Genomic DNA, 144,179 nt, shown 5'->3' on the forward strand with positions numbered 1-144,179 from the left:
CCTAGAGAAACCACTTTTTAAAGATCAGAATAATCCTCTGATTGTAGCGCTGACATCGCATATGGACACAAGTTCAAGTCCCAGCTACTCCACTCTGATCCAGCTCCTTGTTTATAAGCAGAGAAGGCAGCAAAGCATGGCTCAAGGCCTTGGGACCCTGCACCCACATGGGAGACCTGGTGGAAGCTCCTAGCTCCTGGACGTGGATCAGCTCAGCCCTGGCTGTTGAGTCCTATGAGAAGTAAGCCAGCAGATGGAAGATTTTTTTCTCTCCCCCTCTCTCTGTCCTTCTCTCCTTGATCATCTGCCTCTCAAGTTAAAATAAATACTTAAAAAAAAAAAAAAAAAAAACAAAGAAGCATAGCCAGAAAGCCCACAGAGAAGGAAATTACCACAATCAAAGAAAAGGCATTAATGAAAATTCCATAGCAAACATTCCACGCAATGGCAAAAAGCTAAAAACTTTTCTTCTGGGCTCGGCAGCGTGGCCTAGTGGCTAAGGTCCTCGCCTTGATCCCATATGGCCGCTGGTTCTAATCCCGGCGGCTCCACTTCCTCTCTGTCTCTCCTCCTCTCAGTATATCTGACTTTGTAATGGAAATAAAATAAATCTTAAAAAAAAAAAAAAACTTTTCTTCTAAGTTCAAGAACTTGACAAGAATGTCATCTTTCTCCGCTCTCATTCAACAGAGTACTGGAAACCCTAGACAGAAAACTAGGTAAGAAAAAGAAATAAATGGCATCCAAATTTTATTACCTGTCTGCAGATGACATGATCCCATATTTTTAAAAAATCCTAAAACTGTCAGTATTTATCTAAAAATCATCAAACTAACGAAATACAAAATCGACAAGCAAAAATCATTTGCATGCCTACATGCTTACAATGAATCACTGAGAAGCAAAATTTAAAAAAACATCCTATTTCCCCACTTATATTTAGCATCAGAAAGAATAAAATACTTAGAAATAAACCTATCAAAACTGCTGAAATTATACACTGAAAAAATGAAACATCGTACATACAAATTAAGGAAGACACAAATAAATAGAAAGATATTCCGTTTTCATGCACTGAAAGATTTGACATATCCCAAAACCATCCATTGATTGCTGTAATATTACAATCAAATTCAGCTTAACTTTTACTTTGAATGGAGGGAGAGAGAGAGAAGCCGAGGGCTCTCATCAACTAGTTCTCTCCCCAGATGCCTGCAGTGCCTGGGTCTGGGCCAAGCTGAAGTTGGCGTCAGGCACTCAATATAGAGATTCCACAGGGCTGAAAGGAGCCCAAGTGCTTGAGCTATCACCTTCTGACTCATGGTGTGAAACATTAGCAGGGAGAGCAGAGTTAGACTCAGGAACAGAGCCAGGACTTGAAACCACTCAGGTACCACAGGTGGACATCTCAACTGGCATCTTAGCCACCAGGACAAATGCCTATCCCCTTCCTCAATAGCATGCCACACCCAACAACAGATTATAATTTTTTTCCAAATGAAGTTGGATGGTGCTGTATGAAACACTATAGATAAAAACATTCTTAACCATAAGTCAGTGACTTTAAGTTTGCAATCTTGCAAGTGTATTCTACTACAATAGATCAGTAACAATGTAGTATCTGTAAAAATGCCACACTACTAAGTTAGTCATGGGTCAAAGGAAAAAAGGAAAAAAAATAGAAATAATTTTGAATCCAATGAGAATGAGAATAAAATATCATCCTTTGTGATATGTAACTAAAACAGTGTTTAGAGGGAAACTTTTACTACTAGTAAAAGATATTACAAAATTCATTGATAGAAGTCTCCAAACTGGGCCCACTGTGCTGAAGTCCTCGCCTTGCACGTGCAGGGATCCCATATGGGCACTGGTTCTAATCCCAGCTGCCCACTTCCCATCCAACTCTCTGCTTGTAGCCTAGCAAAGCAGTCAAGGACGGTCCAAGGCCTTGGGACCCTGCACCTGTGTGGGAGACCTGGAAGAGGTTCCTGGCTGCTTGCTTCAAATCAGCTCAGCACTGGCAGTTGTGGTCACTTTGGGAGTGAATCATCAGATGGAAGATCTTCCTCTCTGTCTCTCCTCCTCTCTGTATATCTGACTTTCCAATAAAAATTAATTAATTAATTAATCTTAAAAAAAGAAGCCTCGGGCCCGACGTGATAGTATAGCAGCTAAAGTCCTCGCCTTGAACACGCCAGGATCCCATATGGGCACCGGTTCTAATCCCGGTTGCTCAACTTCCCATCCAGCTCCCTGCTTGTGGACTGGGAAAGCAGTCGAGGACGGCCCAAAGCCTTGGGATCCTGTACCTGTGTGGGAGACCTGGAAGAAGTTCCTGGATCCTGGCTTCGGATCAGCGCAGCACCAGCCGTTGCGGTCATATCGGATGGAAGATCTTCCTCTCTGTCTTTGCTCTTCTCTGTATATCTGACTTTCCAATAAAAAATATAAAATAAATCTTTAAAAAAAGAAGCCTGCATAAAAGGAAAGGCAGATTTCCAGAGAGAATGAGAAACAAAGAGGGAAAGTCTTCTATCTGCTGGGTCACTCTCCAAATGGCTTCAACTGTCAGAGCTTAGACGAACTGATGCAAGGAACCAGGAGCCAGGACTTTCTTCTGAGTCTCCCACATGGATGCAGGGTCCCAAGGACTTGGACCATCTTCCACTGCTTTCCCAAGACATAAGCAGGGAGCTGGAGAGGAAGGGAAGTGGAGCAGCCAGGACACAAACTGGTGCCCATATGGAATGCTAGCACTTAAAGATGGAGGATTAACCAGCTGAGTCATGGTATCAGCTTCATACATTTAAAGCCTTAAGTAATCCCATTATATTTTTAGGATTTTTAATTTAATGGTTATTCTTAAAGACATTAAAAATAAAAGTATAGCCATTTATATTTATCCACCTACTTTCTACTTATAATCCTTTCCTGTTTTCAGTTAATATTATTTCTCTTTAACCTGTAGGTCACTGTTAATATTTCTTGTAGTTCTATTGGTGATTAATTTGATTAATTCTCTAGTGTGGATGATCTAAAAATATTCTTATTTCATCTTCATTTTTAAATACCCTTTTTGATGATTATAAAACAGCCTATGTATGACTTAAATCCTTCATAATTTATTGTAAAGTCCTAATTCCAGACCTGATCTTGGAGAGGGAAATGGGGTACTTGCCAGGGTCAAGGACTGGGACAAGAACTTTGAGGAGCTAGGACTGCTAAATTTTAGGGAAGGTGAAGATTGCTTTGGGTTATCACTGGGTAAAATAATGGGGGCAGGTTAATAGGATGAACAAAGGCTGATGTTGGCTGACACGGCTGGCTTAAGCCACTACCGTACCTAGCATGGTCTGAACAGAGTTGAAGAGGGAGACAATGTGTGATTGAGAGAATAAGAAATGAGACAGACCCAGGGTAAGGACTGTGAAAGCAGGCAGCTAGGAGGAAGCCCCCTCCTCTGAGGAGGCAGGTCAAGCTAGAAGGCTCGCAGCCTCAATCTCCAGTGGAACTGCTGGGGGAGTCAAACGACAGGAGTTGATGTGGCACAGATGTTGATGGCTACATCCCATATTGGAGCTAACCAGCCAGTGTTTGATGATCAGAGAGCACCAGTGTGGTCCAGGTAGAGAACTCAGTACGTGGCTGTCTCAAGGATATCTTCAAGCACACAGTCCTATGGCCTTGGACCATTGCCCAGCTGCGGACACTCACCCATAGGCCATGACCTTGGCCTTGGAATTTTGCCTGCGGAGTTTGACCTTGGTCTTCCTCACCAGCAGTCTGTGAACACAACATTCCAGACACAATCTGCCCTGCTCTTAGCAAAGCATGCTGTTATTTTTTACAAACTGCCTGTGTCAGTCACCACTTCTGAATCACAAGAACTTTATGTTTAAACAAACAAAAAAAATCTTTAAAATTTTTTTTCTCCTTTCAAAGGAGAAGACAAGCATGGTATTGCAGTTATCTAAGAACCACACGAATGGAAAATACCAGAAATGTGACCCTGGAATCGGTCTTTTTCTTAGCCTCCAACTCTCCTTCTATCTCACCGTGGTAGTGACCCATGGTGCTGACTGATTTCAGATATCAACTTTTCCAGATAAAGTATCACCCAGAGAACTGACTGAGGGTCATTGAACGTATCTGTGAGGAGGGCCTGTGGAGGGGTGGGGACCACCACTCCCAGCTACCTGGGGCCCCTGGCGTTGGACTCCAAGATTGATGCCAGTGACCCTCCATGGTCTTGGACCTCTGTCCTTGGACTGAGTGCTGCAGTTGACTTTCTGCCCGGGGCTCTGGCCCACAGACTGCCCACCACAGGACTCTTTACCTCCTTAATCAGACACCTCTAATGATCCCTTCTCACCAATGTACATATACAGCCATATCCTGCTGGGTGCATCTCCCTGGAGAAATCTAACACACACACACGCATTCCTGGATGAGGCTGGGCATCATCACATGTTTGAGAACTCACACATGACCCTAACAGCTTGTGGGGGCGGGGCAAAGGTGGTTTCAACAATCAGAGGACATTTTTGAATACTTATTTGAATGAAATTTCTGTGTGAAATGACCTCACAGCTTTGCCAACCTTTAAAAAAATCAACAGGAGCTGACACGGCCGAGCAGGGTAAGCTGTCACTTGTGACATGGCATCCCATATCCGAGGGATGGCTTCAGTTCCAAATGCTCTGCTTCTGATGTAGCTCCCTGCTGATGTGCCCAGGAAAGTTGAAGATGCTGGCCCAATTACTTGGGCCCTTGTCACCCACATGGGAGACTTGGATGGATTTTCTGGCCCTGGCTTCAACCTGGCCACAGGCTGGTCCACACCTAGATATTACCATTATTTGGAGAATGAACATGTGGATGGAAAGTCTCCTCTCTCTCTCTCTTTTCCTCCATCTCTCTTTTCTCTTTGATGCTCTGCTTTTCAGACAAATAAATAAATCGTTAAAAAAAATTTTAAAGGCAAGTAACAATAAGCGCTTCTAAGAGGTAACAGTAACCCCCAGGTGAGAAGATCAGATCCAGATAGCAGATTTTACTGCAAGATTTTGGGTCCTTAAGGTTGACTGCTGATCTGTTCCACTGTTCCCACCAGTTGCATGGAGCTTTAATTTCCAACATGTCTAGGCCAGAAGGTACAAGACTAGGTGTCTGGCTATAAGCAATATGAGCACTCATTTGGTTTGAATATTATCGCATCCCTCCCCCAACTCCTCCTTTCCTTCTTTCTTGCCTTCCTCTCCACCTCCCTCCCTCTCTTCCTCCTTCCCTTCCTCTCTCTCCATCTTCCTTGTTTCTACCCTTCTTTTCTTCCTCCTCTCTTTTTCTTCCTGTGTTGGTATGTATTAAAGCTGTTTATTAGTAATGCTATAAAAGTTTAGAGGAATTACCTAAATACGATCATAAAAAATGTGGTTAAAAAATGGCATGGTAACAAAGCCAAGACTCCTGCTCAGGCACATCACCCCTGGGGCCGTAGGAAGCCCTGGAGGTCCATGGACACTAAGGAGGAGCAGTGTGTCAGAGTTGTCACATCCACAGCTGTTGGATGTGGAATGTGGCTGGATCCCTTGCTAGCAGCCAAGAAAAGTGTATGTTCCTTTTCTAATCATCTTTAGAATTCAGAGTATTTAATCGCTCCTGAAGTGAGGTTGTGGACCACCTGATGGCAGGGCATCTGGCTTTGCCCTGCCACTGAGATACACAGCCCAGAACCACTCAGAACAGTTTCTATGACTTCTCTGGGTCCTCACCATGGGAAGAATGGCCCCCTCTGAATAGGTGTAATGCTCTGTATCTGGGCAGCCCATTGGCTCATTAGCACTTTTTTCTTACTTTTCTACTTTTAAAATATTGATTTATTTGAGAGGGAGAAAGAAAGAGAGAGTGCACTATCTTCAGCTGCTTCACTGCCCCAGTGCCCATGGTTGGCACTGGACCAAACTGAAGCTCAGGAGCCAGGAACTCAACCCACGTTTCTCATCTGAGTGGCAAGCACTCAACTACTGGAGTCCTCACTGCTGCCTCCCAGGGTGAGACTCAGCCCCAAGCACTCCATCAGGGGATTTGAGCTTTTCGAGTTATGTCTCAGCTGCTACACCAAATATCCATGCTTCTTTTTGCTTTCCTTTGTTTAGAAAGATAATTATACCCTAGAACTCAAATAGGAACCAGGCTGTGTTTTCAAAATAAAATGCGTTAACAATGACTCCCTCTTTTCCTATCTTTATAATAAGAAAAAATAATTATAAAAAGTATTAGATTTTTGGATCAGGTGCACTAGCCTGGGGGCTCAAGTTCTGGCCTTGCATGCACCACAATTTCATATGGGCACATTTCCTTGGTTAGCAAGGCTACGAGGAGCTTCTGGCTCATGGCAAGGCCGGACAGAATATCTCTCTAATAGCCTCATTGCTGCCTCACCCCATTGTATGAACACTCAATTAACTCTCTGATATTTCATGGACTTTTCTTAAGGACATTGTTGTTTTTCTGCAGATGTGAAATTATCTCTGTAACTGGAAACTGATTTTATCAATCATGTGATGGTAAAAGGGTCTTTAGCAACTTAAGACAATGAGATCCAGCTAAAAGCATACAGTAGCACAGTTGAGCCTATGTTATTCCCAAATGTCTTACTGTCTGCCCACTTTTGACCTAGAACTTACTCTAAGATGTGTGATGTTCTCCATACGAAATGGCTTGATAATATCTTGGAACAAATGGAAATCATGGCGGTACAAAGAGTTTGTTTACCGTGTAGCCTTGAACTGTTACAACACATGAAATGATGCATTTTGGCTTCTCACCACATAAAGCAGAAAGTATATGGGGCATCTTCTAAAGGGAGACAAATGCTGTGAGCCCCTAGAGGAAAACTGTTTGAAACTTCTACGTTATATTGGCACTTAAAGTTAGGAAAAAAAAATAATTTGAAAAGATCAAAAAAAAGTTTTTCGTAAAGGCCCTCTGTCCGTAGAAAGGCTGAGCTGCCCTGATCCTTTTCACTGCCCTTTAACAAAAGAACAAACAACAATTGAATCAGTACTAGGTGAAGGTGATGGTGGTTAGCATATGACTGATTATAAGATTTAATAAAGGATCTATGATATATGCCTTTATAAATTCCTTTCATTTATAAGCTTTCTTTTTTATCTTTGTATTTTTGATATTTTAAGTGATATTAGTTTAGTTTAGTGAAAATTGATTTTGGATACAAGTAAATTGTCACTAAGTAACCACATGTGCTACCAACCATGGAGTTCCTGGCTTCAGTCAGGTGACTACAGGTTTGAATGAGTAATGGTTTACTGAGAATGTTTTCTTTGAATGATTTTTAGAATTGTTTTTGTATTCTTTTGACCATGAAGTAAAAATGAAACAATTAGATGTTGTACAAAAGCCTGTGATGATTTCTGTATAAATAAAAAAGGCAGCTCTTTTGAGTTGTCTATTATGAGCATCATGCTGTAGTGGTCCATGTCTCTTCGCCAATCCACACATCCTTTGTAAGCTCTCAAGTCAGCCGCAGCTGGCCTCCAACAAGGCACCAGTTTGTGCCCTAGCTGCTGCACTTTCCTTCCAGCTCACTGCCTGTACCCTGGGAAAGCAGTTGAGGGTGGTCCAAAGTCTTGGGGCCATGCCCCAAGTGTGAGACCTAGAAGGAACTCCTGACTCCTGGCTTTGGATTGGCTCAGTTTTGGCCAATGCGGCCACTTGGGGAGTGAACCAGCAGACAGGAAATCTTTCTGTATCTTCCTCTCTTTGCATATCTACCTTTCCAATAAAAATAAATAAATCTTTTTTTAAAGTGTAGATTTTTATTGGAAAAATCAACTCTAATTCTTGTTGAGATGATCTGAGATGGGAGTGTAAACGTAGCTGGTGTGTTTCTGTTAGGATCATTTAGACATTGACGTAGCCATCCTGTGTAAGGGCTGGACTTGTGCCCAATAGAACACAGGAAGAAGAAAAGGCACAGGCAGAGAGTGCTGAGGGGGAAAGGCTAGAACTGACCAGGATGAGAGTGGCAGGTGTCTCAGGGTCTTCAGTCTCTGTAAACCCAAGACCCTCCAAGCTGCAGCTGGACCTGAGCAACATTGTATGGTTCATAATATGAAACCTTTGCTGAGTACTCACTATGGTCCTGCAGGTTTCACCAGCCCTTACAAGAATGGCATGATTTCATTTTATGCTAGATGAAAGAGCCTCTCTAAGGGAACCCAGAGATTCTGAGAACATGGTGCTAGCTCTGCCATCTGGCATCCCCGACCCTGACACCCCTCCCTCAGTACTGAGCCCCAGGCATGTCTGGCTCTGCCCTTTGTCCAAAACCAGAATGGTTATTTCTAGCTCCGTTGTCCCATTTTAAGCTCCTGTCTTCCAGCTTTCTGTTGCATGGCTGCCCTCTTGAGGCGATGTCGCAGGCCTGCCTGGAATGATCTTTGCTTGGCCAGCTCTGGGACCCTCTCTCCTGCTTTGTGGCAAAGTCTCAGAATTACCTCAGGTGGGTTTGGGCCTCAGCAGGTCCTTCATACTCCAGAAACAACAATAAACAATAACATCAAAGAAAAACAACAGCAAAAACACTGCTTATAGATGCAAAAGGCAAAACAAAAAGTGATCTAGACATTTTGTGTTGTAAAATGCTATGGGAGACCATGGTATAAGCTCCATGCGCAAAGCAAAATTCATTGTCTCTCTGGTTTACCCGCTGAATGAAGAGGTCTGCCTGTTTAGAGAGTTTAGATTCAGCAAAGATGTGGGAGAAAAATAAAAAAATTGACCATTTCCTTGGCTCCTCCCTTCAGTTAGCCCAATTGCAAAGTCAGTGTTGACTTTGTCATCTTCTAAAATTCTACTTTTCTGTGGGTGCTTATATTTTGGGAACATTCACCACCAATAATAAGATTGCCCTCTCCTCTGCTCCTCGCACTCCATGTGAATTCTGGGTTGCCTGGGAACCCAGCTTCTCTGTCTGAGGATTTCCCAGCTAAAGGGCGTTTGGAAAGGGGGGTGCTGTCCCTTTAAATCCTGCAAGTCAGTTTGGCTCAGGGAAGGCCAGCAGCTCAAGGTCCAGCCCCTAAAAGAGAGAATAGGCACAAATCTTCCATCCTCAGCCTTTGCAACGGGACAGCTGTGCCAGCCAGGCACTGGCAGGATTCGGGCAGCATGGCTGCAAAGCTCGGAGTCCTCCTGCTGGTCCTAGTGCTGGTGCTGGACCCGGCTCAGCCAGGCTCTGGCTACCGGAAGCTTCTGCTGTTGCTGTTGGATGGGTTCCGCTCAGACTACATCAGCGAGGAGGCTCTGGGGTCCTTGCCTGGATTCCAAGGCATTGTGAGCAGGGGAGTGAAAGTGGATTACCTGACCCCTGACTTCCCCAGCCTGTCCTATCCCAATTACTACACACTCATGACTGGTGAGTACTACTGGCTGCCCAGGGTAGTATTTGAGTATACCTTGAGTTTCTGCCATTAGGGCAGGAGGGCTTCTTGGAATGTCCAGGTGTCCCCAGTCTTTAGAGATACCAAATGCTTGACAAAAATTCTGTGGTGTGGGCTTGGGAAAATGTGTTGTCATGGTTGTGTTGTTCTCCAAAAAGTTCTCCTAAGGTCCTGTTTGGGATTCTCTGAGTGAAGAACAGTGAACTGTGGAATGAGATGGCAGTGAGCAACTTAACAAATGACTGTTTTACAACCACAAAGCCTAGCCAATTCCGTGTTGGCTAAGTTCAAGTGTAAAAAGCAACAGGTCTTCATGGGGCTGTATCAGATTCTTTCTGCGCCTTTGTTCCTTTCTCATCTGTCATCCCAGGGTAGGGTGGGCTGGTTTGCCAATGTGCTAGACAACAGGGAGTCAGGTCCCTGGATCACTGGTGGGGGGAATTTCGGGGTCACGTCCCTCAGCATTCCTTAGCAAGGTCAGTTTCCTGTTCTTTCAACTTCTTGGCCACGTAGGTGGTGAAATAAATTGTGCAATTTGGATTCCCCATCTCAACTTGAGCATCTGTAACAAACAGAAGACTCCAACAAAGCAAACAAAACCTTGGCTAAAACTCAGCCTGTCTGGCTGTGGGAGAGCTGATTTGACTATAGATAATGGTCATCTGCAATTGCCACAACTCCAAATGGGATTCCATGAATCTGCCCATCTGTGTGCAACAATACGAGAGGTCTTCAGAAAGTTCAAGCAAAATATATATTGTGAAAAAACCATGTCTGGATTTCAAGGCTTTTTTGTTTGTTTGTTTTTGTTTCTTGTTTTTTGTTTCTGCACCCAAGTCAACCTCTTTCTTCTGTTCTCTTATGAACTGTTTAAAGTGCCCTTGGGAGCCTGCTGTCTTTCCCTTACAGATGCAAAAGCCAAAAGTCTTTTGCACCCTGACACCATAAAGTTAAAGCTTCAGGATGGATTTCACAGAACCAACTGGTTTACCCAAAGTCCCTGGGTCTGTGTGCACATTTAGACTTGCCTTTCTAACCTTTGTAAGGCCAGTAAGAGACTCTTAGCAATGATTTAGCCAGCCATCCAGGGAACCTGTTCAATTATTGCTAGTTATGCAGGACCTAGCTGTGCTCTCTGAATACAGGGAGAACTTTACTAATTATATTAACAGAAAGGGGATGCAAACTCTGCTATCTCATGACAGCTCTCCACCAAACACCAGAGCCAAAGGACTCCAGGAACACGCGTGGATATTCTTAGCTGTGTGCCCTGAGCCTAGGGAGAACTTTACAAATTATGTGGCTAATGAGGGGCTGTGAAGGTGGGCATGCTCAATTTCATCCAGCATGCCTTATACGTGTACCATTGAACTGAGGTGCACAAGAAAAGGGAGAATGTTAAAAACCATTCAGACTGCACACAAGCAAGGACTTTGTTTATTTGTTTGTTTATTTATTCACCTCAACAAACAGCCAGTCTCTAAGACAAACAAAGTCAACAAAAGTCCCTCTCGTCCTCACTTGGCACGCTTTGCCCCTTGCAGGAAAGCAGCTTGCAGGCTGCTAGGTCCCACACAGATGTCATTGTGTCTCCTGGCCATGCCTCATTTCAGGGCAGGGGGCCTTACCCACACAGCCGCCCCCACTTAAGAGTTGTCCATCACAGCCCTCCTTGCTGCAAGATACAATTCATCCGCTGCCACGTGCAGCTTGTTCAACCACACTAGGAAATGAACAAAATCCACTTTAGAAAGTCAGGCTCCAGGTGGTGAAAAGGGACCCTGACAGACTGCATAGAGCAACCGAGCTAGTAACACAGCCTGGTGTTGGCACACGGTCATCTGCACACAGCCTCTGTCACATGGAGACACACCTTCTTGTGTGGCTGTGTGGGTTTTCACTTGTCTGGCCACAAGTGAAGAGCCCTTTCAATGGTGGAACAGTGTAGTCCTAACGAGCATCTGGCAAAGTTCTCAGCTCTGCTCTCACACTGGGGCTAGACTGAGGCAATTGTAAGGTCTCCATGGGTTTCATGCCTATATAGGCTCAAATGGCAAAATATACCATCTAACTGGAAAATCTACTAGATGTAGAAGTTGACTTTTCCACTTTTATAGAAGCAACAGTGCACACAGAATATCTACCAAGGCTCATGCTTATGTCCAAGTGTTCCTTGGGAGGACTGGATCTGTTGAACAAACTAATGGTGTAGGGGCAGAATTTGCAAATTGGAACATGTCAGACCAAGGGAGTGGAATCATCTCCATTGTTCTGGAAGTGACTCAGGCATGGAATTTGACTATTTCCCACAATATGTCTACTTATCTTTACACTTGATGTTGAAATAACTCTTTGTTCTTTCTTTCATGTAAGAAGGGATAAATTCACTGGAAATTATGCTTAAACACATGGTTTCAGACATTGAGCATTTGTGAACTGACAAAGTTATCATGCTAGATATCTTTGGTACCCAAAGAGATGTGGATTTAGGCTGCTTTGGTATTCGTGTTCTTGCACCTAGGACAGGAAGCCCTGGGTGTTCCTGGAAGGAATGTTGGCCTGGTAGCCAGGAGAACTTGCTTGCATTCCTCCCAGGGAAGGCTCCAACAAGCTTTCACACTGCTTTGGGCCATATTTTCCTCACTGCAGGACTAAAGGAGATGAGCAGGCAGCTCTCTCTCAGGCAGCAGTTCTGGAGCTGCGGAGTGTACACAGGAATGTGAGCAAGACATGGGGGATTTCTGGGAGGCCGTTGTGTAGAAGTGAACCCTATGACACACACTCCCTGAAAGAAAAAAGAAACAAGCAGGTGGGGAAGCTACTGGAATGGTGGGGGGGAGATCCACAGCCACCACTTGCAAAGAACCTTGGAAACTGTGCAGCCCAGTCACCAACATGGAGGCCTTGGAGCAGGTTGATTTGGTCTCTCAAAATGTGAAGCAGTTGGCTGCTGGAGACACTGAACCTCAAGACTGAATCTTTTCCCCAGGGAGCTTATATTCAAGTTGAGACGAGACATTCAGAGATGTGTAACCACTCATATTCTATTTTTATTTTAAAAGATATGCTTGCTTAGTTGAAAGGCAAGGTTAGAGAGAGAGAAAGAGAAAGAGAGAAAGAGAGAGAGAGAAATCTCTTATCTACTTGTTCACTTCCCAAATGGCCATAACAGCCAGTCCAGTCCAAAGTTAGGAGTCAGGAACTTATCCTGGGTCTCCCATGTGCTGGGGACCCCAAGCTCTTGGACCATCCTCTGTTGCTTTCCTAGGCACATTGGCAGGAAGCTGGCTTGGAAGCAGAGTAACTGAGGCTTGAACCGGTGCCCATGTTGGGTGCCAGCAGAGGCTTTACCCACTATGTCCCAGGGCCATCCCTTTGCTAGTATTCTAAAACAATGGCAAGGTACATGATGTTATGTCCTGAATTATGTTCCTTGCCTCTAAACTTAAGGTGCTGTTCCAACCCCAGTACCTTACTTGGAAACAAGGCAGTCAAAGAGGTAGTTAAGTAAAACTGGGACCGTCCAAGTGCAGCCTCTTCCAAAATGACTAGTGTTCTAGGAGGAAGAGGAAGAGAGCCTGGAGTCACTATGGCAGGGAGAAAGAGCTATGGGAGGACGCAGCAAGAAAGAGGCCATCCACAAGCCAAGGAGAGAGTCTGGACAAGCCAAGCCTGCTCACACCTTGATCTTATTCTAGAACTTGAAAAATTAAAATCTTGTTCTGTGAGCCATTCAGTCTATCATTCTCTTTCTTGGCAGCCTGTGCAAAGGGATTGGCAAAGCACCAAGCATCATGCCCCCATCTGTCACAAAGGACACAAGGAGAGGGAAACTTCCCTCCAGCTGGAGGCACGTGAGAAAATGTTTCAAAGTGATAAAATCTGCACTGTGGCTTATCAATCATACTTCACTTTACACATAAGGTCTCCTTCTAAAGGGCCTCAATTAAATTAATTTTACTTAAGTTTAATTAAGATGCAGTCACAGCCTGCTACAAGAATGCCTTCTGTTTTAATCTTTCTTATGGTGGATTTTTTTTTTTGCAACTTATTCTTTCTTTGGGACTAAGTCTACATTTTCATTAAGTGAAGTTTAACATAAAATCAATAGAAGAAACCAATGAAGTGTTCAATACAGGTCATGGATAAGAGAAGGTGCAGCTCATGTTTTGCACAATTTAGCGTAGTTTTGCTAAGGCTAATGGCAATATATTGTTTTTGTGTGTGTGTGATTCTTGGACATCTTTTGGTGAAGGCGAAGGGGGTGTGAGTGTGGCAGAGGATGGTGTAGCACTTTTACTTCACTGCAAACATACACTGAAGCTAGTCTGCTCTATAGTATTTTGACATTTCAGCATCTAAGTCAGCAAGTGACAAGCAAGGACGCTGGGTGTGTGGTTCTCGCCACTGCCAGCTGTCGGGAGCAGAAGTGTGGAGGCAGGAGGGCAGCGGAAGTCCAGTTCTCACCCTGAGCAAGCCCAGGGTTGCATCCTGCAACGACCAGGAGGTTCCACAAATAACCTGCGACTCAGAGCAGAGAGCTACCCAGGACTAGGCCTGGAGGCAGTGAGGGCCTGAAAAACAGGGCTTAATGAATTCTCCCTGGGAGCCAAGGCAAAACCCAAGAAGGTAACTGCCTAGAATAATAATTGGTGCCAATGTCTTTCCTATCCCACTCCCAGAAATTATGGGTGGTGCACATCTGGAGTAGTGAGCAGACTGTAGGGTAAGGTACGCTTTCCTCCACTTTCAAGAAAAACATCTGATTTCAATTAAAGCAAGCCATCACTTGGACCAAAGGAAATCAACACAGAAAACGCATGCGCAAATCATGTTCAGGGAAGTGGGGGAGGGTGGGAAAGCTCCATCCTCAGTCTTCAGCCTGGCTCAGTGGTGTTGTGGGCTGGGTGTGTGTGTGTGAGTGCCAACCACAGACCTCTGCCCACCACAGCACCAGGGAGGATGGGGGCAGCTGCTCTGATTTTCTCTCCACTCTTCCACCCCAAATCAACATCTACATGGGATCACTCACTCTGGCTGTGAGGTTCCTGACACATGGACTCCTCATATAATTGGGGTGCCTCCAGTGCGTCCCGCCTCTACTTTGAGCATCTGTTATTATCAAGACCACCCATGCCGTGGCACTTCAGTATGGGATGCAGGTGTCACAAGTGGCAGCTTAATTCACTATGTCATAACACCAGTCCCTCAACTTATCTTTTTTGGGGGAATCACAACTTAGACCCCAATACATGCTGTACTGGAAAGAGCTATGAATTTGCTTCAAAGGGTATATTTTTAAGTTATTCTATCAATTCTTGACCCTCCAAATTTGAACAGGTTCTTTAGAGTTTTAATTTTTTGAACAGTAGAATAAAGAAAACAAAACTTACCCAATAGGTTTAGTGTGAAGACAAAATATATGTGTAAAATCTGTACGTATCATATGCTATATCAGAAAAGTTAAGTTTTGTGTTTTGTTGTTATTGTTTTCAGTAACAAGCAATTCCAAACTATACCTGAGGCTTCCAACAGCTAAGGGTTGCTTCTCACTGGTGCCCATGGTCTTCAGGAATTAACTCTACCTGTTTCCTCTTCACTCTGGGCCCCATGCTGAAAAGCTCATGAATGGGACATACTGCTCACAGGGTGTGGTACGTGGAAAAACAACAGAAAACACAATAAGAAGACGTGCTCAGAGTGCAACCCAAGTGCCCCCGGTCACTGCTCATGCACTAATGCAGATCTCATGGCCACATCTGATGCCAACACTTCAGGGATGGCTAATCCTCACATCAGAAGGAGGAGGAAATGTCTTTGACGTTAACACAATGTGTAACACACCCTATATGGCTACTAGCTGTATCAGTAAGACATTTGTGGCTGACTTTTATTGCCGTTGGAAAATGTAGATGAGGAGAAAATATTTTTAAATAATGAAAATATTTTTAAATAATTGAAATATAAAATAGCAAGTCATCAGTCAAATAAATTGCATCTGGGGCAAGAGAAAAGCTTGGTGCTGTATCATTTGAAGGAATGGCACAGAAAAACATATCCATGAATGAGGGGGAGGTAGTCTCATTGGAAGGAATTGTGGTCTTGAACATTCTAGAATTAAGCATTGAAAAATGAATGTGAAGATTTTTTTTTGTTGTGAATGATTTTTGAGCAAGATCTAACTTCAAAGAAGTGGATGATGACTGTGATGATATAAGTTTACATAGCACAAACAAATTATGAGACGTGAATATTAACAAGAAAGAGGAAGAGTGGCCAGTCCTGTTTACTATTTGCATGTGGGCTGACAGGTTACAAAAAGATGAGAGTTTGTGAAACAAAACAGCCCACATGCAATTATTGGAAGACTTTCCGAAGAGTGTCCAGCAAACTCCCTCCTTCTGGGTAGAGGGAAGTAGTTGAATTTGGAGAGCACTCTTAAGACAGAACTTGCTGATTGGCTGGTAAGTGATTAGAAAGAAGGAAGAAGGGAGCTTGAACTGATTTCCAGGCTGTAAGACACCGAGAAATCAGACTGAAAGGGGCGCCTATTTGCAGATTTGAAGAGTTATTTCTCTTAGTGAAATGTTTGGAGGAAGTAAATCTTCATCAGATTATATCTCAGTTGGAGTTGACCTTTTAGGGGATCAGAGACAATGTCTTGAAGGAAAGTTCCAGAAATGTGTAAAATAACAGCGGTCGTAGATGAAAGAAATTGATCTGGTAGATCCCAAGTAAGTGAACTTCCTATCCCTGTCTTGCCCTACACCAGGCAGAAAATATTACTCACAGATGCACAATTAAAACCTGTCTTCTCATCCACATGCACTTATGTCTAAATTTTGACATTTATTTTCTAAGGACATTTAAACCACATTTCCGTTCAAAATTATAGTCTCTGCAAAGAGAGAGACAGATTAAGCTGCTACAGGAAGTAGGCTGGGCAGGTGAGGCGCCAGGCAACAGCAGTTGGGAGGACCCTAACCAGCCCACACCCTAGGGGAAAAGTGCCTGCTGAAAATCCACAGAAACAACGTCTTCTGGCACATCATTATGTAGGCTCCCATCAACAGCCGTCTCTGCGCTGAAGTGCCACTCTGCAAAAAGTATGTTTCCTTTGGCTGCTGTGGTGAGGAGAGGGAGTGTGTATGGTAGGGTGTTCAACTGCTGTACACTCACTCCCTGCCGTAGGGAGTGCTTAGGGTGGTGGGCAGAGCTTGATCATGTAACGAAAACTTTCGATTGCACTAACAGCCAGCCCATTTTCAGAAGGTTCATTTCTGTGGAGCCATTGTGGTTTGCAAACTATGGCCTACCTGTCCCCACCTCCCAATCCCCTGCCTCCCCCAACCTGTTCCTTACCCTCAACCCCATGCTGTTGATTGATACAACTGCTTTTCTCCTGCTGAGGCTTCTGGGAGTTCAGGGGGAGCCATGTTTCTTCCCCTCATACCTTCTTCATCATGAAGCTGTGCCAAGAATGGCTTAGAGGACATTTACAATGAACTTGCAGGGAACCTGACTCAGCAAGTCAACAATCGCCTTCAGAGACACCTACTCGGATTTCAGAGTTGCCGTCTGTGAATGGGATCATTGTGTCCACGGCCTAACCAAGCAGGGCCTCTGGCTGCTCTGGGGGCTTCTTGGGGGTCCTCTGTGTAGCACTTGGCTCTTGTTGGAGATCTTGCTTGATTTTAACCACTGCCTATTTTCGGCTTGCTGACAGCACAAGAGAGAGATTCAACAGGGAGGTCGTGGAGGGATGTGTGGGCAGATTTAGTTAGAAACAGACCTGGCCAGACTCAAGTCATAAAGGGACTTTTGGTTCAGGGTATTGCAGATGCATTACCCTGTGATGCAATAACCCACTCTGTCCAGTGGGAGGTGAGTGTGAGAGTATATTTGAGGGTCTGCAGCAGGGAACCCCAACTTGTGTGACCTGGGTCAGGTGGGGCCACAAAGCCAGGTCCCATGGCACAGGCACCTCCAAGTGTGAGCAGCATTTTCTCACTCAGTCCAGTTTGCTAAAGCAAAATGTGAAGTAGGCAGGTGAGTCATGGTAGATCTGAACAGGGCCCAGCAAAAGGGTCAGGGAGTCAAATTTCTTTTCCCAATTTCACCATGAGTAGCCAGGACATTGCTTAAGTCCTACCTTCCTTTCTACAAGATCTAGAGTTTTGTTGCTGAACTCCATCTGTTGACTCAGGCTCATTTCCCCCCCAAACAAATGACTTAGTGCACTCAGATACTTATTTGGATCTCATTGGATTCTGGAGTCTTCTGGCCATATTCTTTGGCCTCAAAGTTTCCTCCCTTCCTCTTCATGCTGGACACTTCTCCCTGGGCCAAAACGAACACCACTGCTATGTTCAGTCTTCTGTCCTGGGCTTCCCAGCATCTGGGGCTACCCCTGTGGCTTGCTGGGACCTGTGGGTGGATCTAATTCCAGGTTCCTGTTACTCCCAGTCTGGATTCTACTCATGCATCCTTGCCAGCTGGCCTTGTCCCAGACCATGACAGCTCTCCTTGCACATTTCTATTTATGGTTTTCATACTCCATTTTGGTATACATTTTTCTATGTAAAATATAGCACTAACATATGAATGAGCTTGGAAATATGAAACAAAATCTACTCCCTCCTAATATCAGTATCCCCACGGATTCAGAATTACAAAATGTTAAAAGTGGAAGATGCTGTGGGTGTGCTAGTGGGTTTGTCTCATGTGCAGAATGGGGCACAAAGGCCCAAGGTGTAGATTCAGAAGTGATATATAAGGGTAAGACCACACCAAGTGCAGGTGTCCAAGGTGGGGCTGGCATCTGGTGTCGTCTGTGATGAGGTACAGAGACCCAAGCATTCTTTCCTGACTCCTCTCACCTGCTGGTCTCTGCCTGAGATCTCCAATTTACTCTGAGCCGTCTGCTCTTCCACAACTGTGCTCCTCTTTTCTGGGGTCACAAAGAAGGTTATGAATGGTGTCCTAGTTCAGCTCAGTCACTTCGCTACTTCTAGTGCCATGATTAATCATTTAAGACAGGTTTCACTCCCAAAGCTCCCTAGGACAGGTAAGAAAATATCATTCCAAAGAATTCCCTTCCAGCCTATGTCCAAATGTAGGATAATATCTTGCTACAAGTTAAAAAAATAAAATGAAAACAATAGTGACTTTAACCAACTTTCAACCACCTGTTCAACCGTTCTTTTGAACTGATTGCCCAGATTTGTTGTTGTCATAAGGATTTATCTCAGAAGTGTCCCTCTGAGGACATCAGGCTGTTCCCTGACCTTCAAAGAAAGGGGTCACCATGGTTCTTGTAGCCAGTTGTTAAATTCCTGGAGGAAAGGAACTTAAAGTGTGATCTCCTCTTATCTCTTTGCATTTTCTGTTCTTGCTAGAGGCCTCCCTGGGCATCTTAGTTCTTTCCTTTGCCAACCCTATTACCTCTAGGAGGGCTGTACTCCCATACTCCCATGCCCCAGTTTTCCTCCACCCATCTTTCTCTTTTAAGCCAGAACAAGACACTCTTTTTTTTAAAAGGCTTTGCTCTTGAGTGGTAACGCTGCAGAGCTGGACATTGCCTTGAGATCTGGTTTCAATCTGTTTGCTAGCTCTTTTTCCACTCCCCATGTAAATCCCAGATTTTGGTAATTCCACTGACATACAACCTTGACAATGCTCTCATATATCAGTATTTCCCATCCAATCATACATCAACCACTCACCATGTGGAAGGTGCTATTCTAGAGATGACCAAGACATGACATTTTTCTTGGACAAGCTTGTAATTTATTTGGAGCAACTAAATGAGAGATCTTCAGGAAGTTCATAGAGAAAGTGCATTTTTTAAATATTTATTTATCTTTACTGGAAAGGCAGGTTTACAGAGAGAGAGGGAGAGACAGAGAGAAAGATCCTCTGTCCACTGGTTCACCAAGTGGCTGCAATGGCTAGAGCTGAGCTTAGCTGAGTCAACCTGAAGCCAGGAGCCAATAGATTCTTCTAGGTCTGTCACATGAGTTCAGGGTCCCAAAGCTTTGGTCCATCCTCTACTACTTTCCCAGGCCATAAGCAAGGAACAGGAAGTTAAGTGGAGTAGCTCAGACATGAACCAGCACTCATATGGAATCCCAGTGCTTGAAGGGTGAGGATTAGCCATTTGAGCCATTGCACTGGGCTTAATAAGGTATGTTTTCAAAAAAAACTATGCTTGATTTCAAAACTGTTGCACTAAGATAAACCTATATCTTGATTCTACTTTTACAAATTTTTTGAAGTCTGCTTGTATGAAATGAATCTGATCAAATGATAGAACAGGTACAGAGGAAGCCGAGGTCGCTTCTGAGGGTGAGTGCAGAAGAGGGGAGGGACCCTGAGTCAACCACTATTCGGGTGAAGTCTGAAGGCTTTGGACAAGTTGAAATCTGGAGGAAAGGCCTTGCAGGTGAACTGCACAGCACAAGCCAAGAGGCAGAATGAGAGTGACGAGGGGTATTTGGCGACCAGAGCGAAGCTTGGAGATCCTCGCTGGCATCTCTGAACACTGTGGGTTTGAGGTCATCCAAGTCTAAGATGAGACTGACAGAGCCTGGAAGTAAATTTCCCAGTGCTGATAGAGACCTGAGGCCAAACTCGTTCTGGGCTCTGTGGAGAGGGAGCTGGTGGGAATGAGCCGATGCATAGTGTTGCAGGGGAGAGTCTCAGAACCGAGCAGTCCAGCGTCTTAACTTACGATTCATGAATTAATCTGTGCAAAGTGGATCCAAGTTTCACAAACTGGGGTGCATAAGAAATATTACATCTTTCTCTTTTCTTTAAATAACCCTAAATCTATGCACAATTTGAAAAACATTTTGCTAAATGAAAGAAGCCAGACACAAAAAGGACAAATACTGCATGATTCCATCTCGATTAGGTAATCCAGAGTGGTTAAAATCTCAGTGATTCAGGGTAGAATAGTGGTTATCAGAGGGCTGGGGAGACAGGGAATGAATCATTGGTGTTAAATGGGCACAGAGTTTTGTTTTATTTTTAGATAATATTAACATAATTGATCAGGGTAGGCTGGATCAAGGGTTAAGAAAAAGTGGGTATGACCATTGTTTCCTAATTTTCTATTTCTTCTTCCTGTTTCTGGGGAGTGGTGGTGGGAGGGGACAAGGAGAAAAGTCATACCCAGCCTCACAGTGGCCCCAGTATCCAGGGATGGAGAATGGCCACCTAACATTAATCCAGGGACCCAATGTGGTGCATGCTCCAAGGGTTCGGCCCAAGTGGTTTCGATAGTTCTTAAACGTTGCCAATCTTGTCAATCTGAGGATGAGGGGATCCTTTCAGTGTCCATTGATTAACATAGTCAATCTTAGAGTCTCCATTCTCACAGATATTTGCTGTCATCGTTGGGCCAGGGGAGTTGTCCGGTTTGTTCTGCACTCCTTCCTTGGGCTTGGTACAGATGTCCTCTGTAGCCTTCAATGGGCTGCTATAACCTCTATGTGGATCTGGGCCAGCTGTCAACTACTCTATCTTTACCACTGAGGAGGACCAGTTCTCACAGGTGGGTCAAGGGACCTGGGCCAGGTGACCTGGGCCTCACGGCTGCCCCTACATTCAGGGCTCACATGATCTTATATATTCTGGTGCAGAAGACCCTGTTATTAAGATGGCAGCAATCTCCAAATTTGTCTATAAATGCAACACAATCTATCCAAATCCCAGCTGATGTTTTTGCAAAAATCTACAAGCTTATCCTAGGCTTCATACAGAAATAGAAGTGACTCAGAACAGCCATAGCAATCATCAAAAAGAACATAGTTGGAAGAAGTACACATATTGATTTCAAAACTTCCTATAAAGTTATAGTAATCATGGCAGTGTGGTTCTTGCATAAGAATAAATCTTACAATCAGTGGCACCAGCACCATTTGTGGAGAATACTATTCCTTCCCAACACTTTTTTTTATTGACTAATTAACTTACTGGGTAAGTAGGAGGCAGAGAATGGGAGAAAGCGCCAGCCAGCTGCCATACATTGGTTTACTCCTTAGACGTCCATACAACTGGGGCTGGGCTGGGACCAACGCTGGGAGTCAGGACTCAACCCAAGGCTCCCACATAGCTATCAAGAACCCAAGTCCTTGAGCCAGTACCTTTGTTTTCCCAGGTTTTGCATTAACTGGAAGCTGAAGACAGATGCCAGAGTCAGGAACTAAACTCAGGCACCTTCCCCCATCAATGTTTGAGTTTACTCTTGAGGTCTCAACTTTATTTCACTGATTGTAAGATTGGGGATTGTTGCCATCTTAGTAATATTACACTTTTTTATTCATAAACAAAGATATCTTTCCACTTATATTGGTTCCAGTTTCCATCCACAATGCCTTGTATTTTCCACTATGAGTCTTGTATTTCTTTGTTAAATATTTCTGAATATTTTATTCTTCTGAAGTTGCTTTGAATGCATTTTGCTAATTTCATTTTGTAGCAAACAAATTGATATTGGATGTTGATCCTGTTTCTTGCTGAATTATCCATTATAATAGTTTCTCTGTATTCTTTAGGGTCTTTTGCATCAGAATATATAAGATCATGTTTTTCTGCAAATAAAGACAGTTATTTCTAACCTTGAGGCCTTCCATTGATTTTTACAGTCATCTTGAAAATGACACAAGCTCATTTTAGAGATTTAGAGGTGAGGGAAGTTAAATCTAGAGAGGTAAAGAGATCCCCTGGCTGGGATGTGAGTGACTCGGGCCAGCCCCCTGGCCTTGTGCTTCACCACCCATCAGTCGGCTTGCTCACCACGTCGCTTCCCCTTGGCAGAGTTGGAGGCTGCAGAGACAATGGGTGGCCTGTATCCCCACAGCCATGCTATTGTCTTCCTCTGTTGCAAGCAGTCAAGCAGGGAACAGAATGTCCATTTCCCCAACATCTACTGGATTTGGTACTACACTTGGAGCTATATAGCACTATGTACAGAAATCCTTAATAAAACCCTCTAAAAGTGGTCATAATCATACCTATTGTACAGTTGAGGAGACTGAGGCTCTGGAATCCTCAATGACTTGTTCAAGACCGTAACAACACGTAACTGGAGGAACAGCAAGTTTAAAATCTCATGTATCTCCCATGGCATCACACTGCCTCTTTCTCCCTGTATCTCAGGAAGTGGCTCTCGGGGCAGTGCCATCCCGTGTAGCCATCTGTGTGTCTGTCCCTTAGACAATGATGTTGTGGTTCCAAGATGCATGTGGTATGTGCCAGCACACAGACACCCCCCATAGCGCATGTGTCCTTGCCATTCCAGATTTCTTCAGCCTAGGCACCCTCACAGCAGACAGTTCTTTGAGCCCTCCTTTGTGTGACTCAATGGACAATGTGAACAATACACGCTGCTAGGATCGAATATAAAAGAGAGGCTTCAACCTCAGACACTCAGCTACTTATCTCAAATGGGCACGGCTGCACAGTTGGGAGCCATGGTGTAAACAGTCCTCTTTTGATAACGCACAGCTGGGATCTGACCCAGACCATCAAGACACACTGTAGGCTAGATGCCTTTCATTATCCTTGGTTCTCTACTCCCACAGGGGCACAGCCTGGTGGTCCCAATACAGTCCAGGTTGGCCTCTCCCAACATCCTGCTCACCCTGCCTCATGCTGCCACACACTCAATAAATACTTCTGTGTATTTGTGTTGTATGAGTTTCTTAAAGCTGTTGTGTCCTAAAGAGTCAGTCAATTTCCTCTGTGGGCATTCCCTTCCCCATAACAGGACAAGGAAGAGCCCTCCCTTCTGCCAACCTTATAAGGGAAATATTATCCATCTTATAGCAGACACACACACAAACCCAAACAGATGTGGCCAAGGCAACTGACGCAGCTTTATGCTTCTTTTTGCCCTCCTCTCCCCAAGACCAGTCCCTGGCCAACCAAAAACGCACACTCCTAAATGGAAATAGGGTAATGAAGGCCTTCTCCTACCTGTCAAACATTGGAAGAAGTCCACAGGTCCCAGATTTTAACCCTTGATGTGTGCCTTTTCAGTCAATCCCAGATTAAACAACCCCAGATTCTTTCCTATTTCCCAGGAGATACTAGGCTTGTGAGCTTACACTGTTGATAACTGAGAATCTGGAAAAGCCCTCAGAAATGGAAATTCCCTTGGGTAAGCCAGTGTGGGCCAGAAGACATCCTCCCTATCTCTGCTCTTACTTCCAGGTGATTTTGTAGTCCGCAGGAGACTATGACATTTTTAATAGCTTGAATAAAAGCACAAGGCTTCTGCCAAAACAAGATTACCTTATATCTTACTTAGCCACATTTTATATTCTTTCAGTTCATTGCCAAATCCAACTACTTGTTCCCTCCCCACACCCCGCCCCGCATATGTAAGTTTCCTTGCATTCCCCATCTTTTTATCCACATTCATGAGAAGAGAGCCATGACACACTGGAAGCTGGAGACACCAGGTATAGTTCAGGGCCTGTGGTGGAATCCCAACCTTGTGACCTCCAAGTCTTTTTGGAGTCAAAATTCTCTTTTCTAAAAAAAGAAGGGGGCTGTGAACACCAAAGAATAAATTCCAATGCTCCAGCCAGGTCTTCTTCATGGCCACTCTTTCGTCCTTTCCACTGCCCATCTGCCCTTGGTCCTTGCCAGCATAGGCTGATGGTTAGGGGCATGCCCTGTTCTTCACCTTGGCTGTGGAATGCACCTGGAGTATCAGTGTTGCTTACCTAACGAAGACATACATTCATACAATTCCTCCTCAAAGTGTGCACTCAGCTTACACATATCATCCTCCCCAAACTAAGACCTCATCAATACGATTTCAAAAGAGGCAACAAGGCCTGTGCTTGAGGCAGGCTTATGGGGGGTGGGAGGTTAGAAATGTTGGCAAGGAGTTTCTGTTTCAAATCACATCCTTCACTCCCAATTTCCCTGAGGAGCAAGGTTTAATTCTGTTTGGGAAATATCTAATGGACTCCATCCCCCTCTGGTTTCAAGGATGTAATCCCCACTTAGAGTCAGGGCAGCGAAGGAAGGGCAGCCGAGGGGAGAAACCCCCAGAGGAAACAGGAGGAACTAGTTATGAGATCAACTCCAATCCACCTTGCCAGGGCGCCCGCTCGTCTGGCACTCAGAGGGCCTGTGCCCAGGGGCCTCAGCCCTGTAGCAGACACAAAAGCCATGACAGACCACTGCCACCCCTCCACCCTGGCCCCTCCCCTGTCTGGTTCATGGAGGCAAAGTCCTGGAATTGGGATTGGGAAAGAATGGCATACACATTTGCTAGTTTAGTCACCTTATCTGTGATTTTGCTTCATATAGCACTCTTTTTAGACCTATACATGTTTAAGTACAACTATTACTAAGGTCAGAGTTTAACTTCTACATGGAAACCCATATATCTTCTATCACACTAAGACACACATGAAATGCAAGTACGGCTATACCAGTGGGTCCAGGGCATTAACAGCCACACCTGTGGCTATAAATGGAGGTGCCTATCTTGAAATAAACCTATATTTTCCTTGGATTTTTCAACATTAGCATTGCTTCTCTTTCTAGATGAATTGCTCCTTAACTTTGAGACCTCTGGAGCAATTTGGTTTCTTTGGAACTTGTTTTACTTCTTTCATGAGGCACCACAAAAATTACTCCAGCATACCACCGAGAAGCCCAGAGTATTAAGGCCACATGCCACGTGAAGCTGGAAGCCTGGAGTCATGTGCTCACCCAGGACACAGCCAGAGTTGAGCTTCTGATACTCAGTAATAATGGTGGAGGTGGAGGGTGTTAGGTTAGCAGGTGACTGAGAGAGTGAGGCTTTTAGTTCAAGCAAAGGGTTTTATTGGTCAGGGAGAGTCTGACAAAGTGCACCTGTAGGAGATGGCCTGAGATCACTTCTGCATGGTGGGGTGATCATGTATACAGGGTATACAGCACTGGGGCTTTACATGTTTTGGGTGTAAGGGATGAGAGAATGTAGTGGCTCCTTGGTTTGCGCATGCTTGGGAGGGTACTCATCATGGCCATGGCTGGTGCTGACTTTTTGTGCAGAGACAAGCTTAGGATGATTTGATATTCCAAACATTCCTTGATGGGAGTGTTCACTTGACTTCAGCAGGATATGGAGTCACTTCTGCTCTGCCAAACCTAACAGAGGGGATAGAAAGCTATGAAAAAGGCAGGTGGTGGAGAAGTGACTTTTTTTTGTACTGAGAATGATCCGGACAATGTTTAACTTTGTGGACTAGTGGGTTGATATTTTAAGACAATGTTTGCTTTGTAAGTCTTGCAATTTACCCCCCACAGAAGCCAACTTCTCTTAATGTTTTATAAGGAGATTTCACTGGGAAAGGCAGAAGGCATAATGTGCCACCACACTTGACTTCTAGAATGGAAACATAGACACAAGGACTAAAAACAAAAGACCCATGGTGTGTTCAACTCATTGGCCACATTGCATTCCTTTCTTGGAATGGGCTTCTACGATAGCAGGCATTTTTACAGTTTGCGTAAAGGTACATAGTAAGATGCTTCTGTTTCCATAAATGATTGATTGTGCCTCTTGCGTGAGTTTATCTGGCTTTCCTGTTAAAGAATGTGTTTCAAAAGCAGGGAATATACTTTGTTCAGGGCTATGCCCACACGCTCCTAGACCAGTCCTCGTTCATTCATTCACTGAACAAGCATTTCCAAGTCCTTGTTCTGGAGTAGCAGGGATCCACCCTTCATTTATTCAGTAAATTGTCTGTGGCCTTCCATTCAGCCCTCCGGGCCTGCCCACACTGGAGCAAAGCATGTGCCCCTGTGAAGCTGGCATTCTTGTGAAATGTGGAAGACAGTTCAATGAAACAATGTCAAGTGGCAAGTGGCAATACATTGAATGGATAAGGTTCAACAAAGAGGAGGGCTTGGAGAATGACCAAAGAGTACCCTTTTGTCTAGGAAGGTCTGGAACTGCCTTTTGATCAGGGACCTAGAGAAAATGAGGAAGCTGGTTGTGTAGAGGTGTGAGAGCAAAGTGCACCAGGCACAGGGTGCAGCACAGGTCACGCTTAGGATGCCGGAGAAACAGCCAAAGACCGTGGAGCTTCAGCAGCAGCAGGTAATGGGAGAGTGGCCGATGGGGCCTGGGAGGTGCACTAGTGAGCAGGTGGTGATGGAGTGCAGCCCAGACCTCCTGCTGTAGGGGTGGAGTAAATCCAGAGTCCCAGCTGCTGCCATGGACCCCATGGCTTCAGGGTCAGAGCTTCACCCCACTGCTCCAGGCAGATCCTGAGCAGTGACTGGGCAAGATGTGGCTGCTACCCTAGCACAGGTTTAGTCTTCTCTAATGAGCAACTTTGGCTCAAAGATACTCAGCAATCCACCCCGAAACTTCCCTAGGATTGCAGAGGTCCTTGTTTTCCTTATCTCCACACAGACACATCAGCCCATCACCAAGGAATGCCTTTCCCACATACTCATCTGTATGTAACAAGAGCTTTCCCAGTGAGTTTCTCGTGCCTCTAATCATGTGTCAGACTCTGTGACTCCAAGGAGTTGAATTAACGAGAGCCAGAGTGGTTCCCTGAAGCTTATGGGGCAGACCCTGGATCTGACTTAGATCTGATTTCTGATGCGCTAATGAAATAGCTGTCTTCAGTCACTTATAAAGAAAGGGATCTATGGAGCTCACTGGCTAGCAGACTGGAAAATATGGGACCAGAGAGGGTCTGTGCTGTTTCAACTCCTGGTGGGAAGCAGTAGAGAAAGGAGAAAGGTACATGAGGGACAAACCATGAGGGGTGCCCTTCCTTTATAACAACCCAGTCTCATAACAGATCCAGTCCTCTGAGAGCAAGAGTGGGTCACTGCCCTAACATGAGTGGGTCACTGCCCTAACTCTTCTCACCCTAGTACATTGGGAGTCCCCTTAGATGCCAACTACCCTAGGTTTCATTCTGAGTGCAAGCAGCACCCGTGAGGGGTTTTGAATAGAGGAGCCACAACTTAGAAAAATCACTGTGGATACATGGGGAATGGAAACCAGTGAAGCTAAGACGGGATGCAGGGACAACGTTAAGAGGCTTCAGCTCAGCTTAGATTCCCAGGCCTTTTCACTACTGCTATCCTTATAATTATATTATATATATTATAGAATTATATTATAATAGCCAACAGCTCCTTGGCACCAGAAACAGGCATCTCTCAACTCCCCCCTGTGCATTTAACCTGCTGGCTATGTTCCTGCTTCCAAGAAGCTGGGTCTTTGTTGGGGCTTTCCAGTAAGAGGAATACTTTAGCTGTTTTTCTGTATTTCATGTAGTTATAACACTTACACATGTATTTTCATTTAACTTTAAAGAAATTGAGATAAAAAGAAACAGGGAATGAGATGACAGCCACAGGGAGGCCTAGGTCAATGCCAAAAAAAAAGGAAAACTCAAGTTGGATCTCCCATGAGAGTGGCAGGGATTAAAAATACATGGAAAATCACCTGCTGTATCCCAGGCTGCACATTAGCAGGAAGCTAGAATGGGCAGTAGAGCTGGAACTGAAAACCAGGCACACCAATATGGGATATGCACATTACAAGTGGAATCTTAACTGCTGTACCAAATTACCACCCTGATTTTTTATGTTATTTTTTCAATCGTTCATAAACTTGAACCAATCTTGAAAATGCCACTCCATTGTCCCATAAAATATGTCACATTTTTGGCTCTCTGCAATTTTTTTCTTTGTGATGATATTCCAGTGAGATCTTTTATTGACAGGATTATTTTGATTTCTTTGTAATCAATGAGGATAAAGACTCATGCAGGTTGGGAGAGGGTGCTGAGACTAAAACAGTCTCCAGATCCTGGCATTACTGGAGAAGAAGGTCATCATACTCTTCCTCTTCTGTCTCTCCATCCCCGTTCTAACACACACCTGTGCTGAGACCCTGTGGGTCCTGGTGCCCTGGTTGGGCTGTTCCCATAGACTTTTACTGGGAGGGGCACAGAAGAGCTTTGGCACTTAGCTTTGTTGTAGATGTTGCCCTTGGGGTGCTGGTTGTGCTATTTCTGTTCAGAAGGGAAGTATTGGTGACTTTCAAAATCTATGCATTGGGGACATGTTTTTGAGGAGGAATAAAGAGCTAAGAAGTACACAGGAATGACAAGTACAAACCTTGCTGTCATGGGTTAAATTTGGCTGTGGCCCAGTAGCTGCTCCCAGGTGTGTGCTCTGAAGGGACCTCAGAAGGTGCCAGTTAAAGACAGAGACTCCTACGACCAATACCTAGAGTCCCTTCTTTTGCCCACATTTCCTCTGTGGAGACTGCCTTTCAGGCAAAGATGGGCTAATTGTTTCCTCCAATGCCTTGATGTTTTCATAATCCTGTGCTAATTCTCAGGATGAAAATGCTCACTAAGTTACTTGGGCAAGCGTTTAGTCTACTCCAGCAGGTTTTCCTACACAGCCCAGCAGATGGACAGTGCCAGGGTCACACCATCCATCACTATGACTCAGTGGGCTCATCCAGGATATCCAGCAAAGTCCTTCCTCTCCGGCAGTTAAGGGACGAGGTGCTGAGAACACACCCAGGGGCGCACCGCCTGAAAGCCCGACTCCCAGTCACAATGAGCTGCACTTGCTCCTTGTCTCCTTCTGCTACTGCCCTTGAGCAGGCCATTTGCCTACTCCAGGCTTCCACCTGCCCACCTATAAAACCAGAAGGCAACTTCACAGGATTGGAATGCTGGTAATGCACCTGTATCCTGAGCCAATGCCATTGAAGCAATGAACTGTGAGTGTGGTGTGACAGTTTATGGCACATCTGCCTCAAACCCTTCTAATTCCCAGGCATCTTTCTCAGACACTACACTGTGTTTGGCTTCTGGTACAGGAGAGCGAGGCCTTTCATGTGATACAGCTTAGACTCCTATTTCTCCATACCCTAGAATAGGAACTGATTTCAAGCATTTCGGTCATCAGTAGTTTCCATGTAGAGTGAGTGCCCATTTTGACCACGGCTGAACCAGGCTAAACGGTGGAAGAGCAACCAAAAGAAGCATCACCTCAAGGCTTGGAAACATCTCAGCCTGACCTTGGCCTGTTCACATGGGAATGCCTAGAGTATTCTTAACACCTTTAAGGGGAAAAACACAGACAGAAGGAGGCGAGAAGCCATTCAGACAGACATTGGAAGAATGGCCTCAAAAGCTGTATCTGAGATTACTGATACTGCCCCTCACACCCAACCCAGAGTGCTAAGATCTGGGGGACACATGTCAGAAGAGTGGCCTCAGCTGCCCTGAGACCTCAGCACTTGCTTCCCCACAGCATCCCAAGTCTTTGCTCCCCACATCTGGCACAGACCCCCACAGCCAGCCCAGGTGTGGCACTAGTGGGCCCAGGGGTGGACAAGCTGCAGTGGGGGCCCCTCAAGAAGACACAGACCAGAAATCCCAGTAGCATCTCCAAGGCAGCAGCACCACCAGAATGGAGTGTGCAGAGACAATGGGACAGGACTGCCCACATGTCAAAGGAGGCCTCAGAGCACCTCGAGGCCCAGGGAGCCAACTATACTGGAAGTGGGTGATTGGGGCAGTAGCCAGGGTGAGCTGTCAGGGATTAGTGACCATCACAGGCATTCCAGAGCGTGTAAGCATACAATTCCACCCTTGGAGTGCCCTGAACATGGGGCATCAGTGCTTGAGGGCAGTGGTGAAGGTGGCATCTGGCAAAGCCATGGGGCAGGGGTCACCTGGTACCTTCAGTTAGGACACAGAACCAGAGAACCCTGCCACAGAACCTGCCACCTTGGGATTTAGGGTTGTTTGCCCTGTTGGGTTCTGGCTGCATTGGGACCAGTTACCTCATTCTTCTTTCCTGTTTCTGCTTTGTGAAACTGGAATGCCTATCTCATGCAAGCCCTGCTGTTGTATTTTGGAAGCACATAATTTGATTTCCCAGATTCATGGTTGCAGAGCAAGTTGCCTCAGGATGAAGCTTACCTACAAGCTCACCCTTGTTTGATGGGAGAGATATTTAGGTGTTACCCAAGAATGCAGAATTTTGAGCTGAAGCAAGTTAGGATTCTGGCCCCATGGGGATTGCATGTGTGAGAAGGACAGGTGGGACAGATGGAGAGGTCCCAGATGCAAGACTAGAGTGAATGCATGTGCCCTTTCTAAATCTGCCCGAGCTAACAGTATGGAGAGGAGGGTCCTTTGCAAGGTTATTGGGGCATGAGGACCCAATAACTGAGAGGAGGGCTTTGTCCCTTTCCATCTGCTCTTCCCTTCTGTCATGTGAGGACATACCATTTGTCACCCCTGGAGGATGCAGTAGCAAATGCCACATCTGCCAGTGTCTTTAATTTGGACTTCTTGCATTCGTAACTATGAGAAATACATTTCCCTTACTTAGGAAGTACCCAGGGGTTGGTGAGATGACTCAATTGGCATCCCATATGGATGCCAGTTCATGTCCCAACTGCTGCACTTCCCATCTAGCTCCCTGCTTGTGACCTGGGAAAGCAGTCGAGGATGGCCCAAGGCCTTGGTATTCTGTACCCATGTAGGAGATCTGGAAGATGTTCCTGGCTCCTGGATTCGGATCAGTTTAACTTTGGTCATTGCGATCACTTAGGGAGTAAACCAGCAGATGGAAGATATTTCTCTCCATCTTTCCTTCTCTCTGTTAATCTGTCTTTCCAATAAAAATAAATAATCTTGAAAAAAGTAGCAGTTGTAGTAATTTGTTTGCATCAGGAATGGACAATACCACTGATTATTTTTTGATTAATTAATTAATTAATTTGAAGGTCATAGTTTGAGTGAGAGAGAGAGAGAGAGATCTTCCATCTGCTGGCTCACACCCCAGAAGGGCGCATTCACCAGGGCTGGGCCATTCTGAAACCAGGAGCCAGGAACTTCACCCATGTCTCCCACATGGGTAGCATGGACCCAAACAGTTGGTCCACCTTCAGCTGCTTTTTCCAGGCCATTAGCAGGGAGCTTGAGCAGCCAGGACATGAACAGATGATCATATGGGATGCTACAATCCTAGGCAGAGGTTATCCCCGCTATGGCCCAACACCTGTCCCACCCATGATCATGCTTAACATAAAATGAAGCAAGCAACCATTATGAACTGCATGCCGGTTGTGAGAGCAAGCACACAGCACCACCTGGGATGGACTGGTTCCTGCAAGACCCAGGTCCACTCAGGCCTCCAGACATGAAACAGACAGTTTTCTAGAAACACAGGAGAGAAAGGGACATGCTGGTGACACCAGCGGGATATCAGCCACATCCAGATTGTGGAACATGTGTGGGACTAAGGATCCAGCTTCCTTGATAAATAATACACCACCAATGTGGAACTGGTTCAAGGAGGCAAAGCCACAGCCAAACTTTCCATGTGGGTTCTGGCTGAAGGCTGGTCCAAGGATGCAACCTCACAGGGAACATTTTTAGGAAAACTAGGCCCAGGCCTAGCTCTGGGAAGCCATGCGCACTGCGATCTGGGGTTCAAGTGGGCCAACAGCCCGCAGCCAGCAGTGGCAATGAGTTCGCTCAGTAAGAAGGCGGCACCAGCAGGCACCTGACCATCGCTGTGCCCCTCCCTTGGGGGAGACTGCCCACACTGTGCCAGAAAGATGGGCACATATGTTCTGGAGTGCCTCTCCTGCGGGATGGAAGAGGGATTTCCCAGCCCATGATCTGCCGCAGCAGCGAGCACGACAAAATTGCGGAACAAAATCAGAACCATCAGCCTTCTCCAAAAGAGAAAGGGAGTGAGTGGGATTTCTGGAGTGTTTAGCTCATTCGCTAGCAACTTTCAGCTGCTTGGACCCTGTGAGGCTTCCCGGTGCCACAAAGTGCATGGCTGGAGCAGGTGCGTGGCCTTGCACAAACCTAGGGCAGCCACGGGTGGTGGAGGTGGAAGTTGGTCAGGACGGCCGGCAGAGGGCAGTGGCGGGCCGAGCTGCAGCCACCCGTGTTTGGTTGTTTTCTCCTGGGAAGTTAAGATCTGACCCCTATCTTTGCAAAACCTCTTTCCTTGTCCCGAGCCTGGCAGATATGTGGTAAAGCTGCTTCTCTTGCTTCAGGAGATGGTGTGTAAATACCAAGTAAGAAACACAATACCCCCACCCCCAGCCTGGGGGCTACCGAAAAGCAGGCACTGTTGCATGAGATGGCCCTTTAAAGGGGGATTCAGGGGCTGGCATGCACCGGCCTGTGTGATGAGCTATGTATGTGGTGCTACCTGGACAGGTTAAACCGCTGTGTGCAGCACCGTTATCCCCTACCTGAACCCTGTTCCAGTCCCAACTGCTCCACTTCTGATTCAGCTCCGCGGGAAAGCAGTGGGAATAATTCACGTATTCAAGACCTTGCCACTCATGTGGGAAGCCAGGATGCGGTTCCCGGCCCCTGTCTTTGGGTCTGGTGAGTATTTGGTTGTTGGGCGGTTTGAGGAAGTGAACAAGCAAATGGAAGATCATTCCTCCTCTCTTTCTCTGTCACTCTGCCTTGCAAATATATAAACTTTTTTTTTCAAAAACTCTAAGAAAGTAGGAGAATCTCTGTTTCTCAGATGTGGAAATGGAAGCTCAGTAAAGTTAAGTGGACATGGGGACAAAGTTCAGACTTTGGCTCTGTGGGCTCATAAATCCCTTCCACTTGGCCACATGCTTCTCTCAGGTCCTGCGTGTCCACAGTTCTCTCATCCTCCTGGATACTTTTAAAGATGCCTGCTGCTTGCACTTGGACATTATCAAAGCATCAAAAAGATACTTCTCACATCTAGGAAAGTGGTAAGTTGCTCACTTGGGTTCTGGTTTCACCTGTAAGGCAAATTATCTTGGGTACTAAGAATACTCACAGAATGTTATATATAAACATCGGGAGATGAGGCACAGCATCTTCTCCAAATCTGATTATTGATGGGGGCATGTGGGCTGTGCCTGTAGGGTTGATGCTCACTCCTGTGGCTTGGGATCTGGTCTCACTTAATGACCAGAATGGTCCAAGGCTGTGAACTTGGACAGGCCAATGTCATGTCTGTTACTTAGCTCCTGGCAATGACAAATAAAACAAGCTGTGGGAACACAAGATGGAGTTTCTTAGCCCATGCATAGTAGAGAAGGGCGTTTGTTCTAGTGGTCAAGCCTCCAGTTAGAGTGTCCCTGTGTCATGTTGGCATGCCTGGGTTCCACAGCTACCTCAGGCTCCTGAGCACAGCTTCCTGCCGACACAGACCCTGGGAGGCATGAGGGAGGTCCAAGTTGTTGGCTTCTTGCCCTCCCCCCCCCACCCCAGGAGACTTGGAATGAGTTTCCAGGGGCAGTTATCAGGAACCTTGGCCATTGCGAGTATCTGGAGAAGTGAACCATCAAAATTCTCTCTCTGTGTGTCTAATAATTTATTGGTTGTAAAAACGTATATAGTATGCAGCTGGAATAAATAGTTGGGTTCCACATGCTCATACTGGAAAAATATTCAATCTAAATAACCTATGGACTTTTGCTTATGGACAAGATACAGTAAAAGACTCTCAGATTTACTCTACCAACTGAAAGAATCAGGGAAACCAAAAATATGTGAGTGGTGCCACTTCCCATCTACCCCTATGGTTAAGCCACTGCCTATGGCACCAATATCCATATGGCTGCCAGTTCAAGTTTTGGCTGTTCCACTTCCAATCTAGCTTAGCTCCTTGCTAATGCACCTGGGGAAGCAGCAAGAGATAACCCCAAGGTTCTTGTGTCTCTGTGTCCACATTGGAGACCCAGATGAAGCTCCTGGCTTTGGCCTGGCCCAGCCGCAGCCATAGCATTTACTTAAGGGGGTGAACTAGCAGATAGAAGATCTCTCTCCCTCTCTCCCTCTCTCTTTTCCGCCTCTGCCTTTTCCTTTTTGTAACCCTGCCTTTCAAATAAATAAATCTTAAAAACCAAACAAAAAAAAAATCACAGGGAATTAGATAATGTCCTGCCTCGATAGGGAGAAATAACTAATGCAAGACTGAACACCATTGTGGTTAGGCACTTCATCTCATGGTTAGAAGGTAGGGTGCTTTAGAAAGATTCCAACACCAAGTGTGATCTGAATGATAGTGTTGTAGGGCAGGGTGGGAGGAGTTCAGGTGACTGGCTACGGGAGCAGAGCCCCACGAGTGGACAGGTGACTGGCCATGGGAGCAGAGCCTCGTGGACAGGTTACTGGCTATGGGAGAAGAGCCTGGTGACAGGTGACCAATCACGGGAGCAGAACCCCATGAGTGGATAGGTGACCGGTCATGGGAGCAGAGCCCGTGAGTGGACAGGTGACTGGCTACGGGAGAAGAGCCTGGTGACAGGTGATTGGTCACGGGAACAGAGCCCCGCAAGTGGATCAGTGCCCTTATGAGAAGCCACAGAGAGCCCACTGGCTCCTTGCATCAGTGAGGGTACAGTGAGAAGAAGGCTGTTGGGAGGAAGTGAGTCTTTACCCTTGGGCTCACATTTTGCAGTCTCTGTAACTAGGAGAAATAAATTTCTATTGTTTAGAAGCAAAAAAAAAAAAAGTGTGTGGTGGGGGTCAGAAGGTTAGGTTGGTTCACAGGAAGCCGAGCCCTCACAGATCCCCACTCCTCCACCTTTTCCCAGACAGGGGTGTCTCCAGATGGAGGCAGTGGCTGATTTTCAAACACAGAAGTTCAAGTGCCCGAAACAAGTTTTTCACCTGACCACCTACCATCCTTTGGGAAGCTTCTGAAAGGTCTTTACAGAGGTTCCATTTTAAGTATAGTAATTAATTCAGTTTTCCTGCAAATTTACATAGCAATAAGGGGTTGATTAAATTGTCTGGAAAGTTCTTTGAACCCTGATAAAAACTAGTTCCTCAAAAATAAAAAGTCTGTACATAAAAATTCTACACTTGACATTTTTGTCCTTACAAATTATTGTTACTTCTCTGTCTGTATTCTAATCACTCGATATTGGCACCAAGCTGGTGGGCAGTGCAGTAAAGGAAAACTGCATTCTTTTTATTTTATTTTATTTTATTTATTTTAGTCTGGTGACCTCAAAACTCTGAGTTGCGAATGCCTCTTATCAAAATTCGCTGCCCTAGTAATGTGTTGGGGTTATTTTGGTTGCCGTCCCTGCACTTCGCGCGGTACGAAGCCCGTGATCTCGCTGCGGCCCTATTCCTGACTCACGCTCTATAATCGTGTGTCTGGCACATACCTCACCGGTTGCCTTACAAGGTGCAAACTGTGAGCTTTTCATTCAATTTCACCTTGCATATTTCATTGGAAACCTATTCTTCAACATTCCAAAGTTCATCCTTAGTCAAGTTAAGAAAATAAAACTTGCTTCTCAGCTGGGGTGATCCGTGGAGCTTTTCCATTTGTGTGTTATCCATGTTGTACTATGCACTGTGAATTCTTCCATGTGCCTGGGCCATACAGGAGGATTTGATAATTCCCATGTCTAAACAGTGCCAATGTGGCAGAACAGCTCTGCAAATGATGTTGCTACAGAACCCCCAATTTTGGGTCTACAGAAAGCCCCGCCACTCTCTGACTCTGGGTGGTGGAAGAAAGCAGGTGTGAATTTGCAAATTGCAGTGCAAGGAGTTGGTTACCTGTCACGTAACTCCTGAGTTCCCCAAGGAGTTATGAATGAGCATTCTCATAGGTTGAAATTAGGCAGAGAGAGTTTCTTGTTGGCCAGAGGTGCTATGCTCTTTTCATGATGTTAGTGATGGCTCTGTGGGTTGTAGCTGGTCTATGGGTGGGGCTGAGGGTAACCTGCAGGTAGTGACTACCTTCTACCGCAGACCTGGAATTTCTCTAATTGAATCTCCGCTCCCCGCCCACCCTCACCCCGCCACCGCTGCCTGCCTAGGCAATGCTGGCCAAGAGGGTTTTCTCTGTTCAAGAAGCAAACAACTTTTTAAAAAGATTTTATTTAGAGGCAGAGAGAGGGAAGGAGACAGAGAGCTAGAGCTGCCATCTGCTCTCCACAAATGGCTGCCATGATCAGCACAAAGCCAGTGTGCCTGGGACACAAGAACTTGGGGCATCTCTTGCTGCTTTCCCGGGTGCATTAGCAGGGAGCTGAATGGGAAGCAGAGTAGTGGAGACTTGAACCAGCAGCACCCTATGAGGTGCTGGCATCACAGGCATTGGCTTAGCTCCCTGTACCACAATGCCAGCCCCAAGCAAATGCGTCTTTGAGGCCAGTGATTAGGACCTTGTTGGCCAGCTGGATCATTCTTGAATTCAATGAATTTTTTTTTAATAAAGGACAAACAAGGACACCTTAGGCCAAGGGAGACAAATGGGGTGCTAGACTGTGTCTGCAGGAAGAGTGTCAATGGATCATATAGGTGAGGGGCCAGGACTCCAGACCCAAATTGCCTGAGTCAAAATCCTTGCTGCCCTAGGCTGATGGGAGGTAGAGCTCCTCTCTGCTGTTTCACTCTACCTGAGCACAAAGTCTTGCTCCTTCTGTTTCTACAATGTCTTATTTCCTTGACTTGACTGTAGCATGCACTCTAAGCCTCAGCTTGCAGCACCAGCATCCCATATGGGCGCCAGCTTGAGTCCCGGCTGCTCAATGTCTGATGCAGATGTCATTCCCTGGTTATGTACCTGAGAAGGAGGCCCAAGTGCTTGGGTCCCTGACACCCATGTGGGAGACCTGGAAGAAACCCCTATCTCCTGACTTCAGATCAGCCTAATTCCAACTGTTGCGATCACCCAGGGAGTGAATCAGCAGCTGGAAGATCCCTCTCTCTCGCTGCAACTCTTCCTTTCAAATAAAGTTAAATAAATCTTAAAATAAAGATTTTATTAAAAATGAATCTTTAGGGCCCGGCGGCGTGGCCTAGTGGCTAAAGTCCTCGCCTTGAACGCCCCGGGATCCCATATGGTCGCCGGTTCTAATCCCGGAAGCTCCACTTCCCATCCAGCTCCCTGCTTGTGGCCTGGGAAAGCAGTTGAGGACAGCCCAATGCATTGGGACACTGCACCCGCGTGGGAGACCTGGAAGAGGTTCCTGGTTCCCGGCTTCGGATCGGCGCGCACCGGCCCGTTGCGGCTCACTTGGGGAGTGAAACATCGGATGGAAGATCTTCCTCTCTGTCTCTCCTCCTCTCTGTATATCCGGCTTTCCAATAATAATAAAATCTTAAAAAAAAAAATGAATCTTTAGGTTCTGGCACGGTAGCCTGGTGGCTAAAGTTCTCGCCTTGAACCCCCCAGGATCCCATATGGGTGCTGGTTCTAATCCCTGCGACCACTCTTTCCATCTAGCTCCTTATCTGTGACCTGGGAAAGCAGTTGAAGACGGCCCAAAGACTTGGGACTCTGCGACTGCGTGGGAGACCTGGAAGAGCTGCTGGCTCCTAGCTTCGGATGGGTTCAGCTTTGGCTATTGCGGGCACTTGGGAAGTGAATCATCGGACAGAAGATCTTCCTCTCTGTCTCTCCTGCTCTCTATATCTGACTTGTAATAAAAATAAATACATCTCACTGCTCAAGAGTGGGGATACCCCTGCCCAAATTAGCCTGCCTGACCACATGCTTGTCATCTCCCTACTGTCCCCAACACCTCCCCAAAGTGGGATGGCCACCTACAGATGCATTCTCTGTGCCCGCCCATCACATGTGCTTATAACCCACATTTCCAGAGCATTGCCCTAAAGGCCTCTTGGCACTTTGGGCTACTCAGAACTCACATGCCTGCTGCCTGCTGCCTGCAGGGGAAAATGTAAAAACTGTACAGAGAGATCCCTGATCAGCATCATCACCAGGATTTATATCCCTTGGCTGTGATGATGCTGCATCAAGATGCCAGGGACCCTGCTCCTCAGCCCACTGCTCTGACACCCTGGCTGCAGGTATGAGCTGGCAGTGGACGCAATTCCCAGGGCTTAAGACCTCACAGCCCCTGCACCTTCCCAGCCAGCTGTTTTGGTATCTGGTAGACACAACTGCAGTCAGCAAATGGAAACACATGTGGAGCTCAGGCAGACACCGCTGGCTTTGGAGGGTCACGATTAAGATCACATTCTAAACATGATTACACACCAGAAGTGCAGAAAACCTGTGTGTAGCTGAGAAAGTCCACATGGGGTATAAAACCTGATTGCTTACCCGCAGAAGCAGCTGTGCAATTGCTTTTCTGGATGTGTAAAGACATTTCCAAAAATTCACGGAAAATGGAATTTGAAGTTTATTTTGCTGCAAAATAAACTACTTTTAAACCCGTGCATAGGTTTTTCATTTCCATGAACCTTTAGAAGTTTCCTTTAGAGACATAAAGATAGTTTTAAAAAACACTTAAAAATAAGAGATTTTACCTTGAAATCAGCATTTATTTTAAAGATTAATTTATTTTAATTGGAAAGGTAGACCCACAGAGAGAAGGAGAGACAGAAAGATCATCCATTTGCTGGTTCACTCCCCAAATGGCTACAAAGGCCAGGGCTGAGATAATCCGAAGCCAGGAGTTTTTTCTGGATCTCCCATGTGGGTGCAGGGGCCCAAGGCTTTGGGTCATCCTCTGCTGCTTTCCCAGTCCATAAACAGGGAGCTGGATGGAAAGTGGAGCAGCTGGGATGTGGGTGCTGCTGTTGTAGGTGAAGGTTTAACTTGCTATACCCCTGTACCAGCCACAGGCATCAGTGTTTACATGCCAGGACACAAATACAACTGGTCAACCTATTACTGTAGTGATGGGCAAAGAGCAAAGAACATTTTATGAACTGGCAGTAGGCTGAGGATCCAGGGACTTCTACTGTTTTCGTTCCTGCACTCCACCCACTACTTAGTCGGATGTTCAGCCTGTTCACACTGAACTTTTACGTGAAATGCAATGCCGTCTTCCTTACTGTGGCATACCAGGCGAGGATCAGACCAGGAGCAGCCCCCGGTGGGTCCCTTCCTTGCTGAGGTGTTTATGGTCCCCGTGGTAGCTCTCAGGGGCTGGGATATCCAGTGTAGGGTCTGACCTGAGTGATCAGTGTGGTTTTCCTATAGCATCTACATCTTGTGACTGTCTCTGGCCTCATCCAGTCAGCATGAGGAGGGTGGGGCCAGAAGCCTGGGTCCCTGGTGTCCCTACTGGTCACGCATCCTCCCATTGCCTCTCGGGCCTGTAGGAGAGCAGTGAGGAGCAGGAAGGACTCTCTGTCACCCCTCACCCTGGCTCTGCTGGTCAGTCTCCACACTGTTTCTGGCCAGGACCCTGTGTGGCTCCCTACAGCTGTACCTGCACACAGCAGCCTTATAAGTACTTTGCCTTCAAAGACACAGGGCACTGGGCATGGGGAGAAGGAGGATCTCCATTTTACCTGTGTGAGAGGTACCTGCACAGCCTCCCTCTGCACCTTTGCACCCATCGCCACCTCTATTTGCAGTGCTGCTTTCTATTTTTTTTAAAGGTTTATTTATTTTTTATTTGAAAGTCAGATTTTCAGAGAGGAGAGACAGAGAGATCTTCTATCCACTGGCTCACTCTCCAAATGGCACTAACAGCTGGAACTGAACCAATCCAAGACCTTCTGAGTCTCCCACACAGGTGCAGGGCCCCATGAATTTGGGCCATCCTCCGCTGCTCTCCCAGGTACATTAGCAGGGAGCTGGATCCTAAGTGGAGCAACCATGACATGAAGCAGCACCTCTATGGGATTCCGGTGCCGCAGGCAGAGCATTAGCCTGCTCTGCCGCTGTGCCAGTCTTTGTCATGCTATTTGAGTCTACGGAATCCTTGCTGCTGGGCCAAATCTCACTGCTTTCTCAGCAGCCTTCTGGGATGTGGACAGAAATCTGGTCTGCTCCTCATTCCATGCTATGCCCAGTTCCTGATGCCCTTCCCTACATTTTACTGCTCTGGTGAAGTGAGAACAAGTAAACCAATAGCTTTCCTTTAAGATAAAACAAACAAACAAAACGAGAATGTCAATTAAAGGTGAATTTAACAAATAGGTTTTTTTTCCAGCTTCCATTGTTTTATTTAAACAAGAACAATGAAGGCCCAGAGCGGTAGCCCAGCGGTTAAAATCCTAGCCTTGTATGCGCTAGGATCCCATATAGGTGCTGGTTCTCATCCTGGCAGCCCTGCTTCCCATCCAGCTCCCTGCTTGTGACCTAGGAAAGCAGTTGAGGATGGGCTCAAAGCTTTGGGATCCTGCACCCACGTGGGAGAACCGGAAGAGGTTCTAGGTTTCTGGCTTCGGATTGGCACAGCTCCAGCTGTTGCGGCTGCTTTGGGAGTGAACTGTCGAGCGGAGGATCTTCCTCTCTGTATCTCCTCCTCTCTGTATACCTGACTTGCAATAAAAATAAATACATCTTTAAAAAAAAATAAACAAGTACAATGTGTCCATGCTCTGTCCCTTCGTTTTCCTCACCAAATACTCTGGCATGAGGACAACGGATTCTGCAGACTTGCTGTCTGCTCTTTCTAAGATGACTTTCGGTGTCCTGAAGGAAACCCCATCAGCAAACCCAGCCCAGCGAGGTTTGCTGCATGCCAGTACCGCTGCCAGCCAGCCCTGCTGCCAGCCAGCCCCACGAACTTCCAGCAGTCATGGGTGCTGTGTGCAAGGCTGTCCAGTGGCTCAGTAACTAGTGTGGGCTCTCCAGATCTGACCACGCACCCTGTGGTCAGTCCCACTGGGTCACTTCCAGTTGAGCCTCATCTTGTCATGCCTATCTGACTAGTGCCAAAGGAGCTTCTTGTTTCCGTAATCAAAACCAAGTTGCAAGCTACTTAATCATAGGGACTGTATATTTTGGTCTTTAGATGCATGATATGCAATCATGATTTGACAGACACACGTTGAAGGCCTTTAAAAAGTTAAGTAGAACTACAAGAGGAATTAACATTGACCAGTTGAAAATAATAAGGGAGGAAAAAAAGGACAGGTTAAAAGCTAAGTAGTAACAGCAACCTTTCGACGGTCCATTGTCAAAGCCAAGGTTAATGACGACACTTTTGAAAGATGATAGGCAAGCTATCGTGGGTGGTGCAACATTGCCATGCACATAAGGACCACTGCTATGGGGTCTTGCAGTGTCAGAGGGGCACTGAACTCGACTCCCAAAAGGAGAACGGGGGACACAAGGTGGCAGTCAGTGGGTGAAGGATGGCTGGAGGAGATGGCCCAGGAAAGGCCCGAAGGACCTGGGAGGCCATCAATAGGAATGACTAGGAGAGGGGCCCTGGGGGAGATTGGTCCATGATTTTACACTGCTTTTAAATGTTACTAAGTTGAAGAAAAATTTGTTAAACTTCAGCCAAAATGAAAATACACACTTTATAGTTAATGTAGATCTCTGAGCAAAGTTGGTGAAATCTCTTGCTTTCTGTGATGACATAAAAACATTTTCCTTTGTGACATTTTGGTATTCGAATTTTTAGTTCATCTTATTAGTTCTGTTCGCTTTTGCTTAAAAATAAAGATTGTCATGGCCATAAATGGAAGATGTCTCTCTCCCCGCCTCTCTGCCACTATGCCTTTATACAAATAAATAGATAAATAAAAACTTTTAGGGCCTAGCATGGTCTAGCGGCTAAAGTCCTCACTTTGAAAGCCCCGGGATCCCATATGGTCGCCGGTTCTAATCCCGGCAGCTCCACTTCCCATCCAGCTCCCTGCTTGTGGCCTGGGAAGGCAGTAGAGGACGGCCCAAAGCTTTGGGACCCTGCACCCGCGTGGGAGACCTGGAAGAGGTTCCAGGTTCCCGGCATCGGATTGGCGCGCACTGGCCTGTTGCGGCTCACTTGGGGAGTGAAACATCGGATGGAAGATCTTCCTCTCTGTCTCTCCTCCTCTCTGTATATCCGGCTTTCCAATAATAATAAATCTAAAAAAAAAAAAAAAAAACTTTTAAAAAGAAACAGTTGGTGGGGGAGGGCCTGGGAAGGACCCACAAGAGCAAGCAACCAATGGAAGAAGCCACTTTGATGAGCCTGGCTGGGCAGCCTATTGGAGCGTGTGTTGTTGTCAGGGTGCCAAAGACGCTCACTAACATGGCAGTCATTTTCAATGCACTCGCCAACGTTTATATTATTTTTACTTTAAATATGTAACAATTGCTACAAAATAGTTTATGCCTAATGTCCCAAAAGAGTCCAAGTGCCCCAGGACTGATTAACGCTCATTCCTATCGGATGCTCCATTTGGAAGGCTGGTTTTTTGGTTTGTTTTTCCAAGTTGGATCTATTTCTCACCACTCTGTTCTAAATGACCTAGGCTACGTCACTCTTCGGTGCTGAAGCCATAACTTGCTTTATCCTAGAAAGGGGAGAATGTATCCTTCAACAACTTGGATTGTTGATGTGGGAGAAGAGGCAGTGGAAGGATATGATCAGGCTCAGGAGTGAAAACTTCACCCAGAAATCCAGAGTCATACTGATGTACACTGGGATGTCAAGCCATGACCCAAGCAGTAACATCACACCCAGCATCTCAGAGTAGCTGAAACAGCTCAGCCTCAACCCCTCCAGAGAGTACAGCTCCCTGCATTGTTCACTTTAGTGTTACAGTCTAAGACACAAGAAATGTTTATGACAGGAGCCGGCACAGTGGCTCAACAAGCTAATCACCCACCTATAGTGCTGGCAACCCATATGGGTGCTGGTTTGTGTCCTGGCTATTTTGCTTCTGATCCAGCTCCCTAAATATGGCCTGGAAAAGCAGCATAGGATGGCCCAAGTCCTTGGACACCTGTATACATGTGGGAGACCTAGAGGAAGCTCCTGGGTGCTGGCTCCTGGTTTTGGATTGGCTCAGCTCTGGCCATTGAAGCCATTTGGAAAGTGAACCAACAGATAGAAGACCCTTCTCTCGATTTCTCCTTCTCTAAGTAAAAAAAATATAAAAAGTTTAGATTAGCAAAAATCCATATCAACTCTGTACACTCTTCTGTCTAACTGAGTGTGAGTAGCTTTTATAATCTGAGAGCCATGAACCAACAGCTCTGCGTTCTTGTTGCTGTAGGCCGCCACTGTGAGGTGCATCAGATGACGGGCAACTACATGTGGGACCCCAGCACCAACAAGTCTTTTGACATTGGAGTCAACAAGGACAGCCTGATGCCCCTCTGGTGGAACGGATCAGAGCCGCTGTGGGTCACTCTGACCAAGGCCAAAAGGAAGGTCTACATGTACTACTGGCCAGGTGAGTGTCTCGCTGTAAACACCATGAGAACAAGCAATAACAGTTTCTGTTTGAAGACCAAGCCATGGCTTGGAAAATGGAATTTTTATTTAAGAAGTTTGTCTTGTGAGAATTTTCTAAAAAACTTTGTTTTGAATCCCAAACCAGGCACAATCCTATTTCTTGACTCTCTCAGTCTGGCATTACTATTACAGGATGTTGTACTTGTTCTCAAATGCAAGATTGTGGACCTACAAGTGAAATCAATGGTGGCATGCTTATTGCCTTTAGAAAAGAATGTGGTGTATTAGTTGTAGATTTTTTTTTTTTTAGTTTCCCTGTAAGACTGAGACAAGAACTCAAAAGTGTGTACAACTTTTCGATAGTTCAGTCAACAAAGCCTCTTTCTCTTCTGATGACCCCCTACACAGTTCTAAATCAAGGAAAGGTTAAATTACCTGACACTGCACTCAAGTCCACGGTCGTGTAAATGTCCCTGGTGCATTACAAAATGTCCCAAGGATATGCTCAGCTTGGCACTGACAATCTCGTATTATGGATGTGGTTCCGTGTTAATAAAATGATCGTTTTGCCATCATCTTCTTATTTGTAGGTATGTTCTTAGAATATGTGGGAAATCTGACCTTTCCATGTGTGAGACCCTAGACATTTTCCCCTTAATTCTTACAGTGTGGTATTGAAAATTGCCATTAGGAAGGATTTATCAGGGGAGGCCGAGAAGGGATAATTGTGGAGCTACCTGGCACAAGATGGGGAGAAGCAACTGAGGGTCCCGTTGGCTTGGCTGGAAAGGCAGCAGTAGCAGTAACAGCAGCAGCATGTGGAATTGTGACCAGCAATGGGGCATGGAGAGGGTGGTTGGAAGGGATGGAAGAGAAAGGAGAGGCCAGTGACTAAACCAGGGCTCAATCACAGATGTCTCCCACTGATGCTGTGGGCCTGCTGTGGGAGCCTGGAACATGCTGAGTAGAGGTGACCATGTGGAGACTGCTGGGCACTGCAGACTGTGTCACCTCTTGGAGGAGCAAGGGACCCAGACAGATGGGAATGGGGGAGAACAGACCCCATGGGGGGATGTTGTAGATGCTATGTTAGCCGCCCTGAAGCAGCTGTGGTCTGCACTGGTGAGTTGAAGTCCAGGCAAGGCTGTGCCAATTCAAGCTGAGTGGAAGGGCAAATAGGAGCAGGCTGACAGTGACAACAGAGTTCATTTCTGGGAGATGGCCATAGCATAGACTCCACCCACTGAAAACTACCTTGGAGGCCACAGGAAACTTCTGACCAAGAAGAGGTTACTGGAGGATTCCATCCTCTTCGATGAGGACTCCGCCTTTTGTGGAGTTGGCAATTAGATTAAGGAAGTAAGTTAGTGCATCAGCCAGGCTAATCAGACTTTGTAGAGTAGCCCAGCTCAGGGCTGGGCCCACTGTGATGAAGCCTAAAACCAAAAGACCTTGAGAATGACATTGAGGCCATTCTCAGAAGCATAATTATACCCAAATACAGCAGTTCCTGTGCACGGCTTAAGAGAGAAACAGACTGGTCAACTGTGCTGGGGGTCACTTTAAAGCAAATCTAGGAATTAGGAATTTTAATTCAGGACAGGGGCAGGGGTGGCTGTACAGAAGGGCACCTGCCAGTAGGTGTGTGGGCTGGATAATAGGTTGGTTGGGTTGAGCTGGGCTTCAATGCCCATCGACACGTGCAAGAGCTAAACAGGATTTGGGACAGACTTGACAAGCCTGCAGTGCATACTGGCAAGCATGGGAACCAGGGTAGGGGGCAGAACTGGTGGGGGTTATAGAACTGGTTGCACCCCAACCAGGCTGCAGCTCCAACTGCTTTGCGTGAGGACCGAGTATGAAGTGGGCAGGATCGAACTGGACTACAACACCCGTTGGGTCACGAGGAAGACAGGGCTGGAAACAGAACTGACCCAGCAATCCCAACAACCAGCATGTGCATAAGCTGATTGGTGTGACGGACGGTGTCGGACTCTGTACTAGCAAACTCGCACAAGAATCAGGCCTGGGATCATCTCAGATGAAGTTTCTTTGGAGATCCCTCCAACTGAACTGCTGATCTTAGAACCCCAACCATGAAGAGACTGTCAGCCAGTGGATTCTGAATAAGATTCATTGCGATTGGAACTGAGAGATTGGCAGCAATCCAGAACTGATGAACTATCAAAACTGTATAAACAGGACCCTCAGAGCACGCCTCCCGTTGGGGATCTGGGATGGGTGGGAGGTTGGGTGGGGGGTTTCTCTTTGTTTTTTTCCCTAACCCCAGATACAGGGTAAAATGATATTGATGTGGAATCAATGGTATTACCCACTTTCAAAAAATAAATAAATAAATAAATAAATAAATAAATAAATAAATAAATAAATAAATAAGCAAATCTAAGAACCATTAAAGTCAATATTGTCCCAACATAATTGAGACCATCTTCCATAATGCCTGTTAAGCTCAACCTGCTCTATCTGGGAACTGGGAGCTCTCTAGGCTCTGAAGAATACTTTCCCATCCATCACCCTGCCCACAAATCCCTACACAGGCCTTCACCTCACAAGTTGGCCTTTCAGCCAGCCACGAATGCCAGTACTCTGGCCAGGTTAGGAGAGGGGTCTTGGAGAAGGGGATCTGCCGTATTTTATACTTCTCTCGGCAGTGTTACAGAGCACTAGGCTCATCTTATGGAATCTGAATTTATAGCTTATGCTGGGTCTAACAAATTTCCAAGCCAATTTGCATGCAAACTATCTCATTCCTTCTCCAAAACAGCTCCTTAAGACGAAAAGGGGCTGTTCATTTCCTTTGATTCACAGTTCAACTGCTAATGTGATGTGACACAAACGTCTTAAGATGGGTTAGATTGTTCACCACCAGAAGGAAAAAGGCTAAAGGATGGTCTCCCAGACTTTCTTCAGTGACTTAAAAGAAAGATTAGCTAAAGATCAGGTCATGAGAAACCCCCCCTGGGAATTGGAAGTCTCTTGTTTCTTAGACACTATGTAGCCCTTCTAAATTGAATACACAAGTAAAAGCCCACTGAGAGCTGATTGCTTCTGCTCTTCTGCCCTGTCAGGGGTCCCCTGGAAGGGATCCATTGTCACTAGCTGATGGCTCTGGGGCTGACGGACACCTGCTATCCTCTCCCCACCCCAGTCCCTGGAGCCTTAGCCAAGAGCCTAGTGGAGGTTCGTTTGTCTCGGCAAGATTAAGTGAAGCTCCATGGCATTTCTTCCAAACGTGACTTGATTTGATTTGATTTTTCTGCTTAAATCCTCCTCTTCCTTCTCTGCTCCCCACAGGACATTGCACAGACCTCTGGATGAGGCCTGGAAAATCTTCATTGCTCCAGTGAGCTGTGTTATGACACTTTGAGTCTCGCCATGAAGTCAATATTTAGAAGAGCAATTTAAAAATGGCAGTAGTTCAAGTCTCCCTGTCAGGTAGATAAAGCAGCAGACTGAAAAATTGATAAGTGGGGAAGAGTTCCACATACCCCAGCTCAAGGTCCAGGACACTTAAGATTGTTCATAGATCCATAACATCTCACTCAATGGTCCCGTTGAGCTATGAAGGGAGGAAAATGCTTGGGGGAAATGATCCCAGGTCCTGATCACAATATGTCTTTGGGCAAGGCCATCCAGCAACTGCATTATGAGCACCCGGTCATGTTCTGCACATAAGAACTGAGGAAATGATGCACAATAACTGTACTCCCCTACCCTTTCCCTCTAGGTTGATGCCAAAGGAATTTGATTTAGGGAGAAAAGGAAGCACTTCTAACGTTCATTTCATACTGCAAAGTAATCCAAAGCAGAGAAGGGTGACTTGGGGGAGAAGGAAGAACCAGGAAATGTGAGAGGATAATAATCTCTTGTATAGAGAGTTGGAGTTCCTTTGGAAATTGGTGCTGCTCACACTATATGGTGGTGGTTGAACTATCACAAAATCAAAATGGAATCAAAGTAACAACCTTTTAGGCGCTGTGTTTAAAACTGTTGGAGTTCTAAGTTCTCCATCTTTTAGCATGCGTTTTGCAGAGGTAACTCCCTCCATGTGGCAGTCATGGGTGAGTGGATACAGTCTCTTACATGCCTTGGAGATATGCTTGGGTGTCACTCTGGGCTCTTCGTCTTGCCTCTTATTGTTCTGTACAGGTGTTCAGGACAGTAGGACATCTTCTGGGAAGAGAAAGACACCTTTCCACCTGTCTTCTGCTCCTATATTTGACGAAAGTGGGCTGGGTAGGGAGTTGGTTGGTGGGCATTCGCTCATGTCCCATCATGGTGGTTATAGTCAAGATGAGTCCATCTGGATAAGAGGCACGTTTGGCTGTTGGCCAAGAGGTACAGTCTATGTACAGTCCTTTCTTTTTCCTGTCATTTGGTGCCTGACAACCTGCAGTCACACCGGCCTTAGATTCACGCACTCAGCGGGGGAATATTGGGAGCCCAGCATCAATCAAATGAGGATGTGAGTTAACATCATAGCTAAGGCATCACGTAGGCAGATGTGATGCCAAACATCTGGGTAAAAGCAAGGCTATATTTCAGACAGGTATTTGACATTGCAAAGACAAGGGATCTGGATGTTCACTAAATTTTCCTACAGTATAACTGGCTTGGCAGGAGACATTGAGATTTATGCTGTTTTAGAACTGGATTAGGCCTTAGTATGCAGTTTGTTGATTTCTGCTCTCCATGGATCTCCTTTCCAGAAAAAAAAAAATACAGCCACACTCACAATTGTGTGCTCCTTGCCAATGAAGAGTGCCAAAGTGGCCTTTGACCTCTGACACACGCACAAATCAATGACTTCAAATGGAGCTGATTTTTTTTTTAATGCAATGGAAATGTGTTAGAAATATATAAAAGTATCAAGTGAAATCTAAGCCCTTGTAATTAATGTTGTCTGGCAAGGGTTGGCTGGGGTCAAAATTCTGTAAGACCCTGGGTTGAATTCACATTGCATCATTTCCTCTGCCAGTAATTTTGGCAAAATCTGCATTCCTGACACTGTCTATGTCAGCAAAAGGAAAAGAAAGATTACAAATTTGCATCTCAAGTGTGAGATTGTTTCAAAAGCAGTGATCTTCCAAGACACAGGTCAGGCCCTCTAGCCAGCCACCGTGAGGTGGAGGGGCGCTCCTCCCTGGCCTGTTGCCTGAGGAAGCAAGGCCGGCAGCATTCGAAAGCTTTCTGAGCTGTCAGAACACTCTCACTTTGCAAGATGGTATCTTGGCTGAAATAGCTCAGGGTTATTCAGCGGCATCCATTAAGCTGAGACAGTCATCCAGAAAAATCCAGGGGTGCACTTCCACCCTTCACAAATCATGGCAAATCCACGCCTTCACCAAACATCTATAGAGGGTGTGATTCAATGTCTTGGAATGGGCTCTCAGGAGACACTTGTGAGCAGAAACAGATACCCCTGACCCTGCACCCACTTTCTGAGAACTTACCACCCAGCGAAGGACAGAGATAATAATCTCATACTCACCCAAATCAGCGTAAACATAAAATCATGCAAATATAACAGAGAAAGGTGGACTGTGTGATGGCGTCCTCAAATAAAGAATCCGGTATCCTCGGAGAAGACTGACAAAAGATGCTCTGGAAAGGGACAGGAATTCACATCTGAAAAGATGAATAAATGACTGGGGGTGGAATGTTCCAGAAACACAAAAGGATGGGTGTGGTGTTCATGAGGAAAGCTGAGCCAGGCCAGGCTCTGAGAGGATGAGAAGAGGATGTGGGAGGGCTTAAGGGGGAAAGTGACAATCTCAAACTCACATTTCAAGAAGGCTACTCTAGCTACAGTATGGAGAGGACACGCAGAGCAGAGGGATGAGCAGAGACAGACCAGGCAGGAAGGCTCCTTGCAGAGGGATGAGCACAGACAGACCAGGCAGGAAGGCACCTTGAGGATGCCAGGAGCAGATGAACGACCTGGACCTTCAGCACATGACACTCTTCTTTCTCAAATGCTCCAAGCAATTCATCCTACATGGGATATTCAGGACTCGTAATAGAAAGAATATGACATACGGCTATTGAAGAAAGGAAGAGGACCTTGTTGAGGAGATCAAATGTTTAATACTGAATGGGCAAGGATGAACCTGCAGAAAAAGGCAAGTCATTAACAGGCAGGAGAAGAAACATAAAACCTGGAGAAGTACCGCAAAGGGGGCCATCTCACCCTGTGAAGCCACCCAAGGACAGCCCTGACCTCATCGGAGATGGCAGGTAAATATTTGCTGAAGAAGTAACAATGGTTGGGCCCAGCACAATGGCTCAGTGGCTGAATCCGCAGCTTGCACGTGCTTGGATTCCATATCAGTGCCAGTTCGTGTACCAGATGTTCCACTTCCCATCCAGCTCCCTGCTTGTGGCCTGGAAAAGCAGTAGAGGACGGCCCAAAGCCTCTCACCCCGTGGGAGACCTAGAAGAAGTTCCTAGCGCCTAGTTTCAGATCAGCTCAGCTTCAGCCATTGTGGCCACTTGGGGAATGAATCAGCTGATGGAAGATCTTTCTGACTCTCCTTCTCTCCGTAAATCTGCCTTTCCAATAAAAATAAATAATCCTTAAAAAAAAGTGTCTGTGGCTGGAATTAGTTGACATGTACTTACATCAGAGACTGAAAGAATTCGATGACTTCAAGAGAGGAGGGGCAGGATGGGACCCGCAGAGAGCAGCCGGATTTCTTCCCTGGGATATTCCTAAGGAGCTTTGGAGTGGTCAAGTTTCTATGGTATTTTTCCGACTCAAACTACAAAAATACCCACACTGATGCGGAATTCTTTCTCTTCAATCTGACTTGAATAGTGACAATGATGACTAGACATAATCTAATATTGGCTTTGAAGAAAGCAATAGAGAAATGATCGAACTTGCCAGGATTTTTTTTTCCCACAAAGACAGTTTTCAATAAGACATGAAAAAAAAAATCTTCTCTTGCTGTTCTGGGTCCTCCGGCTCCCAATAACAGCTTGTATAATACACTAAAAATCAAGATCATTTCCTCAGGAAGGGGAGATGGATAAGATATAGGCTACTGTCATCCAAGATGATTGATGCTGTACTTCTAGCAGTTGCTATAATAGAAAATCTTGTCCCTATGTTATGGATTATATATATAATTACATACATATAATTATATCTCCTAGATGTAAAATAATCTACAATAGATTTCTCTATATTTACATGTACTTATATATTTGTTTATCTTAGCAATTCATGTATTTAAAATATATTATATTATATTATATTATTATTATATTATTACTATATTATATAGATGCTGATATACATGCAGGTTATATTCCTAGCAATATTTTTAAAGATTTATTAATTTATTTATTCTATTGGTAAGTCAGATACACAGAGAGAAGGAGAGACAGAAAGGAAGATCCTCCATCTGCCAATTCACTCCCCAAGTGGCTGCAATGGTGGAGCTGCACTGATCCGAAGCCAGGGGCCAGGAGCTTCCTCAGGGCCCTCCCACGGGTGTGGGGTCCCAAGGCTTGGGGCTGTCCCCGACTGCCCTCCCAGGCCACGAACAGGGAGTTGGGTGGGAAGTGGGGCCTCCAGGATTAGAACCAGCACCCATATGGAATCCTGGTGCAGGCAAGGCAAGGATTCTAGCCACCTAGCAGCACTTGAGGTGGAGGAAAGCATCCTATGTTAAGGTTCAAAGACAAAGCAACAAATGCCTATAATAGTTATGGGTCTGTAAGAGTCAAATACAACTGTAATTGTTTGACTAAGGTGAAAGTGAAGTGATGATGGAGCTAGAGCTGCCTGTATAATTTTAAGACTCTCATACACTATGTAGGGATTTGGGTTTTCGCGTTAGAGGGAAAGGATGAGGTAATATCAATCGCAGAAACAGACGTGACCCAACATCCTGGTGGCCTAATTCAACAGAAGGTGACTTTTTTTTTCTGCCATAGGAAGTCCAAAAGAGTATTCCTGACCATCAATTGACTCTTCTTCAAATAATTCCACAGAAACTCACATTTGCTTTATCTTAGTTTCCCCATGATCAATATAGTGTTTCTCCCTATCCACAGGGGATATGTTCCAAGATCCCCAGGGAACAGTATTAAATCCTAGACATACAGTATTTTTTTTCTTTGCATGTGTACTCTGTGATAGAGTTTAATACAATTTTTAGGCATTGTTAGAGGTTAACAATAATAACTAGTTAAAAAGAGGGAAAATTGCAACAACATCCTGAAATAAAAGATATGTGAATGTGTGAAAGGATCAAGACAAATAACAGCATGGAGCCATGGCCTACAACACAGCCACCAGAACCACAGAAAGTGAAACCACATGAAGGGCCACGCTAAGCTTGCCATATTTGGCCTTTGTGGACTCTCAGAACACAAAAAGGCACCAAGAGCTTTTGTAAGCAGCACCTGATACATATTGTGTCTTTTCTTGCTCTGTTGGCCATAACACAGCCTACCCTATGGCCCCACCTAACTGCATGTCCAGGCAGCAGGCAGAAGAGGAAGCATATTTGGCAGTAGGCGAAAGTGTCTGATTCAATGGGTGCATTTGTGAAACATATTATGATAAATTATTAAATACTTACTATATTGGTAATTATCCCAATTTGAGAGAGAAGGTGATAATATATGTATAGAAAGGCTGTGGAATGATATAGAGGGAGGTGACAAACATTGGGTACCACTGGGTTTTTTTTTTTTTTTTTTGGTTTTTGTTTTTTGTCTTTTTGCTTGTCTACATTTTCTCACCTTTTTGGTTGTGAGGATGCATTGTTTTTATAGCAAGAAAATCACTTCAGATAATTTCAACAAATTTTTAACCTTGAAACATTTCTAAACATTGTTAGTGAACCCCTGGGTACTTGAGCGTTGATATTGCATTAGGTGTCATCAGTAATCCACAGATAGTTAAAGTCGATGAGAGGATTGCGTAAGTTGCATGCAGATGTTACATCATGTGATATAAAGGGCCAAACATCCGAGGGTTTTTGTATGCATGAGTAATCTTGGCACCAATCCCCAGTGGACATATGACTTATATATAATATATATGACATATATATATATGTAACATCAAATGGCACATGTGCAAACATAAAATAGTATATATAAAAGATACATAATACATAGAAAGTATATATAATATGCACATATATAAAACACACACACATAAACAAATAAGCTCATCCGTTTTGGCAAAATTCATGTATCAAGCAAATTATTTCCAACCAAAATGCTTTGTTCTACACATATCTCAACTCAAGTGTACTTTTACTCCACGTATTCCTGATCTAGTCACCTGTCCTCCATGGGTCTGTAGCGAAGAATGTTCTCACATGCAGTGGACAGTGTTTAATGAGGACTTCTCCACTGCACCTTCTTCTTCCCAGTAGTGCATTCAGGGCTTCCATGCTGGAGAGGCAGCAGAGTGTTGGGACCTCTTTGGGGGGACAGTGTCTCTGAAACAGAAACGTGGAAATCAAATAGGATTTTACTATTTATCCATGTTCTCACTACACGGCCATTTTCTTGTGCTGTCTGCATCCTGGACATGAGACCCAGGCTGCAGGTGACCTGGTCTTACCACTAAGGGGCTTGGAGTCTGAAAACAGCACCAGCTATGTCCAACACAGTCATGTCACAGCATGGCACAGGTGGTGGTACTCAAACCCAGGCCCCAACCCCTCTTCTTGCAGCTAAGTAGGGCCACCTTTTCCTAAGTCGGTAAGACTTAAAGACTCGAGAAGGAATCTTGAGTTAGGAGCTAAGGTTCCAGCAACCCCGGTGATCTCTGCAGGCATGGACTGCCTCTTGCATTCTGAGCAGGTCAGCCCTCTGTGATCCGAATACCAGGACTTCACCATCTCAGAGAAGGAGGCCTTCCTGGGTCAGGACTAGGTGGGGCAAAAAGACAACTACCTTCCATCCTGGGGACTGTATGCAGTTGCTGTCCTCACATCATGGCCTTTAGGAGTTAGATCACTGTGACGTCTGTGCCTTAGGCACAGGGATGTGTGGATGACTCATGGCAAGGAACTTCAGGGACCATCATTCTCACTCCTCGCTTGGCCCCACATGGAAGCACGGCAGGCCCTATCTTTGGGCCAAGGATTTTTTTTTTCTCTCTGATCTAAAACTAACCAGCAGATACAGAGATGAAAATCCAACCTTTGGTCTCATTACCTCCTTACTGTGGTTTCACTCCTCAACTTCCTAAGGCAGAGACTCAGCCCAATTCAGGCATTCTTTACCTCTTGCCTTTGTTTCCTGTGAGTCATTTCTTAGTCCCTGTGGTTCATTTTCAGTTGAAGTTTTAGAAACAACGCAACCTGACAAACTCTTTCTCCAGCTTGCTTTTACCCCTCATTCAAGGCCACTTTTAGGGGTCTCATTGGCTAAGCCCACCCTCTTTTTTTGCCTTCAGGCAAAGATCCCTTACATGGTCCCATCCATGGACCATGCCAGCCCTGGGGAAAGGCACTGCTCTGAGATCAAAGGCCGTGCTTCCCCTCAAGGACTTGTTCCCACAAGCTCCTGTGTCTCAGATGTATTTTCCTGGCAAAGGTTAAGTGTTTCTAAGAGAGTTAATTGGCTTAGCCGTTTTAATAAGGTCTCCTGAGACAGGCATTCAACAGTTGCACACCTGTCTCACATCACAGAAAATGCAGTGCAGGAGGGTTATTGTTGCAAGATGTGTCAAACTCGGCAAGCAGGACCTACATTTGGAATACAAGTCCTGTGCTTCCAGGAAGTTTGGAGAAATGTGATTTTTATGAGTTTGACTTGGTGGTCCTTGGGGGAAGTTGCCAGGAAACAAGGCACATTCAAGAAAACAGTGCACCTGGTAGAATGGTACCAGAGCTGGGAGATCTGTTGACCATAGGCACAGAGACCTGAGGACAGTCTCCCAGCTGAGACACTGGTTCTCCCAGCAGTGCAGGATAATTTGCCATGTAGTGCCGATAAAGCGACTAACTGGGCCAGAATCCATGGGGATAGCATCCACATTATAGACACGGTAATTTGCCCCTTTGTTTCCACCATTTTTTCACTCATGTCAGCAAAGTGTAGTTGTGGAAAAAAGAAAAAAAAACCCTACATTAAATTAATGTTCCAATAGATAGAAATATTTAGAAGAGGAAATGCCTTAAAAATTTTGGACCTAGGCAGGGCCTGGGATGCCTGGCGCGGGTCCTTGGGCCTACCTGAGTGGGTATCAGGTCCGTGAATCCTAGGGGTGAGGGATCTGGCAGGGCCTGGGTTACCTGGCCTTCATCCTTGGGCCTGCCTGCACAGTACTTTCCGGGTCTATGAGTCCCTGGGTCAGGGGTTCTGGGTGAGGCCTTGGTTGCCTGGCCAATGTCCTTGAGCCCACCTGTGTGGTGGGTACCAGGTCCGTGGGCTCCAGAGGCAGGGGATCCAGCAGGGCCCGAGTTGTCTGGCACAGGTCCTTGAGCCTGTCTGTATTGTGGTTGCCAAGTCCTTGAGTCCCTGAGGTGGGAGGTCCGGCACGGTCCAGGTTGCCAGTCTCAGGTCCTTGGGCTTGCCTGTGAGAACTGGTCCTCTTCAGTGAAAAAGATGGAGTAGTGGATGGTTGACCCAGACTCACACAGAGGATATGGCAGCCCATTTGGGGCCTTCAGAAGACTTCTGTTACCAAAATAGAGGAAAGAGAACAGAACAAATGGACAACTACCCCAGCCCAACAATGACAGCAAATGCGTGAATGGAGACTCTAAGGAGGACTCTGTCACCTAACAAATATTGAAAGTGTTCCTTCATCCTTGGACTGACAAGATCGATAGCATTTCAAAACTATCAAAACCACCTGGGCACAACCCTTGGAGTGTACGTCACCCTGGGTTCATATTGGCTGACTGTTCTGCATCCCTGGGTGCTGAGGCAGTTGGGAAACTGGGTATGGCTTCTCTCCTGGTCTCTCCCTCCTCACACATACAGGAAAAAAATAGAAAACTTAGAAACCACGATCATACCCACCTTTCTCCAACCCTTGATCCTTCCCACCCCGACACCCGGATCAATTATGTAAGCATTATCTGAAATAAAACTTAAAAAAAAAATGTTGGACCCAAATATGCGTATGCTTAGTGGTGGTAGTCAGTTATCCTTTAAGTTCTCTCTACATTTTCCACACAGTATGCACTCCCAAAGTTGTATAAGGAAATGGTTGTGGAGATGAGGCTACCCAGCAAGAAGGAAGACTCCAGACAGAGAAAACAGTCCTCCGAATGCAGGTGCCAACATTATGACATGGCAGCTAAAGATGCCTCCTGCGATGCTGGCATCCCATGTTAGTGCTATTTCGTTTCCCATCTGCTCCATTTCCAGTCCAGCTCCCTGCTACTAGTTTGGGCAAAAGTGTGGAAGATGGTCCAAAGTGGTTAGGCCTCTGCCACCCAGGTAGAAGATCCAGATGGAGTCCCTGGATTCAACCTGACCCTTTGTTGGCTCTTGCAGCCACCAGCCAAAGAAAGCACATACACTCTCTCCCCACCTCTCTCTGTAACTCAGATTGCCCAATAAATAATTAAATTAAAAAAATTTTTAAAGTTTTTTTTCAAATTTTATTTAATTATTTATTTTTCATTGGCACATCAGATATACAGAGAGAAGGAGAGACAGAGAGGAAGATCTTTTGTCTGCTGATTTACTCCCCAAGCAGCCACAACGGCCAGAGCTGTGCCAATCCAAAGCCAGGAGCCAGGAGCCTCTTCTGGGTCTCCCATGTGGGTGCAGGGTCCCAAGACTTTGGGCCATCCTCAACTGCTCTCTCAGGCCACAGGCAGGGAGCTGGATGGGAAGCGGGGCTGCCGGGATTAGAACCAGCACCCATATGGGATCCCAACACATGCAAGAATTTAGCTGCTGGGCTACCATGCCAGGCCCAATAAATAAACCTTTTAAAAAGAAAGAAAGAAGACTATGACTGTAAGGTAAGCACCGTCGCTGTCACAGTTTCCTGGAAATGACAAGGAACTAAGAGAGAGGGAAGCTCTAACTTGAGCTCAGAATGTAGCTGAAACCCAAGTCTTATTCCCAAACCCCTGATGGAGCTTTAAAACTGCAAAAATCCAACTGCACCTTGGTTCTTTCCTTCCCTGTGGATCCCCAAGGCTGAGATGCTGAAATTCTCACTTTACTCCATCCTGCTGGAGAGACCTGTAGCGACCCTAGCTGACCAAAACCCGTCTGCTGCTAAAGCCAGGAAAATGGCCAGGAGACAGCAGCTTGGGTGGTTGGGGAATACTTGCTAACGTTCTTAGATTTGACTCGTGACAGTTCCAGGAAAGGGGCCCACAGACATCCAATTAGAGACAGCTTAGGGGATGTGCACAGCATATTTCCCTCCCCTTTGCTGGTTTCTATCAGATGAAGACTAAAGAAAACAAAACAAAGCACCCACACACACACTCACGTAGGCATAATCACCTTGGCTATCTCTGAAGGAAGCAATTCAACCTATTTCATGTTCCATTGCATTGCTGGTTTATTCACTTTCAGAATTAATGCAATGCTTTGATTTTAAAAAGATAATGGTACTGCTTATATACAGCAGGAATAAAAAGTTAGAAAATGACATTTAAAATCCTAAACTAGATTTGATATTGGCCCTAGCAGTTAAGATGTTAGTTAAAATGCTCATGTCCCACGTCATAGTTTCTGGGTTCAGTCCTGGCTCCCCTTCTTACTCCAGGACCCTGCTAATATAGACCCTGGAAGGCAGCAGTGATGGCTCAAGTGACTGAGCTCCTGCTCGGTGGGGCAGACCCCGGCGGAGTTCCTGATTTTTGGTCTTGACCCAAGCAGGGAGCCTTGGGAAGCACCTGAGAACTCAATCAATACATGGGACTCCCTTTGTCTCTTGGCAGCTAATCAATAAATAACATTAGCAAAACCCAGGGGCCAATGTTGTGGCATACTGAATTAAGTCCAGTCAGAATGGCACTTGGTAACACAAGTGAAAACATCAAAGGACTTGAGTTTTACTGAACTAACACCTTTAAAGGGGGGAAAAAAGACAAGAAAAAGAGGAAACGGGGGAAAGGAGAAGAATGAGATATGCTGTCAGTACGTGATTCTCTGGAAGCAAGCCCTGTTTGCTTGGTCTGTTTTGGTGGTGCTTTTTCCATGTGCATTGCCTAGTTGAGCCGTGCTTTCAGTGGACTTGCCTCCCAGCTGACTCAAGCAGACAACACTCTTTCTTTCTCCTAATTGACTGAATCCAGTGTGACACAGCAGCTCCTTTTTAAACACCAGGCCATGCTCATCTCATGGTACATATCTGCATTTACTTTTACATCATTTCTTTTGTTTAAAACTCTTTTTTTAAAAAAAAAAAAAAAAAAAGCTATTACATGCAGTGCCAGCATCTCATAGGCAATTGTTCAAGCCCCAACAGCTCCACTTCTGATCTGGCTCCTGATCATGGCCTAGGAAAGCAGAAGAGGATTGCTCAACCCCTTTGGCTCTTGTACCCACATAGGAGACATGAAAGAAGCTCCTCACTCCTGGCTTCGGCCTTTCCCTGCTCTGGTTATTGTGGCTGTTTGGGAAGTGTAGATAAACAAATTTTTCCATCTTTTCCTCTCTCTGACTTTCAAATAAATACATAAATCTTAAAATAAAGGCCACTTACAAAAGAATAAAAAATAGAAAATCTAATACAAATAACCTAAGAACTCTACACAAAAAAAAATACTTAAGGGAATGTAACAAGGCCTAAATAAATGGAGTAATATATTATATTTATGAATTGGAAGGCTAATATTCTATCAATTTGCTCAGAGTTAGTCTCTAGAGTTAATATAATCCCAACCAAAACTGTAACATACTCTGTGTGTGTGTGAATTGACAGGTTGATTCTAAAATTTATATGGAAATTTAAAGATTCAGGAAAGGCTGAATGTATCTTTAGAGAAATGATCAAAACAAGACTTTCTTAGTTAGACACACAACTATTTTAAACTATGAAAGTAAACACAGGGGGCTGCTGCTGTGGTTAAACAGGTAAAGCTGCTACCCATAGTGCCAGCATCATATCTGGGTACTTGTTCCTGCTCCGGCTGCTCCACGTCCCTTGCAGCTCCCTGCCAATGCACCTGGGAAAATAGCAGAATAAGATCCAGTTCTTGGGCACCTGCACCGATGTGGGATGTCCAGAGGAAGATCTTGGTTTCTAGCTTCAGCCTGGCCCAGCTCTATCTAGCCCATCTAGCCCATGTGGGGAGTGAACCAACGGACTGAAGATTTTCTCTCTCTGTCTCTCACACACTCTTTCTGTCTCTCTGTTTCTATCCCTCTCTCTCCCTAAGCCCTTTCTCTCTCCCTCTCTTTCTTTCTTTTCTTTACTTTCTTCTCCCTTTCCCTCTCTGTAACTTTGCCTTTCAAATAAATAAAAAAACTCATTAAAAAGTTAAGACAAATATGGCATTCATGCAAGGATAGCCAAATAGATAAAAGTTAAAGGTTAGTCATTCCTGAGGCAGACCTACAAATATACAGCCAGTATCTGATTTATGATTTATGGTGAAATGGAAATTAAAATCGGAAGCTTATCTTCATGAAAAACATCATTAAGAAGCAAAAAAAATCATGGAGTGGGAAGAGCTACAACAAAAATGTGCACATCTGGAATATATGAAGAACTTTTATAAATGAAAGAGAAAAATGTCAACTCAGCAGCAAAATATGGAAGAGATCTGAGCTGACGTGCACATGCTTGGGTGTTGTGGTTTGAATATTGCTTCCTCAAACTCATAGCTTCGTTAATGGCACTAAGAGAGTGGAAACTTAATCCAATTTGGAGATGAAGCCTTGGGAGATAATTAGATTGTACTGGGTCACAAGAGAGGAGCTTCTATGAATAGATCCTGGGGGTTGTGTGAGGCCACATAGATAAAGGCAGATGCACAGGCTCCCTGTCTCCTGCCATGGATACTCTGTGCCACTCTGAGACCTTGTCAGCAACAGCACCAGAGCCACCTGATCTTAGACTGTGAATCTTCAAAACTGTGGGCTCAATAAACCTTCTCAAATCATGACTGGCTATGAACTGTACTACTGTAACAATATGGAGGAATGCAATATGAGGAGGAGGGTTTGGGGAGGGGCTGGGGGAATCCCAGAGCCTATGAAACTGTGTCATAAAATGATACATATTAAAAAGATTAAAAAAATAAACCTTCTCTCTTTTCCATTAGTTCCCTTAGTGGTTTTGCCACAGTACCAACAACAGTAATAAATCTCACTATTACAGAGAATAGGTCCTGAGAATGGGATTATTACTATACCTGAAGATATTGAAGTGGCCTTGGAATTGGTTAGTGGGAAGAGGCTGAAAAGTTTAAAGGAACAGGCTTAGAGACAGCCTAGAATGGTGTGAGGCCAGTGTGATGGTGACTCTAGGGAGGACTAGAACAGAACTCTGATGGCAATGTGGACAGTGGAAGCCCTGTTGATAAGGTTTTGAGTGGAAATGATTATTCTAATGGAATCTGTTCTAAAGGCCCCCCTTTTTGCACCAGAGCAAAGAACCTGGCTTTATTGTCTTCATGCCTTGAGACTTTGTGGAAGGCCAACACTTAAATAGGTGGATTAGTTTATTTGATAGAGAAGATTTCCAAACAACAAAGTATTCAGGCTGTGTCATGGGTATGATTGGCCTCTTTTAGTCAGTTTAATGGTAAGAATCAGGAGCAAAAAGAAGCAGAGCCAAAATTCACAACCCAACCAAAAAGCGGTAAAGGAAAAAAACAGCTCTGAAGCAGGAGAGTGTGGAGGAGAAAGGACTTAGGGGGGAGATTACTGCAGATAAAGGAAGCATGTGCTAGTCAGCAAGACAACAGTAAGGGGGGCAGGAGAGCGTCTCAGAAATCTTCAAGGTTGCTTCTCCCACTACAGGTCCATAGGACTGGAAGAGCAGAATTGTGTGATGGAACCCTTGGGTGCTTTCCAAGGATTTGCCCAGGGTTGCTTTGAGACTCTTTCCTTTGCTATTCTTGGCAGAGCACTCTGAGGTTACAGCCATGACTCGGGCAGGCCCAGGTGCAGCTGGTGCTAATGGAAGACCTTTGTGGCATCCACAGGATGCTGGTTTTGCAGGTGTGCGCATGATGAGAGCTAAGGAGTCATGGTAGCTTCTGCTGAGATTTCAAAGACAAGCTTGGCAGAGTTGCGTCACAGCCTCAGTGCCCATGTGAGGAACCCTTGATGAGATGATAGCTACAAGAGTTGCGAGAGTAGAATTGTAGAGGAGATCCCAAGAAGATGGAGCAATCGATACTGTCCTATACTAACTTTGGAAAGCCACACCCAATGGCATGTGGCCCCAGAGAGCAGCCAAGTGCGCTCCCATGGGCAAAGTCATAGGCATGAGGTTGTGTGAACCTTGGATCTTTAGGCCCACCACAGCATGCCCTAGAGGTTGGACAAAGCTTTGAGATCTAATGTTTTCCCTATAGGATGTAGAGACTTATTTTTCTTGCCCTCTCACCACCTCCAGTGTGAGAATGTCTACCCTGTCCCTGTTACATTTTTTTTTTTTAATCTTAGAAGCATGTAACTTGGACCCGGCGCAATAGCCTAGCGGCTAAAGTCCTCATCTTGCACATGCTGGGATCCATATGGGCGCTGGTTCTAATCCATATAGTCCTGCTTCCCATCCAGCTCCCTGCCTGTGGCCTAGGAAAGCAATCAAGTGTGGCCCAAAGCCTTGGGACCCTGCATCTGGTTGGGAGACCTGGAAGAGGTTCCTGGCTGTTGGCTTTGGATTGGCGCAGCTCTAGCCGTTGCAGCCACTTGGGGAGTGAATGTAAAAGATCTTCTTCTTTGTCTCTCCTTCTTTCTGGAGTGTATCTGACTTTCCAATGACAATAAAATTAACCTTAAAAAGAAAAACCTATGTAACTTGCTTGTGATTCACAATGATAAGAATTTGCCTTGAGTCTCCAATGGATTTTTAGGCTCTTAAATCAATGATGGATTCAATTAAGACTTTGGAACTATTGAGGATGGAGTTATTTTATGGAGTATGTGCAAAGACATAAGTTTCAGGAGGCAGAGAGAGAATGCTATGGTTTGAATACCTTTTCAGCTGGAGTTGAGTCCCAAGTTTTACGTTAGTGGGACTAACACCGTAGACAATCCAATGAGGGAGTTTGGAGGTGGGGCTTTCAGGAAATGATTGGGTTGGACTGGCTCACAAGAGTGAATACCCTATGACTAAATCTCTGTGGCTTCCCAGGGGACCACACAGATGTAAGCAGGCACATGAGCTCCCTGTCCCCTGCTACGTGATTTTAAGCACTGCTGTAGGACCTTACCAGCAGAATGCCATCACTGAAGTCTCGGTCAGCCTTAGTCTGTGAATCTTTTGTGAACTGAATAACACTTTCCTCTTTATATGAACTAGTTGCCTTAGGTACTCCATTATAATAACAAAAAGTAATGTACTTTGTTTATTTAAATGATTGATAAATATACAAAAAGACATTCAACTTCATTTGCCATGAGAAAAATTGCAGAATCAAGCTGTAATCTGATAATTTCACGTGTTGGTTGATTTCATGTGTCAACATCATTGGCCAAGAATGGTCTAGATTAAACACTCTCTGGGTGTGCTGGGGACAGTGCTTTTAGGTAAGATCAGCAATCGACTCAGTGGATTGCTTTCCCCAATGTGAATGTGTATTGTGCAATCCATTGACAGCCTGAATGGAGCAGAAGGCAGAGGAATGAAAATGTGGCCCCTTCTGTCAGATGGCTATAGCTGGGACATCGATCTGTCCCAGTGCTCTGGGTTCTCAGGTCTCCAGACTCTTCTGGAATCACCGATCTCCTTAGTTCCCAGGCAGATGGTGGCAGCTAATTAATAGTGGCAGATAGTGAATCAAATGATCATGCCTTTATTGCTAAGTGTTGAAACTGCCTCTAGATTTTATATTATAAACGACACTGTCATCAAGATCCTGGCATACACAACTTTATTTTCTTAGACTGTGTTCCTAAAAGCAAAGGCAAAATGTATACAATAATAGTTGCCTGGGTTTTCCTAACAACTTCAGTTTCAATGAATATGAGTGGCCCAGGAATATACTCATAAGTATCTCATATTTGTGTTTCTTCATCCATAGAAGACAGTGAAATCAATGTATGAATTGTTAATCAGAATTTTAAACACGCACACACAAACACACAGAGAGAACAGAGTGAGAACTGTTTGTATATATAGCTCATAGTTTGGTGAAAATTCTTTCTACTGTGAATATGTGTGTTTCTGTGCTGTGTCAGGAAACAGTGTATGAACTTTGCAAGGTTACAGACAAAATATTTAAAAAATGATCCCTTCCAGGACCTTACATGCATATTTTCCAGAATTCTTATTTCTATTTCCTATTTGATGATGAGAATTCTAGAACAAGAATAACCAACAGTACTGATGGAGACATTCTTGACTTGCATCTGACCTAAATGAAAATGCACCCCAGAAGTTTTGAAATGTAGAATTTTTTCTGTTGTGAATAATCAGCCTGGTTCTGGATTTTTTGTTTCCTTTCTAACAAGAATTCACATACAACTTTTCTATTTGTAACTTTTTGGATTTATTTTTAGTTAACCTCTATGATTAAATTCCTAATTTTGTCACTTGTGACCAGATACTGTGTTTTTTTAATCTTTTTTCTCTTTCTCGTAGTTAATTGCTTTGCCCAAAAATTACAGTATTATTTTTAGTAGCAACAATAACGTTGGACATCTTTGGTTCCAGATGTCAAGGGAAATGCTGTTAGCTTTTCCCCATACAAAATGATTTTGGTTGTGAGTTTGTCATACATGGCCTTTGCTGTGTTGAGATAGGTTGCTTCTATATCTAATTATCCCCAGGTTTTGGTCATGAATTGATGTGGAATTTTGTTAAAGGTTTTCTGCTTTTATTGGGAAAAGTGTATGATTTTTATCTTCCATTCCGTTGATGTGATGTATCATGTTTATTGATTTCATAGGCTGGACCTTGCATCCTTGGGAGTAAATCTTAAGTGGTCGTGATGCATGACCTTTTGGATAGCTTATGGAATTTAATTTGCTAGTATTTTGTTGAGTTTGCTGTTTTGCTTTTTGCATCTGCATTTATCAGGGGTCCTGGCAGATAGTTTCCTGTTGTTGTACCTTTGTGTGGGTCTGGAATCAAGGTAATGCTGTCTGTGTAGAAGGAATTCTGGTCAATATTTTAAGAAATGGTCTCAGTCTTCACTAAAACTCTGGTAGGATTCAGAAGTGAGCCATTTGTTTTTAGGATTCTCTTTGTTGAGAGTTTTTTTTTATATTACTGATTTAATCTCATTATTTGTCATTGATCTGTTCAAATTTTTTTTTAGCTTTGTGATTCAAACTTGGTAAATTCTAGGTTTTCCAATGTGTTCACATATAGTTGTTCATAATAGCTCCTAATAATCATTTGTATTTCTGTGGTATCAGTTGTGATATCTCCTTTGTCATTTCTGGTTTTGTTTATCTGAGTCTTTTTTTTCTTGGTCTAGATAAAGGTTTGTTGATTTTGTTTATCTTTCAAAGAAAAACCCTAAAATCTTAATTTGATCTATCCTTTGTATTTGTTTTAATTGAAAGGCATAGAGAAACTGAAGGACAGAGAGAATTTCAATCTCCTGATTCACTACCCAATTACTAGCAACAGAGCTAGGCTGGGCTCAGAGCCAGGAGTCAGAAATTCAGGCCAGGACTCCCACCTGAGTAGCAGAAACCCAATAACTTGAGCTGTCACCACAGCCTCAGAGAGTCTGCATTAGTTTGAGCTGGTGTTGGGACCTGGTTATGGAAGCTGAAACTAGATACTCCGATGCAGTTGCAGATGTCTTAACCGTAGGCTGAGCACCCATTCCCCAACTTATTTTGTTACTCTCTGTTCCATTTTTTTCTACTCTCATCTTCGTTATTATTTTTACATTTGTTATTTCTTTCCTTCTATTAAGTATAGTTTCAACTATTGATTTCTATGACCTTTGAGACACACTGCTTTTTTTCTTTGTATCTTTTAAATTTTTTGTTATTATTATTATTATTATTATTTGGGAAGAGGATAGACAGAAAGACAAACAGATAGAGCTCTCCCAGACAGAGCTCATTTACTCCCCAAATGCCTGCAACGGCTGTGACAGGTCCAGGATCATAACTGGTGGCTAGGAACTCAATTCAGTCCTCCCATGTAGGTGGCAAGGACTCAACTGCTTGAACCATCACTGTTGCCTCCTGGCGTCTGCGACAGCAGGAAACTGGAGTCAGCAGCCTGAGCTGGGCATTGAACGAGGTGTTCAGATGGGGCAAGTTGTTGTCTATCAGTTGGCTTAATGTCTGTTCAAGCTTTCAAACTTTTTTTTTTAAGAGGGAAGGCGAGAGAGTTCCTAACCAGTAGAGTTAAGAGCCAGAGATACATATGACACCCAGTGCAGAGGTAGCTTTCTGGTACCTTACACTAAGCCAAATGCATGCCTCATGACTTTTAAACTTTTGAAAGATAGGAGTGCCTTATTTGCGTCTGAATCTCTGGCACTGAGCACAGCAGTTTGGGTACAGGATAAACTGCTTTGAGAGCACAAGGAAAACTCACAGACAACCTTTGACAGAGAAAACACAATGATCTAACCTGCTGTATCCAATCAAGATTCCACTGTAATTTCTTACAATAATGAGTTTTTTTTTAAATTTTTTCCCTCAGAAGCCATGATTTATGCCTGGACCACCTAACCTATTTATCCTACTAAGGAAAAACGAAGCTGCCTGCCTTCTAGTCCTTTCTTCAGTGTCCCGAACAGCCCTTCCAAACTTACGATAGCAGGCAGAGAGCGGAGGGGGTCTCCCATGGAGTCCTCAGATCTTGCTATGATCTGCTTATTAAGGAATTCCTCCTGCAGGCCACTCCGGAGACTGTAATTCGGCTATAACCAGCTGGCATGTGCACCCAGGAGTGAGGTCAAAGTGTTCCCCCACAGAGACTCTCTCCTCCCGTGCTCCTCACTTGCCCCGTTTTTACTCATTTGCACTTGGAAATCATTTTCCCTGGCCTGTGAGAAAGAGCAACATCTGGTCTCCTGACACAACTTGTTTGAGTCTAAGTGTATTTCATTGCACTTACCATTCTCTGCACAGACATTATTATTTAAGAGTCCTCTGAACTTTTCTCATGCTTTCTTTGCCCACACCCACCTCCAACCCCATCACACTGGTTAAGTCTATACACGTCTGCTTTTAAAGAGCAAAAAGGAAAGAAACTCTGTGTGTGTGTCAATATTGCTGAAAATATACTTTTGCCAGCCCTATTTTCAATCTTTGCCAAATTAATGGTTAGGAATGTTGTACTACTATAATTTTAGTAATCTGTAATTATTTTAAAATTTACTGTAGACTTCTGGACTGTACCTAACGGGATGTGTAATGGAAGCATAGCGGAAATAAGTATGGTCATAGGTAGAAACACGGAGAAGTATGTCCCCATGCATGCAGTACAAGGATGGACTCACAGTGAAACCGCAGATAATTTCCTACATTGTTGGGAGATACCTCAGTGGCAGTATGATGAACTTCTGAGGGTACACAAAAGACCCCTATTGTAAGGCTGGAGGGGGGAACAATGGGGAGGGGAGGGAACATGGGGAGGACTAAGGCATACCTCAGTGCCTATTAAGCAATGTTATAAAATAAAGAAAAAATTTACTGTATATGGGTGGAACGGTCATTTTTTAATGTGATAACTGGTATAACCCTTGTGTATATTTCTGCTGAACTGGAGTCTTTTACTTTATATCTGTTGGTCTTTTTATTTAGTGGAGCAGTAAGGTTCTGACTATAATGTAAATCAAAAATGTTATCTCAAATATGAAGAAAAGAGAGAAAAGAGCAAAGGAAGGAAGGAAAGCAAGCAAGCAAGAAAGAGAGAGAGGAAGGAAGGAAGCAAGGAATAAGGAAGGAAGAGAGTGAGAGAAACAGAGAAAAGAGGAAGAGGGAGGGAGAGAGGGTAATGAAGGGGAGGAAAGAAACGTTTCTAGAATTGTATTTATGAGCTACACTGAATCTGCTCTCTTTGTGTTAATACTACATTAAAGTGAAAGAAAAGTATCAGGAAAAAAAAAGACGAATCCAATTTAGGGTTCCAAGGAAGGCTTTTAGGAGATAATACCACTGGAAATATGGCTCTTATCCAAGTTTAGGCAGCTCTGAGGAAAGCTATATCTTGTTTTACATGTCACGCACCATGGTGTTTTGTTTTGTTTTGTTTTGTTTTGTTTTGTTTTGTTTCATGTATGTCCCTAACTAGGCTAAACTGTAGGATGCTTCTGGATGAAAATAGTGACTGTTTAGTTTTTGTTCTCAGTAAGTCTGAAGGTAGTGACTAGTACATAGTGGATGCTCACTAATAATATATTCATCAAATGCTAAGGGAGCCTGCCTCACCCTTCTTCTGCCCTGAGTTCTGATAACATGGTTGGGTCTCTCTTCCTCAAGGCTCCACTTCTACACCAGTGGGCTCCAGAGCAGAGAGGCAAACTACCCTCCCAGCTGAAGCTGAGTTCCTTTACTGCATTTGGAAGAGGCAGAGCCCTGGTTCTGAATGCCTGCTTTAACTCTGAGATATTTTGACTTGTTAATCTAGTAGGGTACTTTGAAGTCCAGTCAATCTTTACACAATGCCATGTGAAATATTTATTTCATAATTTTCTGACTAATCAGACACAACATAATACTTGATCCTAGAATAAACAATGATACATCAGAAGACTTTATTGTCATGAAAAAATCTACTGGAAGAAATCAAGCTATTTCCATATCAACTAATTTTTGTTTTGTTTCAAATCAGGGAAGATAGCTCTTGCTAGCTTTTACCAGTCTTTGCCATGGCACAACAGTGTTTTGTTGCAAAGGAATTGAGCACTTACACTTCACCTGAGCAAAAATAATGGAAAGTTATGCCACCTATTTGCTCATAAAAGTGTACAAAAGTTTGCTTTTTGACTAGTGGTCTTAACTCCCTGAAATGGACTCATGACCCTACTTCAATGCTGCAAGCATAACTCTTTACCATGTTTTTCCTTTATAGGCTGTGAGGTTGAGATTCTGGGTGTCAGACCTACCTACTGCTTAGAATATAAGAATGTGCCAACTGATATCAATTTTGCCAATGCAATCAGTGATGCTCTTGATTCATTCAAGTAAGTGTGCCAAATTTTTTGCCACATCAATGTTCTGTCTTGTTTCTGGAGCAAATAGCCAATCCTAGAAAGAATGAAGACAACTTGGTGTAGTTGAAAAGACATCTCAGAGACTCGCTGAGCCTCTTGTGTGGTGACCACTAACCATGAGCTGGGTGTAACTGCAGAAGGAGTTGAGGCAGAGGCAGTCTTTGGAAAGGTTGAATTGAGTGCATGAAGATTCTTGGGAGTCTGGGACCTACTTTGATACAGTGTTGGATGATGGAGATGCAATATAAATGTCAACTTTTCCCTAATAATGATTTAGTGAGCAACTGTATTTCAAAGATATTAGTAAGTATTTGGCACAAAAGGAAAATCTGGAGTCACGTAAGTGCCTATTCTATCACTTGCTTGCAAACATACAAGGCACTGTATTGGATACAGAACCTTCTCTTTCCTATGTGGGGCAATGACACAGTCTGAAAGGTGTAAAAACTAGTAATGATATCCTGAAAAGCACACACGAATCTGAAGATCTGATTGAGAACTCATATCAGGAGACTCCCTAGTCAGTCTCAGGAGGCACTTAAAGTGGACAGCAGTGTGAGAAACCAGTGGGAATGCATCAAAACCAAGAAAACACAAGCTAAGGGTGTGAGTTACGGCAGTGAGCAGAGGAAAGGATCTCAAGTTTCCAGGGATGGGCTTAAGGTCACCTTGTCTTTCCAGGGTGGGTAAAGATGAAAGAGAGTGATCTGAGAGTAGAAACAAAGGCAGAATCTTTCTGGACACGAGAAGAAACTTGGTTTCCACACTCCAGGAGCTATGATGATATTCAAATGACTAGAAGTTGACTAGAAGTAATCACATGAATGGGCCAAGAGTGCCTCTGATGCAGAGATCACCAATTATATCGCCCATTCTGTGGCCACTTCCTCTCCTGCCACAATCATTGACTGGGGTGATCTACAGTCTCCCCCACAGAGTAATCCAAGGAGAAAATGACACCCCTGTCAGTGCCAACTCTTAGAATGATTCCACTTGCGTAAAACTCACTACCAGGGTCCTTGGAGACTCACAACACTCATGCTCTGATCGATAGATTGGACAAAAAAGTAGGTTCTCAAATACATGCATACAGAAAGGTAATATATTTTAAAATTTTAATGTTTTTTTTTTCTTTATGGGGAGAGAGAGTTGGTAGAGTTGGGGGAAGTAACCCTTAAATAAATATACTTCACGTGCTCAGTAAATCATGAGTGTTATGTGATCCTGGCTCCCACCAATGCTGTTCTCTTTTTCTTTTCCATGAGCACTGACAAACCACACTCCTGACAAGCTGGAATATTGTGTTGCAGCCTAGTTTGTGCAAGCAAAGCAGAATCTGCCCAGCAAGCACAGCACATGAGCAGGGTGGGAACATTGGAGGAGTTCTGCGTCTAACCACTGTTGCCTGCATCATATCCAAAATGCTAGCCATTCTTACATCTTTTTTTCCATGCCAAATACAAAAATTTTGGTCACTGGAAATAATCCACCCTCCAAATAACCTAACAGCCTGGCAATGTAATCCTTTCCACCTTTATCTTGCCTTTACAGCTGATTGGTATGTCACGATAATGACATCCACTGATTCACCGGTAGGAACACAGGTAGGAGAATCTTGTGTCAGGCTGACCGACAAGCTGATGTCCCTGTCTTGAAGGACACAAGAATGCACAATGCTGGGAAAAAAGTGTTAGGTTCTATTTGTTCAAAAGATTTTCTTTTGAACCAATGTGGAAAAAGCACAGAAAAACCCAGGGAATGATGTCTTTATCTTAGAGTACAATTAGAAATGGCGAGGGTTTTTCTGTTATTGTTACTTGGAATGTCTGTTACTAGCAAAGGCACTGGGCTCCCTGAAGAGGATGCCATGAAGAACTGGAGGCCCATATACTGTGTCCCAGTGCTGCCACACTGCCCATTTCAACACTGTCCATAGTATAGGCATACACAGATGTACTCAAGCCCCATCAGATAATGTACATCTAGTCTATAATAGGAATGATGATCCAGGAGTTGGGCAGTGAAGATCTGGCAGGATTGAACCAATACAACATAGCTGGAGGGGTCTTTGTTCTTGCAGAGCTAACATGCTCACCAGAAAAGAATCCCATTGAACAGCAAATGGGAAAATGGAGACCCAGCAGAGCTGTAACTAGTCAGCACTGGAAATGAGAGATACAGGGCTGACATTGTGGTGCAGTAGAGAAAGCCATGCCTTGAGACACAGGCATCCCATACGGCACCAGCTGATATTTTGGCCATTCTACTTCCAATCCAGCTCCCTGGAATAGTCAGCAGAAGACGACTCAAGTGTTTGAGCCACTGCTACCCACTTGGGAGACCAGGAGAAAGCTTCTGTCTTCTGACATTGGCTTCTCTCTCTCTCTCTCTCTCTGTCTCTCCTGCTCTCCAACTCTGATGTCCAGATAAAGAAATAAATCTTTTTCTTTAAAAATAACAGAATAAATTTAGAAATGATTGAGACAAAAATAGACCAGGTGATGTTACCTATGAGAGACAACGGATTTAGGTCTTCCCTCCCCCAAATGGGAGTACCTCCTTTGACTCATCTGAGCATTATTGGAACATGTCTTGTGACCTTACAAAGTGGAATAAAGAACTGATGGCTGTGGGCCCACATGTATATTTTTTTAAAAAGCCAATCTATACACTATTCAGGAGCGAGGTTTATGAAGGAGACATACAGTCTAGCATAATCTAAACCAATTAAGACTGCTTCATGTGTAGAAGCTTATCTGCAGAAATGAGGTTCAGGGAAATCATTAAGCCTCTTGGTATGTGCTTTTAGGAAAAGGGGCATCACTATCTTTCCTTTAGAGAGCTCTCAATGGAGGAGGGAATGTAAAACTCTACAGATCACCTCTTGGTTTCAGTTCAGCTCTATCTCAAATTCCCAGCTACAATGTGAAGGGCATTTACAGTTTCCACACCTGAGTGCCCCAAGACACACATCTGCCCAAGTCACAGAGTGTCTGCATTTTATTGCTGTTGGAGAAGCAGGGACAATGGGACCTGGAATAAGGTTTAGCAGGAGAGGGAGTTCAGATTCCTATCCACGGGATATTTCAGCAGAGTGCAGTCTGTCAAGAAGCTGCATGTGCCTGTTGGCCAAGTGATGATTTGTCATCCGCGATGGATCTAGACACTGTCTGTCCAGGTATAAAGCTTCACCTTTTTAAGACTCATTTATTTATTGGAAACAAAGTGAGCAGCAGAGTCAGAGAGAGAGAGAGGGAGAGAGAGAGAGAGAGAGAGCGAGCGAGCGAGCTTCCATCAGCTGATTTACTCCTCTGAATGCCTGCAATAGCTGGGGCTAGGCTAGGCTGAAGGCAGGAGTCAGAAACTCCATCCATGTCCTCCACAGGGGTGACAGAGGCCCAAGTACTTGGGCCACCTTTTGCTGCCTTCCCAGGAGCTGGAGCAAAAGCGGATCATCCAAGACTCAAGCCAGTGCTGGTATGCTGCACCATAAGCAGGGATTTAACCTGGTGTGCCATAGCATTGGCTTCCATTAAGTTCTATTGCAAGAAGTGACCTTTGAATTCAGGAAATTTTTTTAGCATAGAGGAGAGGAGAAGGGGAAGGGAATTGACATGTTTAATACTGTCTGCTAGCGATGTGTCAGAGGACTGTATTTCAGCCAACCCACCTGGTTGTTGCAGCCATCATGATGTAGATGTTCTCCCCATCTTACAAGGACACCACTGACTCTGGTAGTTAGATGCTTTGCGCTGTATCACATAGGCAGGTAGGAGGTGAAACTCTTCCCTCAGGACTTGGGCTCCGGGTGCCTTTCTGCAGTGCCAAGTGATTGGAAACTCTCACAGCCTCTTCTTATTCATGGTTCACATCCCAAGATTTCATTTGCTCAGGGTCAATTGCAGGCTAAAATTATTAAAAGGAAAATTTCATATTTTGAGAGACCACATTCACATAACTTTTATTAGAGCATATTATGACAACTGTCCTATTTTATTACGAGTTAATGTTAGTGATCACTCACTGTGACTAATTTATAAGTTAAAGTTTATCATGAGTGTAAAAAGTTCACTGAAAATGTATATTTTGAAAACAAAGCTATGCTTGGATTTCAAAACTTCTTGCTACAAAATGAATTTCTTTGCATTGCATTTTTTTTTTTTTTGCACAAACGTTTTGACGTAGCTCGTGGGTGCTGTTTGGAAAAAGTATTTATGAACAGGGTTGGGGACTGTGTGCAGCCCCAGCACTCCCTGGAGGTCTCTGAACATAGTCCCTGAAGATAAGACACCACCAACGCACCAATGCCCGTGCTGCAGCCTTCTATGCCCACACTTCCAAGGTGCCCTGAGGCACAACCACACTGGAAGAGAACGCCGAGGACGCTCTCTTGGCATTGGTGGTCTCCACAGCCTGCTCAGTGTTTCATGCATGCTGCAGTCCTGGTCACTGGCACTGTCTTCACCCTGCCACCACCCCAGGAACTCATAGGCAGCAGCCTGCCCTCTAGCACCTTGCCTGTCCAATAAGAAAATAGCTTGTGATCCACATTACTTGGCCCGCTGCCTAGACTCGGATGTAGGATATTCACGGTTCTATTGACAGGAAAAAAATAAAATTAAAAAAGAAACATGGTGTTCAGACTGCAATAAGCTTTAAGGAACATCTGCAGCAAGTGGCAGAGGGTGCAGGGGAGCAGCTGTAGGCAGCCCAGACTGCCTGCATAGGGCCAGGCACTTCTAGGCTGATTTTGGTAAGTGTACTCTGTAGCCTCAACAAGGAACTGATCAGGAAGTAACTGGACTATGTGAATGATGATAAGAGATGATGTTCTTAGTCACATTCCAGGCTGTTGGCATCAGCCCCAAAGGTGTTCCTTCAGGATCGCAGAATCAGTGGTCACTGGTATTGACAGAGGGCCTGGGGAAAGAGAACTCTTTTCATCAACTACCAAGAAACCACTGTAAATATCCTGGCCTTGGCTCCCCTCCTCCCAGTGAAAGCAAGAAGGGGAGAGAATGCAGGCCAGGCTTCTGCAGAGACCAGGGTCTCCTCCCAGCATTGTAGGCAACTCAGGAAAAGCAATTTAGGGCCATCTGGAAGGTAAAGAGAGATGGCAAGCATCTCTTCCTCTTCTCTCCTTTTTTGCCCTGTGTCAAGAGATTTACAAACATCATCTCATTGTATACCTAACATAACTCTGAGAGTAGGTTGTCCAGATGGGGAAGTTGAAGTTTGGAGATGTTTGTGCCATTCATCTGAAACTTTCAAGATAGGAAAAGCCCAAATTTGAACCCAAGGGTAATTTTCAAAATGAAAACTTTGTCACAGACTCACTACATCTTTATATAATTAGGCCCAAGTCCCAATGTAGTGAATTACTAAGACAATCAGGAGATAAGCTGGTTAAAGGAAGAGTATCACCCCCCACATACACACACAGAAATGAAGGATGGAAAATGGCGGATTCTGATTATCATCAGATGCATAGATGCTCTGTACTATAGAGAATAATGAAGCTACAATTTGAGGGACTCCTGTCTCAGATAAAAGTTATTTTCCTTAATAGCTAACAACTCAATACCGAGACTGAGCACCAGTGCATGGTTATCAAGTCTTATGCTCTTAAGCAACTTGTTAGACACTATTCTAATATAGCATAGAAAAAGATAATCATGAGAGGGACTTATTTCAAAGTTTTTAATTATTTTTTAAACAGAAATAACCAACCTTTCCTTTAAATCATTTTACTTGTAAGTCTCTATTTCCAACCCACTTCAAGTAAGGAAAATGAATGTGACATTAAAACATTTTACATGTCAGAGAAATCTGGATACGATCATGAGGTGGTGACTGACTTGGGTATCCCTGCAACCTCCCTGAGCTCTGGGACCCTCGCAGCTCTTAAGGAACTGGGCTGATGACCACATGTCCTTCTGGCATGATTCCTGAACCTCAGAGTTCTAAATGGCCAAGAGCAGATCCACAGGCATTTCCACCCATCTCTCCTCACCGACCCAATCCATTCCAAATGAACTGATCTGTGATGGATACCAGATCCATGTGGAAACCAGCTGGCCACCAAGAATTTGTCAGTTCAGCTCCAGACAGGCAGCAGCTCTGTGCCCGACCTCAGTCCCATATGAATCAATGGGGCTTCAACCTTCCACAAAAGGCACCTGCGTAATCCTTCCATTGCAAGCAATTTGCATGCAGCATTCCTGGCATGTGCGGCTGACACTAAACCTGCAATCAATTGTGATCCTTACACGCTTCCTGATCACACAGGCCTAAAGAAACCAGTGAGTGCTGCATTATGTGAGGTGTCTGATGGAACCCAGGAGCATGGCAGTGAAGTTGAATGCCACAGTGAACCTCATCAGTGAAACCACCTATCTGAAGAAACTCAGCCCTGTATTAGATGGGCAATTTCCTATACTAGCTCTGGATACCTAAGCAGATAAGACACTGTGCCCACACGTCTGGAAAGCTAAACATGCAAGCACACAAATCACATCAGGTCTGAGACATAGCTAAAGGATAGATTTTCCAGTGGGTCTGCTATGTTCAAATACAATGCTGCAGGAAACACCTTGAGCCCCATCTGTGTAATGAAAGTGGGCCTCAAAACATTTCTGTTGATGCATGGAAATGCCATTACCTGGTGTGAACACTGACCCCCCCCCCACCTACACACCTGTGGGGCCCTAAAATGACTTGATGTTCTGCTCTGCCTATGGATGAAGAGGAAGTTTGCATTAATCATCCCCACATTAGCAAAAATGAAGAGTGATCACATCAGAAACCCCTAAATAACCACCCAACCTTGGGGGGAAGGGTGGCCATGGGGCTCATTCCTGAACAGCCACTTGGTTTTGCTCAAATAGGAAAAAGAACATTCAGAGATTTTACATTACTTAAAACCAGAGTGCCCTGGAAACTGTAAGTGGTAACTTCACAAACACTCTTAGGGTCACTTCCTCATTGGGAGAAATCTTCCAGTGCTCGCTCTGAGGACACTCATCACCCAGCTCTGGACCGGGGGGACATTCAGCCCCCAGACATAGACCCTGTGTCTTGAGGAGTGACTGCAATTCTTTTTCATTGCACTGTGTCTGTCTTTCTCACACCCTGCTTGCTAGGGGTTGTTGGAGTTCTTGTGAACAAATGAGAGCTGTTTGCAAAAGATGAGTGAAGCTGAACAAACTGTGGGCTGATAAGTTCTCTAACAGGATCCTGTGACTGTGTTCATAGGCTTAAAGTCAGCTGGTTCTCAGTTCAAATCCTGACTCGACTCTTATTAACAGATGCCAGCATCTGTTGTGAAGTCTCCAATTTTTTAGGGTTGTTTGAAAGATGAACTAAGATGATGTATGTAAAATCCCTGAGCAGGATACTTGACCTACGGGACATATTGTTTTTTGAGTACTCAGTGTCACCACACATTTATCAGTCAGTTATAGAGCCCCTACTATATGCTGTTAGGTTAAAGCAGAGGCATAATGGAAAATGAACAGTCACTCCTAAGGTAAAAGAATCCCACCTTTCATAGACAGACACAGACATACAAATGGGCCAGCGCAGCTCAGTGTGGAAACTCACAGGCCAGATACAGCATCATAGCATGGTGCTTTAAGCCACTGCATGCAAGACAACACCACCGACTTTGATTTCCAAGCACTTTGCTGCTGATTCACTTCCCTGCTAACTGTGCCTGGGAGAACAGCAGCATGCAGCCCAAGTGCTGAGAGCCCTGCACCCACATGGCAGACTCCAATGGTGCTCCAAGCTTCTGGCTTCCTCCTTGTCCAGGCCTGGCCATTGCAACCATTTGGGGAGTGAACCAGCAGATGGAAGATCTCTCCTACCACCCCACCCCCTGTTACTTTGCCTTTTAGATAACTAAGTCTTTAAAAAGGGACATCTAACTTTGTAATATTGATCGAAATCCATTTTTGAATGAACAAAATAAAATCCACAGGCCAGAAGTGCTTCTGCAGAGGCTAAGAGGGACCAGGGGCTCCTCTCCTTCAAACCTTGGGGTATCAGAGGAAGTGCCCTGGAGGAGGCAGGCTTTGCTAAAAACCTGCAGGAAGGGAAGGGGCTGCTCAGCTCCATGTGGGCAAACCAAGCCCTCCTAATGACCATAAGCCTTTACCCAGCTCCTGAACTGGCAATACACAGGCACTGAGGCTCCAAGCATGCTCTCAGTCTCCAAGTTCAAGGAGGCTACATGAGTGGAAGCCATACCACCTCAGGCATGTGTGTGCATCTTTAAAAGATAGTTTTTAAAGAAAAATAAGGCAATAGGCCAAGAACATCAATCAATTAGTTTGTTAACCTTGCAAACTCCGGAGAAGTTTATGTTCATATTTCTTCCATTTTTTTTTCAACTTTTGTCAGTGACCACCACCTCCATCATCATCATAATCGTTGTTCTGATCTGTTTACAGGGAGGTTGTGGGCAAAGCCAGAGCAGAGAAGGGTCGTGCTTTTGGGAGACATGGTGGGAAGGAAATAGACCACATTTTACAACACCCTACACCCCTGAACACCATCTTTGTTACCTAGCTTGGAGAGCTATACTGCTTGAATTTTCCCCATCATCTCCTTGGCTTCCTGGGCTCATGGAAGTCACTCTGTGTCTACTTTGGAGCTGCCCCTTGAGGTACCCCAGGGAGAGTGGATCCCGGTGGCATCTGTGGACGCAGGGACCCAGACACTTGTCTGTTGGTGTGGTGAACCATGGCTTATTTCTGCCCTTTGGCTTGCTCCACAGTTTAGCATTTTACTCAGAGGTTTGTTTTGTTTTGTTTTGTCAAACCATGTGCCAATTCTGGAGTGGGACATACCCAGATGGCTGCTTCTTGGCTGTCTAACTCTCTGGTGACAACAGGTGCAAGAGTGCAGCTCTCAGAATGGTCCTTTGTGGTCACATCTCACAACTCTGTGGGGCATGAAGGGTGATGCCAAATGGCCTTTGGGGAGTGACAAACACACATGCTGTCAACTTCCCTTCTCAAGAGGCAGTTGGTGTTAACCTAGTGCCCTTCATCCTCCTTGGGGATCCCACCTTGTTTGGCTGGAGATGCCAGCTCAACTCAGCCCATGGGGCTCAACTAAACCCATGCCTGCCCAGAGAACTGGTGGCTTGTCACTGAGCAGGCTGTGGACAACTCCCTCACCTGTCTTTCACCTTGCTCCCTGCAGGAGTGGCCGGGCTGACCTGGCCGCCATATACCATGAGCGCATCGATGTGGAAGGCCACCACTACGGCCCTTCATCCACTCAGAGAAAGGACGCACTCAAGGCTGTGGACACTGTCCTGAAGTACATGACCCAGTGGATCCAGGTGACTCGAGGCATACACCCGCTGCCTGCCCTTATCCAGCACTCCCCGCACCGCTAGCTGTATACTAGGCCTCCGTGAGGCTTAGAGGAATCTTCTTCCAACAGTGCCTCTGGAGGCACCAGGAGCTGCCTCGCTCAGTGGCCAGTGGGACTGTCACTTCCTAGATGTGCAACACTACCTGGCTTGGCTGGGGACATGGCCCAGTTCTGTGGAGTCCTAATGAGGCTTAGAACAAGCGTGGTGGGCACCTGATAGCCAGATCTAGTTCTGTTTTTGTCTGTTTTCTGGTTTGGGGTGAGTTTGGAGGGAGATGTGTATTTTTGCTTTGTTGATTCTCCTATGCTGTATTTTCTTACACCTGCATTAGGGGCAAGCAAAAAATTTCTACCTACAGTGCACAATTGTTGAAAGGGTAAAAGGAAGTGAAGACAGAGAGTGAACCTTGAGCATGCCCACCCCGTCTCAGTGGGGTGGGGCAGTGATCTGATGGTGGTGATTTTAAGCTCTGTCCCATCTGGGTGGATCAACGCATTCAGAATGGAGACGGTATCTGTTCTCCAGTTCCGGGGTTCACACAGCACCTCCTTGGGGAGTTTCTAAGTGCCAAGCTCCCCCCTCTGCGTTGCTGTGGTAACCACTGCCTTTGCTCCCCCTCCCCCCACAGGAGCGGGACCTGCAGGATGACCTGAATGTCATCATTTTCTCAGATCACGGAATGACAGACATCTTCTGGATGGACAAAGTGATCGAGCTGAACCAGTACATCAGCCTGGACGACCTGCAACAAGCCAAGGACAGGGGCCCTGTCGTAAGCCTGTGGCCCGCTCCCGGCAAGCACTCTGAGGTGAGGCAAGAAACCCCTCCGCAGCGGGACGTGGAGCGCTGGGTTCTCCCACAATCCGCTTTGCACTGTGCAGGTTCCCTGCAGTCTGCAGATCCGAGCACAGGGTGTGGCGGGAAGGCGGTCTTGGACATCACAGGCACATGACCCTGCTGGTCCTACACCTAGTGGCACAGCGACTGCGTTGAGTGTTTTACCTCCCCAACTCTGTTTTTCCTCCTCAGCAATGGGCATAATGAATTGAATTTTATGAAGATTCATTGATACAAAGGATGTGTAAGTTAGCGTTCGGGAGGGTTCTTTTTTTCAGTGGCCCTGCCTAGGCAAATGAGGGTGCAGACCTAACACATTCTCTCTGGAGGCAGCTGCCCTGTCTAATCCTTTCCTCCAGGGGCTGGAGATAAGAAGAAAGCAAAGGACAGACTTTGCATACCATGGGGTCTGCTCCTTATCTCAGGAGCCACATGGCTTAGCTCCAAATCGCAGCCTTGCTAACCACCAGTAACCCAGTAAGCATTCTTCTCTGGCCCCCGCTCCTTCTCTCTCCCTGAGTATGGAAATGTGACTGAGGCTGCTGCCAGGCACTAAGGAGCTCACAGAGGCACACAGGGTTCCTGCAAAGACCGTGCAGGTACATGCATGGGTTGCTAGGACAGGGTGAAGGTGAGGGACGCAGCTCTTCTCTTTGCTCTACCCTCCAGGAAGTCTGCACCCCAAGATCATTAGTCCTATCCTTATCAATCACTGTTGAGTAATTACAGCTGACAGTTCTCGTTAAACCAACCTGAGAAAGCAGGGAGCAACATCCTGCCCCTGACACCTGACACCTCTGGCTGAAGGCTGGGTCCCTCCCGGTGTGCCCTGTGCCCTCCCCACAAGTCTGGTGGCTTCTGCTCACTCTCAGACAAAACTGATGGGGATCAGGGGGAGAAGGGGGTGCAGATGGGGCTGAGAGCCAGTAGAGGGATTAAGGGGAGTGGCAACCACAAAAGCAGAAAAGGGCCTCAGGCCATAGCCACACTGATGAGTCCAGTTCAGACAGGGGTCTGGTCACATTGGTCCCTAGAGAAGACTTGCCTTCATCTTGCCTGCTCAAGCTTAAGAACCTGCTCCTGGAGTGAGGAGTCCAGTCACCCACCATACCTCTGCTCTCTGCCTTACCGGATTCTCCAATTCCCCGTCTCAGGAGGTGGAGGTTCTGAATTCGCTTATACATCTTCCCCCATGAACTCCCTAGACAATCTCAGAATATTTTACACTTTGGCTGGGTCTTGAAAAGAAGTTCTGTTTCCCTTGGCAGGGAAGCCAGGCTTTGCCTCCAAGTTGGCACATGGGTGTGTGCAAGCTCCAGAGTGCTTGGGTATCAACAGCTTAGGAGCGGGGGCTGGAGGGGAGCACCTCCAACATGGTGCTCTCAGTCTAGGCTTGCTAGCAGCCCAGAGCAGCCCAGAGCAGCTGGTGACTTACTCAGGGATGGGGCTGTGTTTCGGTGACAGTTTGTCAAGTGATGGACACAACAGCTTGTAAGACCTCTTTGTGGACTGGATTTTTCAGTTATCCCAAGTCTTTCTGCACATGTGCCCTTGCTTTCCTCTGGGTTTTCTTAGAGGGGAAACCATAACTCACAGGGCTGTCAGAAACCTCCTACTAAACAGCCTAAAGACAAACTTGTTTTCAGAGTTGAGTTGATAAGATAAGCTCAATGGTATACGGTTATAGGCAGGAATCTGTTTAGAAGGCAGCAAGCCAAAAATTGATTTTAGTTTTAGCCATAATATTCAAGACACCGTTAAATATGGAAATCATATGCCAAGTTTACAACTTCATCATGAAATTAGCAACAGAATTAATGGCAACCAATTACTAGTACTTTTAAGATCCACGTGTAGGTAAAACATGCTGTCTAGGTCAAGTTAAAAAAAAAATCCTTTTTCTTTGATCTATGTGACTTTTAGCATTAGGTAGGCCAATTTTTCATTTGCCTTTTAATTTTGGCTATAGCATTTTGATGTAAATAGATTACAGAAATGTATTAGTTATTGAGGACATATATAAGAATTATTATAAAATATATAAGGGGAATATAGTGTTATGACAGAAGCCTGATATTCCTTACATATTTAAAAAATGGAACCTTCTCAGTCCTTGGAATAATTCCTGTGTGTCCTTCCCGGACCCCGTCACCTTTGCTACTCCCTTAGAAGAAGCCACTATGGGCCCAGCACAGTGGCCTAGCAGCTGATGTGCTCATCTTGAACACGCTGGGATCCCATATAGGTACCAGTTCTAATCCCGACAGCTCCAGTTCCCATCCAGCTCCCTGCTTGTGGCCTGGGAAAGCAGTCGAGAACAACCCAAGGCCTTGGGACCCTGCACCCACGTGGGCGACCCAGAAGAGGATCTGGGTTCCTGGCTTCAGATCAGCGCAGCACTAGCCATTGCAGTCACTTGGGGAGTGAAGCATCGGACAGAAGATGTTTCTCTCTGTCTTTCCTCCTCTCTGTACATATCTGACTTTGCGACAAAAATAAATATATCTTTAGAAAAATAAGTCACTGTCCCAAATATTTTTTCAAATATTATTTATTTTAAAGTCAGAGTTATGGCGCAGAGGGAATAGGGAGAGGGACAGACACAAAAAGACAGAGATCTTTTATATGCTGATTAACTCCTCCAATGACTGCAGCAGCTGGAGCTGTAGAGTTTCATCCAGGTCAATGACATGGGTAGCATAGACAAAGGCACTTCGACCAGCCTCTGCTGATTTTCCCAGGCACATTAGCAGGGAGCTAGATCAGAAGTAGAACAGCCAAGAATGCAGCTGACACCCATATGGGGTGCCAGCAGTGTAGGCATCAGCTTTATCCATTGCGCCAGGGTGCCAGTCCTAAATTTTGAGTTGCTGCTTCTTTTCATAATTACATAAATCTGTATTTTAGTTTTGTAGGCACTAGAATATAATATGACAGGAATAACCCAGATTTCATTTTTTTCTTTTAACAATATTTTATTTGTTTGTTTACTTGCTTATTTGAAAGAACAACAGAGGGGAGAGAGAGAGAGGGAAATCTTTCATTGACTGGTTACATCCTGCTCTCCCACATGGGTATTAGGGAACCAAGTACTTGGGCCATCTTCCACTGCTATTCCAGATGCATCAGCAGAAAGCTAGATTACAAATGGAGCACCTGGGGCTTGAACTCCACTCGACTATGGGATTGCCAGCATTTTGCTATGCCATAGTCTGAGTTCCTCTGTAGTTCACTTTTTTCTTAATTGGAAAGGCAGATTTCCAGGAAGAAGAAGAGACAGAGAAGGTCTTCCACCCACTGGTTACTCTCCCAAACGGCCACCATGGCCAGAGCTGAGCTGATCCAAAGTCAGGAGCCTCTTCCAGGTCTTCCACCTGGGTTCAGAGGCTCAAGGACTTGGGTTATCCTCCACTGTTTCCCCAGGCTACAAACAGGGAGCTGGATGGGAAGCAGAGCAGCTGAACTGGCACCCATAAGAAATGCTGGTGCCACAGGATGGTGGATTAGCATGTTGACCCCCTCTCAAACTGAGATCTGAGTAGTTATTTTGCCTGCATGTGTAGCTGCGATTCTGTTGCTCATTCATCTTCATTGCAAGGTAATATTCCACTGCAGAGCCACACTGGGATTCCTCTGGGCCTTCCACAGTTGCTGGGCACTTGGACTATTCCATTTTGCAGTATATAGTTTTCCACATGCTTACAAGCATAAGTTCGAGGGTTCTTTCATTAAACTCCTGCAATGTAGGTTCATTTCTTAGAGTTTCTATTAATATTTCTAGCCTTATTAGATAAACATGCCAATCTCCTGAGGGATACAGCTGCTTCTCATTTTAATGCAGTCAAATCTATCAGGTGTTTTGAGAATTTCTTCAGTTGGACTTGAAAGGTCTCTTCCTCCCCAGGTGCAATACTCATATACAGAGATATTGTTTAAAGTTACAGATAGCTAGAATTAAAAGATGTATATTTTGGTATAAAAATATTTTGCAATCCAGGCACATAAGGGGTTCAGAAAGTTCCTGAAAATTATGTGCTGGGAAAAAACTAGGAATGGGGCCCGGTGGCGTGGCCTAGAGGCTAAAGTCCTCACCTTGAAAGCCCCGGGATCCCATATGGGCGCCGGTTCTAATCCCGGCAGCTCCACTTCCCATCCAGCTCCCTGCTTGTGGCCTGGGAAAGCAGTCGAGGACGGCCCAAGGCTTTGGGATCCTGCACCCGCGTGGGAGACCCGGAAGAGTTTCCTGGTTCCCGGCTTCGGATCGGCACGCACCGGCCCGTTGCGGCTCACTTGGGGAGTGAATCATCGGATGGAAGATCTTCCTCTCTGTCTCTCCTCCTCTCTGTATATCCGGCTTTCCAATAATAATAAAATCTTTAAAAAAAAAAAAAACTAGGAATGACTTTTGATTTTTTTTTTTTGCACTTCCAAATAAACTTATCTTTTCATCCCATTTGCTGCAAACTTTTTGAAGTAGCCTTGTCTAGTTTAGAAAGACAGTGTCACAGTGGGTCACCTTGCTTTTGCTTGCAGGTATACAACAAGTTGAGCCGAGTGGAACACATGACTGTCTACGAAAAGGAAGCCATCCCGAGCCGGTTCTATTACAAGAAAGGCAAATTTGTCTCTCCTCTGACTTTGGTGGCCGATGAAGGGTGGTTCATAACTGAGGTAATTACACAATACAAGGCAGTTGGTTCACTGTGCAAATTCTCTCCACAGGTAAATGGTAAGTATCTAGCTTCCACAACACAAGTCTTTGTACTGCTTCTGTCTTTTGTATCAGGTTTGTCATCTGTGTTCCTGTTTCAGAAATCAGAAATGTCAGCAGGAATCCGTTTTGACTTTGTGGCTCCAGCCTTGTGGTATTCCCACAAGTGGGCTTTAACTCAATTTCCTAGGCTTACAATGAGTGGGAGGCCAAGCCTTTGCTTCCGGCCAAGCACAAGCAAGGAGAGGCACAGCCTCATTTTCACCTTTTGGAGAAAGGCTCCAGGAACCAAACCCCCGAGATCCAGGCCCCCTAGTTTGCCGACCTGACTTTACTGAGAAGCTCATCTGCCATTTGGTGTGAACCCTGACTGCCTTGGGTGGGCGGACTCTAGATTTACCAGCTTGACCTTGGCCTAGAGCAGGAAGACCCCATCTTTCAGGGTGTCTGTGGGCTTTTTATAAGATGAGTCTGACGAAAGGTTGCATCTAAATCACACTGTGGGATCGAGAGAGGCACAGGACGGGATGGGGGCAGGAGAAGACCGTCCACATTAACATCTGAGAGCCGACAGCGACCCTGCAGAGGCGGGCAGGTGATGATCAGCACAAAGTCAGATCAGTAAGTAACTGGGAGTCAGGGTCCAGGAAAGACAGGGACTCTGGGACATGAACTTGGATTTATTTGAGAACCTCAAAGAGAGATCTCTAGTCACCAAGGAATTGAGAACAGAGGGAAGGTCAGCTGCCTGTTGCAGAGTGACCAGGGCTTCCTCTGCCTTCTGGTTCAGAACATCTTCCAGAGGCTTCCTTTGCCCTCCGGTGCTGCCCAATGTGAGGACCAAAACACTTCTAGCTTTATCATTTTGTGGGCAGCACATGGAGAATGAGGTCCTCCTAGAACCACAGCTGCGGGCCTTGCACTGAACACATGTGCAGAAGCGGGTCATCTGCATGGGTGCCCTTCCCGGTGCTTCTCTGAAAGTTTCAGTTGATACACACATCGAGTTATGTTTGTTAGATAACAAATTCATCAAGAAAACTTTGCTTACGTTGTTGTCAGTAATAACAACAGCAGCTATCTTGAATTAAGTATCTACTGGATTCTTCTTTTTTTTTTTAAAGAAAGGCTCATTTATTGTTACTTAAAAGGCAGAGTTACAGACAGAGAAGGAAAGACAGAAAGATCATCATCTCTTGGTTCATTCCCCAAATGGCCACAGTGCCTGGAACTGAGCTGGGCTAAAGCCAGGAAACAGGAGGCTTCCTCTGGGTCTCCCACACGGATGCAGGATCCCAAGGACTTGGATCATCCTCCACTACTTTCCTGAGATCAGAAGTGAAGTAACTGGGTCTCAAACTGGCACCCAAATACGATATTGGCACCTCAGGTGGAGACTCAACTCATTACACCAAAGTACCAGCTCCTGGTTTCTTGTTTCTAATCTCAGAGTCTCTATATTGTGAGTATCGTTTGCTCTGAAAACATCAAGTGCAACCTAGAGTGAAATGCACATGTCATGGTAAACTTCCCAGCCATCAGTCAAGACAGGAAAGTGCTGGCAGGTGTGTTACCATAATTTAGGGTATCTAGACCATAGGAACACAGATACTTTTCTGGAAGATCGTTGTCCTGAAGTTTTGAGAGAAACATACATGTCTTCCTGTCCCTTTTTTTCTGTAACTGAGTGTCTTGGACTAATTGCACCTATCCTTCCATTTATAAAGCTTTTTTAAAACTACGTTTATTATTATCATTATTTTCCATTATGCAGTTTCGTAGGTATAGGACTTCCACACATCCTTCCTTTTCTTCCTTCTCCCTCTCCCCCACCCTTTTCCTCCTGTATTTTACAATAATACAGTCCTTCAGCTGCAGTCATGAGTCCAACATTCTGCTATTTACATGTGTCATGACATTGTAGGTATAGGCAACGATAGAGAATCTACTATCCCATTGTCAAGGTATATTTAACAGTTTCATTGAGGGTTCTTCTTTTATTTGGGAGTAAAGATGATGTGTACTACAGTTCTCTTTTGTTTCCCAGTATTCTAGTCTGCAATGCACCATTCCTTTATAAGAATATAAGTGTATACTTGTTTACCTATATATCTTTTTGTCTTGTATTTTTGCATGAAGGTTACCTTATGTCAGAGAGAACATATGATATTTGTCCTTTTCGAATTGGCTTATTTCACTGAGCATACTGGTTTGCACTTGGCAGAACTTCATTCTTTTCAATGGCAGAATGCCATTCCATTGAGTAGATGTATCATGGTTTCTTTTTGCAATCCTGTTTCAATGGGCATCTAGATTGTTTCCACATCTTTGCTGTTATGGATTGTGCTGCTGTAAATATAGGGATGCAGGTTGCTTTCTTGTGTATAGGTTTCACTTCTTTTGGATCTATTCCCAGGAGTGGAATTGCTGGGTCATATAGGAGTTCAATTTTCATTTGTCTTAGTACTCTATGGAGTCTTATTTTTAAGATCTCCTATGTATAATGATCATTTTGATTCTACTTTAACATGAAAGGTTTATTTATTTTAAAAATCCCCCAAATCATAACGTCCATTCTTTTCTCAATGGCACATTTTTTAAAGAATATATCATTGTATTGTTTATGACACTTTCTTAAGTACAGAACATTGAAAACATTATTTCATATCCTTGCTCCTGCTTGGTGTCTGAACAATTACTCTCTCACATTCTGCACAATTTCTCCCCATATGGTAGTGAAAGAATGATGTGCTTTCATACATAATCTGCACACTGGTCCATGGCGCAAATGCCAATGTTCTTGTGCTGGGTCACACTTCCCATCTGCAGCGACCACCTCAGCCCTGAGCCACCTCACTGGGCCTGAGTTTCAGTGGCAGATGAATCTACTCTTTGCTTTCTGCAAACAGCTGAGTCAAGGCAAGTTGATGCTGGGCATAAGCCAACAAAATAGAATACCATCCACAAAGTAAAATATCATACCTCTCTTCCTTATCCCTGCAGCTGCCGTGCCATTAACATGTAAGATTTGGCCTCTTTGATCAAAATACCACTCTTGTTTTAAACATCAGTTCTATGCCACCAATTTACAGTTTGCAGACTCTAAGGCAGTTGAACTCACAGGCAGGCTTAATGGAGCTGTATTTTTCTTTTGGTTACCTGTCATGGAAACAGCTCAAAACAGAGAATGATTTCATCTGACACCTAGGATTGCACCATTATCCAGTGTACCTGTGGTGCTGCCATTGAGAAGCAGGCAGCCTTCCTGGCTTGCTTGTGCTCTGCTGAACACAGAGGCTACCTTTCCAATTGTGAGTTCTTTATCAGCTCTCCTCTTCTGCGAGGACACCCATCTGAGCATGTTCATGGTCTCAGGGGAACCAGCTATGTTTAAAGAGATTGAACACCAGGTTGCCTCAACAGCCATGTTTTGATTGTCAAGACCACATGGGCTGGATAAAGGATGCTGCGCTTCTTTTCTGCTTCTAGGAAAGGCCATTACTTGTGCCTTTCTGCCAGGGTCACTCTTCCCCCGGGAACTGCAGTCCTGCGCAAGTGGATTTCACTGCTGCTGCTCACTTGTATTCCTGGGGTCCTCAGGTGGCCACTCTGCCACTTGTCCCCTAGCACCCACCACCACCATGGGCAAGAAGAGCACTTGGAAGCGGGCTGGGGCAGAACAGGCTGATATAGAGTCTAAGGCAACTGACAGGTGCAGAGATGCTTAATGTCCTTGGTATCTGAAAGAGTCAGGAACAACACATTGAAATGCAACTTGGGGAAATACCGAGGACAGCTTCCACCAAGCTCATGTGCACTCTTTTAAGTATGATGGTCATATGCCTGAAAAAAAAATTCTTCTATCAAACTCAACAAATATTTGTTCAATACCCTGTGCAACATTCCAGTTTCACAGTAAGGAGCCACAGAAGTCCCTGTCCTCCTGGAGTTTATGGACTAAGGAAGGAGTCAGATATGCAATAGTCATGCACACCACACACATACATAGTTGTGTATTTAGAATAATACATAATGTAATGGGAACAGGAGTGCTCAGGAGAGAGTGTATGGGGGAAGAGGGAACTCAGCCTCAATGAGAAGGGAGGAAGGCCTCTCTAAGAAGGTGACCTTGAGGCTGAAACCTGAGGGATGCCTTGGGTGGATCCAACAGGAAAAGCAGGGTGGCTGTCCAGATGAGAGATGAGGGATGCTTGAAGGTTCTGAGGCTTGAAAGGTTCAGGAATGAGAGGAACTGAAATATTAGAGTGGATGGCCACGCGTGGAGAATGGAAAGCCAAGTAGCATGAGATAAGGTTGCTCATCTAAGCAGGGGTGTGAAAGCCTGGGAGTTTTAGATTAAGTTTGAAGGTGGTGCTGACAACACCCCAAACTAGTTGGAGGCATTGCCATAGAAACCCCAAACTGGGTCTGCTCACCCAACACATGGCAAGCCACTTATTGCAAAGCACATAATAAGGAGCCTGGTGGCTACTGCTTAATTCCCAGGCTTCCCTAAGAATTTAGGGTGAAAGTTGTTACAGATTGAAACTAGGGCTGAGAGGTGTATGATCAACTCATGTCCAAGTTCCTGGTTGATCAGTAGTGCTTGAAACATTCTTTTGGTTAGTCAGTGATGCTCTTTAGGGAATTCACAATGCCCAGGCGGGCTCCAGTTGGTCCAGGGTTATGTGAAGGTGGAATTTCTATTCTGCCCAGAATTCCCCATACAAACCACCCCAGGACAACACTGACTGTCAAAGTTGTCATCTGTTGCAGAAGCAAATGACTCCTTGAGTATGGTGATTAGAACTTGGTAAGGCCAGTTGGATCACTCCATTAGATTAGTGAATTCATTTTGACAGAGGACAGGGAAAAAGACACCTTGGACTAAGGGAGACAGACAAGAGGTTGGGTTCTGCTTTTACATTATAGGGGTTCAACTTCAACAGGGACAAAACAGATCCATAATCCTCAGAGTAACATAAGTCACAATTCATGAGAAAAACAGATGCACAACTAGTTCCACAAATATTTTTACGCTTCTTACATTGACTCACTAAATAGACTATCCATGTTAGACCCCTTTAATCGGTAATGCAAGGTTTTGTAAAACACAACCTTCATTTATCATACCTGGACCATTAGAAATTTTAGAACAAACCACTGGCTATTTCCAATACAATATATGTATTGTTTTTCATGTTGAAGATAGTAAATCAGAAGTAAAACATGTTTTTAACATTCTGGGCACTGGTGTCATAACAATAACAGCTATCTTGAATTAAATACTTGTTGGCTACTATCTCTGTCTATTGTCCAATTTTCATAGTCAATAGAGACCCAGAATAGAATTGCCTAAAGTTACAGATTTAAGACTTAAAAAATAAACAGGATTTGAATCCAAACATAACATTAATCATACAGGCCATCAAACTCCATCAAAACATTCAATGCATTTTTGATTCCATGTCTTCCAATGAACAACTGGGTTTGGCTCTCCCTAGAATCAAAAGAAGTGCCTCAGCCCCTTCACTCAGCAGAAACATGAGTTCCAGCACCAGGCTTTATTGCTTTTCCTGCTCATGCCACCCTGCAAAAATCACTAACAAATGCCCAGCAACCCACCGGGCCTCATCCAGCTATTTCTTTTCACCTTGCCAAGACTGATTTGCAGATATTTGAGCCAACATATTTGTGCTTATCAAAATACTTCTTCAGACTTCAGTGTTGGGAACTAAACAGCCAACAACAGGTAACTGGGCATTTGCAAGATAGCTTCAGTCAGCCCAATAAATAGTCAATAGAGACCCAGGGATGCCCCCATCTTTGCAGCTCCTGTATATCCTTCACAACTCAACTCAAATCCTGCTTTCCCATGGAACACTCACCAAATCCCTGATTCTCCCTGCCTTGGAATTTCTGTGGGATTCCGAATCACTCTCCCTGGTGATGTACTTGTTGGGTTTTGGATTTTCCTGAGTTAGAAGTTTCTGAAAGTAGGCATCCGGATCCTGCTCTTTGTTTCCCATCATTGTACACAGCAGACTCTCACTCCAAGCTAGTAGAATGAATTCATTAGGAAATATCTTGGCAGTTGATTCTAGGTTAGTTACTGACAGTTGTTCACTTCGTAGGTTTGTCAACCAGCTGCTGATGAAATAGATGGGAAAATTAGATGGGAAATAGATGGTGGCTTCTGGCTAATTATTAGAAACCCTAGAACAGACTTCAACAGGAAAAAGGTGTGGGAAGGAGTAACAGCAATTCTCCTAGCTTGGACACATCAGATCCCTCTGGCCCTCACCACGCTTCGAAGGGCTAATTCCCATGCCTTCTGCAGATAGTGTCCATCAGATTCATGTATCACACTCCGAAGGCAGGATGCAGCCAGTAAAAGATGGTGAAACATGGTCCTTCATTGTGGATTTCCTGGACTCCTGTCTGAGTTGAGAGAAAGGCAGTAAATTCAGGCCCAAGCTTCTAAGGGAGGCCAATATTTTTCTCCAGAGGAAAGATTTATTTTGAAAACTGGCAAAGGATATGAAATGCCAAGCTCAATTCTCAAGCCTGTGGTTGAATGGCAGTTAGGCATGGACCCAAAATATTTGGGGAAATCAAGACAATCTGGCAAACACGGCTTCTGAGTTTTCGTGGCAGCTCCAGTGGTATCGACCAGGCCCAGCTAATTGAGCTTCAGGAAGTCAGATGCCGAGTGCTGGAAGCTGCCTGCTTTCTGGTGGTGATTAGGGTCGTCTGTGTGAACTGTCTGGGAGCACGCACATACCCTCCTCCCCCACTTGGCCCATTTCAAACTACATGATCCTGGGGAGAAGAAAAAGCAAGCTTGTCCCCTGCCTGCTGCCCTGCAAGACTCTGCTCTGCTCCAAGGACTGCTGGTCCTCTTGATCCTGCTGCTGCTGCTGCCTGGTACTCTTCACGTCAAGGCTCACACTGTGGGTGGCAAGAGGCTCCCAGGATCAGGCCAGGGGCCCAAAGCCAAACCATTAAATGAGGAAAATGGTGAGAGAAAATGGTAGCTCTTTGTTGTGCTGGGTGGCAGAGCCAGAACGAAGGTCCATAGTCATCATCTCTGGGAGACCCTGAGGACTCGCACAGACAGCGAAGCTCTTTGGAGGCCAGTTGAACCAGCAAGGCTACAGAATTATAGAAACTATGGTTGACACTAGAAATTAGAGCCCAGCCTTAACCTTGGTAGTTTGATCACCAAACCAGCCAACCTATCGTCATGACACGGACGTTTTCACTAAAGCCTTCCCTGCCCTGATCATGGTTGGGTATCTCTCAGCCTGGGCTACTGACAGGAGTTTACTACATGGGAAGAGAGAGGCTTCTGATATGACAACCACATCCTATGGAAATGCAGTCGATTTATTTTGTAATCCCCTGACACACCTTAGATGGGTTTTCAACATTGGATTTATTTTCATCTAACCAGATTTCAACGGTGTTCCCCAGTGCCCTATGGACCCATTGAGAGGACTCAAGGAGAAAACAGGGAAGCTTGCAGGAATTATGCTTTTCATGTTTGAAAGTGGAGTACTAGCTGAAATGTGTACCAACCAGCTGGCTCTGGGTATGCAGCAAAGAGAATGAAATGCCAGCTGGAAAAAGCCCATTGCAAAGCAGCTCTGGGTCAGAGCTGTGTCTGATTCTGCCATTACAGGACCAGGGGATCTCTGGAAAGGCAATCCATGCTACATGCTCAGGGCCTTACTAGGGGATGGAAGACACAGTGTCTCACTTCAGGATGGTTGTCAGTATAAATAAGCAGCATCCTCATAAAAGGACCCATGATCACCCATCTACAGTAGGACATGATAAATGACTTCCATGCCTGCTGCCATACTAGGGCAGCAGGCACCTCACCTGACCTACAAAACACAAATATCCAAGAGTGAGACCCAGGAGAAGCTCAGGGCAACCTGTGCACAGTCAAGCTTGGAAGCCAGCAAGGCGGGTGGTGAGGGCTCCCAATTCAAAGTGGGGTGCCACTTCTGCAGCCTTTCTGGGAGGAAAAGCAGAGGAAAAGCACCCGGGAGAACAACAGGAAGCAGCTCCAGTGGACCAGGGACAAATCCAGCAGGGATGGTTTCCAGCAGCCTCAGCTTCCCTTTCAAAAGTTGTTTGAGGACTCATGACAAAAGCTGGAGATTAGATGTCATCCCAGCGGCTTCTGGTCCTCTTCCTCCCTGGAGGCTTAGCAGAAACCATAAGGAGGGAGTGAGAAATACACATGCTAATGAACTCACAGAATGCGCCACACAAAACAAGGGGGCATCTGGAGAGTTGGCCAAATCAGATGCCTGTGCATGCGCAAAGACAGGAAATAAATATCACAGACTATTCAGGCTGCTTCCTGCTTTTTCCAGTTGTCCGATTGATCCTTCAGCCTCTACCCTCATTCCCAACTGACCCTCTACATCGCACTCCCTGTGTCTCAGCAAGGAGTCCTGAAATAGTGAATTCAAAGAGCTGGATCCCAACAAGGGCTCAGCTGGGCTTCCCAGAGAGGTAGGGACCAGGACTTAGTCTAGACGCTCTCTGGCTTTTCAAAGGAAAGCAAACTTCTGCTAAGTGCTATCACGGTGAGCTGGACTAGCATGCAGGCCCCCAAACACAAGTACCTGTGTCTACACATCAAACAACCAACTCTCAAGTGGCTCCTGGCATGGTGCTGCCGATTTCTGGGCCTGTTGAATGAACCGGCAGATTGGGTAATTCATTCTGGAAGGCAATGGGAAGCACTGAGCAGATCACACTGGGTGAAGCGGTAAGTTCGGTTCATGATGGTTTTAGAGTGTCCAAGTTGTCCCAGCTTACCTGAGGTTATCTTGGCTTTGAAATTCAATAATGCACCCATCAAGCCTCCCAGCCCCCCCACCCGGACTGGTGCACAGCCCACCAGATGGGCCACACCCCAGCCGGTCACTGAGAGTAAAAAGCCCCAAGGGTCTCCTGCTGACGCAGCCTTATCAAGGGCTTCCTTTCTCATCTTGGGTGATATCAAGAGATCCTGACCTCCCAGGATCCTGTAAGTGTCAGGCCTGCCCCTGACCTGGACTTCACATCCCACCTCACCTCCTTCTCAGGGGAAACCTCCTCTGTGGATTACCTTTCCTTTCCTACCACACATACATGAACACACACACACATGCACATGTATGTTCACGCACAGGGGCACTCACACAGTCCTGTCCCCACAGGCTCATCCCCCAACCCCACCCCAACAGGCTCTTTCTGCTCTCCTGCAGCCTCCTCAACGTGGGTTCAGAGCACCCACTCCTCGTCCCAACCACTCCTCAAACTCCACATGCCTCTAGGCCAGAGTCAACACCCAGAAGCTGCAACCTCAGCCCCCACCACAGAGCCCAGCAGAGAGCCTGGTACTGGCCATGAGCTGGGGGAAGGCCGGTAGGATTGAACCAACCAGTCTGGGGCAGTGCTCTCCCACATACCTCAGGTCCACTCTGTAAGCTTAGGACTGCTCTGAGCAATGCCACAGCTCCCGGGTCATGGGCCTGGCTTCCTCAGGGATGTCCTATAGAGGCCTTATAATGGTCACCCACCCCCCATACACACACAAAGCCACCCTCTAAGCTGGCTTCTCACGTTTGGTCATGTGTAGAAGACCCAAGCACCTCCCTCAGGATGTCACTAGGTGGCACTATGTAGCAGTCCACCAGTCTGGGACAGGGTCAGCTCACCTACAGGTAGCTTGAGTGGTGGATGACACAGTATGGCCTCCTGTGTGTGCCCTTGGAAGAGTAGCATGGAGCAGCTCATGAAGACGCCAGAAGTCACTGGGAGAAGGAGAGAAAGACAATCACTGCACCATTTTGAAATTAACACTGTGCATGTAACATAACCCACTCAGTCAATTGAACAAAATGACTATCTCACATTGCCAGCCAGTTTTTTTTTTAAGATTTATTCATTTTATTATAGCCAGATATACACAGAGGAGGAGAGACAGAGAGGAAGATCTTCTGTCCGATGATTCACTCCCCAAGTGAGCCGCAACGGGCCAGTGCGCGCCAATCCGATGCTGGGAACCTGGAACCTCTTCCGGGTCTCCCACACAGGTGCAGGGTCCCAAAGCTTTGGACCGTCCTCGACTGCTTTCCCAGGCCACAAGCAGGGAGCTGGATGGGAAGTGGAGCTGCCGGGATTAGAACCGGCGCCCATACGGGATCCCGGGGCTTTCAAAGCGAGGACTTTAGCTGCTAGACCACACCGCCGGGCCCTCCAGCCAGTTTTGAGTGTGTGTGTGTGTGTGTGTGTGTGTGTGTGTGTGTGTGTGTGTTAATCAGTAAGAACAGTTATTTGGCTGGGGAAACTTGTCATTTTAACAATAACTAGTGGATTTTCCGATGATCAGACAGATTCTGTATTGCCTTCCAGGCTAAGATTTTCATTGTGTGTGCCTATTTATGGAATAAATGACTAATTTTTTAGACTCTACCTTTTAAAATCAGGCAATCCATCTTCACTCTCTCTGACTCATCTGTTTGTCACAGGGTGCACGCCGTCCAGGTAGCTCCTCATGAGTTAAGTCATTAACAGCAAAAATGTTCCACGTCGTGCTTTAGGACTCCCCACCCTGTAGGCAGTGAGAGGCAGAAGCAGCACGTGAAAAAGAGCTGACGAAGCTAAACTGGGGCATGTTGCACTCGCCATGCAGAGCTAGAGAACAAAAAACAGGGTAAGAAGAAGACATGCAAGAAGTTTCCCATGGAAAGGACAAGCTGCAGCTGGAAAGGAAGGCCAGGGTGCTGGAAATGCAGGAAATGGGGAGTCAATGAAATAGTGCGATTTGGAAAGCAGCAATGCTTGGGAGCAATTTATGGGGTGAGACCGGATGGGTGTGCAATGTGATATGACAGCTAAATAAGCAAAGCGGAGTTCAGCCTCACACCAGTGTGCCTCGCCCCACGGCAGTGGCATCTGGTGACCAGACCACAGCCGTTTTCACTGAGCACCTATTGTGTGTCAGGTACAGAGCACCTGGTCATGCCATCCTCCAGGGTCCCTGTGAGTATCGTGCTATCCTCCCCGGAGCCAGCAATGAAACCTGAAGACAGAGAGGGTCAATTGCCAGGATCCCAGAGCCAGAATTGGGGTTTAACCTCATGCTTCTCCAATTCTAACATCTCATCTTTATTTGAGGATACTTTCAAAGGTTTATGCAAAGATGGAATTAGAAGGCAACTTTATTTTGGTGCAAAAAGTTTTTAAAATCATGCATGTCGCTTTCATAGCATGCATTTTTGTGGACTTCTGCAAGATTCCTTACACAATAAACTTGACTCCACTTGGTGGACAGAGACACGGGGCAGGAGAAATCTCACTATCTAGTTCCAGCAGGAACACCCCTGTGATTGTGGGGTTGTGTGAGTGCCCAAGAATCCACAGGTGCCCTTCCTGGGTTCCATAAAAACCCAGGCTTCCTTCTTTCCAGCTGTGTGACTCTAAAAGTCACTTCACTGCTCGGTGCCCTTCCTGTGACTACAAATGCCATCCACACTGTAATGTTGTCACAATTAAAGCGACTGTTGGGATCATTTCTGATTAACTGTATTGGTTCAGGCATCCCATGGCAATACTACTTGTCATACAACCTGTAAATTGTTGGTAGTTTAGCTCTTTTGAATCTACACATTCATCACAGTCATTCAGTTTCATCTGCAGTGTTTGAAGAGGGAATTGGAGTATCAGAAACGAATGCTGGTCTGTGTTGCTTGACCAGGGCTGTCTGCTTTACTGGCTGCAGAGTCCCCAGGAGTCACAGAACCTTCTGGAAGTCCCTGGCCTTGTAAAATGCAAGTGTCTTGTAGCATAGGAACATTTTGTTTTGAAAGGAGGCAAAGCAACAGAAGATGATGGTTCTGGAAGTCATGCTAAATAGTTGAGGGAAATAGAAGCAAGATCAGAATGAAGGAAACATGGGTGCCATCTTCAGGTCCTGGGACCAAGTGACCAAATTGCTTTTGAGACAGAAAGGTTGGGAATGGACTGGGCCCCCACTGGGTTTCAGTTATTAGTGAAAGAAGGTGGCAGTTTTCCCCAACATTAGCTGCGTGTTCTCCCATTCCCCATGCTTTAGACTCAAACACCCAGAGTTAAAGGCGCACAGTTTAGGAAGCTCAGTACCCCAAGACTGCCCCCAAATGGACAGCAGGTGTGACGCAGGTGCCCAGGCTACCAGCTCTCATGTCTGACTGGACTACAAATGTGAGGACTCTCATACCACCCCCCATCTCCGCCAGTTTTATGACTTACAAGGACAAATCACAGAATTCACTGTGTCTATTTTATTACCCAGAATACCACTGAGAAACAGCCCAATGGAAAGGATATGTGTGGCAAAATAGGGAAAAAAAGGAGTGTCCAACTTCTGCTCCATGGAGACTGCCTGTATCCTGCCATTGTAGAGTTTTTTTTTTTTTTAAAGATTTATTGATTTTATTACAAAGTCAGATATACAGAGAGGAGGAGAGACAGAGAGGAAGATCTTCCATCCGATGATTCACTCCCCAAGTGAGCTGCAACGGGCCGGTGCTGCGCCGATCCAAAGCCGGGAACCTGGAACCTCCTCCAGGTCTCCCACGTGGGTGCAGGGTCCCAAGGCATTGGGCCGTCCTCGACTGCTTTCCCAGGCCACAAGCAGGGAGCTGGATGGGAAGTGGAGCTGCCGGGATTAGAACCGGCGCCCATATGGGATCCCGGGGCTTTCAAGGTGAGGACTTTAGCCGCTAGGCCACGCCGCCGGGCCCCATTGTAGAGTTTTGATATAGCATTCATTGCATAGGCGCAAGTGGCTAAATCACCATCACAGGTTTGAACTCCATCTCTAGTTCCTGTTCTTTGTAGGCATTGGGGACTGAAGTTGAAAGTTCCAGCCCTTGGAGCCACATAGTTGGTTACCCTGGCGACCAGCTCCAGTGCAGTGCGGAAGTCTTCTAGCCTCTAATCAGAGTTACCATCTCAGCATACACTCAGGTCTAGTTGAAAGGGGCTTGTTATGAATAACAAAAGATTATGCCTGTCACTCAGGAAAGCTCAAGGGTTTTTAGGAGCTCTGTACCAAGAACTGTGACAAAGACATAATTAAATATATATATATAAACACATGTAATATGCATATGATATACATGTGATATATATATGTGTATATATTAAACAAAGGTACACTTTAATTTTCCTTGTGTTTCTAACATGTTATACTTCAGTTCAGTATCAGAAAATCACTCCTGTGGCTAGTGATGTGTGGCGAGTTAAGCTGCAGCCTGTTAAGCTGGTATCCCACATAGGAGCACTGGTTCACATCCTGATTGCTCTGTTTTCGATCTAGCTCCCTGCTAATGTGTCTAAGAAAGCAGTGGAGGATGGCCCTTGCCACCTACATGGTAGACCTGGATGGAGCTCCAGGCATCTCGCTCCTGCAGCCTTTGAAACCTTTGTGGTGATCAACCAATGGATATGAGATCTTTCTCACTCTCCTTCTCCTCTCCAAATAAAGAAATGAGTCCTCCAAAGAAATAATGTAACTAGAGCTCCTCAGCAATTCAACGGGCTGTCACCAGGAGTCATAATCATTTAGAGTAGAAGTGGCACAGTGCAGATTGGATGACTCCAGTCAGAAACTCTGGGAGAAAGTTGTCCACCCCAGGTGGCCATGTGGACCAGATGGCCAATTGCCACAGTTGTTGAGACTCAGGGTGACATTATCTTCTTGCTTGATTTCAGAAACGAGAGATGCTTCCGTTTTGGATGAACAGCACGGGCAAGAGGGAAGGCTGGCAGCGTGGCTGGCACGGGTACGACAACGAGCTCATGGACATGAGAGGCATCTTCCTGGCCTTTGGCCCAGGTAGGCAAGGCGTGGGTCCAAGGTGCTCCATCAGCTCCTCCCGAGGAAGTCTCTTGAACAGGGGCTAATGGTACCAGGAAAGGCTGCAGCGACTTCTTTATGGAGCCTCTTTATGAGCAGAGCTGACTGAGCAAACCCAGCCGGTCTCCACGAAACCTCTTTGGCTGGCTGCCTTTCAAATGCTTCTTGGGTTTGGCAAATGTGGCCAAATACTTTTCCTTGTAAATTTTAAATCCTGAGTGCAATGAAGAAAATGTATTCCACATGTGTGTGATTCATTTTTTACTTAATTCATCAAAATGTTATTTCACAGCTAGCTGATGTCCAGGAAAGCTGTTTGGGTCCTGGCTGCTGACAGCTGGGAGTCTTCGAGTGGATGTGATGGCTTCGAAGGGCTGACTCTCCTAGAGTGTCTTGCAGTCTAGGCCACCCTATGGGGGTTCGTTGGGTTTAGGGCCCAACCAGAAGCTGTGACGTACTCAAAGGCAGCCTTGGAAGGGACTTCGAGCCTAACTTTGAGCATGAGCCAGAAGACTTGGTGTGTCTCTATGGGAAGTAAATTGGCTCTGCCTTTCTTGATCAGATTAATCCCTTCTGCTAGCACAGAAGGGAGATGGAAAGGGCCAGTTTTGTCATTTGATCTAACTGAAGGAGCACTATAAATTCACACCCTGCAAAAAGTTTAACAAACACTCGAAAGACCATACTATCACCTACTGCAACATCACCTTCTTTGAAAAAAGATGGCCCAGGGGAAGAAAATGCATTCAACAACCATTAAGCACCAGTCAACTTGTTCATGAGCTACTCTTCCTACTGCTGTTCCACTCCCCTCCCTTAATCAAATATAATAAACTTACCCCGATGTCTATATGGCAAATGCCCTTTCCTGTGTTTGGTCAAAATGTTCCAGCCCATGAAAGCCCACACTTTCCTTCCAAAATAGAGGTGAAATGCCAGGTTTACAAGTTCCTCTCTGTTCTATGAGCTAGCAAGAACAAAGGTGTGTATCAGCTCGTCTACTTGGGTCGGCTTTGTTTTGCTCCACGTACCATAGGGTCGCTCTGAAGTGTTGGTGTCTGCACTTGCCTGGTGCCACTGGGAGCCAAAGCTTAGGGAACACATTGACCCAATCCTTTCCTCCATGTGGTCCAGGATCCCAAGTCCCAGAGTGACTATCAGAACCCACAAACAGCACCTATTTGTAGAGTACTGAGTTCTTGACAGTGGCCTAAGCAAAAGTTCACAGGATGCTTAAGCATACAGCTATTAGCCAATATGAGCTGTCAGGTGCTCCCTTTCAGTCGGGACCCAACTGAAATATGCAGAGTTCGTAAGTCAGATGATTTAGGAATTGGATCTTGAGGACTAGGTTGATGTCAACTGCTAGATCAGGTTGGCGATCTTAGAAGGCTACGGCCTTTCTATGGGAGAGCATGACTCAGCAGGGCTTTCACTCAAAACCATGGCCTCCTCCTTTTCAGAAGAGGAGAACAAAAGTTTGAATGCAAAGCCATTGTCTGTTAAGGGAGCTCAGATGAGCAGGAGGCCCTAGCTCCACATCAACCATACCAACAAAGTACCCAAAGCTCCATTGGCTTACATTCAGTAGGGGAGAATTTATCCCCAAACCCCGGCCTGCATCCTATGCCACCCTATACCTCTTGAAAACGAAAAGCCTTCCGTCTTTCACAGACAGAAAGGCAATCCCTGATGAAAGTGGGCTGGTCTAATTGCAAAATGTTTCCAGGCAGATACTGCCTTGAGGGCCTTCCTCAAACCATCACGTTTCTGGCTCCAATTCTCATGAAAGATTAAACAGCTTTATGCACTGACTGTTTACTTGGAAGAAAATTTAAGAGCAAGGCCTTTAATAGCTATCTAGCTGCACTAGGAGATAAAGGTGCATCCTCCTGATTAATTGCATATGCTGCTTGCTGAACAGGAGACTGGGCAGCTCTGTGACTGCCCAGATGCAACCATGGAAGCTAGGTCGTCCAGTCCAGCACCGAGAGAGCAAAGTAATTCTAGAGATAGCCTCTCTCTAAGTAATCCCAGCTTCTAATTTGAACAACCTAATCTTGCCCTGGAGAACTCCACATTCAAGATAAGACAGTAGGAGTGTGATTCAGCTGTCTGGGAGCCAACAAGCCCACTCAGAAAGCAGCTCAGGGTGGCCAGGCACAACAGCATCTGAGTCTTCTCTCTTTAGGAGACATTTTAAATAAATCTTTTAAAAAAATATCTTAAGCCCAAGGGAGTAAGTTGGCCTTTTCATTCAGATTTGGAAAGCCACCTTGAGCTGCCGGTGTTTCTCAGCCTAGGTCAGGCACTATTTTGCCGTTCAGGAACTTTCTAGAAGCTTCCATTGCAGCCTAGAAACATCTCTGCTCCCATCCCTGCCGCACAGCAAAGCATGAACTTGATAGGATGGGAGACAAAAAAAAAAATCAAATTCTTTTTCCTGCTTTCATGCATGTATTTTGGCTTTTATAAGTCAACCTTTGTTAACACTTGTGTCTGAAGAACCTGAGGTTAGTTTTTCCTAGGAAGGGTTAAGGAAGTGGGTTTTTGAAGGCTAGGGAAAAGCATCTGAGTTTTTCTACCATACACCACCTCACATGCCCTCACACCTACACAGGTGATGAAACTGTGGTCACACCTGGTAGGCAGGAAGAATGTCGCACCCGGGCCATTGGGGAAATCTAAATAGAGAGAGGAGTTGCTTCTGTCCCACTGTGACCACCTCTCCATGGATTTCTCATGCCCGTGGGAAGGGAAACCCTTTCATCAAATTGCATCACTTGCCTTCATATAGAGAAGAGCTGGGAACTTGGGGCAAATTATACATACTCTGCAGGCATATTATACATTTTGGTGATTTTTTTTTAATCCTAAATCGATACTGATCATTTTATTTCCTACTCTAAAAGAAAGGTGAACCCATCAAATAACTCATAAGGCAAACACTTTCCAAGCCATAATTTGTCTTTGGTGAGCATGTGTTCTTCATGTTTGTTAAAATCACAGCCATTACTGATTGAACCATTTTGCACGCCAGGCTAGTAAGTGGCTACAGGTTGGTGAGGGACTCCATGTGCCTTTTTCTGCTGAATTCAACTTTAGTTCTCTAAAGTGAGCAAAGCCAATAACTAGGACATTGCCTGGCATCTAACCATACTGTGTGGCAGAGTTTTCTGAATATACTACAGTACTTTAAAAAGGTGATGGAAAATGTAATCTAAGAATAAGCTTATGGGTAAGAGTTTGGGCTAGGTGAAAAGGCCTGGCTGGAACACCCGAGTCCCAGGTGGAGTGCTGCGGCTGGCTACCTGGTCCTGACTCCCAACCCCAGCCTCCTGCTAATGTGAATGCCAGGAAGCAGCAGTGATGGCTTGAGAATGTGAGTTACTGCAGCCCACATGGAGACCTGGACTGGGTTCCCAGCTCTAAGTTTTAGCATCCTCTGGCCATTGCAGGTGTTTAGGGAGTGAACTTGCAGGTGGGGGGGGGCATCTTTTCACCTATCTCTTCCTCTATCTGTCACTCTGCCTCTGAAATAAATACATTTTTTAAAAAATTAAGGTAAGTTTGATTTGGAATAAAAATATATGAAAACCATGCTTATGCAGGGTCTTCAAAAAGTTCATGGGAAGTGCATATTATGAAAATGTTATCCCTGGCTTCCAAAATTTTACACCAAAATAAACAAGTTTTAAACTTTTATTTTCAGTGAACTTTTTGAATTCTCTCATAAGTTTTTCTTCCATGTCTGTAATTTGGAGAGTAGAATTCAATCCTGATAGTTGTGGAATATATGTTGCTTATTTGCTTTACAGAGTAAGTACTCACATTTTAGCCAAGCAATGGTAAAGATTATGTTCCAAGAAAACTTGGCTTGATAGCCTCCAGACCACCTGTTTTCATGAGAAATCTTGGAAGAACAAAAGCATATGGAGCCACTGAAAGCCATCTCCTTTCATAACCTGTACCTTCCAAACATGCTTCCACAAACTTTTCCATCACTTGACTTCACCCCCACTTTTGGGGAAGCTTTTCTGGTCCAAAGCTTCTTGAGCATAATTCCTCTACAATGTGATTCAGTCCCCTCCCCTCCCTGTGAATTGATACCCTATACATGTGTTTTTCTCTTTCAGATTTCAAATCCGACTTCAGAGCTGCTCCAATAAGATCAGTGGATGTCTACAATGTCATGTGCCATGTGACAGGCATCACCCCGCTGCCCAATAACGGGTCCTGGTCCCGGGTGATGTGCATGCTGAAGGGCCAGGCCAGCGCAGCCACGGCAGCCCAGCTGAGAGGCTGTGTGCTGCTGGCCTTGCTTCTCCTCTTAATGTTGGTGTAACTGTTTGCAGTGCTGGTCCAACACGCTGTCAGCAAGTCTCCAACACTTGTTTTACGAAATGATGTCCGTGTTATGTGAGAATGATTGCTTCATTAACACAATCAAGGCCACATATACTGCACATATAGGATTCTACGATGATTCCATCCACAGAAGTCCCTACTTCTTATAAAAGAAAAACTCAGTATTTTTTTCCCTGAAGGTAGGAAAAGTCTTGTTTTTTCATTTGTATGGGATCTTCCAAAGGTTGATGAAAAATGTGTTACAAAAAACAAAACAAAAAAACTGTGCATGGATTTTAAAATGGTTTCCACCAAATAAACTGCTCTTATACCTCCATTTCCCCACAAACCTTTTAAAGAACCCTTGTATGCAGTTTTTGCCTTTCTTTTCATGTGGTTTCTCAGGATGAGCCATCAGAACAGTGACCTGTTTCCGTAGCAACCAAACTTTGTCTCTCACATGGTCATCCTGGGCCTTTTTCTGACCTGCCTTGCACAAACTACACACCCAGGAGCCATCCTTAACAACTGTGGCCGGAATCCTGTGCTGTTCCTTCCATCCCAGAAAACCCTGATACAACTCATTACCAAGTCTCACACAGAACATGTCTTACATATCTTAGCAGAGATCAATCATATTATATATTCACTCACTCAGGGCAGAACTCACAGAGCTGGTGAGTGGTATACGTCCCTTTCCAAAGTGTGACTATGCCAAAAATTTCTTCCTTATTTTGAGGAGAACAGCTAACACTGGCTATGGGCTTGGTAGTACAGAGTAGTGTGGGCTTTGTGGGTGGACTGATGGCTTGCCTGCCTGTTTGTTTTCCTGGGGAAAGCTTCCTCCAACCACTGCCAGTCTGGGCTCCTGCTACAGAATGTAGATGTTGGCAATACCTGGCATGCCATTACCAGCAAGAAGAGGGGTGCCTTATTCATGGGAATATACATGCACCAGCCCAAATTTCAGTTCACTGCTGGGCTGATCCTGCAGTAGTGGCCGCAAAGAGTATCCCTGAAAGAAGCAGAATTCCCAAGAAAATGGTGGAAGGTGCCGACAACCCACACTCTAGGATGTTCCACTAAGACATCTGGTAGTGTCAGTGGAGTCAGTGCATCCTCCACTGCACACTTGTCAGCATGTGCCCCACTTCAGGCTGAGGAGTAGCTGTGAATATATCCTAGCATTGCACTCAAAATGAGTTTGCACTAAAGAAAAAAAAATGACTTTGCACTAAATGAAGCAGATCTGTAATCAGGACTTTGAAGGCAGGAAGCAACAACACACTGGGTCTCCTGAGGATGTTACCACCTTTATATGGCATCACCTTGAAGAGTGGACATTAAGGCTTGTTTCAGTTCAGGAAGGCTGGGAGAGCCAGAACTGCACCGTGAGTCTGAGTGTCAAAGATTCACTGCTTTAAACCCTTGAATTTGTCTTCACAAAAGAGTTCTGAGATCTTATGTAATACGTTTTAAAAGCTGCAGCAAATCATGACATCAATTGGCAAGGAGGCAAACCAGCCTTTGTTATCTGGCTGGAAGCAAATTAGTACTTTCCAAACACCGGCAGGAGTTGTGGAAGTAGGCGTCATTGTTCCGTGCTCTTTGCCTATGAAGGATGGCGTGCTCACAAATTCCCTGAGCTTGCTTCCCTTCCCGGTCAAGGAAGCAACTCAGAGAGACATCCCTGTGCTCCATGTAAAAGTGAATCATCAAAATCAAGATTTGTAAACAAGTGGTGTCTTGCACCTATAGTTCCTGTCCTGTTCTATTTTTTTCCTTCACTAGTGCTGCAATCCTTCCAGTTACATAAGAAAATTTCACATATTTGTCAAAGTGTAGTTATTCCACTGTAAAAAAAAAAAGACAATAAAGGGAACTAGGGGACAAAAGGAATTGTGAATACTGGCAAATAAGAAAAAAATTCAGACACTGGGGTGGAAAAATAAAACTTTTGCCTAAATTCATGTATACATTGTAATGCCTTCATTATTTGACTAAAATATATTTCTTTTTTATTTTTATTTTAAAGTCACCTTGTTTTTTCCAGGAAAAATCCACTTTCTCTAAATGTGCTGCATTCCCCAAGAGTAAAATCTGCTGGGAATATGGACAGCTCCCTTGTCTCCCGGACTATTTTATGATTCCACCATTAATTCCAGGAGGAAGACACTGGGGTTGGCCAATCAAGAATATTCAAAAGGGTTGATTCTTAGACCAAAGCTGAGACAAATGGCTGCCTAATATAAAACAAATCCAGGGCAACTACATTCTAAAGACCTCCATGTGAACAAGAACAAGCCCAGAGAATTCTTTCTAGCCTAGGAGAGTCCTGAAGCAGAGCATCCCAGCTCTCCTTACATTTGAAGCAAACCTAGAAGCCCCTATCAGATCTGAATCCAGAAACAGACGGCAGTTTGTAAGCCTCCTGGGATTATAAGCAGTGCTTATCATAGGTGCTGAGGATCTACAACGGGGCCTCAAACAGACAGCCTGAGTGAATTATACTGCGCTAAGGTTTGGGTGTGCACTCAGGAGTAGCAGGTCTAGTTTGAGTCTGGTGGAGCCGGATCACCTTCATATCAGTCAGTTTCTCTGGGAGCCATTAGACTGATGTTGGCCACCTGCCCCAGATGGCTCAGGTTTCCAGCCTTCTGCGCCTCCCACTCCCGGGAGCTCTCAGAGTCCCAATGGTGCTGTTAGAGAAACTGGGATATTGTTCAAGACTCACAGCTATTTTTGTGGCTTCTCTCTGCAAGCATTTTTGCATCCCTGTAAATATCAAGAGATTTCCAATATGATCGTGTGTTTTATCTTTCTAAGCAATTTGTGCTAGATTGAAATCAACTACTGTAAGTCAAGCACTTGCTAGAACAAGGGGTCAGGATTTTGCCTTGACAGATTGGTTATGAAGCACTTGGGATTGGTCTCAGGGATGTGCTTTGGAAAATAAAGTTGCATACTGTTTTGACATCATAAACTAACACCTGGTGTCTCAAAGGACTAATATATGTCCAATAAACATGTGTGCAAAGAAAAACAAAGAATAAATGACATTAAAGAGTCTTGCTTAAACTTCAGAATTCTCTTAGTAATTCCTCAAATTAAACAAGCTTTTCATTTTCCTCTCTTAAAAAAATGTTTTACTTATTTGAAAGAGAGTTCTCGGCCTGACACCACGGCTCAGTGGACAAATCCTCACCTTGCACATGCCCTGATCCCACATGGGTGCTGCACTTGGGGAGTGAACCAGTGAATGGGAGATCTGTCTCTCTGTCTCTCCTTCTCTACATGTAAATCTACATTTCCAATAAAAATTGTCTATATCTCTATTTATCTATCTATCTACACACACACATTAAAAAATAGTCCAGAGAAGGAAAGAGAGAGACAGAGAGAGAGGTCTTCCAGCTTCCCTCTTTAAACAGTCACAACAGCTAGACCAGGATGAAACCAGGAGCCAGAAGCTTCTTCCAGCTTTCCCACATGAGGTCAGTGGGTACTTGTAGCACCAGCTGCTGATTACCCAGGTGCATTAGCAGGGAGCTGGGTTGAAAGTGGAGCAGCCAAGATGAACTAGCAGTCATATGGGATGCTGGAACTTGAACCAATGGCCATTTGGAATGCTGGTATTGTAGACAGCAGCTTAACATGCATTGCCACAGTGCCAGGCCCTATCTTGCTTTTTAAAAAATCATTGCGTAACTGACAATTTGGTTATACTTTATTTCATGGATAAAACATATTCTATCCCAGGTTCATAAACTAAACTTCAGGAAAGTAAGAAGGAAGAGAAGAAGGAAGAGGTAAAGTGATTAAATTTTAAGCACATGGAACACATTAAACTTTTAATCTATATAGCAGCTTTAGGGAGACTGAACTCACACAGCATAAATTCATCTATTTAAAAGGTACAATTCCATGAGTTCAAGTATAGTCCCAGAGATGGTTGACTTTCACACAGTCAATTTTAGAACATCTTTCTTACCTCAGAAAGAAACTCTATACCCATTAGTACATTAGCAGTTGCTCCCCTGTTCCTCCTACCAAAACTCCAGGCTACGACCAAGCTTTTTGTCTGCAGATCTGCCTATTCCAAATATCACATAAACTGGAATTGCAGAACATGTTGTTTGTGGATGGTTCCCCTCACTTAGCACAATGCTTCCAAGATTATAGCACAAATTAGTACTTTATTCCCTTTCTTTACAAATAATATTCCAATTTTAAAAAGATTTATTTCTTTTTATTGGAAAGTCAGATATACAAAGAGACAGAGAAGAAGATCTTCCATCCTATGGTTCACTCCCCAAGTGGCCGCAACAGCCAGAGCTGAGCCGATCCGAAGCCAGGAGCCAGGAGCCAGGAGCCTCTTCCGGGTCTCCCACATGAGTATAGGCTCCTAATGCTTTGGGCTGCCCTCAACTGCTTTCCCAGGCCACAAGCAGGGGACTGGATGGGAAGCAGGGCCACTGGGGTTAGAACTGGTGCCCATATGGCGTATGCAAGGCAAGGACTTTAGCCACTAAACTACCATGCCGAGCCCAAAAATAATATTCCATTTGTAAGGCTATACTATATTCTCTCTCTCTCTCTCTCTCTCTCTCCCTCTCTCTCTCTCTCTCTATATATATATATATGACACACACACACACATATATATATATATATACTCATCTGTTGATGGTTATCTAATTTTTTCCTTACCTTTTAGATCCTACCAATTTTGTTGCTCTGAACATTTGCATACATGTTTTTGCAGATGTATGTTTTCGGAAAATTTGGGCCACATGGTAACCCTATGTTAACTTTTCCGGAACTACAGACTATTTTCCAAAATGACTGCTCCATTGTACATTCCCTCCAATACAGTGTGAAGCCTCATACTACATTCTTATGAACATTTGTTACCAGCTTTCTCTCTGAATTATAGCCATTGTAGTGAGTGTAAGGCAGTAGCTCATTGTGTTTTCTTTGCATTTCTATAAAGGAAAATCATGTTGAACAATTTTTCATGTATTTATTGGATACTTGTCTATTGTTGTGGGGGAAATGTCCATTCAAACCCTTTGCCCATGCTTGGTTTAATTATTTACCTTCTTGAATAATAAACATTTTCTACACATCATGGATACAAGCCTCTTACCAGATGATTTGCAAATATTTTCCCATTCTGTGAATTTTCTTTTTTACTTTTTTGATAGCATCCTTTGAGGCATGGCAGTTTTAAATATTTGATTAAGTCCAACTTATTTATTTTATCCTCTGTCAGTTGTAATTTTGGGGTCATATCCAAGAAGGTTTGACTTGCTCCAAGATCATGAAGATTTACTCCTCTAATTTCCTCTTAGATGGCTATATATTTCTGTTTACGATCCACTTTGAGTTCTTTGCTACATATGGTGTGAGGAAGGGACACAACTTCATCATTTTCTACATTGATATTCAGCTGTTCATTTATAAATTATTGCAAAATATACTTAATATTTAGATGTTCGAAGGATTCTGTTGAACAAAAATCACTTCGGAAATTTGAATCTTTGTGCCACAGTGTACACAATACTGGATATGCCATTATTAAATAAGTGTCATATATATTCAAAAAGAAACAGCTGCAAAAACAGGTAAACAATTACAGTGCTCTTGAGTATAGTTCCTGCCCATTGTACACTCTGCAGCATAACCTGCCAGGAAGGGTTGGCTCACTCAGATGCACCATGTTAACCATGGGCTCTGGGGAAGCCTAAGCAGAAGCTCCGCCTTATCATCATGTAATGACCTTCCATCAGGCTTCCTTGATCTTTAAGGTGCCAGGTCATTTTCTTCCCTTTCAATTGAGACTGCAAGTCCTGCTGAGCCCCTGCGACCTTCTGCAAGGCAGGATTTGGGCTTCTTCCATCCCACGTGGTAGATCCAAATGGGGTGGATGACCTCACAGTTCAGTATCAATTTCTGTATTTGCTGCACATCTCCTGTTCTCCCATCACAGTGATGCAAGAAGAGGATGAGGAAAGCATCCCACAAGGCCTTCAGATACTTTATACAATCCTGACTCTTCTGCAGCCGTGTGACTTCACGTTTATGTTGGCCACTTAGACTTCTCTGCTGTGAGTCACGAGCTTCACTACTTTCAGAGGCATCAGGGTCCTGCCCACACCTGGACTCCAGAACTGCCAGAGAACAGGCTTCTGTGGGCTTCAACTGCATGCTGCATGATTATCAGTTACAGCAGCCGCAGGTTTGTGTCCTTCAAATCACTTCTGGTCTCGATGCAGCTCATCAGGACCTCTTGAACTCATCTGTCATCCCAAGCAGTGCGAATACACAAAAGACAAAATGTGGTGATGTCATCCCAAGGCCTGCACTGTGCCTTCTTCCATTGTTTTTTTCCATTGTTCACTTTATTTATTTATCTATTTGTGTGTGGAGGTGGGGGCGGGAGGAATTCCCATATACTATGTCACTCTCCAACAACCACCAGGGCAGGGCCAGGTCAAAGCCAGGAGCTGGGAACTTAATCCAGGCCTCTCATATGGCTGTCAAGAGCCCACTTATTTGAGCCACCACCAACTTCTGCCCTGGCAGCCAAGGAGGCAGGTTCTGGACCCAGGAACTCCCATGTGGGATGCAGCTGAACCTGCAGGTTCACCTCTAAGGCCAAACACTGGCCCCGAATTCTTCCATCTTTGGAGTAGAATTGTATTCTTATTCTTTTGGGGAATGCATGGCGAACAAGAATTTCAAAGAAAATTAGAGTCGTGTAATGAAAGAAAGTCATAGCTCTCAGGTGGAGGAGCCAGTGGCAAGAAGCTCAGCCTGTATTCCTGTGATGTGCTCGGGCCCCACCTTTCTGGAATCTTACTCTGGGCCATCTGATGGCCCCTCCACCTTCCTCCCCTGTACCTGGCCTGCGTAGTGAGCTCTCTGGAAAAATACAGCATGTTATTCATGTGCTTGAAACACCAAACCAAACTTCCAAACCCTTGTCTCTATCATTGTTACAGAATTAAAATCCAAATGCTGCCTCCAGTCCATTTCCATGTTTCTATTTTCCTCTCCTCTCTTCACGCTGCACGTTCATGTTTCACACCTGAGGCCCCTGGGGTGTACCATTCTCCACCCCTTTGCACTGGCTTCCTGACCCAGATGCTCCTTCCCACTCCCTGGCTAGCAACCTTCTATTTATTTTTCCATGCCCTAGATTCTCCTGGAAGGCTCTGTGCCTTCACATTCCTTGTGTTGTTTATTCCAAATCAAGCCACTCTGCATAGCCTAGTTTGTTTTCAATGTTTCTGCAAGGAGGCTGAAAGCCAAACAAAAAACAGAAAACTAGGGCAGAGTTTTTCTGTTTGGGACTGTCCCCTAACTTCCAACATCACCTGCCACCAATGGTTGAAGTTTTCTGTTGCATATTTGGAGGAATGCGTGAATGCATAAATAACAAAGGTAGACAGATAAGGATGCTCTGGCGTGCAGCTCACCTCCATCTGCAGAGAGCTCCTCATCATAGCAATGAGCTGGAAAAGCCAGATGCAGAAAATTCTTCCCATAGAGCAGCAGGACTTGAGACAGGACCAGATGTGGGGCGCTGGGTCCAGAGGGCGCGGGCTTCCTCTCCAGCCTTTCAGCAGCACTCCTCATTAGTCAAATGCAAGTGGAAGTGGAGCGCGAGGAGAAAGGGCAAGAAGATAAACGAGCTTTGTCTTCACCAATTCCACTTTTCAGCAAGACTTGGATACAAGCTGAGACTGTCATCTTACCCAGGGCCTTAAAAGAGACGTGGGGAAGTTGGCTCAGAATCGTCATGCCCAAGATGTGGCATGTGGAAGAGAAGGATGAGGAAGGTCCTGTCACCACTGTTTCCTTCCGACGCCTTAGTGCTGAGCCTTGTTTTAAGGCCTTTCAGCAGCAAGGGGAAGGGAGCATAGCTCTGTCTGCACCTCCCCTCTCTCCTCAGACTCTCTGCTGGTTAGGAGAGTCTGGCCTCGGGGGGAGGTCAAGGGTAACCTGAGGGAGCATGCTCACACACCTCTCGCTCCCACCCATAGGAGAGGCACAAGAAGGAATGGGCGCAATGGGCCAGGCAAAAGCCATTCTGTTGCCTGTAAACATAAGGGACAGGGAGGGCATCGTGGTGCTCTCTGGCACCTTGTCAGGACACAGAAGGAGATGCAACGGCCCAGTGGTTCGTTCCAATGGGTTGGGTGGATTTAGAAAGAAGCCAAAGGAGGGTGGTTGCTGTGAAGCTGCAGGGAGTGGATCTTAAGCCTAGCAGGTAGGCTGTTTGAATCTCCCTGAGTTCATAACATCTGGCTCCAACTTCCTGTTGAGGAAGGCGCTGGTAAGCAACAGGTGATGATTCAAGTAGTGGAACTCCTGGGACCCATGTGGGAGACCTGGATTGGGTTCTGGTTGTTTAGCTTCAGACTGGTCCAGCCTTGGCTGTTGCAGGCATTAGGGAGTAAACTAACAAGTAGAAGCTATCATTGATCTATACTATCTATTGATTTATCATCTATCATCATCACTGTTATCTATCAGTACAAATATCTTCTACCAATTATCTCTACCTCTGTCAAATAAATAACAAGATTTTTTAAGAAGGAGAAAGAAAACCACCTTAAATCTGCTGTTAGGACACAAAGCCCAACCTGTTACCCTTGGTTTTCCACTTCACTTTTAGATTATTCAAAAGCCCCCATCACATAGCCTCTATAAGCACTTACAGAAAAGTACTCTCATAATAATCCACAAGAAACTTAAAAATTTCAACTCAAGTCATTGGTTCTCAAAGCTGCCATAAAAATTATCCAAGAAAAAAAGCATTTAAGATGTCCAGGACCTACCTTGGACCTTTTTACTCAAATGGTGAACACGAGGTAGTGAAATTTTAAGAAAGAAAATTCTTCAAAAAATCTCCCCAGATCATTCTATTGTTTACCTAGGAATGAACACATTCAAGCAAAGAAAATATTTAATAAAAGAAGCACAATATTGGGAGAAATGAAATCTTCTAAAAATCCTACAGAACACTTATGATTTACCTAATTTTAATATCAGAATTTTTATAGATTAGGAAACTCATTATGTTCTGTTGTGCTGTAAAAACTATATCTAAAGCAGTAGCCTGAACATTCTTTAGTGCCTTATGATATCAAACTAACAAAACCAACTAGAAAACAGTTTCCACTTGGGAAACTCTCTAAAACAAATCACAAAGTATACCATCCTTCTATTTGCAACTAATCTTAATCAAAACTATCTACTGGTCCATCAGGAAATGGCTCTGTTGCAATCTCCAGATCAAAACAGTTGGAAGAAAGTAGCCATGAAGTGAGCAAGCCTTGTCTGAAGCCACAAGGAGTGGATTTTTATAGAGGATGAAGTTTCATTTGTCTTTTGGGGAAATTCAGTTTGAAATCCAAAACCTAAATCTCACAATTAAATTAACATTGACTATAATAAGTCCAGCAGGGACCAGACAAGTTAATGTGAGTGAGCTATTTGGAGTCAATAAAATTTACTGAACAAATACTCAATGGAGGACTTTTATATTCTTGAAGGGTCAGATCCATTAGTTTGTAGGAAAAGATCATCCAGTGAGCAGGCCTCAGCACCAACAGCTATATCCAAGCTGCTGGGGTTCTCAAGAAACTGGGAAGGTCCAGGAGAAGTTGGGGAGAACAGCCAGGGGGTCTCTGAAATTTTGTGGATCACTTTGCCATGCATGGTGAACAAACCGTGCATGGCTTTCAAAATAATAGCATCTTTAATTACATGTTTCTACTAACTTGTTTGTTTGTTTGTTTGTTTGTTTGAAAGGTAGAATTAGAAGCAGATACAGAGAGAGAGATTTTCCATCCACTGGTTCACCCCTAAAATGGATGCAGTGGCTGGAGCTGGGCAGGTTCAAAGCCAGAAGCTAAGAACTTCTTTTTTTTTTTTTTTTATTCATTGATTACATTGTATTATGTGATACAGTTTTGTTGGAACTGGGAATCATTTCGAACTCATTTCTTTCTTGTGTAAATATGGAAAACCCATATCTCAGCAAAAGCTACTACCCAAATCAAGGACAGTAATGAAATGTCATTTAGATTTTCAGATTCCAGGGTAGGTCGGGGGAGAGAAGGTGAGCTTTTGCAGTTTAATAGCAATGACAGACACAATAAAGGCAGTCACAGAAGTGCTGGACTCCTGGGCATCAACAATGGAGCATAATTCAGCCTATTTCAGAATAACAAAAGGACAAAAAATGTAAAAGAGTATATATGATGCATGGTGAATTTTCTTAGTCTTTACACATTCCACATAAAGCAAAAAGTAAATCAGAATGCAATAAATAAATGGGCTAAGGACATACATTTTCATATGCAAATATTTAATAAACATTTTAAAAGTATGTAACTTCACATGTAATTAAATTGTAAATAAGTAAGATGCTCCCTCTGCCTCTGAAATTGGCAGAAATTGTATTTTAGGTATAGAAGGGAAGTTTCAGGTGTGATGTGAAAGGACATGTGACCCTGACCATGTTAGTTTAGCATATTCTTTCTAAGCACCTTCTCTCTCCTTTGATTCAGTGTATGTACATTGTCAACTAACAGTGTATGTACATACTTTTAAAACAAAACCCACCAAAGGGATTCTAACACACACACACACACACACACACACACAAACACAATCCTGTGATTCATTACTTTCAGTCCTTTGGTTTCGATCTTCAGCAGTTCTTTTTTTTTCTTCTGCTGTTTATCTCAATATTTTGCCCATCACCAAGATCCTTATGACAATTTCTTATTGTTTACAGTACCTATTGCTTCTTGTGGTCACTGCACCTATCTTTTCCTTTCACTGTGATTACTTCAGTTGGAATGATCATCATCAGTGTTTCAAATATAATGATTATGTGAATCTCATTTACTTTCTGATGATTGTTTCCTCTCAAAATCATGTTTTTCCAGAGTCAACACTTGTCCTATCTTACTCAGATAATTTTCTTGATATTGATCTTTAATTACTTCCAACTGCTCTTTCTCATGCATTGTACATGAATACAAATAGCTCTTTGTATAATAACGTGAGAGTTTAAGGAAAATCTACATATTCTGTAAAGTAGTACCTTAAATGTCACCATTTATCTTAAAAATTAAGGATGAAACAAACCTCTCTAACTACTGAATGTTTGTATGAGAGCAGTGACATAGTTGTAAGTGATATCCTCAGAGGGAGGCCACTTGGATAATTGAGGCAGGCAGCTACAATGTAGATGGAGTCGGCTTGAAGGGTATGAAAAAATCAATGAGAGTTTGCAAACGGACACTGAGACCCTACAGGTGGAAGTGAGATTCTGAACACAGACAGAAAAGCAACCATCTGGAAACCCAGAGCTGTGCAGCTCCTTTTAAAACTTTCTTTAAAATAAAACTAAAGGTATTCTACAGGATGGCAACAAACATTGCTTTTGTCGTTTTGAGTTTCCCTGATTCCCTAGGTTAAAAACTGAATAATAAAATCAACACCTACTGACAATGCTTACGACAAAACTGGGTGACACAGCATCCTCAAGAACCCTAAGACACCAGTGGATGGGAACACAGTCAGGCAGCCTGCTGGCATTGGCGTCTGGGAGGGAAAAAAAATCTCTAAGATATCCAAGGACAAAGGTATCTTGAGATGCACCGTGCGTGCCCATTGGGAAGCAGGCGGGGTCGGTGTGAAGATGAGAGCTGCCATGGAGGAGCTTCCACCATTCCAACAGAGTGCGAGGGGCTGATATGGCGGTTGCTCAAATCTAGGACAAAGACCTGAAGTTTGGAGATTTCACTAGGAGTTAAATCACAAGACAGCTCGAGTGTGACAGCCGGGCTGCTGGGAAGAGATTCATTCAGTAGCAGTGGTAGAAAAAAGGAGAACTGGGATTCTAAGAAAGGAAACCTTCACGTGAGCATTTCTGAAAATCACATGGAAACAACCAGAGGAAGTACTCTACCAAAGTATGTTACTCTAAACCACATCTTTTTCTAAAATTTAGCAAAACTAGCTTCAACTCAACTAAAAAATTGCCTTAAGAGAAAATCCCATTCTGTAGGATACGGTTTGAAAACAAGAAGCAGAATTTCAAGTCCCACAGACAACGAGAGCATGCCAGAAAGAACTGCTCCGAAAAACATATCAAAACTATAATTTATTATTTTAAGATAACATACAGAAGGAAACAACTCAAGATATGAAAAAAGGACATAAATCACAACCGGTGAACTCAAGAAAGAACAAAAGATAAGAAAAAATCATTTCAGAAATGAAGTTTAGGCCAGATGGAAAATAAGAGGAAACAAGCACAATAAATGATGCTTTAGAATAAACGGTAGGTGAAAGGTGGGGCATAACTGGAAACATCAAAATTAAAACAAGAGATTGGAAGATTCAAAAGACAGTGACAAATACTGCAGACAAGCAAAGAACAACTAACACAGAGACAATGAGAACCTAAAATGAATTGGATTAAGTTGCTTGCCTTAATCTTTGGCCAAGAAGTGTAGTGGCTTGAATGCTTCGTCTTCATAAATGTTCATTAAGATCGAAGATGTCATTCATATGTACAAAATTAGTTCATAAATTTATTATTAATTTCATGTTAGAAGCCAATGTTATCCTACAGCCATGGTTCAAGATATTGAAAATATTTACAACAATTTGCATGGAGGGACCAGTGTGATGGGTCAACTGGCTAAACCTCCACTTCCAAGAGCCAGCACTCCATATGGGCACTGGTTCATGTCTCAGCTGCTTCACTTCCCATCCAGATACTGCTTATGACCTGGAAAAGTAGTGGAAGATGGACCAAAGCCTTGGACCCTGCACCCATGTTGGAAACCTGGAAGAAGTTCCTGGTTCCTGGCTTCAGATCAGCACAACTCCAACCACTGCAGCCATTTAGGGAGTAAAGCTACAGATACAAGATCTCTCTCTCTCTCTCCCTCCCTCCTTCTCTCTTCTAATCTGTCTTTCCAATAAAAAAATCATTTTAAAAATGTACATGGAAATTATACTATGTATATTTATATTATATATATATATATATAAGATGTAACTATTAAAACCAAAAGTATATATATTGCATGTATATATGCTTTATATTATATATAAAGTGCTTAATAACAATCCTTGTTTTGGGAATTTTCACAAGTGGCCTATTCATTGAGTGTGAATTGATATCTACTATAGCATAAGTTCCATTGCAGGTACATGGCTTTCCAGGGAAAGCATATGTTTTTCCAGAGACAGAAATACTATCTAGAAATTCAAGGATTACAAAAGCTTGGTAACCACATCTAAAGATGAAGTAGAATAAAGATGATAACGTTGATAAAAATCAGATTTTAGTGCTCAATGATTTCATCCAATGATTTTCTGATGTTCCTTAACACTCCAACAAGTTTCTTGTTCCAAAATAGAGTATGATTCATTCAGATCTTAAAGTCAAGCCACACCATCAGCTGCAGTTACGACTGGAATTGCTATATACATATGTCCACAAGAAGCACTAGGTTTGCCAGTGTCTGTTGAGAGATCCTCTTCAGTGTCTTCAAGCACACAGGCGTGTCTGAGTTCATGTGATGTTGATTCTGCCACATCAAGCTACTACTCAGTGCCACCACCAGCAAGGCAAGAAAGGATGAATGGATCAAGTGCCAAAATTGCCTTTTTAAAGAACAATGATCCTTTGGCATTCTCACCCACTTTTCTCTAGAGTATATTCATTGGTGTGGGAACAGGTTTATTGACGTGACCTTCAATATGCAGAACTGGCAGACACAAGCATCCACTTTCTCTGTTCTCCATGTCTTCTTCACACTGATTTACCTGGAGGCTGTGCAAGTTCATAACAATGATGTGATGGGTCTTGAGAAGGATGCTGTCAAGACTAGCCAGCTCTCATTCAGTTTGCTTTATTTTTCCTTGTAAACCCAACAGTTATGACCCTTAATTCTTGCTAGCACAAGAGGATGTACCAGGTATAATAGTAGAACAAAAAACTTTCCAGAAATTGAAAAGAAGAAACCTTACATTTTGTGTTCAAAGAACACCCCACATACCTGAGAATATTGACATCCTATCGAAGATAGGGTGATTTGCAAGGAAAAGATTTTTTAAAAATAAAACATTTCTGGCCTGGTGCGGTGGCCTAGTGGCTAGAGTCCTGGCCTTGAATGCTCCGGGATCCCATTTGAGTGCCAGCTCTAATCTCAGCAGCTCCATTTTCCATCCAGCTCCCTGCCTAGGGCCTGGGAAAGCGGTCAAGAATTGCTCAAAGCCTTGAGATCCTGCACCTATGTGGGAGACCTGGAGGAAGTTCCTGGCTCCTGGCTTTGGATCGACACAGCACTGGCTGTTACGGTCACTTGGGGAGTGAATCATCGGATGGAGGATCTTCCTTTCTGTCTCTCTTCTCTGTATATCTGACTTTGCACTAAAAATAAATCTTAAAAAATTTAAATAAATATTAAGTATTTCATGACAAAATAGTTGAGATACTACTGGGAAAAAAATCTGCGCCAAGCATTTTATATCCAGCAACACTTTCTTAAGTATGACAATACAAACTGCTATTGACATAAAAGACTTTAGGAAATACTGTGCCCTTGAGTCCTTCACGATGCATCTATTAGAGAACAAGATTCAAACACCACCAACAAAAAATGACCAGAAAAAGCATTGATATAAAGGCCTAAATTAATTAATTTAGTAATTAATGCTAAAATACAATTAGTATAACAAATGGAGAGAGTATTGCATGCAATGGCATGATGCTTAAGCAGAGTATACAGCACAACTGCTTTTAAATAACAGAGAGGGGAGTGGGAAAGAGAAATGCAAGTTTATGCTGCTGCTGATTTGAAAGGGAGAGAGAGAGAGAAAAAAATTTTTCCATCTGCTTGTTCACTCACCAAATGCCTGCAACATTCAGGATTGAGCCAAGCTGAAGCCCAGAACCTGGAACTCCTTTTGGGTCTCCCATTTCTGTAGCCTTGGGAGCCTGCACTCGTGTGGGAAACCCAGAAGAAGCTCCTGATTCCTGGCTTCAGTTTGGCTTAGCTCCAGCCACTGAGGCCACTTGGGGAGTAAACCAGTGATGGAAGATCTTTCTGTCTCTCCTTCTCTCTGTAAATCTAATCTACCTGTCCAATAAAAATAAATAAATCTTTAAAAACACAAAGAATTCATTTCGTGGGAAAGAATATTAAGAGAAACATAAAACCTGAACACATGGAACATTGGTGAATGGATATATAATTGTTTCTAGATCTTTCCATTAGGCAGCTTATATGTGTGTGCATGTGTGTGTGAGAGAATTTTGCATTCTGTCAGTGGTTGCTTTGGCAGGCCCAATTCAAATGATTTCACTGGTCTTCATGGCCTGTGGACCAGATGTTCCCCACCCCTGGCTTAGAGATAGCTGTCACAGAGGGAAGTCGTTTAACTCATGTGCTTTGGAGTCAAATTTGCTTCACAAGACAACTACCAGAAGCCGGATTTGCCTCTTGCATAATGAAGGCTATCTCACTGCTACCTATTTCATAGGAGTGATGTGAAGATGAGCAAGAGGATGTGCATCAGTATCCTGAAAGCCCTCAAAGCAAACTCTGTAGGTATGCAGAAGATGTTGAACATGCAGGCAGATCCAGACACCCCCTGATAGAAGGAAGGCGCTCCGAAGGAGGGTTGGAGTCTTCAAAAACCACCACAGACCGCTGTCTCCCTTGTTGTGTGTGTTGTACAGGTCCCCAAACACAAGGGACGGAGACACGCAGTGCCAGAGTGTCACTTGGGCACTGAGCCCCAGCGTTTTCGTCTGAGCAGGCCCCCTCTGCCATGCACAGGTGTGCCGTGGGCTGTCTGTTGTAGGATGCTGAGTGCAGACTGAAAGGGGCAAACCTGGCGGTTTCTGGTGGAGCGGTAGCGAGTTGTTTGCAGGCCTGCCTGTGGTAAAGTTCTCAGGCTTCAGGGAGTGTTGGGTCACCTGATCAAAACTGTGTGTGGATTTCCAGGCCTTGCCTCCAGGAGTGGGACAAGAGTCGATCTGAAGTTCTGCCCAGGAATCTGCATTCTTATAAGTTGAGTCATAACGAGATGGCCCTTTGAGAGTCAGGAGTCTATATTTCACGTTCTAAAGATTGATGGGTAACTGCCCGACACATCATTCTTTGAAGGCAAAGAAAAAGGGGCCAAATGAAGTCTAACTCTCATTCTAAAGTTTGCTTCAGAAGGGATGGGGCCTAGAAGTGGTAATAACAAGCAAAGCCAAGTTTCCTGGGGCAGATGCTGCACCATTACCATATACAATCACTCTGGTATCCAGAGTGATGAATGATAACTTTCTGAGACTTTCCAGGTAGATGGAGTCAATATTCCAGATTCATACTGCCCAATACTGATCCCACATGGTAATTGGGCACTTGATATGTGGTTAGTCAGCAGCTAGTGCTGCATTGAAGCTCCTTGCAATGCAGAGAGTCAACATAAACTTTTTAATTCCATTTTTCCGTAAAGTTTTTGAAGCACCCTGTCTCCAGCATTCTGCTTCTCCCTACTTCCAATATAGGAACGGCAGAATGAAGAGAATGTAGAGCTGGACTGAGGTCTTAGCATCTGCTGTGCTAGACAAGGCAGGAGGACCAAACTTGGAACCTGATATAAGCGTATTCAGTTCCACCTGCAATGACTTGAAAATACAAGCATGGGGTTCTGTATTGTGGCACAGCAGCTTAAGCCACCAGCATTTCATATGAGGGGTGGCTCAAGTCCTGGCTGCTCCAATCCCAGTCCAGCTCCCTGCTTAATATAGCTAGGAAGGCAGTGGGAGATGACCTAAGTGCTTGGGTCCTGGGAACCCATGTTGGAGACCTAGGTGGAATTCCAGATTCCTGGCCCCTGACTTCAGATTGGCCATATCTAAGCTATGGCAGCTGTTGGGGGAGTAAACCAGTGGATAGAATCTCTCTGTCTCTCATTCTATCTCTGAAACTCTGCCTTCCAAAAACAAACGAACAAAAGAAACAAATAAAAGAATATTAAAAAAAAAAAGAAAACTCTAAAAATCTTCAAAAAAAAGGAAAGAAAATGCATTGTGAAAAGTATATATTTACAGTAAGTCATTACATTATTATTTAGGTTTTTTTTTTTCACTAGCCCAGATAAATGCCAAAAATGATACAATTAAAACATTAGCAAAATTTAAAGGATGGAAGAAACAGAGATAAATCTGTAGGTTATCTGGGAGCATAGCAAATTTTACACCTAAAGAAAAGTGTAAGAAAGAGTCTCACCTTGCTAGCTAAACTAGAACTGCAAACAAAAATCTGATGTATTCTAACCTCTTGGCTCCTGTGGGTGCTATGACACCCAAGAATTCTACCAAGTCTCCAAGCACCTCGGCAGCCTCCAGTTCCTGCTGGGCTCCCGTGAACTCTTCCACTGTTCTGCAGGCTGGGGAGACAGCACCTTGGCATCCACAGGCTCTCGGTTGGACGCTCATAGCACAGGGGCTTCCACCCCAAGGTCTAGAGTTGGGGCCATGACCCTGACTCACCAGGATCATGAGCAACCCAAATTCCAGCATCTTTACTCACAGGCAAGGGCTGTGACTTACAGCTTTAAAAAATAAATATATATATTTCAAAATGCAAAGTTTATGGCTTCTTTTCAGGACCTTGTTTCAAACATGACCTTGCTCACCCAACAGAAGGAACCAACTCAGACTAGACACGGCACTAAATCATCAAGAAAGAAATTGGACTTTCCTTTGCCTAAATCAGCAACTCAGGGAAGAGCATCCAGAAGGATCCACAGCATCCTACTCGACTTGCCCTGAGTTGCACTAAATTGAACGTGACTCTCCAGTTGAAGCAGAAGTACACAAGAGAAGCCAGACGCATGCTTCACAGTCACATACTGTGTGTGGCAATGAGTTACCCCTCGGCCGCACAGGTCAGAGGTCAAAGAGTCTCCCAATTCCACCATCTTTGTTTTATTTATTATGGATTTTTTGACAGGAAGTGGGAATTTGGTTGATAATTACCAGGCATACAGATAAGGTTTCCTCATTAAAGTCTCATTAAACCATGAAAATAAATCATTGCAAGTGGAGAGAGAAAGAAAATCTTCTGTTTAGACTTTTTCATGACCATTTAGGACAATTCTTTTTTTTTTTCCTCTTCCAGCCAGTGACTTTATGCTCAGCTAGCATAGGCCCTGTTAATCAAAGGAAAGAATTTAGAGACCTCACAGAACTTTTCTGATTTCGAGTTAATGACTAGGCATGTCAAGGACATGCCAAGCTTGGCAGAATAAATTATGAAACTGCAGCTGAAGAAACACAGTCGAGGAGACCCATGTAACACACGTCTGCAGAGATGATCCAAACATCAACAAACACTCTAATTTTGAGAAAATCAGAGGGGTCCATGGGACCTGTCCTGGAGATCAAAGCTGTCCTGGCGTCACAGAAGCAGTGACAGTTTCAGAGACACGCGGGATGCTGGACTAGCAGTCCCTGCCACTCCAGTGCTGGGCATGTGTCCTCTTTTTATGAACATCAGCACTGGCCCTGGGGAACACTTATGTGACTCGGTTTCTCCCAAAGCCTCCTCTCTAGGTGTTTTCTAACTCAGCTACAAATTCAGCAGTTTTCCAAGTTTTCTACCAAAACCCCTTTGGTGGAAAACATGGTGCTTACTGCAGCAACATCTGTTCATAATGGCTTTCAGGGTTACACTTAGGGTTCTTGAAAAAATATCCGATCCCTGGTATGGTAAGAGCTTTGCTCTTCAAGCTGGTCCTTTGGAGCTCAATTCTTTCTTAGATTGTCCCACAGGAGCAGGGCAAAAAAAATCACACTCTGAAATCGTTGAAACACTTCAGACTACAGTGAAACCAGATGATTCATCAAGCGAGCTGATGAAAAGAAACTACCCCAAGCAAATTCCTGGGATTCAGGGTACACATCTGTCCAGGATCGAGGGGTTTCCAAGAGGTAGGACATTAGGTGCTTAAGCTGTTCAAAGCTAGGAAATGCGGTTGCCTCATGGTGACCAGAGACGTTAAGTGAAGTTCAGAACGGTGCTCTTTGCTAAGAGACCACATTATGTTTCAGGAGTGGCTACAAAGAATCCAGACATAAGGAAGTTTTGATTGAAATCTGCGTCCTCACTTTCAATGGTAAGTAAAAAAAATTCGGCATGATGCTTCAGCCAAAGGTCTCCAGTGGCAGCAAACTTCTCTCTGACTACAGGTAATGTCACTCAATCGAAAGAAACTGGCCAAATTTCAGTTTCCATTCCTGATGGAATGGAGATCAGTGGATCAGTGGAGAACATGGCTAGGCAGTCCCTGGTAGAGCAGCACGCCCTGTGCAGGAAGCTCTGACTACCATGACAGTGATGATGTTCAGGAGGTGGTCGTCTGTCTTCCACTGAAAACATCCATTTCCTCTCTTCCATCTTTCTAAATGTGATTATTTAGTCAATGTCATTTGTCTGCTGTTTGTCACTTATGCTTTCAAGAGTCTCCAGAGCAGCCTCCCCCTGAGGTTAAAAGGCTGGCAGCCCCACCTTTCCTTCCCCTCATCCCAGCGCCCCTCCCCTTTCTGTCTTCACAGGTCTGCTGCCACAGCTGGAAGAGGAGGAGGTGGAGAGAGAGAGAGAGAGAGAGACAGATGGAGGGAGGAGGGGGAGAGAGAGAAAGAAAGAGAGAGAGAAAGAGAGAGAAAGCAGACTGGAGTTCACGGTCATAATCAGGACTCCAGTTTGCTAACTGGCAAACCTTCTGACTGCTCTGGCCTGAAATTCTCACCCCAGACAGTTATTTCCTGATACAGTGGTGTGAAGGCTCCTGCCACCTAGCTAACTTTCTTCAGTTCACTATCAGTGTTGTTCGATAAGGAGCTGGGCCAACTTTCTTCTCTTTCCTGAAGTCTTGATTGATGGCACAGCACCAGGTTCAAGGACTTTTTCCCGGAAGAGCTCTGGGTGAAGTATTCTGGACCTGTGTCTCGTTACCCTGAATCGCTAACTGCAAACATCCAGGCAAAAACATTCCTAAATCCAAGCATCAAGAGCCCAGAGGAAGGTTCTTGCCTCGCTTACCTGAGCTTCCGTGGAGACAGATAGGAGAACCTTTCATAGGTTTTGTCAGTGGAACTTGGGTGCTTCCGCTGTCTGCCATGTGTTAAACAGATCCTCTCCTTTTGAAAAAGGTTGTGAAGCGTGGCAAAAAGGGACACCCTTCAGTATTCCTGGGGGTCTTCCTTATCCAGATGAACTGCCCTTGCCCTTACCAAGCCTGTCACAAAATGTTTGTTCAATGAATACAAACAATGATGACAAAGGGCTACATGCTCCTAGATTCATGCTCTTGTTCAGAATTGTAGTGGTAAGTAAAACCAGGAAGAACATCAAACAAAATTCAAGCAGAGTGGGCTCAGCATGATGGCTCAATAACTAAATCCTCACCTTGTACACACTGGAATCTCATATGGGCACCTGTCTGGCTACTGTACTTTCCTTCTAGCACCCTGCCTATATGCTAGAAAGCAGTAGAGCATGGCCCAATCCTTGGGACCCTGCACTCATGTAAGAGAACTGAAAGAAGCTTTGGATTGGCTCAGCTCCGGCCATTGTCTCTCCTTTTCTCTGTAAATCTGATATACCTTTCTAATAAAATTAATAAATCTTCTTAAAAATAAACAAATAAACAAAACAAGAATTCAAGCAGAGAGGAGCTACCAGCCATGCTTGGGAAAGTGTTTGACATTCCACTGAAAACCAGCTCTCCTGTCAGTATGGTCTCTACCTTGCATGTATCATAGCAAAAACTCTTTAAAAGTGGTAAAGATTCACCCAATGGTTCAAGTGTCCCTGTCCCGCATCAGAGTACTTAGATATCATATCAGGCTCTGGTTCCTGCCTCCAGCTTCTTGCTAATGAAGACAGTGGGAGGTGGAGTGATGGCTCCTGAGTTCCTGCCACCAAAGTGGGAGATCTGTATTCTTAAATTTTCAATTATTTTGTCATCAATTGTTTTGCCAAGTTAGCATTCACAAAGCATAACTCAAACCACTTCTATGATTTTTTATTTATTTGAAAGGTACCTAGAGACAGAGGGAAACCTCCCATCTGCAAGTTCAAATACACGCAATACCTGGAACTGGGCCAAGCTGAAGTCAAGAGCTGGAAACAGTCTGAATCTCCCATGAAAGTAGAAGTGATACAAGTACTTAAGTCATCACCTATTGCCTCTCAGGGTAAACACTGGTAGGAAGTTGGGACTGGGAGTAAAATCAGACTGGAAAGAAGATAGTGTCTTAATCACAGTCTGAGCACTGCTCTATTTTAAAGTGGAATTGTGCCAGATGCGAAAGGATTAGGATGGAGATCATGGGTGTTGCATAAAGTAAATTCCCCCTCACTCCATTCTCAAAATCTTTTTCCAAATGTAATCAATCAGAAAATTAACAAGTATTCTGTTTCAAATGTTGTCTAATGTGTGCTATTCAAAGATTTTTTTAATAGTAGGAAATGTGATTAATTGGAAATGTTCTGTACTGTATGAGTCTATGAAATGAGCAATACCACTTAAGGATTTTGAAAACTGGTTCCTGTTTTGTTTTTCTTTGAATGTCTCCCACATGGATATGTGATAGTTTTGAGGGTATACTCTTCCCATGTAAACTATCATTCAACAAGCTGAGTCTGGAAGCACCTCGAATCTTACTAAATCAATATGGGCAATTCCCAGAAAGAAGGAGCAAGGAGGTGATTTAATAAAGAAACATGTAGTCAGTTTTATGGAACCTGGATTAGAGAAAGAACATCAATGTGGACCAGGCCTGGCAGGTTTCCATGTGCATGATTTGCTGCATGGGTGATCACACAGTACGAAATTCAGAAGAGAGGCGAGGCCAAGTGATGAGGGACCTGGAGATACTGCTGAGGCAGCAACCTACACAGAGACAGAAATGATGGACACCAATCCCGTTAGGGAAGCCCAGGCTCCCTGGAGGGATGAGCCCTCCTCTCTCCCTCACCTGGATACAAGCTCTCCTGCAACAACTGACTTTATTGTGTTCCAAGTTCTTCGCTCACCAATCAATTTGCCGATTGCTTGTTTAAATTCCCAGAAGAAATTCCAACAGGAAACGAGCATGGTGCATGAAATTCCGATCCCTGGAAAAGTGCTTAGGATTCAGGATAGAGATGTGAACTGTTAGTCACCTCTAGAATCAGCAACCAGAAATTGCTGTTGGCCCACTCTTATTTCTTCTCACGTCCCCACCAGAACTCTCATTGACTTGCAGTCAACTTAGAGTCTTCAGGAAGCAGTCTGGAGCAAGACAAATAACAACAAAATCTGACTCTATGCTACCAATTGTTCTTCTGACACTTTCCACGTCTGATTCTCCCTTTAACACAATCTCTCTTGATTTAATTTAAAATCATGGTTTCTGTTAGCTCTTCAAAATTTCAGCAAAATCAACATTTCAGCAGATGTGACTTTAGATTAGCTTTGCTACCCTGCCTCTTGATGAAGTTGCTTCATCACCTTTCAGATGATGGCAAACTTTGGGCTACCACATGAGACAAATCATGAGTGGCACGTGTACCGGCACCTACATTGTGAAGTGCGACATTTAGAAAGTCACGACTCAGGCCCTGCAATGATGGAGCAATATTAATTACCTTGCTCCCGGCATAGAAAATGACTAAATTGACCTGCACAATGAGGACGTCAAACTGTCTTTCTAAACTCTGACACCTGGACTGAAAATGCTAGGCATCTGTGACACTTACAATTAAATACCTAAGATTACCAAACACAAGTTCAGACAGGGCTAATTTAGAAATTATTGTCAAGACTCACTGAGGAATAGTCATAATTGAAGAGGAAAGAAAGTTTTAAATGGTGCAAAGCCCACAGAGGGACCAAGTATAGGGTTTCCCCATTTAGAAAATGAGCTGGGATTCAAAGACATTTGCTTTATTTAGAATAAAAGTAGAAAAGATGGGAAGATTCAGGTGATTAAAGAGAATCTGTGATAGCAAGCTATTGCCAGAGAAGAGCTACTGTTTCTACGAAGGCAAAGGAGAAAAACGCAGGGTCCTCATCTCATTTCTCTCTGTCTGTTTTGTTCAAGCATATGTTTGTGTTAAAGTCAACTTTGGGCTTGACAAACAGTGTTGATATTTTCTTTTCACTCAGAATAAAACTGAAATAAGAAGTGGAGAAAGATAAAAGTGTCAGACCACAAGGAAATCAAGTTCCATCCTAATAGACAGTCTCAATAAATTTTCAAGAAGCTCAAGATCTTTTTTAAAAAAGAAAAACCCAGAGAAATATTTTATAAGTCTTACAAGTTATAGTAAGATATTTTCTGTTCAATACCTTTTCTGGCCAAGTGAGAATTCCAAGCCCATCTCCAAGAGAATGTCTATGTGAAATACTAGTATTTATTACATGTTAACTAAGGTATTTTTAAACAAGGAATGACTAATGTAAGCCCAAGCTAAAGAAGTGAAAAGAAAGATTAAGAACCTTTATGGGCTAGCAAAAGACAAACGAAAACCTGGCAAAAATCAAATTTTTCTGGAGGAGGGGAAGAAAGGAATCACCCATGTATTAAATCATAACTTGTGTTTTCAGTTCAATAGCTCATGTTTGGACAATGGCAGATCTGGACCCACTGCAAAGGTGGGTGTGGCCCTGAAGAAAAAGTTGGCGATAGAGATTAGAACTTGAAACTGCTTGGCACCTGTGGGCTGGTGTCAGCCCTATAAAGGTCTAGGAAACCAGAGAAAGGGAGGGAGGTGTGCTAGCGGAGACCTGCTTTATAGAATTTTACATACAGTCTCCCAACAAGGAAAGAGAGGTCTTGATCCACTTGCTCTTTGGAGATGTTTTGTCCCTTCCCCAGAGGGAAAACCGGACCCCGGACACAGCAATGCAAATTGTTGGGGTTGCTGGCAGGCAGGCCGCCTACCATACCATGCAAAACCATCACATTAGATTTGTTGCTTGTTTTCAGATTCCTGTGACCATTTGAAAGACAAAGCCTCTCAGTTTTCATCCTCAGATTAGCACCTCAAATATCCTACAGAAACAGCAGTGCTGCCATGTGGATCATATGGGTTGCTTGGGTGGCCCCAGCTTTCTCTCTCTCTCTCTCTGAGATCTCTCAGGGCATTTCCTTCCTATCTGTCTCCAGATGTAGTAGGAGTCTGCAGGTGATGTATGGAATTTTGTAGGCAACCTCCCATGGGTGTGCATGATCTGCACACCTTGTAAAAGGCAACTTTGGCCATGGGTTACATCTGTGCACATGCTGGGTTCAAGGCCCCTTTCGTCTGTAAGCATGGATGGCTCATATGGAGGAGGTTGTTTGTGGAGGTTGGTCCCTACATGAGGCCACCTCTCAAATTTGAACCCAGAGGCAGTCTCAAATAGGACAGGGAAAGGGCCTCTGGGACTCAGGGCCTTGACCTTGGTGGATGATTATGTCCTCTAAGGAAAAGCCAAGAGCTGGGACTCAAGAACCCAGACAGGGTGACCTCATTTATGTCAACTCTTTGGAGCTGGAAGATAATTAATTTAGCCTTTGAAAGTAGGGCTGTTTTTAGTATAAAGTTACAGTGGGGCGGGAGGAAGAAATTCAAGTGTTCTACAGTGTCAGCAGGGTAGCTATGGTCAGTGACAATGTATTACATATTTCAAAATAGCTAGAAAAGACCCTTTTAAATGGTTCACCACAAACAGATGACAAACATTTGAGCTGGCAGATAGGCTAATTACCATGATTTGTTTCCCCACACACACAGTAAACAGGTATTGAAACATCACATTGAACTCTAAAAATTTTATAATTATGATGTGTTAATTAAAAATAAAACCACAAAGAGGAGGATTATTCTACTGTCAGCTGTGCTGTTTCACTTTCCATGAGCTCCAGGTCTAACTGGAACCTAAGTTCTCTTCCTACTTCTAAACCTTGGTTCTGGATTTGCAATTCTGCTTCTTGGTTCTACACTTTGCTTTACTAAGGATGTATTATTGATCTTTATATTCCAAGATCTTTCCCTCTACTTTCTTATAAATTTGCTCCTGAAAGGGAGGAAAATCTACAAGGCTGGGGTGGTGTGGGGGTGGGGGAGTAGATCTTCAAAGATTTGTGGAAGATGCATGTTGAAAAAAACAAACAAAAAACAAAACCTATGGGGGGCCTGTGCTGTGGTACAGTGGGTTAAGCCACCACTTGGGACTCCAGCGTCCTGTATCAAAGCATAGATTCTAGTTCTGGTTGCTCCACTTCCGATCCACCTCCCTGCTAACTTGCCTGGGAAAGCAAAGGAACATGGCTCAAGTACTTGATCCCTGCCCCTGAATATGGGAGATCAGGATGGAGCTCCTGACTGTGCTTTCAACCTGGCCTACCCCTAAGTGTTACAGCTATTTGAAAAACTGAACTAGATATAAAGTCTCTTTCACTCTCTTTCTCAATTTGCCTTTCAAATAAATAAATTTTATTTTTTAAAAAAAGCATTAATCACTGAATTTAACATTGTTTGTGTCAAAGTGAACTCACCTTTGTCTATTGTCCACAGACTTTTTGAAGTTCTCGTCTTTACCAGTGCTTGTCCCAGGCTATTTCATGCCAAACTTATCTCTGCAAATGAAAACATTTTTTCCCCTTACTAATGGAATACTTGAAGTCGTCAGCAGTTGTGGGCTGATTTTCTGGGCCTTCAAACCTTTGCGGGTTCAGTGGGGGAGCAACTGACTATAAGATCTCACAACAACAACCAAGTGAAGATGGGTAGCACTTCACCAGGAAGGTGACTTGATTTTTTCATCTGCAAGTAATGAACAGGCAGACACCTGCTGCCTGCCAACCGAAAGACCCTCAAACGCATGGAATCAAGTCTGCTAACAACTAACCTTAACAACTAGGGTTAGCTAACCCGAATAACTGTTTCAAAATGTCTTGTCCACTAATAAATTTAAGCAGATAGTGAGTATACACATTCAGGGTAACAAGCAATATCCAATGACAATGGTTTTCCTTTACCTTGGATGAGACAAACACATTGAGAAAGGCTGATTCGGAAAGGAAGGGAGCTACCAGAGTCATGTTTCCCGGAACACCATCTGAAAACCAACCCCAGGATAGGAAGGAAACAGAAAAGAAAGAACATGAAGATCAAGACAACACGGAGGCATTATCTCTGGAACACACATCACACAACAGGATGCCCCTCCTGAGGGGTGGAAAGACTACTCTTGCCTGACCGGGCCTCCCATTATATGTCACCATCAGTGCTGTTCCGGCCTCTGGCTCCATGCCCAGCCTAAGGTGCTTCAAAGCTTACAACATGCTAGGATATTAAAAGAAAAGTGAAATTTCTTTAACACACACAAAATGAAACTGCAGGTCAAAGTTAGCTCAGGTTCAGCAGTATGCTCTTCCCATCTGATCACTGGATGGCTAACTGAGTTATTAACTTCAGCAAGGCCAAATGGCTCAAACCTATCTCCTCCTCTCCCCACTGCAGTTGTTTCCCTCCATTCCTGATGGCAGCACCATCTCTGGTCCGAAGCCATGGATCTGATATGGGAAACTTCTTTTTCTTACAGCCCAAATCTTAGAGGCAAGAAAACACTTCCAGTTCCACCTTCAGACTCCATTCAAAGTGGACCACTACTCAGCACCTTCGTTGCTAGATCACAGCCACTGTTAACTGCTTCAGTCTCTGACAGCCTCTCTGCTCCTGTTCTTGCCCCTCCCAGTCCACTCAGCATACAGCAGCCAGAGTTGGCCTTGTAACTCAGATCATGTCAAGTGCTATTCTTGTCATTCCACTGAGAGTAAAAACAAAGGCCCCGAATGCCACCCAAGCAGCTGGCCCTGTTCTGTCTTCTTTGCTCCCTCTCTGACTCCCTCCCACCCTTATCCAGTCCTACTTGCCCTCTTCCTGTTTGATCAGGGTTTCTGGCATGCTCCTGTCTTAGGCAGTTGTTGTTTGGAGAACACCTTTCCCATACAAGAGATCAGGGCGACTCCCCGACCTGTTCCAAGTCTCAGTTCAAAACTCACCTTAAGAAACTTGCTCTTCACTGCACTGCACCTATTCCTGTTTACTCCCTCAGGATGTCCCTAATGCACACCCCCAACCCTGCTTTGCTTTCCTTTGTTCCATAGCATCCACCACCTCTTACATACCATCTACTGACTATGTTTACTGCTATTGCTGCTGCCCACCACTTGCTGTTGTGGTAAGTCTCAGTGAGGGTAGGGATATAACATGCTCTATTGCAGCTCTTTCACCCAGGCTGCAGCCTGCCCCAGAACCGAAACTCAACCCACATTTACCGAATGAGTAAATTAATAAAGTGTAAAACTCTTTTGATATGTTATATATCAAACAGTACAATTTACGACAGGAAGTGAAAGCATTGTAATAACTTTGTAAGGGAAGGTGGCACTTGTAAGAAGACTGGCTGGTCTCCTTGAATAGTCTGTTCTAGTAGCTTCTCCTGCATGGTTTTTCCCATAAAACATTTGCAAATCCCAGGGACTGACATTGTGCTGCAGCAATTAAGGTAACCCCTCCACACTGGCATTCCATATGAATGCTGGTTTGAGTCCTGGCTGCTCAGACTCAATCCAGCTCCCTGCTAACGTGCTTGGGAAAGCCGTGGAAGATGGGGGCCTAAGTGCCTGGGCCCCTGCCATCCATGTGGAAGGTTTGGATGGAGTTTCTGAAGTCCTGGCTTTGGCCTGCCTTAGCTCTGCCCACTGTAGCCATTTGGGAGTGAATCAGCAAGTGGGAGATCTCCCTCCTTATACGTCACTCTACCTTTCAAATACATACATACATGCATGCATACATACATACATGAAACCATTTACAAACCCTAGCAAACTATTTTATTATCTCCTGATTAATTTTCTTTCTCTACCTTAATTACTTCAAGGTTAATCTTTTTTCCCTGGCACCAGTTATTTTCTGGAAAAATTTTCTAAAGGAAAGCAGCTTTACACAAGAAACTTCCTTCGTGTTTGGTTGGTTCCTTGGCTTCACTGTTCCCATTTGCATAATGAAGATAATAATAGTAGCTTTGCCACATGGTTATGTGCAGACTAAGGGAATTACTGCAGATACAGTGCCTGCAGCATGACAAGAACTTTCTAAATGTTGGCTGTTTTTATTCTCAATATTATTATACTGTGAAGACATTTGTTTAATTTAGATATACAATAAGTTACTGTAACTTGACTTTAAATGGTATTGATCAACATAACCTCAAATCAAGCCAAACAAAAATAAAAATTCTAACTGTAGTGCATAAAGTCTCTGGACAACTTTTCACCAAATTGGGCTTGATATGACTAAAATACCGAATCAGTAGAATGTCAAAATTCACTTTGGAAAAGTGCCAAAGAAAACCTCAAAATGACAGGCAATCATTGACCAGAACAGCAGAAATATGAGCGCCATAAAAGATGCACAGAACTAAAATGGAGAGAGACATGCTGCGAATATTAAGATACCATGGTTATGCTGAACATGAGCCCTATGCTACAAATCACAAGGGCAACACGTTTTGTTACTTCTGTTTATTGATGGGGGAGAGAGAGAGAGAGAGAGAGAGAGAGAGAGAACACTTACATTCCTTGGTGCACTCCCCTAATCTTGCAGTGATCCCTCACCAGGGCCAATGCTGGGAGCACAGGGCTAATGTCAGGACCTCTGTGGAGGTCTCCTATGGGAATAGCAATAGCCCAGCTACTTAGGCCCTCACCTATTGCCACCCAGGACCTGTAGTGGTATTAGGTATTAAGTCAGAACCAGGAACCAAGGCCAAGAGTCAGACCCAAGCACCCTAAGGTGGCATGTAGGCAGCTTAACTACTCAGTCAAATGGCTGCCATTGGCCAACATCCTCACATGAAGATATGTGCTGCTTTTAAGCAGTTCTGAACAGGTTGATCCAGGAGAGGTAGAGATGTGATTCTTTGCTTCCAAAGAGCTAATGCTTGTCCAAAGCAAATATACTAAGTTCTTTCAGCAGGTGAAAAATAAGGCAATCACTTTAGGAAAAAAAAGATTGGATACTTTACTCAAACGTTGACGAGATTAGCTAAAAACTCATGAAGCACAGTCAGGATACAAAGTTAGTTCATAAGAAAGGGAGGAATTCGTAGCAAAGTTCTGAAATTATAAGTGACCTTAGAAACAATCCTTTTGCAATTAAGGAAACTTAATAAATTGAGAAGGTGAGTATTCAGTAAAAAAGAAATCTCAAAGCCTGAGATACTAGTGTAATGGAAGATTCATGATAGATTTTTTTAAAAGTCAGCCTACAAAGTTAGTGACTAGAAAGTAGTTAACTGCTAAAGAGTGGTACATCTACTCTATGGAATATTACTCAGTCATAAAAAAGAAATGAAATCCTACAATTTACAACAAAAAAGTCCCAACTGGAAGCCATTATGCTTAGTGAAGTAGTCCAGTCCCAAAGGAATAAATATATGTTCTCTCTGACCTAAAACAGCCATTGGGCAAAGTAAAACTAAATAGATAGAGATTAAAAGGCTAACAACAAGTGGGTTTTCTTTTTAAAGATTTATTATTTTTATTGAAAAAGCAGATTTACACAGAGAAGGAGAGAGAGTAAAAGATCTTCCATCCACTAGTTCACTCTCCAAATAGCCATAATGGCCGGAGTTGAGCCTATCTAGAGCCAGGAGCCAAGAGCTTCTTCCTAGTCTGCCACACAGGTGCAGGGTTCTAAGGACTTGAGTCCTGGTGATCTTTCGCTATTTTCCCTAGCCACAAGCAGGAAGCTGGATCAGAAGTGGAGCAGCTGGGGCACAAACCAGTGCTCATATGGATGTCACACTTGGAGGTGGAAGATCAGCCAGTTGAGACACTGTACCAGTACTACAAGTGGATCCTTGAAAGCTAAGTAAATTAAGTGATCAATGTCCCTGGTCTATTACAGACAAAACTATTACCTAGGCATTTCTGCTTCTAGAAATGCTGGTAGGTTAAGGGCTTCTTTTCTTAAATCATATACACCCCCCTCACACAAAATATCACCACATTTGGAGTTCTGGTACTCGCCCAGCATAAAGCCACATCTGAGTACAACATTTTAAAAACAATATGCTACCAAAAAAATAAAAAACTCAGATCTACTCTTAAAAATTCCTCTTCAATATGAATTGACAAACTGAAATTAATTAAAAAAAAGAGTTCATGAAAATAGATATGAAATGTAGTCCCAGAGGGAAGTATTACTGCCAAAAACAGGGGGAACTCTGTAGCACGAAAACTCCGGTATTCTTAAAGAAACTGATGACCAAGGAGACCCAAGATGGCTGAAGTGAGAAGCCACAGTGACCACAGCCCCAGCAAAACAAGCAGAGAGAGAAAGGCAGAATCACGTTCTTCAGGGACTAAATGAATTCTCAGTTTAGGACAGTACAGAACAGGGATTCCATGAAGCAGTGAGGACAGTAGACAGACTCATCCCTGCCAGCCACTTCTGCATCTGCACAGCTGGCTCAAGGCTGGGACATGCCATCTTCCCAAGGCAAGGTGAAAAGAGGCTGCTGCAGCTTGAACCACTGGTGTCTTTGATTGAAGACTGTAACAGTCCCCACTGGCTTTGAGTACAGCCTGGGAAGCTGTAAGAATCTGGGTGACTGCTCTGCTTTGTGATGTGACACCACATTGCCTCCTTCCCTTCCGCCTCCTAAAACATCAGACTCCATCTACTGAGGTGAAGCTGCAGCCGGGGAACAAAGGACAGTTTCACCACTGCGGAGCCTGCCAAAGCTGACACAGCACAGGCAGCAGGGTGGAGAGCAGGCCTCCAGTGCCCAGGCACAGAGCTGAGAGGGCTGTGGGCTGTGAATGGGTCCCTGTACACCTGCCTGGTCTGCCTGTGGGGACTCCGCGGTTCCTGCATGCTGGGGTTGGGTCACACAGAGGGGTCAGGGGACACACTGCGGAGTGGGTCAACACTTTGTATGGTGTGTGTCCTCCCATGGGTGGGATCTGCAGGCACTGTGAGCTCACTCTATGCTGGGAATCAGCTGGTTCACCCTGGCACACCAAAGCGTGGGGTTGTGAATCTACTAGCCAGCTCCAACATCACCTCTCCTAAATGACTGTAACCATAGGTGTTGTACCACACTGAACTTGGGTGTCACTCTGGACTCTGGTCCTATGTACAAATAGTGGCTAGAATGCCTTGGCCCCACACAGAACACTAACTATAAGCCGATGTACTCCATCCAGCCAAGACACATTTCTAGGGAATATGGCTTTTAGTAAGAAACAAAGAAATCCATGATCTAGAAGAGATAGTAATAAAAGATTCTGCTAGATACACAAAAATCAACATAGAAACACAAAAACCATGAACAAGAACCCAAAAGGAACAAGGTAAGTCATTAATCCTGGACCCTGAAGAAGGGGACATTGATGAAATGCCTAAAAAATAACATAAAATAAAACAAAACAAAATAAGATAAGATAAAATAAAATAATCTGTTACTCAAAACACAAATAAACAGTTAAATGAAAATAGGAAGTCAGTACATGATGTGGATAAAAATGCAGCAAATTAATAGAGATACTGAAGAGAAACCAAATAGAAATGCTAGAAGTAAACTATTCAGAATGTCAAATAAAAAATACGGTTGAAAACCTTAACATCAGACTTGGTGAGGTCGGAGAAAGAACATCAGATGTAGAAGACAAGCCTTTTGAAATACCCCAGTGAGATGGAGGAGGAGAAGGAGATAGAGAAGAAGAAATTACAGAAGAAGCATGGTTTGAAATCTATGAGTTACCATCAAAAGACCAAATATACAAGTGTTTTGAGTTCCTGAAGGTATGAAAGAAAAGAATGTTTTAGGAAACAAATTCAGTGAAATAAAAGCAGGAAATTTCCCCAATCTGGAGAAAGATACGAATATCCAAGCACATAAGATCACAATAGATTCTAACCATGACACATTATAGTCAAACTATCAAACATAAAACTTTAAGAGAATATCTTAAAATTTATAAGAGAGAAATCCCACATAACACTTAACTGAACTCCCATCAGACTGACAGCAGATTTCTCAACAGACAAGCTAGAGAGATACAGTCTAAGTTCTAAAAGAAAAGTACTGCTAACCTAAGATACTTTGTGCTATGAACCTCTAATTTATATGTGAAGATGAAATAAAGACCTTCTAAGACAAGCAAAATCAAAAGAATTTGTCACCACCTAATTTGTCTTGCAAATTATGATAAGAATGCAATTCATGGGGCCAGTGCGGTAGCCTAGAGGCTAACGTCTTCATCTTGTACGCATCAGGATCCCATATGGGCACCGGTTCTAATCCCGGCAGCCCCACTTTCCATCCAGCTCCCTGTTTGTGGCCTGGGAAAGCAGTCGAGGATAACCCAAAGCCTTTGGACCCTGTACCTGCATGGGAAACCTGGAGGAGGTTCCTGGCTCCTGGCTTCAGATTGGCTCAGTTTTACAAAACAAATGCCAATGTATCTAAATGGAAACATATACTCTAATACAGTAATAACTGGGGACATCAAAACCTTACTTTCATCAATGAACAGAACAACCAGACAAAAAAAATCAACAAAGAAAGAACAGAACTAATCTCTACAACAGACCAAATTGATCTAATATCTATATAATAGCTGTCGAATACACATTCTTCCCATCAGTGCATGGAATATTCTCTAAGACAGACAACATGCTAAACATGTTTTTAGGATGAGATAAAAATTATTTTAGTAAAAGCCACAACCTAAAAATAAAGACAAAATGAATGACATAGAACTATCCTTTCAAAATTACATTTACAACTATAGAGTTAAAATCTGAAGGGGAGTCAGTAAGGACAGATGTTTGCCTAACACTTCTATTGCTAAATTCATAACCTGTTTCCACTTCCTTCTGTATCCATAGTGTCTTTCTCAGTGTGCAGGTAGACATGGTCACAACTGCATTCTGACCAACAGAATATATACTGAAGAACACACACGTTCGCGCATGCACACACACACACACACACACACACACACACACACTCTTCCGGGCCAGACCCATAAGAATCTCCAGCATTCTGTTTTTATTTGCCAACCACATGCTAGAGATTTAACAGAGAACTTTCAGATTATGAGCACAGTGAAGCTATGAGATGAAAGGAAATCTAAATCCCTAAATTCTGGGTTATGGAAATGTTTCTTGCCATGCAAGAGCACTTTATGAGAGAAATAAACACTTATTATACTGCAGTGTTGGTATCTCAGTACCATCGTGGTGATTCATTAAGTGATTTTAGAAAATCAAAGCAGTAATGTGGAGGGAAAGCATCAGGCTCAGACTGTAGAGAAAAAAAAAAAACACAAGTAAAGGAAGACAACGGGCTCGAAGGAAAAAAGAGCAAAGCTTTTTTCATTTGTTAGGGGAAAAACACATTTTCACATTTTATTTATTTATTTGGGAGGAAGATGAGGGGCAGGAGAGAGCAAGCTCCTTTCCCCGAATACCTGCAGTGGCTGGGAACAGGCCAGAAGTGAATCTGGGAACTGAAAACATAATCCAGATTTCCTACATGAGTAGTAGAAACACAATGACTTGATTTATCAGTACCACTTCCCAGGATGTGTATTAGTGGGAAGCTGGAGTCAGGAGCCAGTGCTAAGAAACATACCCAGGAACATGATATAAGGCAAATGTACCTTAAATGTTTTTTCTTAAAAAAAAAAAAGTAAACAATTAATTATCCCAGGTATAATGAAAGTAAAAATTTCTGGAGTGAAAGTTATCTGGCCAAAGAAACTAGAAAATCTCACTGTATTTCAGGCATAATTAATAAGATACCATATGGCTTTGAAAAAAATGTTAGTTAATTGATTTCAAGTTGTGTTCAAACTGTCCAAGAAAAATGAAAAACCACACGGCATAAAATCAAGAAAACAAGCAGTATTACTACTTTTGGCATTACAAGAATTACAAGCAGGCAGAAAATCCTGTAATCTTCCAATTATCTGTAGTAAAATTTTTTTTAAAATTCCAGCTGAGCTCCCACTACCCACCTGCCACTATCAGGGCAGGGCAGAGGAGACAAAATACAGTCTGGAAAACAGCAGGTGGTAGTTAACGCTTCAGATGAAGTGCCGACAAAAATCACTCCCTAAAGTAGACAGTGAAACAGTCAATGTTTAAGTCGTAAACTCAAGCTCACAAGTGAACAGGTCACAGTTTCCATGACAGAGAATGGACTAAAAAGAAAAGGCTTAGAAGTGGATACTTCAAAGAAAATACCTTCGTGAGTAGACTTAAACGTATGAGAAAATGAAGGGAAAGAAATAGTAAGATATGCCACTATAAAAGAGAAAGACACAGACACTCTTCCCTCCCCTGGCAACCATTAGCCAGCCCTAAGAGATATGTACAGAGCAGAGACCAGCACTGACATTGGAAACTAATGAGGAGGCTGAGACTCTGCCCATGAAGTTCACAGTAAAGGTATCCTGGTCACATGCACACCAAACTACTATAATAAAAGAACAAAACAATAAAGAGTCTTCTGCTCGTAAAAAATTATCATCCCAAACCACATATATTAAGATAAAGAAAGCTATAATTTAACACTCCAAACTAACGTTGTAAAGCGATCATTTAGGATATTAAAATCAGCCTGCTTAAAAACTATAAAAATATATAAAAGGCAAAAACAAAAAGCTCTAAAAAGAAAATGAGAATTGATTGAACTCTAGAAAAAATAACAGAAAAAGACAACATAAGGTCAGAAAATGAAAACTGTATTTCAAGGTGTGTAAGCCCACATTTAAATGAAAACCTAAGTAGTTGGCCTGAAGAAGAGCAAGAGGAAAAAACAAACACTCAAGTGGGGTAAAGTAAAAGTATGTCTAAGAGAAAGTGATTAAAACCAAGGACAGGGAAGCAGGTACAACATGCGTGTAAAAATTATCCCTGTGAAAGAAAAGCTAAATAATATCACTCATATTTAAAATGATAATCCAAGAAAAGTGCCCATCAATAAGATTCAAATTGATATATTAAAGGGGTTCACTAAAATTAAGATTTTATTTTCAAAAAGTTATTTTGCTTATTTGATAGACATAGAAATAGATATATTGGCACAAAAAGAACTCTCATCCATTGGTTCGCTCCCTGAATACCCAGAAGACAAGGACTTGCATCCGGTCTCCCACAAAGATATAGTTGGAATCCAATCACTTTAGCCTGCCAGTCGGTGTAAGCATTACCAGAAAGCACAAAGCAGGGCTTGAAGTTAAATACTCCAAGATAAGTTGTGGCTATATCAACTAGTGTCTTAACTGCTAGACCCAACACCTGCCCTCAGATTGTAAAGTTAACAGAATGGGTGTTGTGCCGTTGCAGGGTAAGATATTACTCTGACCTCCCGCATCCCAAATTAGAGCGCTGATTCAAGTCCTTGTTAGTGTGCTTCCAATCCAGCATTTTGCTCATGGATCCTGGGAGAAGTAGGGGATTGCTCAAGCGCTTGGGTCCCTGCTATCCATGAAGAAGAACTGGATGAAAGTTTCTGCTGACTTCTCAGCCCCAGCTCTGGCAGACATCTGGGGAGTGAACCAATGGAGTGAAATCTAGGTGTGTTTGTGTGTCTTGTTCTGCCATTCTGCCTTTCAAGTAGATGAAAAATAAACATTTTGAAAAGATAAGGTAAATGTCCTAGAAAGAAAAATTTAGAAATTATTAAATATTTTGAAATAATAAGGTAAATTTTTTTTCAAGAATGAAATATGAAATAATTTACAACACAAGAGAATTAGACTGGCATGGTTTCCAGAACGCAGTACCAAAGGCAAGGCACTAGTGGAGTCAAGACATTCAAAAAAGTAAAGTGAGGAAAGAAAGTTGAACTAAGGCTTTTATGTCTAGATAGATTTTCTTTTAGCAATAGAAGAAGATATTTTAAATGTGCCAGAATTAATGGAATGTTATGTACATGTATGTTCCCTGATGACTGTCTAGAAGATGGGCTTTATCCAACCAAAACGTTAGAGGTGAAAGTTTGGTTAAAAAAAAAAAGACTGATGTAAGTATTTCAGAATTAATTGTAGAGCTAAAACTAAAATAAGATTTGGATTATGGCTAAAAGAATAATGCATTCACGTTACAGATTCTGACAAAGTAAGGAGAATCTAAAAATATAAGAGGAAATGGGAGAGACAAAAATAGGCAAATAAAATAATAAAAATAAAAATAAAAATAAAATGAAATACAGATAATAAATGAGAGCCTAACTGTATTATCTAAAATGGCTATGTTAGAAGGAAGAAAAAATAGTTAAAGACTCTATAAGTGCTATCAACAAATTATAATAAAAACATAGTCCTTTTTAAAAATTCTCCAAATGAATAAAAAACAAATACAGTAAATGAAATACAAGTAATTACAATGTAAGAGAAGGTGACAGAACTGAAATCAAGCATAGCAAGCATATAAATAAATGTAGGCTGGCTTAAGTATTAAAAATATTTTCAAATTGACATAAACAAAACCCAATTTTTGATGTACAAAACAGATACTAAACACAAAATGGATGTACCTAAGCACACTGATGCAAATGGGTTAAAAACAAAGCGATTTATTTCCTCAGTGAACATAAAATTCAAAAGGGCCAGAAATCTACAGAACTAACTGCTATATAATCTTTCAAACCCACTTTTGGGTTTATACTAAAACGAAATCAGGACCTTGTAGTGCTATTTGCACACCCTTGTTCATAGCAGCATTATTTATAATAGTTAAAGTGTGGAAGCAACCCAAATTCCTACCTATGGATGACTAAATAGACAAAATGTGGATATATGCACACAATAGATTATTACACAGCTTTCAAACGAAGGAGGTTCTGGCCCAGTTATAGCCTAGGTAAGACTTGAGGACATTATTCTTATGAAATAAGCTGGTATCAAAAGGGCAAATACTATTTGGAGTCCACTCATATGAGTTAGAGTAGTTAAATTCACAGAAACACAAAGTTGAGTGGCAGTTGCCGGGGTGAAGAGGATGGAGAGGTATTGCTCAATGGGCAAAGGATTTCAGCTTTGTAAGATGAAGTCTGGAGGTGGATGATGGTAAGATTTGCACAATAATAAAACTATTGAACTGTGCACTTTAACATGGTAGAGATGGTAAATTTATGTTACATATATTTTACCACAATAAAAAATAATTTAAAAATGAAAATGTTGAAGATTTATGATGTAAACTAAGCCTTAAACAAACAGCTCTGTTCCTTTTGACGATCATAGATCCTGGCTTGGTAGTGGATTCTGGCGTAAAAACTGACCACAGGACAGCAGATGCCTGGAAACCCAGTGCCTATCACTTATGAACTGCATGTTATTTGATCCACTTGACCATAAAGTTGTAAATTCCAAGAAGTTCCCAGCCATCACAGAAAGATGATATATAAATAAATCACAAGAACAGAGTGCTAGCAAGCCTGGGATACTTGGTGGGGCCACACCACTAACATTCCCTCATCCTATATCCACAGCTATATCCACAGCCATGTAGAGAAAAAAACAACTGATGTTGAATCTGCAGGTGGCTCTAGGCCATAAGCCAGAACAGCCCCAGATGGACCATTGCAGCTATTATAGACTCACTTAATGGTAGCACAGCACAAAAGAAAAAAAGAAATTCTCCCATGGAGTGGACATTGCTTCTAAGAAGAGCTGGCCTGGAGGGCCCTGCATTGATCCATGGAGCGGCTAACAGTTGGCCATATGGTCCGAGATAATGTCAGACTTTCTAAAAAGCCACACATACTATTCGTCTGTTTTTATTTTAAGAATGAAATTAAATGATGAAATTAAAACTTTGTGTGTCATTATGTTAGCATATGGGTGGTTATTATGTCTTACAGTTTCCTAAGTTTTTCTTTAGTTTTGGTGCACTATTTTTTAAAACAGAAAAGATAAAGAAAATATTTTTAAAATACTTTTTACAAAGTCCTCATGTAAGGGAAATGAGCCAATCCCAAAAGGTTAGATACCACATGTTTGCCTTAATTTAAGATGATATGATGTTATGTATAACATGTTATGTTATGTATGTTATATGTTGTGTATAAACTAAAATTGAAATGTCAATGAGGTGGTCACAGATGTGGTTAAGAACTCGCATTTATTTTTAACATACTGGTTACTCATTACTATGTCAATTAATTCCATAATTATGTAAATTTTTGCTGATGGTATGTTGGAGCTTTTAATTGATCGGGATGATACTCTGCTGGCTTTGTCTTCAAACCAGAGAGGGTCTACCTAAGAAGCCGTTGAACTTGACTGGACAACAAAATGCTGGACTCTAGGTTTGGTATATGCTTGCAATGAGGAATCTCAACTGAACTTGAACTGTGGTTATGCAACGGGGTGGAGGAACCCACCATGGGGGGAGGGTTTGGGGAGGGGAGGGGAGAATCCCAGTATCTATGAAACTGTGTCACATAATACAATGTAATTAATGAATTTTTAAAAAAGTCCTCATGGTTTGGAATCATGCTTATTCAGTCACAGAAATGAAAAGCAAATGGGGAAGTTCTGCCGCTCTCAAGGACATAGGCAGCATGGTGCCACTAGGGACAGATTCTCTGGGGCAAGGCTAGCTGGGCTGGTTTCCTAACTCTGCTATTTACAACTCAGTGACTTTGGACAACACAATGGACTGTCAAGTCCAGATTTCCTCTATTATAAAGGGGCAGGGTGCTAGGCACCTTCTGCTGTTTTACAGTGTGGTCAGTATGCAGAAAAGTGGTGAGTTATGGAAGCTGTCTGTGCAGCAGCACAGACTCCCAGGAGATGTACCTACGGCACGCAAGAAAGGGACAAGTGGTAGATGAGGACAGACACAGGAGCCGGAGTTCTTACCAAGCTCAGAAACACCTTGCTCCTTCAAGACAGGAAGTCTGGAGTCTTAGCTGACTCTGCCTCTTAATGGACTGGGCCAAAGAGCCTGGGGTGGTTGATGGAAAGAGAATGAGAGGAGGAGTCCTTGGAAGCCCCTTCCTTCTTTCTCAGAACCCTGATTCCTCACTAGCATTTCTCCCAGATAGAATTGAGAATGAATCTCCAGCCTTTCCTAGTACAACTACAGTCCCATCGAAAGACCAGGATAGGGAAGCCACATGCATAGCTTTAACACCATGAAGCAGCTTGCTCCAGCCAGTCGGAACTCAAGTGTACTGCCTCTCCTCTCCCCATCTTGAGTTTTACTTGGGAAACCCTTTACATTGAGAAAGACAAACTGCAGCATGTCCCAAGTGGATTGAGACCTGTCAGCCATTAGACAGCCTTGGAGTCAGAAAAGCAATTCTAACTCCATCATCACAGGAAGTCCTGGTTTCCTTCTCTCCCCCTGTCCATGCTCTTGTGCTACCTGAAGAAGTCTCAGGGGATTCAAGGTCATGAGGCGCAGAGAAATGTGTGGGAGCTGTTTTTAGGGTACCAAAGAGCAGACGATATGTTATTTTTTTTTCAGTCCTGTGGGGTTTGGTGATGTCATGGCAACAGCCTGGACTCAGTCAAGGTGGGAGTGCTCACCAAAAACAAGGCACTGAACACAAACATGTGTTACACAGGTTTGCATTAGTAGCCTAGCCACACCCACCTCCTAGGTTTATCCCGTGAGAACCATGTGCTCCCATGAAACTCAGGCACCTCATCTATGGAATCAGGATGATGAATTCATCCTGAGGGTCATTATCTCTAACCTAACCAAAGTGCCTATCACAAAACGGAAATAGGAAAAAAGCCAAAGTGTTATGGATGTCACGTTCCTTAAAGCAGTTGGTAACACTGTGGAATTGTCTAGGGAGCTCTGGTAGCTTTCCAAAGGAATTCAAAGCAAGGAACAATAAAACACACAGGAAGCAACACAGTTCTTAACTCCAAGAGAGAACTGGAGCAGAATCAGCCATGGGAGAGGCCACAGATGGCCACTCACTGCCCTGAGAGGCTCATCTTGCCACGCTGTCCTCCACAGTCCTATGTGATGGCCAAGTCGGGGATACCTGCAGTATTTCCAGCTAATGCCTTTGAGCCCTTAGCACAGCATCAACTGTAGTTAATGAAATGTGATGCAAGCTTTTCCCCAAAATCAAGTTCCTAGTCATCCTTCAAATGGTGGAAAAGGACGAGAAGGAGAGCACTCAATTCCTTATTGCAGGTTTTGCTGACATAATCTATTGTTTGGGAATGACAGTGCTGTAGAAACATCTGGGATTTGTCATTGCCTTCTGCTAACCAGAAAAGAAACGATTTCTGGGCATAAATCTAACATGGGAGTACTCCATAAGACCAAAAGTAAAAGCAGGCTTTTTAAATTTATGGTACCAGATGAGAGACTTTGGAGAGTCAAAGGAAAGTTTTCATTGCAATATCAAGGTGGGTACCCTCAGGGCTCCCCCAGAAACAGAAGCATAGCCCCAATGGTCCCAGGGAAGACTGGGTCTGGGACCATAATCCCACATTCTTTGTTTTGTGCCTACACTAGAACTGTGAAGGAAAATTCAAGAACTCCGGAGATGTGGTCAGCAAAATGAGAACAAAGCTATACCTTCTGGCCTAAATCAAGCCACTCACTACTGGTACATACTGATGGTCCCTACAGTCTAAAAGGCATGAAACTGTGGTAGAAACAAATTGTTTCAAGCAGAAAGTCACAGTCTAGCGCAGCCAGTGAATTGATGATCCTAGTCTGATCATTCAGAATTCCCTCCAGTCTCAACTGTTCTTGGGAAAATTCTAAATTTGTTTCTGTGATGCCTTAAGGTCTTATACAAGGCATGGGAGTTTCAAGTTGAGAATGCCTAGAGAATGGTCAACATCACATAAACAGGTGATGAGCAAAGAGGAAGGACAGCAGCAGTCACCTAGAATAACAGTATCTACTCGCTGTGTAAACAGAACAGATAGCTTTGCATCACAGAAGTGATCTTTTTAACTGATGACTTAAAAAATTTGTAGAACTTCCAAAAATCACACATTTGTTTATTGCCAAGAAATTCATTTGACTGATATTTTAGCAAGAGAAAACGTCTCCAGCTTTTATGTGTTAAAAATCACAATCATTTATTGGGGGAAACAGACCCAAAATTCTAATTTTATTGCAATTTTGACATATACCCAGCTATTAACCTTTACCAACAAAACCAGAACACTCCTGCATTCTAGAATTCAATGGGAATCTAAACATTTCCCCCCCCCCAATATTCTTTTATTACAGACCACCTCTGGTTCAGTGAAAGTGCAATGCATCATGAGACAACACTCAAAACACTGGGGAGAAATATTTTGAAAACTATTTATCATCCTATAGGGTCTTTGTATTCTGCTGACTGTTACAACTGGAGAATAGAGGGTCTTACCCTTGGATGGGGGAGCTATTTATGAGGGAACTTGTGACTTGGAGCAGCTGGTCCTCCTAATCTGTCATCCTTTTGGATAAACCACATTTTCACAAAAAGCTATCCCTAATGAGCTGGTACACATCAAGCAAGCTGCAGCAGAACTGTTACCTTGAAAGAAAGATGCCAAGTAAAAAGTGTTTCCGGGTGTTAAGTGTCCTTGAGTTTCTTTATTATGGGAAAAAAAATAAATCTGAAAACCTGTTGCATCCTGGAAACCTCACATTGCTGACAGAGAAGAACAGAGTCAAGCAATTTCTTTGCAGCCCTGACTCGAGGCTAAACTGAAAAACATCCTACCCCAGAGGCAGGATCTTTGTGGGGATGGAGTATGCTTTTATTCCATTCACACAAACAGGAAAAAAATATCTGGGTTGTACTGTGAATGTTTTCCTACCATACTGAAGACGAAATCACACTTGGACAGTGCTTTAGTACTTAAAAACAAGAAGGGAGAAACAATTATGAATTTGAATATGCTTCTCCTGGCTACCCAGGTCCAAAAAAAAAAAAAAAGGCATGTGAGTTGAACAGTTACTTTCTCTGAAAATATTTATAATGAGAAATGGGCTATTCTATTTCCAACACCATTCTTTAAGAGGTGCAAAAGTTATCTCTAGAAGTAAATCGTTAAAACTTCTTAGGAAATGCAACACCCTACCTCGTAAAGACCCAATCAACACAACTCAAACCTTGAGTGCACAGAGCAGCGAATGGAAACAGCTGTAAGAGTACCACAATGAAAATGGCCTTGAGATAGCTTAGAAAATCAGCTTTATGATAGCTGTTGGCTGGTGTTTCACTGGGCACAATGATATATGAAGAATAATTTGATTATATAATTAAAGGCTTTAAACATACAGATAACTTTTTGATTTAGCAATTCTAGTTCCAAGACACTTCCAGATTTATTCAAGGATATTTGCTGCACCCTAAAAATCAACATCAGGAAAGTATTTGGAGAAATATATCAGGATGAGAAACTGAAGGACAAGGATTCCAGTGTTGCAATATCTACTTTGCAACAATTTAGAGTAATAGGTCAGAGAATATTTAAAGTGGTAGGAATTGTCCCTGGTTGCTGTGGGAGAAAGGCAGGTTATAAAAAAGTGCTGCCCTGGTGGGTCTGATTTTGTTTTAAAAAAAAAAAGAGAGAAACACACAAAAAAAGAATGACTGCTCAAAGGAAATACAAAATACAGAAACATTATCTGTGATTATCTTGAATCAAACAATGATGGATAATTTTTGGTTGTTTCTTTTTTACTTTCCAATAACTTCATGGCTTATTATCAATTTAACATCCAAGGAGAAAGTGTGAGATAAAGATTAAGAAAGCAAAATCCTTGAGTTGAAAACTAAGAGGTCCTGGGACAAAAAGGAAACCGTTCTTAATATCCTCAAAGATCATCAATGATTTAAGCAACAAACATAGAATCACAGAAAGAAGAACCCAAAGAGCAGGGGAAAAAA

At 44.0% G+C, this 144,179-nt stretch overlaps 1 protein-coding gene across 1 annotated transcript; it reads left to right on the plus strand.

Annotated features, from left to right (window-relative positions):
- The first annotated feature begins 9,103 nt into the window (after window positions 1-9,103).
- Window positions 9,104-101,759, plus strand: ENPP6 (ectonucleotide pyrophosphatase/phosphodiesterase 6). The gene is made up of 8 exons (XM_004579260.2): window positions 9,104-9,439; window positions 43,457-43,636; window positions 67,790-67,901; window positions 77,142-77,283; window positions 77,948-78,127; window positions 82,690-82,827; window positions 96,635-96,758; window positions 100,916-101,759. The coding sequence occupies exons 1-8, from the start codon at window positions 9,193-9,195 to the stop codon at window positions 101,122-101,124; spliced, it is 1,332 nt and encodes a 443-aa protein (XP_004579317.1). The 5' UTR covers window positions 9,104-9,192; the 3' UTR covers window positions 101,125-101,759.
- Window positions 101,760-144,179: the final 42,420 nt, after the last annotated feature.

The sequence above is a fragment of the Ochotona princeps genome, chromosome 11 (genome assembly GCF_030435755.1).
Source record: "Ochotona princeps isolate mOchPri1 chromosome 11, mOchPri1.hap1, whole genome shotgun sequence".
NCBI classification, from domain to species: domain Eukaryota; kingdom Metazoa; phylum Chordata; class Mammalia; order Lagomorpha; family Ochotonidae; genus Ochotona; species Ochotona princeps.

What these genes read in the sequence shown, in the direction of transcription:
- ENPP6 (XM_004579260.2), top strand. Translation starts at nt 9,193, where the DNA reads ATGGCTGCAAAGCTCGGAGTCCTCCTGCTGGTCCTAGTGCTGGTGCTG. An exon ending in TTACTACACACTCATGACTG is followed by an intron (nt 9,440 to 43,456) that starts GTGAGTACTACT and finishes TTGTTGCTGTAG; the next exon opens with GCCGCCACTGTGAGGTGCAT. An exon ending in CTCCCGGCAAGCACTCTGAG is followed by an intron (nt 78,128 to 82,689) that starts GTGAGGCAAGAA and finishes TTTTGCTTGCAG; the next exon opens with GTATACAACAAGTTGAGCCG.